Raw genomic sequence first — 144,179 nt, 5'->3', positions numbered from 1 at the left:
ACAAAGGAAAGGAGAAAGCAAACGAGTAGCCGAATTGGAACCGTTCTACCCAAAACAAGGTAAGTCATTAAGCACATATGTTTGATATTGCTTAAATGATTGTAAAATCTATGCAATTGTGTTTAATGGGATGATATATATATATAAATGAAAATGTATGTGTATGGAGTGATGACATTTGTTGAATGTAAAAGAAATAGTGAAATGTGTAGAAAGTTTGCTTTCGGCACTAAGTGTCTTGGGCAATACGTGTGTACGGTGACGAGATTGGCACTAAGTGTGCGTGCTGGAAATATATGGCACTAAGTGTGCATGCTGGAAATATATGGCACTAAGTGTGCATGCTGGAAATATACTGACCTTGGGTGTGCGAGCTCGAAGGGTATGGCACTATGTGTGCGGGCTTAAATCGCATGGCACTAAGTGTGCGAAATCGAGTATTAAGCAACGTGTGTGCGTATCTATATATATATATATCTCCGATCGAACAATTATATGGAGGGTGTGTCTCCATCGAGTTGAGTATGGACAGCGGATCGGTAAGTACCTTGAGCTCATGACGAATAGGAAATACGTTCATGCTCGGGGTTGAGCTTGGTAAGCTTTAGATCTATGTGATGATTGCAATTGTATGATTGTGGTGTGAATGAGTTGGTGTGTAAAGTGCCTCAAATATCTTATTGTATAGAATATGAAATGTGGATGTATGACTTGGTATGAGATTGAACCGAAAGGTCCGAGGAATTATGGTATAGTTTCGATATGGATGAGTACCTAGCCTCGTTTATTGTTTCATGTTGTGATAACTTTATCAATGGATGGTTGTTGAATGCTTATGACTTACTGAGTTATAAGCTCACTCGGTGTTTTCTTGTCACCCATTTTAGGTCTTTTGGACTCGTATTGTTGCGTGTTTCGGAACCGTCGTTGAAGTCATCACACCGCTGGAAATCTTTTGGTATTGTCTTCGTAGTTGAGCTAGGAGAACATTTGGCATGTATAGGCTATTTTGTTTTGTTGAATTGTGGGTTGTAAACTTTAAGCCATGCGAAAATGGCCTATGTGGTCGGTTGAGTGTGATTCTAAAACCAATAGTTACGAGCCTTAGAAACCTAAATTTTGATAAGGTGGCCATAGTTTGTATTATGTATGAAGTAATAGTTGGCCATAGAAGATTTATGAAATAGTCATTGTTTGCTTTGGTAACAGATGCTGCCAGCAGCAGTGAGGTGAGATGGAAAACTCACTAAAAATAGTAGAAGTAGAATTAAATAGTGAATAAATTATGAAATTGAACCTTGATGAATCTATTTTCATATGGACGAAACGAAACTACCAAATAAGCAGTATACTGAGAGATATTAAAGTTCTCGTGAGACAGGGCCAGAACGGTTTCTGGATCCCCTGTCTCGACTTTGAAAATTTACCATAAATTATCCAGAAGGAATTAGAAGTCGTTCCATATATGTGCAGATTACCTTTTTAGTATAGTTTCATTAGAAACAAACGACATGATCATTGAAGCTCTGTATGAGAAGATATCCAGGTCGTAATGCGCGAAGGTCAGTGTAGTTGACCCCTGTAGCATGGGTGACTTTAACTAATAAACTGTACTAATTGGCTGGACTAAAAATTCTAGAAAAAAATGTGTAGATGGTATTATGAGTCTAGTTTCAGGGAAAATTTACGGAACTGATTTTCGAATTCTGTAACTCAAGATATGATTTTAAGGTGACAGTGACGCAGTTAGCTAGCCTGCCTGGAACAGAAATCAAATATTTCAAAGAGAGAAATAAGGGAAGTAAGCCCGGTAACACCACGTGTTCAAATCCGGTGACGGTCACGGGTTTGGGGTGTTACAAAGATAACCTTGAATTGTTGAAAAAAGAATTTAAAAAGAAGATAATCTTGGATTGTTTAAAAAAGAATTTTAAAAAAAAAGGAGAAGATAAACATGAGTTGTTATATTTATCCTAGGGAAAAGCTTATAAAAAGCCAAAGGAGGAAACCCAAAAAGGACGAACAGAACGAAAGTGAGAGAGAGATCCTTAGGCATGAATAAGGGTTTGACAGCGCAAATGACAGGAAGTCGAAAGAAGTCCTTCTTAGCCATCATAGGACGCTGTGATGTCGAAGTGCGGACTGGGCAAGCGAAAGCTGCTTCCTGAAGTTCTTCCATTATTTCCTTCGAAAGATTGAATTGAAGTAGTTGAACACAATGTCGGATAATATTTTGGTTTGGAATTTTATTTCCCAGCCCATGAACTAAATCTCATAGGGTTGGGATTACTTTTGATGAAACCTTAAACTATTTTTATAGATGTAGTATATCTCTAATTTACTTTACTATTTCATTTGATTATTCTTATTTCTTAATTAAAATGCAACAATCTCTAGACATAGAAGACTATTCGCATAGTTATAAACTGATTCTAATTCCGAAAGGGTTGGATTGGTTGGATTAAAATTAAATGAAATAAACAAGTATTCGATAGACACTTGTAGTCGACTCTAGACATAGAGTCACGATCATACAAAAGGAACCCATGCAAGATATCTAAAAAACGTATAGACACGAGCAAGGTAGCTTGAGGTTTTGTTTTCGTGAGAGACAAAGCATTTTAGAACTCTTCTGTGTATTAAAGTAGATACAATTTTGCTAAGGCATTATTGACAGTAAGGGTCAATTCTGGGTAATCTCGACCTTCTGAATCAACATCACTCCATCCTTATTCTTTGTCGTAGTAACTTTTCCACAACATGTTTAGTTGTTTATTTATTTGTTTACATTCCATTCAGATAATCACTTTCATTATTTCCATTACATTTCTGCTCTCACTTTTACCATAGCATTTCCAATTATTCATCAATTCCATCTATCAAATACATCATCATTTCTTTGAATTATCATTGCATACTTACCTTAGTTTACCATAGCATCTTATTTGTTAGTCTTGCTATAACATTAACCATATTACAATAACTTGACCAATTTTGTGCCTCAATTTGATCATCGTGGGAACTATACTTATTCATCACTTTATCACTTAAACAGATGTGTATACTTGCACAAATCGCATATCATTTTACATGCGACAAGTTTTTAGCGCCGTTACCAAGGATCAACAATTTGGTGAAATTTGGTTTGGTTATTTTACTTAGTAGTTTTATTTAACTTAGTGTATTTACTTTTTACAGGTTTTCCATCAGTTCATAAGAAGAGGCATTCCCGCTAAAACAAGATACCTTTTTGATCCGGAGATTGACAAAACCTTGTGGAGAAAAAGAAAAGAATTGAGAAAAATGGCTAGAAACAGGCATGATCTTAATGGTAATCCAAATGATTGCAATGAAAATCCTTCCATTGGACGTGTGATAGATGACTAAGATAGACCAATTCGAGAGCATATTTACCAATGTTGGATGACTTGAATCCAGGGATAGTCAAACCAACCATATAGGCTCAACAATTTGAGTTGAAACCAAGAATGTTCGGATGTTACAAACAAGAGGATAGTTCGGTAGATTGCCTACTGAAGATCCAAGTTTACATTTAAGACCCTTTCTAGAAGTATGTGATTTATTCAAACAACAGGGTGTTCCTGAAGAGGCCTTGAGACTTAAGCTATTCTTGTATCCTTTAAGAGATCGTGTGAGTTCATGGCTAAATGCTTTGCCATAGGGAACAGTGGCATCATGGAATGGTCTTTTCCAAAGATTCTTGCTATAGTATAATTCGTCTACTATGAATGCTAAGTTGAGGAACAATATTATGTCTTTTCAAAAAATGGAGGACGAGACACTATATAAAGTATGGGAATGATTTAAAGATTTAATTTGGAAACGTCTGATGCATGAATTTTAGCATAGGACTCAAATGGAAATATTCTATAATGGGTTGAATGCACATACGAGAATGGTAGTGGATGTATCTATTAATGGTACATTGTTGGATAAATCTTACAATGGAGCATATGAGATTTTGGAAAAGATTGCCAACAATGACTATCAGTACCCTACCACAATTGTTAGGACGTATAAGAGAGCTGCTAGTACCATAGAGCTTGACACAATCACTTTGTTGACAGCCCATGTATCTTCTCTAGCTAATATGATTAAAACAATGAAAAATCCAACTGCATTCTAGGAGATGAAATTAGTCGAGTAGTCATGTACTTATTGTGGTTAAAATCATGTGTTTGACAAATGCCCATCAAACCCGGTGTCAGTGTACTACATGGTTAATTTTAACTAGAATAATAACCCCTATTCCAACACATACAATTCAGGTTGGAAGCATCATCCGAATTTCAGTTAGAGTAATCAAGGTGTGGGGAATTTTAACAATGTCGCAAGACAAAATGCCAATAATGCACTGCCTAGTTATAATCATCCTATGCCGAGGCAAAATGCTCAACAATGTCATGTATCATCTTGTAATTCTATTGAATTTTTTTTGAAGGATTATATGGAAAAAAAATGATGCTATGATTCAGAGTCATGCTGTGTCTTTACGAGCTATTGAGAATCAAGCAGGGCAAATAGTGAATGCTTTAAATTCGAGGCCACAAGGAGCACTGCCAAGCAATACCGAGAATTAGAGAACACAAGGGAAAGAGCATTGCAAAGTGATCACTCTTAGAAGTGGAACTCAGTTGAATGACATTGTTCAAGATGCCATGGCAGAAGAGGATGACTCAATACTTGATCATGAAAAGATCTTAGAACCAACTGAAAATTATGCAGAAGAATGCTGTGGCAGAACTAGATCAGGTTGCCAACAAAAATGCCATAACAAAAAAAAATGTCAGCAACCTGAAGGACGACCACCTTTACCATTTCCTTAGCAATTCCATAATTCCAAACAAGATGCTCAGTTTAAAATATTTTTGGAGGTTTTGAAGTAGCTCCATATTAACATACCGCTACTCGAAGCTTTAGAGCAAATACCCAATTATATGAAATTCATGAAAGATATACTATCAAAGAAGCGCAGATTCGGAGAATTTGAAACTGTTGCTCTCACTAAATGGTGCACGGCAATGTTGGTGAATAAACTACCTCCAAAGTTGAAGGATCTAGGGAGTTTCACTATCCCATGTTCCATTTGAAATCATTATGTTGGTAAGGTGTTATTTGATTTAGGAGCAAATGTAAATCTAATGCTTATGTCTATTTTGAAGAAGCTAGGAATTGGGAAAGCAAGACCTATTATGGTTACTTTGTAGTTGGCTAATCAATCTTATGCATCTAAAAGATAAAATTGAAGACATGCTAGTAAGAGTAGATAAATTTATTTGTCCTGCAGATTTCCTTATTTTAGAATTTGAAGCTAACCGAAATGTGCCAATTATTCTTGGAAGACCTTTCCTTGCTACAGTGTAACTTTAATTGATATGCGAAAGGTGAAATAACCATGAGGATGAATGATCACCGATCATGTTCAATGTACTTAATACCCTAAAATGTGCTGATGAGAATGAAGAATGTCGTGGCATTAGAATAATAGAAATAGCAGTGGAAGAGTTTATGAGATTTTGCCACAACAATTTTGATAGTGATGAAGATTCATTTGAGTGGAGACCCTTGTGCACTTTGCTGGAGCAAAGTAGACTTTTCAATTTTGATGAACAATGTTTGGTAGCTCATGTATATCCTCACGGAGCTGTTGATGTCAAGGACATGAAAATAAGGGACACATTTAAAGTTAATGAGCAATGCTTGAAGCACTACTGGGGTGCTCAAGTAGAGAGAGACAAACAGTCCATTGATGAGCTCACAGAGACCGACAAGGATGGGGCTGAACGGACCCCAATGTAGAGGAAGGAGAGATACAAGGTTGCTACTCATAAATCAAATCATTAGAAAAATTGAATTATCTACAATATAGTCCAAGTAAGGAAAGTTTTTGTTATGTTTTAATTAAGTTTGTTTAGTTTTATTTACATTCAATAAAATGTACACATTGAGTCTTTTATTAACCTTAAGGGCCGAAAAGGCCTAAGGGAGAGCTAATGTACTTCGTTAGTGTACAGGAGACCATTAGAAAGCATTTCGGGTCAACACTAGATGCTATGTCGCAACATAGGAGATTCGATGTTGCAACATAAAGAGCGAGAATAGTGAAAGTGAGAACTTGCCTTCAATGTCACGACACAAAGTCGAGGGTGTCACGACATACCATTGAAGACGACTACTGAGAGAAGTACACCTTTGGTTGCTATGTCGTGATATAGGTCTTGGTGTGTCGCGACATTGACTCTATGACTAGAATAAAAAAATACAGGGGCGTTTTAGTTTGCACAATCGAACTTAAAGCTCAAGAACATCAGTTAACTTAGGGTTTAGGACGACGACTACCTGAAGGCTATAAATAGGCTCCTTTGGCACACATTACGGTGACATTACACTAGCTTAGATTCTCTCTTTAGGTTTAAGTTTTGTTTTCTTACTTCCTTTAGGTTTTCATAGTTTTAGTTTATTTGTTTTTCTTTTTATTATTTCAAGAGTTCTAATTTATAAAGAATATCAGTTGTTGTAGGTTCGTGCTTATTATCAATATCAATCACGCTTTTCTTAAACTCTCTATTTCAATCCATTCCCGATGATTAATCCTTCCATTTATTTAATGTTGTTTGTGAAAGCCATGAGGAACTAATCCTTCTATGGGGGAATAGCGAGTGGAAACATGACTCCTTAACCATTTTGTTGGGTTACTCAATGGATCAATTTTTTGGGAAAGGAAGAACGTGAAACAAACCTTAGGCCTGACAACCCCAAGAAGTCATCAAGGTGAGAATTAACCCAAAATTGGTATTGCCCATTTATGAACACCTTTACCCCAAGCCAGTCTGGACTGTGAGGTCGGAAGATGTGTAGTCCTTACAAACTTTTTGTATTAGTGGAAGATCGAAAGATCCTACTAGGGTAGTGACTAGTTGGTTAACAAGGAACCCGAGATGGTAGTTGGTTGGGATTGTTGAAGAGAGCTAATCACCCATCTTCATATTTGATTCACTTTATTCTTTATATCTCTTGAAATTCAATTCTTTTATATTTTTTTGTTTTATTTAAGAAACCCTAAAACTATCTCTTATTTACTTGTACTATAACTGACTTAAAGTATTAATTAGATCTTTAATTGTTTAGATTAAGGTTGATTTAGTACTAGCCACCCTTGGGTACAATCCTCAGAGTACTCCCCTACTTCGTTGTAAAATCTATATTACAACTCGACCTATATACTTGCAGAAACTACCTTATAACTCTCTATTTTATTGCAAGATTCACACTTTGGACGTTAATGCGTCTAGAGGCGGTAAAGTGGTTAGTGTCGCTCTTGGGAGATAACATCACTTGATTAATTTTAACTTTTGCATGTTAAATAATAATTAGGAAATTTGTAGGTTATAGTACGCCTTTCAATTTATTTTAAATAAAACTTCCAATATTTATTTAATTTTAGGAATCCTAAACACAAAACAATCGATCAGCACAAGTCATGGATGGCAACTATTATATGTGGTCCGATGAAGACTTCAATTATGATGAAGATATTTATGAAGAAGGAGTCTACGAAGATTGGGAAATCCGAAGAATCAATGATTACTAATGCTCGAATTAAGTCAACTCAAGAAAGACCCCAACATGTCCCCAAAATAATAACGACCACAATAATATGCCATCAGAAAGGTACCAAGAGATGCCAAGTCCGAAATTACTTAGACAAAAGAATGTCATTATAGAAGCTTGTAAAGAAGGAGAATCTTTAGATTATTATCCCTTCTAGCTGACGAAAAATATTTAGACAACTTAAATGGAGCTTCAGAAAGAAGAGATATGGAGTTAGCAGGTGAAATGGACAGTGAATTGAAAAATCAAATAGATCAAGAAATCATCGTCCCAGAAACCTCGGGTGATACTAACAAAGATGAACCAGAAGAATAGTATAATAATGACCCACCAATAGAGACAATGATAATTAGGGCTAAGTTAGTAGAAAAATGTCTATCGATTCAGAAGTTCACAGGACAAAAAGACAAGAAATCAGCAATTCTGAAGGATGAGCCTAAATTGACTATTCCTTTTGACGTCCCTAGTCCTAAACCAAGCACCCCATAAGTCTATAGATCCAAGAATTTTCCAACTACTGAAAGGAGTGGGAAAATATATATTGATAAAAATTACAAACATATAGCAGGTTACTGTTAGATAGAACAGTCGGTGTGTATAAACCTTAAGTTATGTCGTTACGAAATGTTCAATTCCTCTAGAAACCAAATAAGGGAATTATTAGCAAGCCAATGAATGAACTAAAAAACCCACAAAGGCAGAACTTCAGAAGCACAATACCATATTTTTCGTCAATTCCTCTACCAAGCACATCACTGAGTTTTCCTGAAAAGTCATACCTGATCGATGAAAAAGACAGAGAACTTGAAGCAACAATTGTGAGAAGTAATTTTCAAAATTCTTTAAAAAAAACATTGAATATTAAGTAAAACAATTGTGTAGGCATATAGTTTCATCAATCACCAATAATTATGACCTGCGAAAAGGGTTGTCGGTCATTAAAGTAGAATAAAAGGGTAAATTCAAAGAACGAGAATATAGACAACCATAGATGAATAGAATGACATGATGGGTGCTAGACTAATACATATAGAAACAAATTACAGAAAGCCTTTCGGTGCATATTGACTTAGTTGACGGACGAGTCCGGCAGCAAAACCTAACTTTTTTAACTAATTGATCTTTACTAGATGTACTAACTACATATTTTACCAACAAGATTGTTAACATGTTATAGATAGGTCAAAGACGAGTCCAACAGACATTTAAAGTATGCCAAAAGGACCAAAAATGTGGAAAACAAGGTTAATGTTGCAACAAAGACAACTTTGTGTTGCAACATCAAGGGTGGGAATGAAGAAGTTCACAAATCGACACACTGTCACAACATCACTTACTTGTGTCGCGAAACAGAAGACAATTTCTTCAGAATTTAAAACTACAGGGTGTGCCGCGACATCAAACCTTGATGTTGCGGCATTTAGTCTGCCAGGGATGTCACAATATGGAACCCTTATGTTAAGACATCGCTGTAATTTTTTACAGGGTTGACTCGACTCGATTACGTAACCCAACGTCATAACTATTATTTTATTCTAATTGAAACCCTAAAAAGACCTTTTTTAACCATAAAAATGTCCCTCTAAATTAATCTAACTTCATCCTAAACATTTACTCTTCTAAAACCTATCAAAACCCTTAACCTTTAAAACCTTAAATTTTTTATCCCTTATTCCATATTCTAATAAGCTAATTTGGAAGGAATTATCAACAAAAAAACAGAGAGGGAAGCGCATACAAACCAAAAAAAGTTGAGGTTCAAGTGTTTTCAATCTTTTATTATTTTATTAATTATTGTTCATATCTCTATTGGAAATATTATGCCTCCTAGAAAGAGCAAGAGAACTACTATTCCAGAACTCCATGTGTTTCTAATCTTGTTAGATTCCATAATGCCAATATGGAAAAATACTTTTTGGAGTCACAGGGAAGACCTCTAATCCAGGAGTGAGGGTTCGAACCCTCAGTGGTCCATTACAAAGAAATTTGGACTTTGGTCCGTTATCATCATTGAGAGCAATCTTGTGTTACTCCCATGAATACTGCAAATATACCTGTGGTCTAGGAATTTTATGCATCCTTTAAGGACCAAATAATGAAGAGAGACTATAATGCAGTAATCATTGAAGTTGAAGTATGAGGGGAAGACATTCCAATTTCTCCTAATGATATCTGTGAATTTTATAACATCCCATTTTATGAAAAAAAGATTTTATTGATAGTACATATTTAAATGGATTTCATAACATTGACATGGAAGATGTTATAAAATATCTTACACAAGGCAGGGGTAGTTGGAATTACATGCTAGATACTGAGCTTCCCATGAACTTTAATCAAGCCATTATGTTTCCTGTTGCTAATATGTGGATACAATTCATTGGCACTAGAGTTGCACCCTTATTGAATATATCTAATGTTAATTTATTTCTATCAATTTTGTTATATGGTATTCTACAATGAAAACAAATTTGTGTAAGGCATTGGATCTTTCAAAAATGGTCTTATTCATTTCCTTCATGTTGCCATAGTGTCTTTCAACTAAGGTCTTATTCATTTCCCTTATAGTGTCATAGTGTCTTTCAACTATGGTTTTATTCATTTCTGGTATAGTGCCACAATGTCTTTCAACTATGGTCTTATTCATTTCTGGTATAGTGTTACAGTGTCTTTCCACTATGGTCTTATTCATTTTTTCAAGCAAATGAACTCGATCCCCACATACATAAATAGATATTAAATTACCAAAATAGCAACTAATTAATTTAACCAAGTTATGAACTTACCTAGACAAAAACGATTGCAGAAACAAGGCTAACGACTATTCCCTTACTTTAGCTTTTCCGCGGTTCAAGTCCGGTTGATTTGCTTCGTGATCTAAATAATAAATTTTCATTCAATTATTCAGTTCAAACAAATCAAATAATTAAACTTAAGCTTATAACCCTTTTCAATATAAAATTACCCTTAACATGTTACATTTTATGCAGTTTAGTCCCTAAGCCCGAAACTTACGAATTATCCACATTTAAGAAAAATACAAGCTAGCTGATTTCTATATAGTCCCTATTCAGTCCACATTTATCACAATTTCACAAAAATTCCAAGTTTTACTCTTTTAACATTTCAATTCCTAAACATTAAAATTAGTAAAACTACTTTACAAAATAGTCATATTTCTCAATCAAGCTTAAAATCTACTATAAAATTCATAAATGTAATGACCCAAAATTCACGGGCATCGAAAAAGAACATTATCGGGCCTCCGTCTTAACAAAATGGGCTCGTAAATAATTATTAGAAATATTTGTGAGTCTAGTAGTGTGTTTAATTAGGCTTTAATTAAGTGAAATTAGCTTAACTTAGAGAAAATAGTAAAAAGGACTAGATTGAATAAAGGGTAAAAGTTGAATTATAGATTTATAGAAAATAAAAGGATTAAAATGGTAATTAAGCCATTAACAAGAAATGAGGCTGCATATATGTAATAAAAATCTTAGATTTTTATGTTATATTTTAATTATATAATTAATTATTTAAATATAAATTATGTTAAATTAATTTAAAATAATTATATTATAAGATTTTATATGATAAATTGAACTTATGACAAGTAGATGGTGATCATAATGTACGAATGTAAAATACATATGTTTACATTTGTAATACATATATTTGTTATTCAATAGATGTTTATTATTATAATATTAATTATTATTGTTTATATTATTATTATTATTATTATATTATGGAATAAATTAAAAAAGATAAATGTAGGTGTAAAATTACACATGTGTCATGCATATATTTATACACTTGTAAAATAAATATATAATTACTTAAAACTTAAGTATAAAGATATTTATAATTATTAATTAATTAAATATAAAATAAATAAATCAAATGGTGCCAAATGTAGGGTGATAAAGTTGTACAAATGTAGTAAAATATGTATATACACTTGTATTATAATTAAAAGATATTTATTAATTAAATAATTATTATAAATTATATTATTATAATATAAAGTAGAGAAATAAAAAAAAGAAAAGAAAAAAAGCAGAAAAAAACAGAGAGTATTTCGAAACAGAGTAGGAGAAAGGAGAAAAAGAAAAATAAAAGGAATAACTAAGGTTTGAAGGTTTAAAGCTTTAATTGGTAAGTCAATTAAGTCTTTTTTACTTAAATTTGATGTTTTAGAAGCTTTAGAACAAACTTTTGTTGAAATTAAGTTGAGGTTTTGGAAGTTTTTAGGTTTTTGAACATAGTTCATGTTGAACAAAAATAATTAATTAGGGGTTTAATTGAATGAATTTTAAGTTAGAGTTGATTAAAGGATTAAATTGTAAACTAGGCTATAAGTTTTGTGCTGTAGGGATTAAATTGAAAGAAGTTTTAAATTAGGGTTTTATTATGAACATTAGATAGTTAAGTAGAATATGGAAGGAATTTGAATAAGAATGAAGTATAAATTAAATTAGTAAAATGAATGAGTTAGTAAGGACCTAATTGAAAGTAAGGTAGAAATTGAATAAAAATTCAATTATTCAATATAAATTAGTGTTGTATTAATAGTATAAATTATTTTTATTTTTATTTTCATAGCTAACAAAGAACCCGGGACATTGACAAAGAAAAGAAAAGAGAAGGTTGACGAAGAGTAATCCGAGAATTACAGTTTGTATTTCTATAAACCGAACTTAACATTTAAATAGTTATTTTTATTATTATATGTGTGTGGAAAGATATTAAGGTAAGTATTAGTGTTTTGACATTGAATTGAATGTATGTGAATATGTAATTATTGTGAAATGGATATTGAAATGATTAATTACTGTGAATTGAGAAATGAATTGAATACCCTATTAACTGTATCGGGCTGAATTGGATATAGTGGGCATGCCATAGGATTGGAAGTGTTTAGGGATTCTTCGACCTTGAGTCGATGAGGCACTATAAGTGTCGTACTGTTACTTTGACTTAAAGTCAATGAGGCACCATGTGTGTCGTACTGTTACTGTTACTTCGGTTTAATCTGATGAGGTACTAAGTACCGTACTACTACTGTTTAGTTCGGCAAAGCCGATGAGGCACTGAGTGCCGTACTGGTGTGTTGGTTGGATCCGTGTATCCGTCTAAGTCCGAGTTATATTAATAGGGGTAAACTATTGCACTGAATGACTGTATTATTGGACTGAATAACTGATTGTTATTGAATAACTAATTGTTATTGAATAACAATAAACAAATAATTGTTATTGAAAAATAATAATTGATACTGAGTTTGAAATAAAATAGAGCACTAGATTGAAAGGTAAATATTTGAATAATTATTGAATTTGAGTAGTGTTATATATGTATTTTATAATTATTTAAGTGTTGGTTTATAGAAATACCACTGAGTGCATACTCAGCGTACGGTTTGTTTTCGTGCACAGGTTAGGTACAAAAGTGACTAACGACTCAGCATCCAAGTCAATCCCGAACTCAAATACGTGGTGATGTATTTTCTGTTTTGAAAATGGCATGTACCTAGGTTGTAATTTGTTGTTATTTTGATATATAAATATTAATGATAAATGACGGTAATAGTTATTCCATACAATTACATATGTCTTAAACATAGTCTATATCATAGCTTTGGGCAATTTTGTTGAATGATAATTTAAATGAATCAATTAGATATCTTATGTTAGATTGCTATAAACATAAAAATGTAAGAATTTTATATTATTAGTTTGTTATAATTAGAGATGTATAAATTCATGAATTGATTTGTTTGGATTGGTCTCGATTTGAATTTACAGGGAAGGTTAGATATTTATAAATGGGTTATATTGAGTTCGCATGAAAAAAAATAATTTTCGGAGTAACCAAACAAGTTTCGATTTGATTCTAACGTGTGATTTGGACCTCGAGGGTCCATTATAAGGACTTTATAATAAAATCAAGATATGTTTGTCATTTATTTTGAATTAATTGTAAATTATCCGATAGGTCAGGTAATGCTCCGTAACCCTGTTCCAGTGACGGTTTAGGGTTAGGGGGTGTTACGATAAACACCTCAAACTCATCAATGGAATAATCTAAAATGTTTAACAGTTTTACAAATTAACCCTCGAGTTAGTTAGATTAAGCTAAAATGTACTCAAAAACATAAAAATCACTAAAAAGGGACAAAAATCTCATACCATGCAAGTGAAATTATCTTGGATGAAAGCTTGCTCCCCTTTAGCTATAAAGTTTTGGTTCTTCCAAGCAAAAGATTGGGAAGATGGTTTGTTTCATCTTTTGTTTTGTTTTAAGTTTAAGTATTTATCAATTTACATCATTGCCCTTTAAAATTTAATTAAACTTCATGTTATTAGACATCAAAACTGTCCACTAATAAAGAAATAGTTAGATTTACCACTTAAGGCCCTCAAGTAAAATTTCTAAAGCCATTTGATACTTTTAACCAATAAAAGTTAACTTTTGCAGCTTTTACGATTTAGTCATTTTTACTTGATAAAATATCTGAACATTAAAATTTCTTAACCAAATTTTAATATGACATTGTAGTAACCTTATAAATAATAAATTATTAAAAAATGATACACTAGTTGGAATTGTGGTCCCAAAACCACTATTTCTGACACCATTGAAATTATGTTGTTACAACTCTCCCTCTAAAGAATTTTTGTCCTGAAAATCTTACTAAAGAATAGGTTCAGGTATTGCAATTTCATAGCTTCTTCCAGTTCCCAGGTAGCTTCCTCGACCCCATGACGTTGCCAAAGAATCTTAACTGAAGCTATGCACTTATTTCTCAATTCTCTTATTTCTCGAGATAGAATTCTAACTGGTTCCTTACTATATAACATGCTACGCTATAATTCCACATCAACCGGCAAAACACATGTGAGGGATCAGATTTATACTATCTCAATATTGACAATTGGAAAACATTATGAATTTTCTTTAATTCTGACAGTAAATTTAATCAATAAGCTACCAACCCAATTCTCTCTATAATTTTGTACAGACCAGTGACACGTGGACTAAGCTTTCATTTTCAGCCAAAATGAATAACTTTTATCTAGGGCGATACTTTCAAAAACAATTTGTCTCCTACTTGAAACTCGATGTTCTTTCTTTTCAAATCAAGGTATGATTTTTGGAGATAAAAAGTAGCTTTTAAACAATCTAGTATCACTTTCATTTTTTCTTCGATTTCACTAATCAAATCAATACACAAAAGCTTTTTCTCACTCAATTCGTGTGGATCATCCTACACCTAAATTTAACAGACCACATTGTTATGTCCTACAACCGTGTGTGGCACATGACCGTGTGACAAACTGTGTCATAAATCGTGTGTGCCTAAAATGCCTTCTAAATCAAACAATCTCTCCCTATTTCACTTATACCACAAGCCATTAAATACACTAATTATTTAACCTATTCAAATGCCTCAAAAACCTGCCAAAATACACCATTTAGCATACACCTTAAGTGTCTAACCAATATACCATCAATGACACTACAATTCAAACATTAAGCATTAACCATTTAAGCACAAACTATTTAACATTTCATGTTCATTCAACCATCAAAATATACTTCATTTTCTCATGACTATATTCATTAACCAAAGTTTACCAACTAACCAAAACATAAGAAACATTTCATAACCAAGATAACATGAATAATACCAAATAGACCATCACAAGCCATCGAAACAACCATTATTGCTTATAAAACTTATACATTAATTCATATATCAAATGGCACAAAACATAACCTAATGCTCATAAACATATATATACCAAAATCCTATTTACATGCCACTTATAACCGAGTCGAAATAAGTAAATAACTACCAAAAGAGTTGACGAACAGTGTGATCTCCAGAAACAATCCAATTGTCAGCTTAAATCTGACAATCTATTAGAAAGAAATGAAACGAGGTAAGCTTAATTAGAACTTAATAAGTTCGTAAAATTAAATATCACATACCTGCCATTTAAAGAATACAATTCAAATTAACATATAGCTAATGTTCCTTGCCAAGTTTCACATTCCGTACCATACCAAATGGCTAGACATGAACTAATAATATCACCGAGATCTCAAGATAATAACTAACCATATTATGTTTCTTGATCGGCTACCAACACCACAATAGGGACTACTCGACAACTTTTCCTTTTTCGCGGTTATCGACTGGTTGATCTATTTCGTAATCTATATGTAATAATTTAGCTCAATTAACCAATTCAATACCTTAAAATATCTAAATTGATGTATCTGACCTTTTAATGAAATTTTACATTATTACCCTAAACTTTCACCTTTTATTCGATTTAGTCCCTAAACATAAAATTAACCATATTCTCTTCACAAAATAGTCCTAAATCAAAACAACTCTTCAAACTCAACCATTTTACATCTAAAGGCTTAAATTCATCAATATTAAGTTTCAAAACATTTGACAGTTTTACAAATCAGTTCATGGGTTAGCTAATGAAGCTACAACGATATCAAATGTGACAGCCCTAATTTGGTCCTAGTCGAAAAGTGGTTTCGGGATCACAAAATCGAGTCACAAAAATAATTAGATGTTATATTTTGTGCTTGTTTCATGTGAAAGTGCATGTGTGAAAATTTCATGCTTTGATTTTGTCAATTGTGAGTGAAATTATGAAATAGGACTTATGTGAAAATTTCTGAAAATGCTATAGGCTAATTTGCAGTGGCCAAGTAATTTGTAGAGCAAAATAGGAGGATTTGCATGTCAAACCTCCCATTTTATGTGTAGTGGCCGACCATCATGTTGGTGGTAGACAACATGTGCACTTGATAATAATAAATTAAGACATGAAGTTATGGTACTAATTGATATGTGTCATTTTATGTCATAAATAAAGAGTAGTAAAATAACAAAAGGAAGTGAAGGACAAAGTTTTGTCCATCTTTGTTCATCATAGCTGAAAATAGGAGAGCAAGAGAGGAGAAAGCTCTTGACAAATTCGGTCACTAGGGGGAAGAAGGTGCAAGGTAAGTTCATGGTAGTTTGCTTCTATCTTGATGTTCATGAGTTCTTCTTGATTCTACCTTAACTCATGATGCATATTTTGATTTTTTGGTTGTCTTGTGAGCACTCGGTCATGAATTGAAATGAGGGAAATGGTTGTTTTTTCATGTTCTTTTGATGAAAAATGGAAGATAGGTGAAGTTGAGCCAAGCAAATGAGCATGCATGTGCCTTAGATGGTAAGGGGGAAAATCGGCTAACATGTTGTGTGTATTATGGCCGAATGTGAACTTGGGTAATATTGAGTAATGTTTGTGCTTTAAAATGATGAAATAGAGATTATGCTTAAGTGAAATCATAGGTATGTGATGATTGATTTGTGATATGCATGTTTAAATAACATGCATGCAAGGTATGTGTGAAAGAGTGATTTGGTAATAACTCTGCTTGGGACAGCAGCAGTAACGTGATTTTGGAAAATCACCATAAATTGTAGGAGATGATTTAGAAACATAATAAATAATGTAATTAAATATTAATGAGTCTAGTTTCTTATAAAAGAAACCGTGTAAGAAAAATAATTGCCGATAATGAGATATTTGAAGTGATGTGGGACAGGGTCAAAATGACTTCTAAATCCTCTGTTATGTTTTTATAAAATCATTATAAATTGTAAAAAAAATGGTTATAAGATGAAGTTTATATGATTAGACTCCTTAATAAGCCTAGTTTCAAATGAAATAAACGAGAACATATTTTGAATTCTGTACAATGAGAAATTTGATTGGTAGTGAAGAGTGGTCAGATTAGTCAAGCAGTGAAACAAGGGAAACTTTAAGAAAAATCTGGTATTGATTGGCGAAACCAAAAATTCTGAAAATTTTATGGATGGAAGATATATGAGTTTATTTTCAGGGAAAATTAACGGCAATTGATTTGGGGTTTCGTAACTCCAGTTATAAATGATTTAGTGACTGTTGCTCAGGAAGACAGCTTACAGTGAAATTTTGATTATATGGTAAAATTGACAAAAATTTGTTAATGAGTTGCTTATTGATTTCTTATAAGCTTACTATGATCTGTAGGTGTGGAAGTCGAATATATATATATATATATAATATATTTTGAAAGTGATGCTTGAATAGTCGAATAATGACTAAGTTTAAAATTGTTGAATTTAAGCTCAAGAGCATTGAGGGGCATATTCGGATAAGGGAAAAGAGAAAGTAATCGAATAGCCGTTGTGATCATTCGGCAACATTCGAGGTAAGTTCTTAAGTGTTTAAGCTTGATTCCTTTTTATATGCCTAAGAGTTAAATTAATATGGCAAAGAGAATGTAAATTTTATTTAGTTAATGTGTCGAATATGTAATGATTTAAGGCTATAAGCCGATTATGGCTATTATGCTTAAGTTGAATTGGATTTGGAAATTTGATGCACTAAATGAGTGTTACAATGAAAAAACTATGCCATATATGTGCTGGTAGAGATATTATGATATGTGGATTCGTTCCGTAAAGTAAATTATTCAGGTACGAACAACCTAATTAAGTACATGTGAATTAAATGAATTTGATGATTGATGTGAATCGAACATATAAGAAATGGTTTCATGTTTATGTTCAACTATGAGACCTTGTGTTAAATCGACAATCGATTTCGTTCAATACATTAAGTTGGTCAGGTATGCGATATGTACTTATGCACGTTAAATCGATTGGAATTGAATCATGAATGTGAATTGAGAAGCATAGGTGAAAATGCCTATGTCATATAGGTGAGTAAGGGTAAAACCATCGTAAATTATCGATAAGGATGGGCTATGTATGGAACCATCTTATAATTGCTAATTTGAATGGTTGCGTGCGAATCAGCAAGCAAGATGTATTGTATTGAGATGATGCTTCAGTGAAAATATACATATGTTCTTTGTGTTGAATGAACATTAAATTTAAGTTATGAGCCGTATGTGACTAGCATATCTAGTTGAATTTGATGCTATTAACTGATGTACTAAGATATGTGTTCCAATGTGAAATTAAACCCTATGTGGTTGAAAGGATGAAAATCTTTGTTCATAGATATGTGTTTCAGTTAGACATGATTGAAATATAAGTTATGAAAGTGGGAAAGAACAGGTGAATTGTTTATCGAAATATGATATCTGGGTTAAATCCCGCAAGCTTCGTGCTGGTAATATATCCGGGTTAAATCCCGCAGGCTCCGTGCTGGTATTATATTCGGGTTAAATCCCGCAGGATTCGTGTTGGTAATATATCTAGGTTAAATCCTGCAGGCTTCGTGCTAGTATTATATTCGGGTTAAATCCCGCAAGCTTCGTGCTGGTAATATATCCGGGTTAAATCCCGCAGGCTTCGTGATGGTATTATATCCAGGTTAAATCCCGCAGGGCTAGTACTGGTATTATATTCGGGCCTTTGAGCCTAGCAGACTATTATGTCGGTGAGACATTATTCGGGCCTTTCGAGCCTAGCAGGCTATAATGCCGGTGAAATGATATCGGGCTTCGAGCCTAGCAGGCGAAATGCCAGTGAATGAATAAAAGTCTAAGGTTAAGGCACCTCGTATTAGTTTGACAAATGAATACATTCAATACGTTAAGTGGGCCAGGTACGCACTATGTACTCATATGAGAGTTCGATTTGAATGGAATCACGAGTGTATAATGTGGTACATATGTGAATAAATGTTATAACTATATCTATGACCATGATACATTCGGTCAAGGTGTGAAAGTATTTGATTTATTTATGTTATATGAATTCAGATTAAATTTTATAAGAATGCTGTGTGCATTATGTGCTTGTGCATATTCGGCCAAATGGTAATATACCTAGAAAATGGCCTTTTGAGAAATTGAATAATCGAAGTATAATTGCATTTAATTGTTTGCACTGCTTAAAACTTACTAATCTTATGAAAGCTTACTCCGTTTGTTATGTTCTCTGTTCTATAGATTGTTGGCTCCAGTTACTTGCTCGGGTTGGAGTTCACCGGAGATATTATCACACTGTCAAGCTCACGCTATTGGTGTAAGTAAATCCTAGTATTTCGAGTCTATGGCATGTGTAGGGTTTTAACGTTGAGTATATGATATTATAATTTAGCCAAAGGTGGTGGCTTGTATTGATAAAGTGTTTTGGCCATGTAAATAGGCCTATATTGGCTAGTGATGTTTTGGGCCTTGTAAGCCCATATATGGACAGATTACATGTGAAAAGAAAAGTTTTAAATTGATTGAAATTTTTCGGCACGATTTTTGTGTGATTGACTTAGTTTAAGTTGGGTAACACCTCGAACCCTGTTCCGGCGAGGGATACGGGTGAGGGGTGTTACATCAAAAACATAAAATTTATTAAAAATGAGCGTTTAATGATTTGTTTTGTTTGCTTTGGTTTATATGTTATTAAAAACATAAAAACATAAAAATCTTTAGTTTATGGGTTCGTTATGTTTGCTTTGGGCGTTGGGGTTGTTTTAAGTTGGTATTTGATAGTTTAATGATTTTGATGCGTTTTTAAGTGAAGAACAAAGAACAATAGGCTACCCTCCAGCGATTAAATTATTGGGCATTTGGTGTTGCGTTTAAGGGTAAGTGATTATTATTGCTTAGGGGTTGTTGATTGTTGAAAATAGATTCAATTAGTTTGGAATTTTTGTGAATTGAGTTTGATAAATCGTCTTGATTGGGGTTATTTGACGTATTTAGGTTATGGAGTGCTTGAGACAGATTTTGTATTAGAATCGAATCAAGTCTGTAATAAAATAGCAAACAACGAAAGGTAAAAAATTGCACAGTCAACGCCACATGACCGTATGCAGGGCCGTGTGTGATACACAATCATGTGACAGGTCGTGTGCTGGACCATGTGAGACTCAATGTTTGGGCTATTTGGGCCATGTGGGCCACAAGGGCATGCGGGCCCAAAATTGTAAAATTTTCCTAGGCTGTACACATCATTCTGATCAATCGTAGGCCTTCTGTGGGGTCGAATGTGATCAAATAGGCTATAAAATATAAAATTCGATCATCTGTTAGTATAAATTTTGATATCTGTTCGTATATTTGAGACGTCATACGATAAGTAATAGGTTATGAGTAAACCGAAAAATGCTATGGATGATTTGTATCTATTATGTTATGCATATATAACTATATCATGTCTGATTTCCATTCTGATCTGTATTTGTATCTGGGATGGGTTATATTATGTGGAGGGAGTATTTTTATGAATGGCAATAACTTGTCTATTATGCTGGTAGCTCAGCTGCAAATATTCTGAAAAGTGTCATATTGACACTAAGTGGTGTGTAGGGTTGGATGGGTGTTTCATACCCTATATGGTGTGTTGGAATGGTTGGAGATGGTGTGTAATGGATGGGGGTAGGAATATATGTTTGCATTCGTACTTCTTTAATATGATTTTGTTCTGCTAAATCTATCTTTTATAAATTAGCTATTTAAAGTTATACGTTATACACTGAGTTTCAAAAATTCATTTTCTGTTTTGGCTAATATTTTTAGGTAATCTTTAGACTTAAGCTGGTCGGTGCGACGAAAGCTTGGTTACAATAAATTTGTTACATTTGATTCAATTAAATTTGAATTTAAGCGTTTTGTAATTTTGAGACTATTTTGGATTGGTTCAGTTTTTGGGATTTTATTTTCAATTTTTGCATGATACTATTAAAAACATTTTATCAAAAATGTCAGTTTTCCTGCAAAACAACTGATTTCGAGAAAATAAACTTGGTTTTCCAAAACATAACAATTTGAGAATTTCCACTGCAAAGTATTCATTTTAAAAAAAAGTAAGCAAACATCGTTTTCAACTATAAAGTTAAGTTAGATGTAACATCTCTAGATTTGACCATAATATCTAGGCTGGGTTTGGGGTGTTATAGTTTTGGTGGGAATAGGTTGAAGATGATTATTAACATTGTTTTTGTTTTATTACACTTTTAACATTATTATATTATAAGATAACATATAATTCTATAAATAAATCATTTATAAATCGTCCACCATAATATGGGTTAACTGCCTTTTAAAACCCTCCAATTATGATTTTATAAACATTTCGCACATATAAACTAATAGCGATTAACTTTTTTAACTTTTACAATTTAGTCCTTTTTCCTTAGTTGACTATCAAATCACTAAAATTTTTGGACCAAACTTCAATTCGGTTTATAGAAATGGGTCTCAAAACCTCATTTTCTAAAACCACTTGTACTTAACAAATAATTCAATTAGAAAAAAGTATTAGATCAAAATTCAATAAAATATTATATTTGACTCGTTGTAACGCCCCAATTTTCGGGAATTCTGTGAATGTTGACAAAATTTCATGCTTTGATTTTGTCATTTGTGAGTGAAATTATGAAATAGGACCTATGTGAAAATGTTTGAAAATGCTATAGGCTAAATTGAAGTGGCCAAATAAATAGGAGTGCAAAATAGGAGGATTTGCATGATAAACCTCCCATTTTACATGAAGTGGCCAACCATCATGTTGTTGTAGACAAAATGTACACTTGATATCCATAATTTATGGTACAAATTGATACAAATTGATAATAGGTTAGGCAAATGTTCCATGATAATGGGTTAGGTAAATGTTTCATGATAATAGGTTAGGTTAGGTAAATGTTCCATGATAATGGGTTAGGTAAAGGTTTCATGATAATGGGTTAGGTAAATGTTTCATGATAAGAATATCATGTCTTTTGTATTAAAGAATTAAATGGATGAAATATGAAGTTTTATTAAAAGAAAAGGGTGAAAAGAACAAAGTTTTGTCCATCTTTGTTCATCATAGCTGAAAGTTAGAGAAGAGAAAGGAGAGGAGAAAGCTCTTGAGTATTCGGTCATTAGGAGGAGGAAAAATTGAAGGTAAGTTCTTGGTACCTTGCTTCTATTTTGAGGTTCATGAGTTCTTCTTGATTCTACCTTAACTCTTGAAGTATATTTTGATTTTTAGTTGTGTTGTGAGCATTTAGTCATGAATTAAAATGAAGGAAATGGTTGTTGTTTCATGTTCTTTTGATGAAAAATGGAAGATAGGTGAAGTTGAGCCAAACAAATGAACATGCATGTGCCTTAGATGCTAAAGGGAAAAATCGGCTAACATGTTATGCTTTAAAATGATGAAATGGAGATTATACTTAAGTAAAATCATAGATATGTGATGATTGATTGGTGATATACATGTTTAAATAACATGCATGCAAGTTAGGTGTGAAAGAGTGATTTGGTAATAAATCTGCTTGGGACAGCAGCAATAACGTGACTTTGGAAAATTACCATAAATTGTGGGAGATGAATTAGAAGCTGAATAAATTATGTAATTGAAGCTTATTGAGTCTAGTTTCTAATGAAATAAACAAGAACATATTTTGAATTCTGTACAATGAGAAATTTGATTCGTAATGAAGAGTGGTCAGATTAGTCAAACAGTGAAACATGGGAAACTTTGAGAAAAATCTGGTATTTATTGGATAAACCAAAAATTCTGAAAATTTTATGGATAGAAGATATATGAGTCTATTTTCAGGGAAAATTAACGGAACTTGATTTGGAGTTTCGTAGCTCCAGTTATAAATGATTTAGTGACTATTGCTCAGGAAGACAACTTGCAGTGAAATTATGATTATGTGGTAAACATTGACAAAAATTTGTTAATGGGTTGCTTATTGATTTCTTATAAGCTTACTATGATCTGTAGGTGTGGTTGGCCGAATATTGTAAGGGATTAATACGTAGTTCGTATTTGAATAGTTAGATTAACGTGTTAGTAATCCAATTGTAGGCGGTTCGTGTGTGGATCTCGTCAGCATATCGTCGCAAACAGGTGTGTAACTAACACCCTCTTTCTTAGTCTAGATCGGCAAAAGCCGAAAAGCCGAAATGCCGAAAACTAGTATTTTGTAGATTTGCGAGTGTGCGAATGCTCGTGAGGTAAATCGATTAATGTTTTTGGTAAGCTGCAATGTTTGGACTGCAAAGTGCATGATTTCTATGCCCTCGATATTTTTGGGCTTAATGGGCCAAAATTGGAATGATGGGCCAACGGGCCCAATTCGGTAAGAACCCTCGAGACGTGATTCATTGTTAGTACGTGAAAAGTAGGAATATGCATGAAAACCCTAAAATAGATAAATTACTGAAATACCTTTAAAAGTGGAAAATTTACAATTTTACCCTAGTAGATAAATTACCGAAATACCCTAGGTTAAATTGACCTAAATGCATGTTTGATTGTTGTTATTTACTGCATGCCATGTTGTTATTATCTCGATGCATGGAATGGGATATTGACGGAGGAAGTATGAAAGTGGCTTGTCCACGATGGAGGCTTTGCCTCAATTTATGATAATCGAGCGACAAGGTCAAGAATCGTGGAGTGTTAAATGGGTGGGTTGAGCTATTCCCACATGGAGTGTATGGTGGTACGGGTGGAGTGTAGTGGTTGGTGGGTTGAGTAGTCTCCCAAATGGGCTTGCATATGTTTTGATGTTGCATGTATTTTGAAATGGGCCTATGGGCCATACCGTTATCTGAATAAGGGCTAAGGCCCGTTTATTGTAATCTGAAAAGGGCTTTGGCCCAAGATCACTATTACCCAAATGGGCTTGCATATGTTATTGATGTTGCATGTATTTTGAAATGGGCCTATGGACCATTCGTTATCTGAATAAGGGCTAAGGCCCGGTTTATTGTAATCTGAAAAGGGCTCGCCCAGACCATCTTACACTGAATGGGCTTAGGCCCAATGGGCTTGAGTGACTTGGACTTTGAATGGGTTTTCCTTACACCGAGTTTCCCAAACTCACCCTTTTATTTTCATCCACGCAGAAATCCCCAACCATAGTGGGCTTGGAGTCGTGAGGAATTCGGAGTGGCCACCCGCTCAAAGTTTGATTTTCTTCCGTGAACTGGACATCCTTTTAATTACGTTTGAGGTTTTGGGCTTTTAAATGTAATAAGGCCGCTTATTTATTTTTGATGGTTTTAATATGTATTACTAAGATAGGTATTACTTATTTTAACTGTTGAAACTGGATAGCTTTAGGCGCGTTTTCAAAAACAACAGTTGATTTCAAAATAACACGACAACAAGCAAAGCTTCCGCAATGAAAGTATTTTCCAAAATTAATCACTTTTCCTAAAATGACTTAATCAAATCGGTTTCCTAGAAATATCCATGACGTTAAGGTGTGGCAATGGCGATGCATGTCTAGGATTGGATCCGAAGGGAGCTTGGTACTTAAGCAGTCCGATGGTCTCACCACCTCTTTTCCGGTTTCCTACCTGGGGCACAGCTTCCATTCACTTTAACCCTTAATGAATTAATCTTTTGAACATTAAGTACGATTTTCTAGACTTAGAATGGATTTTTTTTAACATTTTTGATGTGGCATGCCGGATCCGGCCATAACTTCTGGGCCGGGTTTGGGGTGTTACATTTAGTGGTATCAGAGCCTAGTTACAACAACTCGGCTGTGGAATGGGTTTACAAAATTTAGATCTTCGAAAAAAAATTTATAAAGATTGTGAAAAATGCGATTTTCAAAATTTAGATCTTTAGAAGGTGGCATTCAATCTCCTACCAAGCCTATAAGTATTACTCGAACTCTTCGAATATTTTCTAAATTATCTGTTCAGATCAAACCCTACTAGGACACTCTAGATAGGATGATACTGAAACCATAGGAAAATCTGATAAGAGATTGAAACTGTAGCTAGACTTCGATTCTGCGAAAACAAACTCTCAACTACTGTCTGATTCATAAAACATTTGTAATAAACATTGGAATATTAATTGATGCATAAAAATTCGTAATCAAGATAATACGATATGAGAACAAGAAGCCGTGGACGTAGCCGAGTAAGTGCTCGAGCGAGATCTTCGTCTTCGAGACATATGCCTACGGTGGATGCACCGGTACCACCGATAATAGAGGTAGAGTCTCATGATCGCGGTGCCGGGGATGATGCTCTATCGCAGGCAATGCTTCGAGTTCTGGAAAGGGTTACCGGGACAAGTTTGGGCAACGAAATTCGAGGATCGATTTCTGAATGACTCCGGGCTAACGGAGCGGAGATCGTTAGGGGCGTGTCTGGTATAGCCCCGAATGTGGCGGAATATTGGTTGGAGGCCACAGAACGGATTATGGACAACTTGGACTGCTCTGAGGATATTGTGAGTGGGGTATCTGTACTAAGTCCTTTAGGTCACTCGGTTAGGGTAGACAAACTGTATAGGGATATACCCTTAGAAACTCAAGGTAAGATTTTCCCTGGAGATCTGATGGAGTTACCGTTCGGAGAGTTTGATCTCATTTTGGGAATGGACTGGCTTGTTAAGCATAAAGCGACTCTGGATTGTACTGCTAAACGAATGGTGTTAAGAACCACAAAGGATGAGGAGGTTATGGTGATAGGTGAGCGAAGGGATTATTTGTCCAATATGGTGTCAGCATTAAGAGCCGAAAAGTAGATTCGCAAAGGTTGTGAGGTCTATTTGGCATTTGTAAGTCAGTTAGAAGAGGAGGGGCTAACAGTGGATAAGGTTAGGACCGTAAAGGAGTTCCAAGATGTTTTTCCGGAGGAGCTTCCAGGATTGCCTCCGAACCGAGAAGTTGAGTTTGGAATAGATTTGTTGCCTGGAACGGCGCCCGTGTCCATCGCACCGTATAGGATGGCATCGAAGGAGTTAGTGGAGTTAAAGGCTCAAATTCAAGAGTTGTTGGATAGGGACTTTATTAGGCCAAGCGTGTCTCCATGGGGAGCACCGGTGCTATTCGTGAAAAAGAAGGATGGTACGATGCGGATGTGCATTGATTATCTCTAGTTGAACAAACTGACGATTAAGAATAAGTATCCACTGCCAAGGATTGATGATCTATTCGACCAGCTTAGATGAGCTTCTGTATTTTCCAAGATCGACCTTCGATCTGGATATCATCAGTTAAGGGTCAAGGAGGCAGATATCCAAAAGATGACATTCAGGACTCGATAGGTCATTACGAGTTTCTGGTTATGCCATTTGGACTAATGAACGCTCCTGCAGCGTTTATGGATCTGATGAATCGTGTGTTCCAACCATTTTTAGATCAGTTCATAGTCGCCTTTATTGACGATATCCTGGTATATTCTAAAACTGAAACGAAACATGATGAGCATCTCCGTATAGTGCTATAAGTATTAAGGGAGAAGGAACTCTTTGCGAAGTTCAGCAAGTGTGAATTTTGGTTGAGGGAGGTAACCTTCTTAGGACATGTGGTCTCTGCTGAGGGGATTAAGGTGGACCCTCGAAAAATTGAAGCGATTTTGGAATGGAAGCCGCCTAGGTCGGTGTCGAAATACGGAGTTTTCTAGGGTGGCGAGGATATTCTGAAGGTTTGTGGAAGGTTTTTCGTGATGATGCTAGCTTTGACAAAACTCATAAGGAAATGAGTACTGCTTGTATGGACTAAGAAGCGCAGGAAGCTTTTGAGAAGTTGAAGAAAGTTCTGACTGAAGCACCTGAGTTGATTCAGCATGAGTCTGGGAAGGATTTTAGTGTGTACAGTGACGCATCACACGTGGGTTTGGGCTGCGTGTTAATGCAAGAGGGTAAGGTGGTTGCATATGCATCACGATAGCTTAAGCCTCATGAGGGAAACTATTTGACTCATGATTTAGAGTTGGCAGCAGTGATATTTGCACTTAAGATTTGGAGACATTACTTGTACGGAGAAAGGTGTATTATATACACTGACCATAAGAGTCTTAAGTATTTGTTGACTCAGAAGGAGCTGAACCTTAGGCAAAGGAGATGGATTGAGTTGCTTAAGGATTATGACTGTTCGATCGAGTATCACCTAAGCAATGCTAATGTGGTAGCCGATGCTCTAAGTCGTAGAGTCAGATCTCGATCCGAGAGCAATGTTGCTCGCCCGAGAGTCGTATGATGATGGAAGTCTGCTATTGAGTTGCAAGTGAGCCCAACCTGGTTGGATCAGATTAAGGAAAACAGCAGTTAAACGATGAGTCTTTGGTCGCTCGTTTTCAACAAGTTAAGGAAGGAAACTTCGAGTTTGGGAGCCGAAGAGACGATGCAACAACAATACCCTCATCTGTTTGATTAGGTAAATTTCGAGGACGAAATTTCTTTAAGGAGGGTAGAGTTGTAACGCCCAATTTTCGAATTTCGTGAATGTTGACAAAATTTCATGCTTTGATTTTGTCATTTGTGAGTGAAATTATGAAATAGGACCTATGTGAAAATGTTTGAAAATGCTATAGGCTAAATTGAAGTGGCCAAATAAATAGGAGTGCAAAATAGGAGGATTTGCATGATAAACCTCCCATTTTACATGAAGTGGCCAACCATCATGTTGTTGTAGACAAAATGTACACTTGATATCCATAATTTATGGTACAAATTGGTACAAATTGGTACAAATTGATAATAGGTTAGGCAAATGTTCCATGATAATGGGTTAGGTAAATGTTTCATGATAATAGGTTAGGTTAGGTAAATGTTCCATGATAATGGGTTAGGTAAAGGTTTCATGATAATGGGTTAGGTAAATGTTTCATGATAAGAATATCATGTCTTTTGTATTAAAGAATTAAATGGATGAAATATGAAGTTTTATTAAAAGAAAAAGGGGTGAAAAGAACAAAGTTTTGTCCATCTTTGTTCATCATAGCTGAAAGTTAGAGAAGAGAAAGGAGAGGAGAAAGCTCTTGAGTATTCGGTCATTAGGAGGAGGAAAAATTGAAGGTAAGTTCTTGGTACCTTGCTTCTATTTTGAGGTTCATGAGTTCTTCTTGATTCTACCTTAACTCTTGAAGTATATTTTGATTTTTAGTTGTGTTGTGAGCATTTAGTCATGAATTAAAATGAAGGAAATGGTTGTTGTTTCATGTTCTTTTGATGAAAAATGGAAGATAGGTGAAGTTGAGCCAAACAAATGAACATGCATGTGCCTTAGATGCTAAAGGAAAAATCGGCTAACATGTTGTGCTTTAAAATGATGAAATGGAGATTATACTTAAGTAAAATCATAGATATGTGATGATTGATTGGTGATATACATGTTTAAATAACATGCATGCAAGTTAGGTGTGAAAGAGTGATTTGGTAATAAATCTGCTTGGGACAGCAGCAATAACGTGACTTTGGAAAATTACCATAAATTGTGGGAGATGAATTAGAAGCTGAATAAATTATGTAATTAAAGCTTATTGAGTCTAGTTTCTAATGAAATAAACAAGAACATATTTTGAATTCTGTACAATGAGAAATTTGATTCGTAATGAAGAGTGGTCAGATTAGTCAAACAGTGAAACATGGGAAACTTTGAGAAAAATCTGGTATTTATTGGATAAACCAAAATTCTGAAAATTTTATGGATAGAAGATATATGAGTCTATTTTCAGGAAAATTAACGGAACTTGATTTGGAGTTTCGTAGCTCCAGTTATAAATGATTTAGTGACTGTTGCTCAGGAAGACAGCTTGCAGTGAAATTATGATTATGTGGTAAACATTGACAAAAATTTGTTAATGGGTTGCTTATTGATTTCTTATAAGCTTACTATGATCCGTAGGTGTGGTTGGCGAATATTGTAAGGGATTAATACGTAGTTCGTATTTGAATAGTTAGATTAACGTGTTAGTAATCCAATTGTAGGCGGTTCGTGTGTGGATCTCACAAGATATCGTCGCAAATGTGTGTAACTAACACCCTCTTTCTTAGTCTAGATCGGCAAAAGCGAAATGCCGAAATGCCGAAAACTAGTATTTTGTAGATTTGCGTGTGCGTAATGCTCGTGAGGTAAATCGATTAATGTTTTTGGTAAGCTGCAATGTTTGGACCGCAAAGTGCATGATTTCTATGCCCTCGATATTTTTGGGCTTAATGGGCCAAAATTGGAATGATGGGCCAATCGGGCCCAATTCGGTAAGAACCCTCAGACGTGATTACGTTAGTGCGTGAAAAGTAGGAATATGCATGAAAACCCTAAAATAGATAAATTCTTGAAATACCTTTAAAAGTGGAAAATTTACAATTTTACCCCTAGTAGATAAATTACCGAAATACCCCTAGGGTTAAATTGACCTAAATGCATGTTTGACTGTTGTTATTTACTGCATGCCATGTTGTTATTATCGATGCATGGACCGGGATATTGATGGAGGAAGTACTGAAAGTGGCTTGTCCACGATCTTGGAGGCTTTGCCTCAATTTATCGTTAATCGAGCAAGCAAGGTGCGCAATCTGTGGAGTGTTGGGTGGGTGGGTTGAGCTATTCCCACATGGAGTGTATGGCTGGTATGGGTGGAGTGTAGTGGTTGGTGGGTTGAGTAGTCTCCCCAAATGGGCTTGCATATGTTTCTTGATGTTGCATGTATTTTGAAATGGGCCTATGGGCCATCTTGTTATCTGAATAAGGGCTAAGGCCCGGTTTATTATAATCTGAAAAGGGCTTTAGCCCAAGATCACTATTACCCAAATGGGCTTGCATATGTTATTGATGTTGCATGTATTTTGAAATGGGCCTATGGACCATATCGTTATCTGAATAAGGGCTAAGGCCCGTTTATTGTAATCTGAAAAGGGCTCGCCCAAGACCATCTATTACTGAATGGGCTTAGGCCCAATGGGCTTGAGTGACTTGGACTTTGAATGGGTTTTCCTTACACACCGAGTTTCCCCAAACTCACCCTTTTATTTTCATCCACGCAGAAATCCCCAACCATAGTGGGCTTGAGTCGTGAGGGAATTTGAGTGGCCACCCGCTCGAAAGTTTGATTTTCTTCCGTGAACTGGACATCCTTTTAATTACGTTTGAGGTTTTGGGCTTTTAAATGTAATAAGGCCGCTTATTTATTTTTGATGGTTTTAATATGTATTACTAAGATAGGTATTACTTATTTTAACTGTTGAAACCGGATAGCTTTAGGGCGTTTTCAAAAACAACAGTTGATTTCAAAATAACACGACAACAAGCAAAGCTTCCGCAATGAAAGTATTTTCCAAAATTAATCACTTTTCCTAAAAATGACTTAATCAAATCGGTTTCCTAGAAATATCCATGACGTTAAGGTGTGGCAATGGCGATGCATGTCTCAGGATTGGATCCGAAGGAGCTTGGTACTTAGCAATCCGATGGTCTCACCACCTCTTTTAGGTTTCCTACCGGTGCATGACTTCCATTCACTTTAACCCTTAATGAATTAATCTTTTGAACATTAAGTACGATTTTCTAGACTTAGAATGGATTTTTTAACATTTTGATGTGGCATGCGGATCAAGCCATAACTTCGGGCGGGTTTGGGGTGTTACATTTAGTGGTATCGAGCCTAGTTACAACAACTCGGTGTGGAATGGGTTTACAAAATTTAGATCTTGAAAAAATTTATAAAGATTGTGAAAATGCGATTTTCAAAATTTAGATCTTTAGAAGGTGGCATTCAATCTCCGGCCAAGCACGTAAGTATTACTCGAACTCTTCGAATATTTTTCTAAATTATCTGCATCAGATGAAACCCTACTAGGACACTCTAGATAGGATGATCTGAAACCATAGGAAAATTTGATAAGAGATTGAAAGCGTAGCTAGACTTCGATTCTCGCAAAAACAAACTCTCAACTCTTATCTCGATTCATAAAACATTTGTAATAAACATTGGAATATTAATTGATGCATAAAAATTCGTAATCAAGATAATACGATATGAGTACAAGAGGCCGTGGACGTAGCCGAGTAAGTGCTCGAGCGAGATCTTCGTCTTCGAGACATATGCCTACGGTGGATGCACCGGTACCACCGATAATAGAGGTAGAGTCTCATGATCGCGGTGCCGGGGATGATGCTCTATCGCAGGCAATGCTTCGAGTTCTGGAAAGGGTTACCGGGACAAGTTTGGGCAACGAAATTCGAGGATCGATTTCTGAATGACTCCGGGCTAACGGAGCGGAGATCGTTAGGGCGTGTTCGGTATAGCCCGAATGTGGCGGAATATTGGTTGGAGGCCACGAGCGGATTATGGACAACTTGGACCGCTCGAGGATATTGTGAGTGGGGTATCTGTACTAAGTCCTTTAGGTCACTTTGTTAGGGTAGACAAAGCGTATAGGGATATACCCTTAGAAACTCAAGGTAAGATTTTCCCGGAGATCGATGGAGTTACCGTTCGGAGAGTTTGATCTCATTTTGGGAATGGACTGGCTTGTTAAGCATAAAGCGACTCTGGATTGTACTGCTAAACGAATGGTGTTAAGGACCACAAAGGATGAGGAGGTTATGGTGATAGGTGAGCGAAGGGATTATTTGTCCAATATGGTGTCAGCATTAAGAGCCGAAAAGTAGATTCGCAAAGGTTGTGAGGTCTATTTGGCATTTGTAAGTCAGTTAGAAGAGGAGGGGCTGACAGTGGATAAGGTTAGGACCGTAAAGGAGTTCCAAGATGTTTTTCCGGAGGAGCTTCCAGGATTGCCTCCGAACCGAGAAGTTGAGTTTGGAATAGATTTGTTGCTCAGGAGCGCGCCGTGTCCATCGCACCGTATAGGATGGCATCGAAGGAGTTAGTGGAGTTAAAGGCTCAAATTCAAGAGTTGTTGGATAGGGACTTTATTAGGCCAAGCGTGTCTTCATGGGGAGCACCGGTGCTATTCGTGAAAAAGAAGGATGGTGCGATGCGGATGTGCATTGATTATCTCTAGTTGAACAAAGCGACGATTAAGAATAAGTATCCACCGCCAAGGATTGATGATCTATTCGACCAGCTTAGATGAGCTTCAGATTTTCCAAGATCGACCTTCGATCCGGATATCATCGATTAAGGGTCAAGGAGGCGATATCCAAAAGATGACATTCGTGACTCGATAGGTCATTACGAGTTTCGTTATGCCATTTGGACTAATGAACGCTCTGCAGCGTTTATGGATCTGATGAATCGTGTGTTCCAACCATTTTAGATCGTTCATAGTCGCCTTTATTGACGATATCCCTGGTATATTCTAAAACCGAAACGAAACATGATGAGCATCTCCGTATAGTGCTATAAGTATTAAGGAGAAGGAACTCTTTGCGAAGTTCAGCAAGTGTGAATTTTGGTTGAGGAGGTAACCTTCTTAGGACATGTGGTCTCTGGCTGAGGGATTAAGGTGGACCTCGAAAAATTGAAGCGATTTTGGAATGGAAGCCGCCTAGGTCAAGGTGTAAATACGGAGTTTTCTAGGGTGGCGAGGATATTCTGAAGGTTTGTGGAAGGTTTTACGTGATGAAGACTTTGACAAAACTCATAAGGAAATGAGTACTGTTTGTATGGACTAAGAAGCAGCAGGAAGCTTTTGAGAAGTTGAAGAAAGTTCTGACTGAAGCACCTGAGTTGATTCAGCAGGAGTCTGGGAAGGATTTTAGTGTGTACAGTGACGCATCACACGTGGGCTTGGGCTGCGTGTTAATGCAAGAGGGTAAGGTGGTTGCATATGCATCACGATAGCTTAAGCCTCATGAGGGAAACTATTTGACTCATGATTTAGAGTTGGCAGCAGTGATATTTGCACTTAAGATTTGGAGACATTACTTGTACGGAGAAAGGTGTATTATATACACTGACCATAAGAGTCTTAAGTATTTGTTGACTCAGAAGGAGCTGAACCTTAGGCAAAGGAGATGGATTGAGTTGCTTAAGGATTATGACTGTTCGATCGAGTATCACCCAAGCAATGCTAATGTGGTAGCCGATGCTCTAAGTCGTAGAGCTGTATCTGATCTGAGAGCAATGTTGCTCGTCTGAGTCTGTATGATGATGGAAGTCATTGGTCGAGTTGCAAGTGAGCCCAACCTGGTTGGATCAGATTAAGGAAAAACAGTTAAACGATGAGTCTTTGGTCGCTCGTTTTCAACAAGTTAAGGAAGGGGAAACTTCTGAGTTTGGGAGCCAGAAGAGACGATGCAACAGCAATACCCTCATCTGTTTGGATTAGGTAAATTTCGAGGACGAAATTTCTTTAAGGAGGGTAGAGTTGTAACGCCCCAATTTTCGGGAATTCTGTGAATGTTGACAAAATTTCATGCTTTGATTTTGTCATTTGTGAGTGAAATTATGAAATAGGACCTATGTGAAAATGTTTGAAAATGCTATAGGCTAAATTGAAGTGGCCAAATAAATAGGAGTGCAAAATAGGAGGATTTTCATGATAAACCTCCCATTTTACATGAAGTGGCCAACCATCATGTTGTTGTAGACAAAATGTACACTTGATATCCATAATTTATGGTACAAATTGATACAAATTGATAATAGGTTAGGCAAATGTTCCATGATAATGGGTTAGGTAAATGTTTCATGATAATAGGTTAGGTTAGGTAAATGTTCCATGATAATGGGTTAGGTAAAGGTTTCATGATAATGGGTTAGGTAAATGTTTCATGATAAGAATATCATGTCTTTTGTATTAAAGAATTAAATGGATGAAATATGAAGTTTTATTAAAAGAAAAGGGTGAAAAGAACAAAGTTTTGTCCATCTTTGTTCATCATAGCTGAAAGTTAGAGAAGAGAAAGGAGAGGAGAAAGCTCTTGAGTATTCGCCATTAGGAGGAGGAAAATTGAAGGTAAGTTCTTGGTACCTTGCTTCTATTTTGAGGTTCATGAGTTCTTCTTGATTCTACCTTAACTCTTGAAGTATATTTTGATTTTTAGTTGTGTTGTGAGCATTTAGTCATGAATTAAAATGAAGGAAATGGTTGTTGTTTCATGTTCTTTTGATGAAAAATGGAAGATAGGTGAAGTTGAGCCAAACAAATGAACATGCATGTGCCTTAGATGCTAAAGGGAAAAATCGGCTAACATGTTGTGCTTTAAAATGATGAAATGGAGATTATACTTAAGTAAAATCATAGATATGTGATGATTGATTGGTGATATACATGTTTAAATAACATGCATGCAAGTTAGGTGTGAAAGAGTGATTTGGTAATAAATCTGCTTGGGACAGCAGCAATAACGTGACTTTGGAAAATTACCATAAATTGTGGGAGATGAATTAGAAGCTGAATAAATTATGTAATTAAAGCTTATTGAGTCTAGTTTCTAATGAAATAAACAAGAACATATTTTGAATTCTGTACAATGAGAAATTTGATTTGTAATGAAGAGTGGTCAGATTAGTCAAACAGTGAAACATGGGAAACTTTGAGAAAAATCTGGTATTTATTGGATAAACCAAAAATTCTGAAAATTTTATGGATAGAAGATATATGAGTCTATTTTCAGGGAATGTGACAGCCCAAAATTGACCCTAGTCGGAATGTGGTTTCGGGACCACAAAACCGAGGCATAAAAATAATTAAAAATTTATTTTGATGCCTATAATATGTGTGTGCTCATGTATGACATTTTATGATGATTGATTTAGTGTTATAAAGGTGAATTCCACTAGAAAGGACTTAGTAGTGAACTTTGAAAGTACGATAGGGAAATGTGTGATGACTAATTAAAGCATGCATGCAAAATAATGGACTTGCATGTCAAATTCCCTTTTACAAGTGATGGCGGCCATGACAAAGAGATATGGGCTAAACATGTCATGAAACATGTTTTGTTGGGCATTAGGAGAAATAATAAACAAATAAGCATGGGTAAGAAAAGAATGAAAAAAAAAATGTGTGAGAGAGTAGCATTCCCCCATTGCAGTGCAACCAAGAAGAGAAAACAAAAAATTGTTCATCCTTGTTCTCTCCTTTTGGCCAAAAATACTAAGAGGAAGAAGGGATTTTGCTTCATTTCCTTTGTTTAGAAGAGATCTAGAAGGTGATTTGGCTAAATTTGCATCAAGAGTAAGGTATGTATGAGGTTGTGTTGGGAGTTTCATGCATGTTTTGGTTGCTAATTTGATGTGCATGTTAGCCATGGCTCAAATCTTTGTTATGCCATGGAAATGGCATTTGGCCAAAGTTGTTATGGTGATAAAGCCATTGCATGCTAAGTGTGAAACTTGATGATGATGCATGCAATGATGGATTGTCTACTCATGAGTAAGATTTTGAGCTTTCTTTTTGTTTTATCATGATTGAAGTTGAAAAGAAGCATGATTGTCATATTCGCCATGATGCATTCTTGAGCATGATTCATGCTTCTTGCATGTTAGTTAAAATTTGTGTTTTGGATGGCTATGGACACCTTGAAATTGCCATGCTCATATATGCATATATATGATTGCACATTATGTTTTGGTTATGAACTAAGTGATGAATATATTGGTTTAAAGAAGAAGATGTGGAAGAATGCTTGTGAAATTGCAAGCACAATTCGGCCTAGCACACATGTAGGTGCTTGATGCTATATTATAAGTTTTGGGCCACAATGTGCAAAGCATTAATTAGTAAATTGCATGCTGTTTTTGTGAGGTATTAAGTGCAAAATTGACCTCAACATGTACATGAATATTCGGCCTTGGGTAGCCTATTGAAGGCCTTAGCATTTCCTTGATGCTCGAATAAATTGTATTGAATTGCTTGATGTAGTATAAAATGTGCATGACCATTGTTGTAATATCCTGATTTTGGGCCTAGTCGGAATAGTGGTTTTGTGACCACAAAATCCGAGATATAAATAATTATTTTATGATTATTTTAAGGTCTATGATATGATTGCATGATTGTGTGAAAATTTCGTGAAGAAATTTTATGCATAAAGTGCTTAATTTGAAATTTGGGACTAAATTGAATAAATTGCAAAACTTGTGTTCTAGAAGTATTTTGCATAAAATTGAATTAGATTATTAATTAGAGGTCCTTAAAGAGTAATTTTACCAATTTCTAAGTCTATGGACAAAAATTAGACATGGATGGAATTTTTGGAAAGTTTAGTAGTAAGGGCATTTTGGTCATTTAGGGTAAAATGAATTAAAATACAAAATTAAAAGCCAATTTTGCTCATCTTCAACCCCATGGCGAATATAGCAAGGAGAAACCATGGCTAGGGTTTTCAAGCTTCCAAGCTCGATTAGCAAGGAAAAGCGAAATTGGCTAAAATGGGGAAAATACCAAGTTGTGGACGAAATGGTAAAAATAGCCATTTTCGCATACGAGGTAAGTTCATATGTAAATGTTGGTAACATAGTTATTATTTTAAATGTTTTAATGTTTTTAAATGATATGATAATTATTATGAAATATTATACTTGTGATAATTGTTTGATAATATGTAATTATGTGAATTACTTGATGAGTATGAACTATCACCAAGTATCGATTTCGATATTCCGTGGAAGACGGCAAAGATGTGAGATCGAGGAAAAATCCCGTTTGAACCTTAGGAATAGATTAGGATACAAGTGACATGTCACTAGGATGGTTGAGCATCCGAACTCGTTGAGTTGAGTCCGAGTTCACTTATGGATCGGCGTCCGAACTCGTTGAGTTGAGTCCGAGTTCGTGAGATGTAACTAGGCATCCGAACTCGTTGAGTTGAGTCCGAGTTCACTTACGGATCTGAACGCCCGAGCTCGTTGAGTTGAGTCCGAGTTCACTTATGGGCGGGTTACATGGTAGCTTGGCTACATATGTGGCACTTATGTGCAAACTTTCCATGTATCCGAATTATATTCCGTTGTGTTCAACGGGTAAAGTTCTACTCAAATGGAGGAATACTCAAGATGAAAGGGACGTATTGGTAAGTGTTGTGAAATGGATAATTTGAACAGGTATGTACTTAACCCTCGGGTTGAAAACTCGATATAACAACAATATGGTAAGATGATAAATGAAAAGGTGATATGAATGTCTTGGTGATGATTATGCAAATGATGTTTTATGTTTGCTTATATGGTTATGTTACTTGCTATTTGCATGTGAGCTTACTAAGCATTTATGCTTACTCCTCCTTTTCATTCCTTGTAGTGTTGACAAGCCAGCTCGGAAATCGGAAGCGGTCGGAGGCACGCCACACTATCAGTATACCATCTTGACATAATGGCTTGTATATTTTGAGTATGGCATGTATAGCATTATAATCATTTTGTATATATGGTCTTATGATATGGTTATTGAGTGGTATGGAGATAGAAATGCTTGGTAATGATTAGCCATTGGAATGGCTAATCATGATCATATTTGGTATTATGTATGTCAAATTGCTAGCTAATCCATGGAAACCATGAAATAGGTAAAATTTACCATAAAATAGATTCAGACAGCAGCAGTGACGTGAGTTTGAAAAATCACTAAAAATAGTAGAAATGGAATTAAATAATGAATAAGTTATGGAATCGAAGCTTGATGAGTCTATTTTCATATGGAATAAGCGAAACAGGTATATGAGCTATATTTTATGAGATGTTTAAATTTTTGTGAAACAGGGCCAGAGCGATTTCTGGATCCCCTGTTCTGACTTTGGAAATTCACCATAAATTTTACAAAGATAATTAGAAGTCATGCTTTATATGTACAGATTCCTTATTGAGTCTAGTTTTATTATAGATAAACGGCATAGTCATTGAAGCTCTGTACAGGGAGATATCTGATTCGTAATACACTGAGGTCAGAGTAGTTGAACCCTGAAACAGGGGAGACTTTAACTAATAAACTGTACTAATTGGCCCAACCAAAAATTCTAGAAAAAATTTAGTAGATATATATATGAGTCTAGTTTCAGGAAAAATTTACGGAATTTGATTTCGAGTTTCGTAACTCGAGATATGATTTTTAAAACGACTGTGATGCAGTTAGCCAGCTTGTCTGGAAATTTTAAAATGAATTGTATGAGCTGTTTAATCAATGAATTAAGTCCGTTAACACCTCGTGTTCGACTCCGAAAACGGTCTCGGGTACGGGGTGTTACAATTGTGTATTCAAGCTAAAGGGTGGCCATATGACCATTTAAACTCCTTGTCATATTCGGCCAAAAGCTAGCACAATGAGGTTTTAATAAATTGAATTTGTTTGAATTAGCTCAAGAGCTTAGAAGACCACAATTGGACAATGGGAAGGAAAAGGTGATCGAATAGCCGAAAAAGCCGTTCGACAACATCCGAGGTAAGTCCTCAAGAAGTGACCGTACTTGAATTGTGTGAAATAAAGTATGGATGTGTATTGATTATTGATTGTGTATGCATGAGTATTTGAATTCTACCCGGGCTAAGTCCCGAAGGCGAATATGCTTGTGACTATAATTGCGTTTGAGCCTTAGTAACGAAAATGAATTATGTATGTCCAATGATAATTGATGTATGTGTTCATGGGAAATTGAATGATATCCGGGCTAAATCCCGAAGACAATTATGCTGGAAAGTTAAGACCCGAAGGCAATTGCGCTAGTGGCTACATCCGGGCTAAGACCCGAAGGCATTCGTGCGAGACATTTTATCCGGGCTAAGACCCGAAGGCATTTGTGCACGTGATTATATCCGGTTATATTCCGAAGAATCTTGGGCTGGAGGTGAGTGTTGGTTGCTGTAATGAATTCAATTAGCACACTCGAAAAGCCCAAAGGATAAGGTACGTTATATGTGTATTGGAAAGTCGACATGTTTGAGCAACATTCGCTCAATCGACTAATGAATTTCAGTTATTGAATTGATTGATACTTTGTGAAATTATATAATGATGAAGTGTGAAGTAGGAATGTGTACAAATGAAATGATGCATTTGGCTATGTGAATGTATTGCTGTAATTAGAGTTGATTATATTCCTTGAGACTTACTAAGCATAAAATGCTTACCCGTTGCTTTGGCTCTCGGTTTTCTAGATTTCGCTCGAGGCAATCGGATTTGGGATCGTTGAAGTCGAAGTCATCCACACTATCAAGCCTCCATTTTGGTATAAATTTTGGTTGAACTTGAGATGGCATGTATAGGACTACCCTTGTTTGTTAAATATGTTGTAATGTAAGTATGTACGGCCATGCGAAAATGGCTCAAAAGGAAGCATGAACTTAGACTAATTGTGGGTTGTATGTATATATTTGGTGTCATGATGTGGCTATGGCTTGGAAATGGGAATGTTGGCCATATGATCAGCCATTGGCATGGTTAAAATGATCATATATGAACCTATGTATGGCAAGACTAGTTGAATCATGGAGACTACCAAATAGGTAAGTCCTACCTTAAAAACAGATGCTGCCAGCTGCAGTGGCGTGAATGTGAAAAATCACCAAAATCCATAGGAATGGAATTAAATAGTGAATAAGCTATGTAAATGAACCTTGATGAGTCTATTTTCATATGGAAGAAACGAAATGGTCATAGGAGTTACAGGTTAAGAGATATTAAAGCTATTGTGAGACAGGGCCAGAATGGTTTCTGGGTTCCCTGTCGCAACTTTAAAATTCACTATAAATTATCCAAAAGAATTAGGAGACATACCTTATATGTACAGATTCCATTTTGAGTCTAGTTTCATTAGAAACAAACGACACCAGCATTAAATCCCTGTACAGAGATATATTCAAGTTATACCGCGCGAAGGTCAGAGCAGTCGATCCCTGTAACATGGGTAACTTTAACTAATAAACTGTACCAATTGGCCCGACCAAAAATCCTATAAATAAAACCATGGATGGATATATGAGTCTAAATTCAGGGAAAATTTACGAAACCAGTTTCCAAGTTTTGAAACTCGAGATATGATTTTTAAGGCGACAGTGACGCAGTTTTCCAGCCTGACTGGAAATGTCAAATTGGTGGGCAAAAACATGTGAACTTGGCTTGTTAACCCCTCGGGTCCGACACCGGCGATGGTCTCGGGTTTGGGGTGTTACAGGGAAAATTAACGGAACTTGATTTGGAGTTTCGTAGCTCGATTATAAATGATTTAGTGACTGTTGCTCAGGAAGACAGCTTGCAGTGAAATTATGATTATGTGGTAAACATTGACAAAAATTTGTTAATGGGTTGCTTATTGATTTCTTATAAGCTTACTATGATCTGTAGGTGTGGTTGGCCGAATATTGTAAGGGATTAATACGTAGTTCGTATTTGAATAGTTAGATTAACGTGTTAGTAATCCAATTGTAGGCGGTTAGGTGTGTGGATCTCGTCAAGATATCGTCGCAAATGTGTGTAACTAACACCCTCTTTCTTAGTCTAGATCGGCAAAAGCCGAAATGCCGAAATGCCGAAAACTAGTATTTTGTAGATTTGCGAGTGTGCGAATGCTCGTGAGGTAAATCGATTAATGTTTTTGGTAAGCTGCAATGTTTGGACTGCAAAGTGCATGATTTCTATGCCCTCGATATTTTTGGGCTTAATGGGCCAAAATTGGAATGATGAATAGCAGCCCAATTCGGTAAGAACCCTCGAGACGTGATTCTCGTTAGTACGTGAAAAGTAGGAATATGCATGAAAAACCCTAAAATAGATAAATTCTGAAATACCTTTAAAAGTGGAAAATTTACAATTTTACCCCTAGTAGATAAATTAAAATACCTCTAGGTTAAATTGACCTAAATGCATGTTTGATTGTTGTTATTTTGCATGCCATGTTGTTATTATCGATGCATGGATGGGATATTGATGGAGGAAGTCTTGAAAGTGGCTTGTCCACGTCTTGGAGGCTTTGCCTCAATTCTTTGATAGCTGAGCAAAGTGCAAGGTGCAAAGTGTGAGTGTTTGGGTGGGTTGAGCTATTCCCCACATGGAGTGTATGGCTGGTACGGGTGGAGTGTAGTGGTTGGTGGGTTGAGTAGTCTCCCAAATGGGCTTGCATATGTTTCTTGATGTTGCATGTATTTTGAAATGGGCCTATGGGCCATTGTTATCTGAATAAGGGCTAAGGCCCGGTTTATTATAATCTGAAAAGGGCTTTAGCCCAATATCACCTATACCCAAATGGGCTTGCATATGTTATTGATGTTGCATGTATTTTGAAATGGGCCTATGGACCATCTTGTTATCTGAATAAGGGCTAAGGCCCGGTTTATTGTAATCTGAAAAGGGCTCGCCCAAGACCATTTATTACTGAATGGGCTTAGGCCCAATGGGCTTGAGTGACTTGGACTTTGAATGGGTTTTCCTTACACATCGAGTTTCCCCAAACTCACCCCTTTTATTTTCATCCACGCAGAAATCCCCAACCATAGTGGGCTTGGAGTCGTGAGGGAATTTGAGTGGCCACCGCTCGAAAGTTTGATTTTCTTTCCGTGAACTGGACATCCTTTTAATTACGTTTGAGGTTTTGGGCTTTTAAATGTAATAAGGCCGCTTATTTATTTTGATGGTTTTAATATGTATTACTAAGATAGGTATTACTTATTTTAACTGTTGAAACTGGATAGCTTTAGGCGCGTTTTCAAAAACAACAGTTGATTTCAAAATAACACGACAACAAGCAAAGCTTCCGCAATGAAAGTATTTTCCAAAATTAATCACTTTTCCTAAAAATGACTTAATCAAATCGGTTTCTAGAAATATCCATGACGTTAAGGTGTGGCAATGGCGATATGCATGTCTAGGATTGGATCCGAAGGAGCTTGGTACTTAAGCAATCAGATGGTCTCACCACCTCTTTTAGGTTTCCTACGGTGCATGACTTCCATTCACTTTAACCCTTAATGAATTAATCTTTTGAACATTAAGTACGATTTTCTAGACTTAGAATGGATTTTTTAACATTTTGATGTGGCATGCGGATCAAGCCATAACTTCGGGCGGGTTTGGGGTGTTACATTTAGTGGTATCGAGCCTAGTTACAACAACTCTACTGTGGAATGGGTTTACAAAATTTAGATCTTGAAAAAATTTATAAAGATTGTGAAAATGCGATTTTCAAAATTTAGATCTTTAGAAGGTGGCATTAGAATCTCGGCTCAAGCACGTAAGTATTACTCGAACTCTTCGAATATTTTTCTAAATTATCATGTCAGATGAAACCCTACTAGGACACTCTAGATAGGATGATCTGAAACCATAGGAAAATTTGATAAGAGATTGAAAGCGTAGCTAGACTTGATTCGCAAAAACAAACTCTCAACTCTTATCGATTCATAAAACATTTGTAATAAACATTGGAATATTAATTGATGCATAAAAATTAAGTAATCAAGATAATACGATATGAGTACAAGAGGCGTGGGCGTGGACGAGTAAGTGCTCGAGCGAGATCTTCGTCTTGAGACATATGCCTACGGTGGATGCACCGGTACCACCGATAATAGAGGTAGAGTCTCATGATCGCGGTGTCGGGATGATGCTCTATCGCAGCAATGCTTCGAGTTCGGAAAGGGTTCTGGGACAAGTTTGGGCAACGAAATTCGAGGATCGATTTACGAATGACTCAAGCTAACGGAGCGGAGATCGTTAGGGCGTGTCGGTATAGCCCGAATGTGGCGGAATATTGGTTGGAGGCCACGAGCGGATTATGGACAACTTGGACCGCTCGAGGATATTTCGAGTGGGGTATCTGTACTAAGTCTTTTAGGTCACTCGGTTAGGGTAGACAAACTGTATAGGGATATACCCTTAGAAACTCAAGGTAAGATTTTCCCTGGAGATCTGATGGAGTTACCGTTCGGAGAGTTTGATCTCATTTTGGGAATGGACTGGCTTGTTAAGCATAAAGCGACTCTGGATTGTACTGCTAAACGAATGGTGTTAAGGACCACAAAGGATGAGGAGGTTATGGTGATAGGTGAGCGAAGGGATTATTTTTCCAATATGGTGTCAGCATTAAGAGCCGAAAAGTAGATTCGCAAAGGTTGTGAGGTCTATTTGGCATTTGTAAGTCGATTAGAAGAGGAGGGCCGACGGTGGATAAGGTTAGGACCGTAAAGGAGTTCCAAGATGTTTTTCCGGAGGAGCTTCGTGATTGCCTCCGAACCAGAAGTTGAGTTTGGAATAGATTTGTTGCCTGGAACGGCGCCCGTGTCCATCGCACCGTATAGGATGGCATCGAAGGAGTTAGTGGAGTTAAAGGCTCAAATTCAAGAGTTGTTGGATAGGGACTTTATTAGGCCAAGCGTGTCTTCATGGGGAGCACCGGTGCTATTCGTGAAAAAGAAGGATGGTACGATGCGGATGTGCATTGATTATCTCTAGTTGAACAAACTGACGATTAAGAATAAGTATCCACTGCCAAGGATTGATGATCTATTCGACCAGCTTAGATGAGCTTCTGTATTTTCCAAGATCGACCTTCGATCTGGATATCATCAGTTAAGGGTCAAGGAGGCAGATATCCAAAAGATGACATTCAGGACTCGATAGGTCATTACGAGTTTCTGGTTATGCCATTTGGACTAATGAACGCTCCTGCAGCGTTTATGGATCTGATGAATCGTGTGTTCCAACCATTTTTAGATCAGTTCATAGTCGCCTTTATTGACGATATCCTGGTATATTCTAAAACTGAAACGAAACATGATGAGCATCTCCGTATAGTGCTATAAGTATTAAGGGAGAAGGAACTCTTTGCGAAGTTCAGCAAGTGTGAATTTTGGTTGAGGGAGGTAACCTTCTTAGGACATGTGGTCTCTTTGAGGGATTAAGGTGGACCTCGAAAAATTAAAGCGATTTTGGAATGGAAGCCGCCTAGGTCGAGGTCGTAAATACGGAGTTTTCTAGGGTGGCGAGGATATTCTGAAGGTTTGTGGAAGGTTTTTCGTGATGACAATGAGCTTTGACAAAACTCATAAGGAAATGAGTCTTGTTTGTATGGACTAAGAAGCGCAGGAAGCTTTTGAGAAGTTGAAGAAAGTTACATTCAAGCACTGAGTTGATTCAGCAGAGTGCGGGAAGGATTTTAGTGTGTACAAGTGACGCATCACACGTGGGCTTGGGTGCGTGTTAATGCAAGAGGGTAAGGTGGTTGCATATGCATCACGATAGCTTAAGCCTCATGAGGGAAACTATTTGACTCATGATTTAGAGTTGGCGTGATGATATTTGCACTTAAGATTTGGAGACATTACTTGTACGGAGAAAGGTGTATTATATACACCGACCATAAGAGTCTTAAGTATTTGTTGACTCGAAGGAGCTGAACCTTAGGCAAAGGAGATGGATTGAGTTGCTTAAGGATTATGACTGCTCGATCGAGTATCACCCAAGCAATGCTAATGTGGTAGCCGATGCTCTAAGTCGTAGAGTCAGATTCGATCCGAGAGCAATGTTGCTCGTCTGAGTCTGTATGATGATGGAAGTCTGTTGGCTGAGTTGCAAGTGAGCCCAACCTGGTTGGATCAGATTAAGGAAAAACAGTTAAACGATGAGTCTTTGGTCGCTCGTTTTCAACAAGTTAAGGAAGGGGAAACTTCTGAGTTTGGGAGCCAGAAGAGACGATGCAACAAACAATACCCTCATCTGTTTGGATTAGGTAAATTTCGAGGACGAAATTTCTTTAAGGAGGGTAGAGTTATAACGCCCAATTTTCGAATTTGTGAATGTTGACAAAATTTCATGCTTTGATTTTGTCATTTGTGAGTGAAATTATGAAATAGGACCTATGTGAAAATGTTTGAAAATGCTATAGGCTAAATTGAAGTGGCCAAATAAATAGGAGTGCAAAATAGGAGGATTTTCATGATAAACCTCCCATTTTACATGAAGTGGCCAACCATCATGTTGTTGTAGACAAAATGTACACTTGATATCCATAATTTATGGTACAAATTGATACAAATTGATAATAGGTTAGGCAAATGTTCCATGATAATGGGTTAGGTAAATGTTTCATGATAATAGGTTAGGTTAGGTAAATGTTCCATGATAATGGGTTAGGTAAAGGTTTCATGATAATGGGTTAGGTAAATGTTTCATGATAAGAATATCATGTCTTTTGTATTAAAGAATTAAATGGATGAAATATGAAGTTTTATTAAAAGAAAAAGGGGTGAAAAGAACAAAGTTTTGTCCATCTTTGTTCATCATAGCTGAAAGTTAGAGAAGAGAAAGGAGAGGAGAAAGCTCTTGAGTATTCGGCCATTAGGAGGAGGAAAATTGAAGGTAAGTTCTTGGTACCTTGCTTCTATTTTGAGGTTCATGAGTTCTTCTTGATTCTACCTTAACTCTTGAAGTATATTTTGATTTTTAGTTGTGTTGTGAGCATTTAGTCATGAATTAAAATGAAGGAAATGGTTGTTGTTTCATGTTCTTTTGATGAAAAATGGAAGATAGGTGAAGTTGAGCCAAACAAATGAACATGCATGTGCCTTAGATGCTAAAGGGAAAAATCGGCTAACATGTTGTGCTTTAAAATGATGAAATGGAGATTATACTTAAGTAAAATCATAGATATGTGATGATTGATTGGTGATATACATGTTTAAATAACATGCATGCAAGTTAGGTGTGAAAGAGTGATTTGGTAATAAACCGCTTGGGACAGCAACAATAACGTGACTTTGGAAAATTACCATAAATTGTGGGAGATGAATTAGAAGCTGAATAAATTATGTAATTAAAGCTTATTGAGTCTAGTTTCTAATGAAATAAACAAGAACATATTTTGAATTCTGTACAATGAGAAATTTGATTTGTAATGAAGAGTGGTCGATTAGTCAAACAGTGAAACATGGGAAACTTTGAGAAAAATCTGGTATTTATTGGATAAACCAAAATTCTGAAAATTTTATGGATAGAAGATATATGAGTCTATTTTCAGGAATGTGACAGCCCAAAATTGACCCTAGTCGGAATGTGGTTTCGGGACCACAAAACCGAGGCATAAAATAATTAAAATTTATTTTGATGCCTATAATATGTGTGTGCTCATGTATGACATTTTATGATGATTGATTTAGTGTTATAAAGGTGAATTCCACTAGAAAGGACTTAGTAGTGAACTTTGAAAGTACGATAGGGAAATGTGTGATGACTAATTAAAGCATGCATGCAAAATAATGGACTTGCATGTCAAATTCCCCTTTTTACAAGTGATGGCCGGCCATGACAAAGAGATATGGGCTAAACATGTCATGAAACATGTTTTGTTGGGCATTAGGGAGAAATAATAAACAAATAAGCATGGGTAAGAAAAGAATGAAAAAAAAATGTGTGTGAGAGTAGCATTCCCCCCATTCTTCAGTGCAACCAAGAAGAGAAAACAAAAAATTGTTCATCCTTGTTCTCTCCTTTTGGCCAAAAATACTAAGAGGAAGAAGGATTTTTGCTTCATTTCCTTTGTTTAGAAGAGATCTAGAAGGTGATTTGGCTAAATTTGCATCAAGAGTAAGGTATGTATGAGGTTGTGTTGGGAGTTTCATGCATGTTTTGGTTGCTAATTTGATGTGCATGTTAGCCATGGCTCAAATCTTTGTTATGCCATGGAAATGGCATTTGGCCAAAGTTGTTATGGTGATAAAGCCATTGCATGCTAAGTGTGAAACTTGATGATGATGCATGCAATGATGGATTGTCTACTCATGAGTAAGATTTTGAGCTTTCTTTTTGTTTTATCATGATTGAAGTTGAAAAGAAGCATGATTGTCATATTCGGCCATGATGCATTCTTGAGCATGATTCATGCTTCTTGCATGTTAGTTAAAATTTGTGTTTTGGATGGCTATGGACACCTTGAAATTGCCATGCTCATATATGCATATATATGATTGCACATTATGTTTTGGTTATGAACTAAGTGATGAATATATTGGTTTAAAGAAGAAGATGTGGAAGAATGCTTGTGAAATTGCAAGCACAATTGACCTAGCACACATGTAGGTGCTTGATGCTATATTATAAGTTTTGGGCCACAATGTGCAAAGCATTAATTAGTAAATTGCATGCTGTTTTTGTGAGGTATTAAGTGCAAAATTGACCTCAACATGTACATGAATATTCGGCCTTGGGTAGCCTATTGAAGGCCTTAGCATTTCCTTGATGCTCGAATAAATTGTATTGAATTGCTTGATGTAGTATAAAATGTGCATGACCATTGTTGTAATATCCTGATTTTGGGCCTAGTCGAAATAGTGGTTTTGTGACCACAAAATCCGAGATATAAATAATTATTTTATGATTATTTTAAGGTCTATGATATGATTGCATGATTGTGTGAAAATTTCGTGAAGAAATTTTATGCATAAAGTGCTTAATTTGAAATTTGGGACTAAATTGAATAAATTGCAAAACTTGTGTTCTAGAAGTATTTTGCATAAAATTGAATTAGATTATTAATTAGAGGTCCTTAAAGAGTAATTTTACCAATTTCTAAGTCTATGGACAAAAATTAGACATGGATGGAATTTTGGAAAGTTTAGTAGTAAGGGCATTTTGGTCATTTAGGGTAAAATGAATTAAAATACAAAATTAAAAGCCAATTTTGCTCATCTTCAACCCCATGGCCGAATATAGCAAGGAGAAACCATGGCTAGGGTTTTTCAAGCTTCCAAGCTCGATTAGCAAGGAAAACTGAAATTCGGGCTAAAATGGGGAAAATACCAAGTTGTGGACGAAATGGTAAAAATAGCCATTTTCGCATACGAGGTAAGTTCATATGTAAATGTTGGTAACATAGTTATTATTTTAAATGTTTTAATGTTTTTTTTTAAATGATATGATAATTATTATGAAATATTATACTTGTGATAATTGTTTGATAATATGTAATTATGTGAATTACTTGATGAGTATGAACTATCACCAAGTATCGATTTCGATATTCCGTGGAAGACGGCAAAGATGTGAGATCGAGGAAAAATCCCGTTTGAACCTTAGGAATAGATTAGGATACAAGTGACATGTCACTAGGATGGTTGAGCATCCGAACTCGTTGAGTTGAGTCCGAGTTCACTTATGGATGCGGCGTCCGAACTCGTTGAGTTGAGTCCGAGTTCGTGAGATGTAACTAGGCATCCGAACTCGTTGAGTTGAGTCCGAGTTCACTTACGGATGCGAACGCCCGAGCTCGTTGAGTTGAGTCCGAGTTCACTTATGGGCGGGTTACATGGTAGCTTGGCTACATATGTGGCACTTATGTGCAAACTTTCCATGTATCCGAATTATATTCCGTTGTGTTCAACGGGTAAAGTTCTACTCAAATGGAGGAATACTCAAGATGAAAGGGACGTATTGGTAAGTGTTGTGAAATGGATAATTTGAACAGGTATGTACTTAACCCTCGGGTTGAAAACTCGATATAACAACAATATGGTAAGATGATAAATGAAAAGGTGATATGAATGTCTTGGTGATGATTATGCAAATGATGTTTTATGTTTGCTTATATGGTTATGTTACTTGCTATTTGCATGTGAGCTTACTAAGCATTTATGCTTACTCCTCCTTTTCATTCCTTGTAGTGTTGACAAGCCAGCTCGGAAATCGGAAGCGGTCGGAGGCACGCTCACACTATCTGTATACCATCTTGACATAATGGCTTGTATATTTTGAGTATGGCATGTATAGCATTATAATCATTTTGTATATATGGTCTTATGATATGGTTATTGAGTGGTATGGAGATAGAAATGCTTGGTAATGATTAGCCATTGGAATGGCTAATCATGATCATATTTGGTATTATGTATGTCAAATTGCTAGCTAATCCATGGAAACCATGAAATAGGTAAAATTTACCATAAAATAGATTCAGACAGCAGCAGTGACGTGAGTTTGAAAAATCACTAAAAATAGTAGAAATGGAATTAAATAATGAATAAGTTATGGAATCGAAGCTTGATGAGTCTATTTTCATATGGAATAAGCGAAACAGGTATATGAGCTATATTTTATGAGATGTTTAAATTTTTGTGAAACAGGGCCAGAGCGATTTCTGGATCCCCTGTTCTGACTTTGGAAATTCACCATAAATTTTACAAAGATAATTAGAAGTCATGCTTTATATGTACAGATTCCTTATTGAGTCTAGTTTTATTATAGATAAACGGCATAGTCATTGAAGCTCTGTACAGGAGATATCTGATTCGTAATACACTGAGGTCAGAGTAGTTGAACCCTGAAACAGGGAGACTTTAACTAATAAACTGTACTAATTGGCCCAACCAAAATTCTAGAAAAATTTAGTAGATATATATATGAGTCTAGTTTCAGGAAAAATTTACGAATTTGATTTCGAGTTTCGTAACTCGAGATATGATTTTAAAACGACTGTGATGCAGTTAGCCAGCTTGTCTGGAAATTTTAAAATGAATTGTATGAGCTGTTTAATCAATGAATTAAGTCCGTTAACACCTCGTGTTCGACTCCGAAAACGGTCTCGGGTACGGGGTGTTACAATTGTGTATTCAAGCTAAAGGGTGGCCATATGACCATTTAAACTCCTTGTCATATTCGGCCAAAAGCTAGCACAATGAGGTTTTAATAAATTGAATTTGTTTGAATTAGCTCAAGAGCTTAGAAGACCACAATTGGACAATGGGAAGGAAAAGGTGATCGAATAGCCGAAAAAGCCGTTCGACAACATCCGAGGTAAGTCCTCAAGAAGTGACCGTACTTGAATTGTGTGAAATAAAGTATGGATGTGTATTGATTATTGATTGTGTATGCATGAGTATTTGAATTCTACCGGGCTAAGTCCCGGCGAATATGCTTGTGACTATAATTGCGTTTGAGCCTTAGTAACGAAAATGAATTATGTATGTCCAATGATAATTGATGTATGTGTTCATGGAAATTGAATGATATCCGGCTAAATCAAGACAATTATGCTGGAAAGTTAAGACCCGAAGGCAATTGCGCTAGTGGCTACATCCGGGCTAAGACCCGAAGGCATTCGTGCGAGACATTTTATCCGGGCTAAGACCCGAAGGCATTTGTGCACGTGATTATATCCGGTTATATTCCGAAGAATCTTGGGCTGGAGGTGAGTGTTGGTTGCTGTAATGAATTCAATTAGCACACTCGAAAAGCCCAAAGGATAAGGTACGTTATATGTGTATTGGAAAGTCGACATGTTTGAGCAACATTCGCTCAATCGACTAATGAATTTCAGTTATTGAATTGATTGATACTTTGTGAAATTATATAATGATGAAGTGTGAAGTAGGAATGTGTACAAATGAAATGATGCATTTGGCTATGTGAATGTATTGCTGTAATTAGAGTTGATTATATTCCTTGAGACTTACTAAGCATAAAAATGCTTACCCCGTTGCTTTGGCTCTCAGTTTTCTAGATTTCGCTCGAGGCAATCGGATTTGGGATCGTTGAAGTCGAAGTCATCCACACTATCAAGCCTCCATTTTGGTATAAATTTTGGTTGAACTTGAGATGGCATGTATAGGACTACCCTTGTTTGTTAAATATGTTGTAATGTAAGTATGTACGGCCATGCGAAAATGGCTCAAAAAGGAAGCATGAACTTAGACTAATTGTGGGTTGTATGTATATATTTGGTGTCATGATGTGGCTATGGCTTGGAAATGGGAATGTTGGCCATATGATCAGCCATTGGCATGGTTAAAATGATCATATATGAACCTATGTATGGCAAGACTAGTTGAATCATGGAGACTACCAAATAGGTAAGTCCTACCTTAAAAACAGATGCTGCCAGCTGCAGTGGCGTGAATGTGAAAAATCACCAAAATCCATAGGAATGGAATTAAATAGTGAATAAGCTATGTAAATGAACCTTGATGAGTCTATTTTCATATGGAAGAAACGAAATGGTCATAGGAGTTACAGGTTAAGAGATATTAAAGCTATTGTGAGACAGGGCCAGAATGGTTTCTGGGTTCCCTGTCGCAACTTTAAAAATTCACTATAAATTATCCAAAAAGAATTAGGAGACATACCTTATATGTACAGATTCCATTTTGAGTCTAGTTTCATTAGAAACAAACGACACCAGCATTAAATCCCTGTACAGAGATATATTCAAGTTATACCGCGCGAAGGTCAGAGCAGTCGATCCCTGTAACATGGGTAACTTTAACTAATAAACTGTACCAATTGGCCCGACCAAAAATCCTATAAATAAAACCATGGATGGATATATGAGTCTAAATTCAGGGAAAATTTACGAAACCAGTTTCCAAGTTTTGAAACTCGAGATATGATTTTTAAGGCGACAGTGACGCAGTTTTCCAGCCTGACTGGAAATGTCAAATTGGTGGGCAAAAACATGTGAACTTGGCTTGTTAACCCCTCGGGTCCGACACCGGCGATGGTCTCGGGTTTGGGGTGTTACAGGGAAAATTAACGGAACTTGATTTGGAGTTTCGTAGCTCCAGTTATAAATGATTTAGTGACTGTTGCTCAGGAAGACAGCTTGCAGTGAAATTATGATTATGTGGTAAACATTGACAAAAATTTGTTAATGGGTTGCTTATTGATTTCTTATAAGCTTACTATGATCTGTAGGTGTGGTTGGCGAATATTGTAAGGGATTAATACGTAGTTCAGATTTGAATAGTTAGATTAACGTGTTAGTAATCCAATTGTAGGCGGTTCGTGTGTGGATCTCACAAGATATCGTCGCATAAAAATGTGTGTAACTAACACCCTCTTTCTTAGTCTAGATCGGCAAAAGCCGAAATGCCAAATGCCGAAAACTAGTATTTTGTAGATTTGCGAGTGTGCGAATGCTCGTGAGGTAAATCGATTAATGTTTTTGGTAAGCTGCAATGTTTGGACGCAAAGTGCATGATTTCTATGCCCTCGATATTTTGGGCTTAATGGGCCAAAATTGGAATGATGGGCCAACGGCCCAATTCGTAAGAACCCTCGATGACGTGATTACGTTAGTACGTGAAAAGTAGGAATATGCATGAAAACCCTAAAATAGATAAATTACTGAAATACCTTTAAAAGTGGAAAATTTACAATTTTACCCCTAGTAGATAAATTACCAAATACCTCTAGGGTTAAATTGACCTAAATGCATGTTTGATGTTGTTATTTCTTGCATGCCATGTTGTTATTATCGATGCATGGGATGGGATATTGATGGAGGAAGTCTGAAAGTGGCTTGTCCACGTCTTGGAGGCTTTGCCTCAATTTATTGATAATCGAGCAGCAAAGGTCAGCAATGTGGAGTGTTAATTTGGGTGGGTTGAGCTATTCCCACATGGAGTGTATGGCTGGTACGGTGGAGTGTAGTGGTTGGTGGGTTGAGTAGTCTCCCAAATGGGCTTGCATATGTTTCTTGATGTTGCATGTATTTTGAAATGGGCCTATGGGCCATACTGTTATCTGAATAAGGGCTAAGGCCCGTTTATTATAATCTGAAAAGGGCTTTGGCCCAAGATCACTATTACCCAAATGGGCTTGCATATGTTATTGATGTTGCATGTATTTTGAAATGGGCCTATGGACCATATCATTATCTGAATAAGGGCTAAGGCCCGCTTTATTGTAATCAAAAGGGCTCGCCCAACCACCATTATTACTGAATGGGCTTAGGCCCAATGGGCTTGAGTGACTTGGACTTTGAATGGGTTTTCCTTACACATCGAGTTTCCCAAACTCACCCCTTTTATTTTCATCCACGCAGAAATCCCCAACCATAGTGGGCTTGGAGTCGTGAGGGAATTCGGAGTGGCCACCCGCTCGAAAGTTTGATTTTCTTCCGTGAACTGGACATCCTTTTAATTACGTTTGAGGTTTTGGGCTTTTAAATGTAATAAGGCCGCTTATTTATTTTGATGGTTTTAATATGTATTACTAAGATAGGTATTACTTATTTTAACTGTTGAAACCGGATAGCTTTTAGGCGTTTTCAAAAACAACAGTTGATTTCAAAATAACACGACAACAAGCAAAGCTTCCGCAATGAAAGTATTTTCCAAAATTAATCACTTTTCTTAAAATGACTTAATCAAATCGGTTTCCTAGAAATATCCATGACGTTAAGGTGTGGCAATGGCGATGCATGTCTAGGATTGGATCCGAAGGAGCTTGGTACTTAAGCATCCGATGGTCTCACCACCTCTTTTCGGTTTCCTACCGGTGCATGACTTCCATTCACTTTAACCCTTAATGAATTAATCTTTTGAACATTAAGTACGATTTTCTAGACTTAGAATGGATTTTTTTTAACATTTTTGATGTGGCATGCCGGATCCGGCCATAACTTCTGGGTCGGGTTTGGGGTGTTACACTCGTAAATTTTAAATAATAATATTTATGGACTCATTTGTCATATTTGTGGTCTCAAAACAACTGTTTTCGACACCACTAAAAAATAGGCTATTACAAATAGAATGGTTTCAAATCATCATACATTTTATTTTCACCTGGATGCATCGCATACTAATTGCTATGAGTTTTATGGAGAATACTCGCTTCTACGTTGAATTATTCGGTACACGCAATCTATTTCAGAAGTATAAACTTCCATTGTCGCTTTTATTGAATTCATTGGTTTGATCATTTTTTCCTAACTTGCATTTAGCTTCTAACTCACCATCGCCTTTTTTTAATTCTCAAATTATCTGAAGAAATACGAGTTTATCTCTAAAATAAGCTAAAATGAATCTATATCGCTTAAAACTCAAATGTGCATTCATTGCTTCTAAAGCAAACAAAATTTTTTTCTTCAGGGTGTCAGCCACAACATTGACTTTTTCTTGGATGATAATCAATGATTAGATCATAATCTTTAAGCAATTTGAGCCACTTGTGCTATCTCAAATTTAACTCTTTTTGTGTCAATAAGTACTTCAAACTATGTTGATATGTGAAGACGCGTCATTTTTCTTTGTATAGGTAGTGCCACCAAATTTTCATAGCAAAAACTACAACTACGAGTTCCAAGTCGTGAGTAGAACCTTAGCCCATAAAATCGCTCATGGCCAGCCTCAACGATTATATGCCCATGTTTAGTCACACGAACTACCACACGAGCGAGCGCACGCCCGTGTAGCATTGTCGTTCACTTATTTCGGCTTTTGTCGATTTCCAAAGTTGGGTTGTGTTTAGAAACCTTGTTTGTGAAAGTGCGCAAATAACCCACGAGCACTCCAAATCTATATTCAATCAGAACATTTGGTTAATCGCCTATCAATCAAATTAAAAAGAACCCTAGCCAAACACTTATCCAAATGATTAATCCTCACTTGCCTTGATCGACCGATTGAGGCTTGCACACTTAAACTGTCATAAGGGACTAATTACTAGCCTTTAAAGATTACTTACATTCCAACAAAACTTATTAACTATTACTGTACACGGAAATAGTTTGAACCAAGCGCATAACAAACTTATCGAAAGCGTAAAACCAAGAATAAGAGACAAAAGCAATCGGCCTACACCCAACACGAAAGCCAAAAGCATACAATATGCCAGAGGTAAAAGATGGAACAATCACACCCCTAATAGTAATCGATAGAAAAAAAAAGATGTTAGATGAAAAACCATTACGACAGAGAGAGAGAGAAACAGAGAGATAGAGAGAACAATTGTGTGCCTGAACAGAGACGGCGATAAAGGCAGGGTTTGGCTATAGGCCAAGAATTTGATAGCCAGAAATAAACAACACACTGACAAAGGAGAAATTTCCTAAAAACTGAAAGAGCAGAGGGAGAAAGAAGAAGAAGTATTCGGCCAAAGCACCAAGATGCAAGGAGAGGGAATTGTTGAAACCCAAAAGAATTGAGAAAGGGGCAGAAGGGTATTCGGCCTAAGACAAAAGGGAAAGAATGTCAAATAGAAGAATAGAGGAAGAAAAGGGAATCGGTAAGAAAAAAGAAATGTAGGGTAAAACCAATTCAAAAAACAAAAATGAAAGACACTAGCAAGATCCCCTAGCACAGTTCAGCCTCCAAAAGGTGAATAGAACCAAAAAAATGCTGACAGAAATTGTAATAGGGAGTAAATACCAACCAAAGTCGAATTCTTGAGTGCCCAAAATTCAAATTAGACACCAACTCTCAACCTATCCCTAAAGCTTCTCCCCAATATCCTCCTAAAATTTGGCCACAACAACCCCACACTCTTCAAACACTCCAACCGTCCACTAGCATCAGAATTCTACTGTCATACAAACATTTACACTACATTCATCAAAATAAAACACTCCCTTGCATCGCCAAGACTCGAACTCAAGACCTTCAGTAACAATGACACGCCATTTATCCACTAGACCAGTAGGCCCATTTCGACATAAAATACCCATATTTATTTAAAAGCCTACTGACTAGAGACAGGGTTTATTCATTTAAAAACAAAACTTTTGCACAAGCTAAGGCTTGAACCCAATACTTCTCAGACACTCCTAGAACATGTAACATCCTGATTTTTCGGATTTATTCGCAGTTTTTAATATTTTGTAAAGATTTTAAAATTTTGTATTTGGATGTGGAATTAATATTTTGAGTAAGTAAATGGGCTTATGGAAGGCCCATGAGTTGGCCAAAACCCAGTTGAATTTTTGGAAATTTAGACTTAGGAGCTAGGGGTTCTGGCTAAGTGGCCCTTAAGTAGAGTTGTGGGTAAATTGCATCACAAAAAGAGCCTTGGTAGAGTGGCAAGGGTGACGCCACTAGGCTCCTAGAAAAGTGGCGTGTGGAGCAGTGGGGAAGGCATGGGATCGATTCCCTGTGTTGGCAAATAGATGCATTTATTTGTAAGTGCAGGAGGGGTAAGTGTTGGAGTCCAAGTGGATTTTGCTAAAGGAGAGTTTGGATCAGTCCAAACGCTTGGATTAAGGAGGGATAAGGGGAGAGATTTAAGGGATTAGGAGAGAGGCTAAGAGTTGGCCGAATTTTGGGAATTGAAGAGGGAAAAATCGGCAGAGGGTTTCGAGGTTAGTATTTCGGCACTTAAGATGTTAAGTGGTGCCGTTTTCTTTTGCTGAAACACCTTAGGGTTTTTCTTTTCTCTCTTCTTCCTCTCTAGCCGAAACTACCACCTCCCTATTCTTTTTTTTCTATTTTCTTCTTGAAAACCATTCATCATACCTGCTATTCATCAATACTTTTGCCGAATCCATAAAAGCCAAAATCTTGTGATCACTGCTTGTGCCGATTTCTTCAAAGCCAGGTTCTTCTATGTTCTTTGTTTTTATTAAATCTACGATTATCTTATCTTAATCCTAGATACCTGACGGCAATTCTTCTTCAAGGTCATAGCCTCATATCTCCATCTCCTTCACCACCCAAAAGCCGAAGTACCACTGGTTTAGGGGCTTATAGCCGAAATTTCATCAACCCTTGGATTCGGGTTTTACCATTGTTCTAAGGTTAAATCTGCACCAGATTGCGAGGAAATCAAGTAGGAGTAAGGGGTAAGTACTTATCATCTCAGATCTGTTCTTATTTTGCAAAGTTAAGAAAAGCCGAAGTCCCTAAAATTAGAGAGGCTGCTGATTTGGGCATGTGGCTCTAAGGGTTTTTAACTGACATTTTCTGTCAATGATTAGTGCCTTCTTAAGTGTTGGATTGAAAGTGTGAATCATTGGAACAATCGGATTCGGAGCTAGCTATCGATTTTGGCAAAAAGGAAGGGTTCAAAGGCTTTTTAGGGATATGGTTCGATCATAGATAAGTAAGTTTTGGGGGTTTAGTGATTATGGTTTGTAATTAAGAACTGTGCTAATCAATTGTAGGACATCGAAAGTGATCTCAGTAGCAGTCGTCGCGAATTAGGTGTGTACCGAACCCCCCTTCCTTAGTTTAATTCGGCAAAAGCCGAAATGCCGAAATTTCGGCATTTCATAGGCTTGTGAGTATGCGAATGCTCTTAAGACATAGAGTAATTGTTAGATCTAGCACCGCAAAGTGGTAAGTAAGTTCGTGTGACATTTTAGCGTATTTCGGAAAAAGAGGCCTCGATGGGCCAAAAAACTGGGCCCAATGGGCTTACGGACCAATATGGGTAAGAGATGGGCAAAGTAGCCTGTCAGGTAGATGGTAGAATCAAACTGCATAAAATTGTTAAGAATTACTAGAGTAGCTTATGTAGTTACGTAAGTTACGAAATTACCCCTGAAGAGCATAATTACCGAAATACCCCTAGGGTTTAAAATGACTGAAATGCATGAATAATTGATACTGTATTTTGCATATTATGCTTTTAATAATATCATTGCATGGGATTGGGGTATTGATGGAGGAAGCATCGAATGTGGTTCATCCACGTCTTGGAGGCTTTGCCTCAACTTTCGATATTTGAGCGCGTTCTTCGCCTTTGTGGAGTGTAGGGTGGGTGGGTTGAGATATTCCCACATGGAGTGTAGAAATGGCACGGGGGTGTGTAGCGGTTGGTGGGTTGAGTAGTCTCCCAGTTGGGCTTGCATGCATTATTACTATTGTTACCTATGTTCTTGAACTGGGCCTATGGGCCATACTATTATGTTAAAAGGGCTAAGGCCTTGCTATGTATTCGAAAAGGGCTTGGTCCCTTGTGTAATCGTTATCTGAATAGGGCTTAGGCCCAATGGGCTCGAGTGATTTGGGCTTTGGATGGGTTTTCTGTATACACTGAGTTTTCCCAAACTCACCCCTTCCTTTTCTATCCTGGTAGGTGAGCCCTAGATAGTGGACTTGGAGTTGGGCGGGATTCAGAGTGGCCATGAAGATTGATTGCCGATTTTAAATAAGTTTAGCATTTAATTTGGATTATTTTTATTATGCTCAAAGTTGTAATAAGGCCGCTCTTTTTAATTAATTTTATTTTGGGGATTATTAAACTGGTTAGCACTAGGGTTCATTTTATAAAAACTACTTGTTTTAAAAGATCACGATGACGCGCAAAGTTTCCGCAAAGTAAATGTTTTTTTTAAGAAAATAAATATTTCCAGCAAACGTTTTTCAACCTTAATCATTTTCTTAAAATGAGACATAACCAAACGGTTTTCTCCAAATCATACGAGATGTTAGAGTGTGGCAATGGCGGTGTGCATGTCTAGGATTGGATCCGAAGGGAGCTTGGTACTTAAGCAGTCCGACGGACTCACCTCCTCTCCTTCCTGGTTTCCTACCGGTGCTGACTTCCGTTCACTTTAACCTACTTTTAAAAGTGTCTTTTACAACACCAACTAAGTTTTTTTCCAAACTAAGTAATACAGAATGTTTTTGAATACTCCGATGTGGTGCATCAGATTCTGTCATAACGTCTAGGCCGGGTTTGGGGTGTTACAGAACACTTAACCACTGAGGCAAACACTTAACCACTGAGGCAAACACTCATTTGTATAACACAAACATACAAAAATAAACATTAAGGATTTTTGGGGCGTTACAAATCTCCATAGTATTTCAAGAAAAAAAATCCAAGAACGCCATAAATTTCTCCATTGTTGAATTTTTGGGGTTTTTGGGTTTTTGATCAAACATTTAGTTTTTCATCAACTAAGGTAATGATTCGATTCCTTATTAGTTTTTGATGTTATTTGATCCTTTAAATTGAGTTTTTAGCTATTAAATCGCATGTTTTAAATAAAAACCAAAACTTGGATCGTTCATGGTAGATTTTGGGATTTTAGGTAAAATCGTGGTTTCAAAGTATTTTTCAGTTAGTTTTGACATGATTAGAAGGTTTCTAAACTTAATTTAAAGATTTGTTGATCCAACGTTTTAATGAATTTTCGTGAAAATTATCATAAACATATCGAATATTTTGACACCATGAATTGGGTAGTTTTGAGTAGTTTAAAGGTTGAGAATCAGTCGTAGATGAATAATTAAATGAACAAAATAAGTTTTAGACAAAAAGATTAAGTACAGACCAAAATAATTGAAATTCAAGTTTGTTATGTTGAAGGTTTTAATTACATGAGAATTTAGCTTAGGCTTGTGTTTTGATTATTTGAAGTGCATCTTTGGCTGATTGTTGATTTTGTTGTTGTGTAATTTACCCTTGTTGAAGCTTTGGAATTGTTAGGACCTTCAACGAGTAGAAGTAAAGGTAAGGAAAAGCTAGTTTAAGCTTTCAACAATTAGGTGAAAGCGTGATTCGTGAGTGTTTGGAATCGTTACTTGTAGACACGGTTCATAGAGTTAATTGGGAGCTTAGGAATAGCCTAACCCCTTATTCTAAGTTCCAAGTGTAAGTGTATTTCCCTTGCTTTATTTTCACAAATAATGTGATTATGTGAATAATTGTGGATTGATTATTATGATGCGATATGGTGATATAAGACATATATGATGACTATTGTGAGTTGTGTAGTGGGCATGGTATACATACTAAATAATATGATAATGATATGCTAATAATGCAAATATGCAGTGGAAGTAAGCAATATTTTGTTAAGTACATATGTGTTGAATTGTGGAATATGATATTATTTTGACAGGTAATATGTAAGAATACTTGTATGTGATATATGATGTACTAATTTTAATGCACACATATGTGGTTGGATATGTGATAGCTCAATGAGCATTATTATGGCACTTAGAGTGCAAATAAATGTGAATATGATAAGTGTATAATATGTAAGAGACTGCAATGTGAACTGATGAATATGAATAGAGATGGTGTGCATTAAATCAGTAATTAAAATTGTGTAATTGTGGATATTTTGGCCTTATAATCTCTTGAAATCATTGGATATAGTTGGCATGCCATAGGATTGTAAGTACTCACCTATATGTATTATGTTTTTGGGCATTGAGGCCCTGGGACAGCTTAGAAAGATAAAGGAATGTGAGCTAAGCTCTATTCAACGGGACATGTTTGGTTTGTTGGAGAGTGTTAGCTTTATGCTTCACTTTTTGGGATATGTTCGACTCCATGAGTTAATTAGAGTGTTGGAGATCCGTGTATCTGATGTTTGGTGGTAGAGCCCACTCTTATGTTTCATAGCTTCAAGTGCCAAATTATAGTTTAAATGTGATCTTATATATTTTAATAATACAATGTGAGATGGATGCATAAACTTGTGAATAGTATGATAAATGAGTTGATTTAAGTTTCATGAAAATGTTAGTATGTTTTCATAGTAAATTGCATATGTAATTGTGGTTTGAGTCATTTCCATTTAACTTGTGAATGCATGTGAATATATCTGCTAGACTTGTGAGTTATTGAAGCATGTATAGCTTGTTTAATCTTGATGAATTATTGTTAAATGAATTATATCTATAAGCATGTTGAGTGTAATTGCATGTAGGAGTATATGTTAGTTTTATGATTTGATGAAATGTGAAAACGTTATTTTGACTTGGTTAGAATATAATTGTGAATGTGTTGTAGTATGCTTTTGTTTAACCTTTGATATTGTGTTTACTTTGTGGTTACTCTGACATCCACTGAACTTGTTTAAGCTCACCCACTCTTTCTAACCATCGTAGATATGCAGCATTTGTGGTGTGAGTGGTGTGGGGACACGAAGGAAGTGATCCAAGTTAGGCTTTAGTATTTGCGTAGGTGGTATTAATATTAATCTTTGAACTATGGGGATAAGGCAATATGGTTAGACTTTGATTGATTATTCTTGTGGTCTTCATGATATTTTATGGGTTTAGTTTTCTAGCACTTTCGATGAATGTCATAATTATTTTATTGTTATGGTTTTGGTTTGAATATTTGCTAAGTTGAAGTGCCATGAACTATATGTATGGTCAATGGACATCGAATAATGTGGTAAAACTATTGCATAAATGTTGCAATGATGTTTTGGTTATTTTCATAGCTTATTTGCTCTTAGAATTTATGGACTTGGAACTTGTTATGTTGATTTCTTACTCGAACATGTTTTCGATGAATGAACTATTATTATGGTTGTTTTGATGATGGTTTGATGAGGTAAAATTTGCATGTTGAATAGTTATTAGTTAGAATGGATTATATGCCTTAAACTGCTTTATTTTTTCTATTTAGAGTAGGGGTATCGATATTCGTGTTTTAAAAACAATACCCCCATGATTTTTGAAAGTGTAAGAAGCTGATAACGTAATTTGGTATCGATACCATACCACGGGTATCGATACTCGGGGTAAAATAATCCATACTTTATGAAAGGTACTAATACTTTCTAAAGTTTTGATTTTTAAGCGAGAAATAGAATGTTGTTTTGGTATTGATCTTCCAAGCAGTATTGATACCATTTGAGAGAAATATCTATACCTTTGATACAATATCGATGCCTACGTAACTTGTTTTGAAATTTTGCTGAATGATTCATATGCATGTTGTAATTGCATAATAAGCTAGATTGATGTTTGTATGGCTTAATTTAACACTGCTTTGAGTATTCATGACTTAGGAACTCTATATATGTTTAAGATTAATAATGTGACATTAATCGCATGTTCGATGAGATGTTTGGCTATGATTGTTGATGAAACGATGGTGTGACATCCTCATATTCAGGCTTGGCATCCAGGCTGGGTATAGGGTGTTACACAAAACATTTAAAATGATAAATTCATTCAAAGTATAACACATACAACCACATAGCTCTCTTAGGTACATGCCAAATATTATATGCCTCTCTTTCAAACCAACTAATTTATATCATGACATCATATTGCCTATACAATTGCATACTCAAAATGTCATCTCAAATAACAAATACACAATTCAAACCATTTACTAATGCATATGTTTTCGACAAACATATTTTTTGCCATAATCACACCAACAAGGATTTCAAGCCATACCACTATTTAAGTAAACAAAAGCAACTCCTAAGTACATGCCACACATAATCGAGAGACAATATGGTTAAAAGACTACCAAATCAATACTGGGATAGTGAGAGCTTCTGGATGATAAGCCTGACACATTCCGCAAGTTGACATTAAAGGGAAAAAGGAAACAAAGGAGTAAGCATTACAAATGCTTAGTAAGTTCACAGGTATTTAATACCAAGTAACTTACCTCAAGATATAATTATACACTACATGTTACTTAGCTTGGTAAAGTTTTCCTATCATGGCAAATCAAATATAAAAAAGGTGAGTTCAACATTTATCATTGATACGGCCACACCTCCCGAGTTGTCAGCTGCCAAAGTAGATCCTCTCGAATTGCCCGTAGGACCAATCATCCGAGCCCGAGCCAAGAGGTTTAAAAATGCAATTTTAGCTTTAGTTGATTGAGCTTGGGCCGAATCTATCACCAGCTTACTCGAGAGTTCGTGGACTAACTCAATGAGTCATCCTTGTAATCTCTTCCTAACTCGTCCAGCTCACAATCAGTTCAGCAAGCTCGGTTCTAGCTAAACAAGTTCACATCTAGCTCAACTTTAGCTCATGAGCTTGTTCTCAACTCAACTTCAGCTCTTGAGCTCAGACTCAGCTCACTTTCAGCTCACAAGCTCGGACTTAGCTCGATTATAGCTCACAAACTTAATCGTAGCTCATGATGTTATTTATAACTTATTATAATAGTTTTGACTTTTACTTGAATAAGTTCATTAATTAGCTATCTTTAATTAACTATGTTTTAACTAAGTTCACATTAGTAATTAATTATGTTTTATGTTAATTAATATTACATGTTTTAATTATGTAATAACTGAATTAATGCTTGGGATATTTGTTCACTTTTGTACCGAAATTAAGGTGTTCATCTGGGATTTAATGAATTGATCTTTTTATTCATGTAGGTGCATTACTTTGGATGCATGGTGCATGGAAGAAGTAATTTTTGTGTGCTGCCCCTTTGAGTTCCCTATGTGACTAGTCGTCCATGCCTCTCCAAATAACCAAGGTGGTCATTAAGTGCTCCTTAAAGCTTTCACACTTGGCCGAACTTGTGTTGACATTCCATGGACCATTCGGCTAGCTTGATTGACATTTGATGGCTTTTCAGTAGTTGGTGTTCACACTGAAAAAGGGCTAATGAGCTCTCCACATTAACTCTAACACATTTGGCCAAGCATCACCAATTCATGGCTCAATTATTAGCCTTGGCTGAATCTAGCCTTAACTCCAAGGGTCTTGTTCACACCTTGTTCATTCATCTTCCATTCCTTAGCGATGGAGGTGACTATTTGGAAGAAGGTGCAGCCGAACATGGACAAGCTCATTAAGTGATATTTTTCTAGAATTTTCAAGAATATTCAAGGCTTATCTTACTTAGCTCATAAGTTTATGAATGTGCCTATTCGGCTGGACTTGTAAGGCCTATAAATTCGACCATTAGCATTGTATAAAGGACTTTTTTCCAAAAATATAGCCGAACCTTTGTTCTTGTGAGAATTTTCTTCCCTAAATCTCGTTTAAGATTTCATTGGCTTATCTACCTAGTACTGGTGATAACCGACTTCTTTTTGCGAAATCAAACTTATCACTAATTTTAGTGTGGCGTTAAAAAAAAACTCAATACCGAGGTTCCTATCTACTTAGATAGTGGGTCGAGGTCCAACTTCCTTTCAACCATTCCAACTTAAGAGCCAATAAGTCTCGGGTCGATATTTGCTAATATCGGTTCAACTTGTTCTTAGGGCAACCATTTACAATATTTCTTCCCATTACCAAAACATTTAGACCAACCATATTTTGTTTACTTGTCGAACCAAAACAAAACTACTATCTTTATTAAACCTATTCATACACTAGAACGAACCACATTGAACCAAGTTGTAACACCTCGAATTTGGGCGTAGAAGTATTGGGCCTTGAGTAGGGGTCCGTAAGGAGGTTGTATATAGGTATTTAATTGTGCAATGAAATGAAACAATTAAATGTTTGCTTTAGTGGTTAATGGCTTTGAGAAGTGTTGGAGAAATCTTGGGTTTAAACTTGGGCTTTAGCAAAAATTTTGGTATTAAGTGAAAAAAAAAAACTTGGATGCTTGGGTGAGGGCCTTTTAAATTATTGTGGTAAATAAATGACACAATGAAGCATGTAGTCTAGTGGTTGTGGCGTCATTAAGGTTGTATAGGAGCTTGGGTTCAAGCCTTGGCTCTTGCAATTTATTTTGGTTTTTTTTAGGGAACCTGGACTTTGGCCTTTAGACCTTATAATTAATTGGGGATAAAATATGACACAAAAAGCCTTGTGGCTTAGTGGCAAGTAGCTTGTGGAGCATCTGAGGGGAGGCATGGGTTCGAATCCCATGGCAAGAAAGGAGCATTTATTTTGCTAACAGGGGGTGGTAAGAGTTGGTGTTGAATTTAAACTCTGATGATGGAGGGATCCCACATCGTGAAGCTAACATAAGAGGGATCTGGTGGCTTTAAATAGAGAGAACCATGAGGAGAGTAGAGGTACCTTTCTTGGCTGATCCCTTTCGCTATGTGGCGTGCTCGTTTGGGTTGGGCGTCGGCTAAGAGTACTCGGAGCGTGGATTAACTTTAGTCTCCTATCAGGTGTGTATTTCTCACTACTCTAGCCATAGGATGGCTACTTCGGGCAGCGATGGGCCGAAAGGGGTCATGTGGGCCCAATGGGCCTACGAGCCTAATTGGATAAGTTGTTTAATTGTGTAGTAAATATTGGACTAGGATAGGTGAATCTCATATCTGTGGCTAGATTTGGGCTAAAAGGGTCACACGAGCGTGTGGGCCCATTTGGGCCGAGAATAGGCTTTAGGCCCATTCGTATTGTTATCCCTGTTTAGAATACTTTAGTTTACCAAATTACCAAAGTACCCCCCATTTACAGAATTACCGTTCTACCCTCGATTTATAGAATTACCATTTTACCCTCGATTTATAGAATTACCGTTTTACCCTCGATTTACAAACTTACTAAAATACCCCTGGTTTGTAAAATTACTAAAATACCCCCTGATTTGTAAAATTACTAAAATACCCTCGACTTGTAAAAATTACCAAAGTACCCTCGATTTATAGAATTACTGTTTACTCTCGATTTACAAAATTACCGTTTTACCCTCGATTTATAGAATTACCATTTTACCATCGATTTATAGAATTACCGTTTTACCCTCGATTTACAACATTACCACTTTACCCTCAGTTTACAAAATTACCGTTTTACCCTCGATTGTGAAATTCTTGAAATACCCTCAGAGGATAGAATTACCAAAATACCCTAGTTTGTAAAATTACCAAAATACCCCTAGTTTGTAAAATTACCAAAATACCACTGGTTTGTGGAATTACCGAAATACCCTTAATTTGTAAAATTACCAAAATACCCCTGATTTACAAAGTTACAGAAATACCCTTGACTTTCTAAAACTTATAGAAATACCATTGGTTTACAAAATTACTGAAATACCCTTGGTTTGTAGATTTACCAGAACACCCTTGTAGGATGAAATGACTAAAATACCCCTATTAGGTAAAAAGACCGTAAAGCCCCTGTAGGTAAAGTGACCGTAATACCTCTGTATGGTAAAATGACGAATATGCCCTTATGTTCCGTATGACTGATGTGTTTAGGATTTACATATATTGATATTGGATTAGTTAAGTTTGAGTGACAGGTGGTGGTTATCATAGGCAATTGATTTTGGAAACGTTTCAACTTCAACCCGTAACAGGTGTGTACTAACCTTCGTAATAGCTTAGATTAACATTTGCTGAGAAGCCGAAATGCTAAAATACCTGTATTTCGGGAACTTGTAATGTTGCGTTTGGGTATAGATGCGATAAATACGATATGATCGGTGTTTGGATCAATGGAACAGGTAAGAACTCAATTTTGTGCACGATGGTAAGTTGGGCCGCAATGGGCTGGAATCGGGCCCAATGGGCTTCGGGCCCATTTGGGTAAAACTGATAGAAAATGGAATCTGGAAAAGTTGTATGTTAACACGGTTAGTACTGTTGTAAAATTTGGATTAAGCAGGCTTAGTGGGCTAAATCGGCATTCGTAGGGCCCATTAGAGGTTTTGGGCCCAGAAGCCCGAGTTTGATAAAGTGGGTTAAAGATCATTGTTAAACACTCGAAAATATTAATAATTGTTGATGAACATGGAAAACCCTGATATTTGGTAAAATTACGAAATTACCCTTATAATGTGAAAATGATTGTTTTGCCCCTAGGTAAAAATGACCATTATACCCTTAGGGTTTAATTATAAATTTGATACGTGGGATATGATATACATGATTGATATGATATGCACATGATATGTATGAAATGCACATGATGAATTCATAAATGCATTGGGTTGGGTCTTTATATGGATGGAGGATGTGCAAAAGGGCTTATGCCCCAGTTTATTGAAAAGGGCTTATGCCCCAGTTTACCGAAAAGGGCTTATGCCCCAGTTTATTGAAAAGGGCTTTACCCCAGTTTACCGAAAAGGGCTTTCCCCCAGTTATTAAAGAGGCTAGGCCTCCAAATATATGATACAGCAGCTATGATGCCAGTAGTGTATTGGTTGGGTGGGTTGAGTTATTCCCCATATGGTGTGTTGGTTGGTACGGGTGGAGAGTAGCGGATGGTGGGTTGAGTAGTCTCCCCAAATGGGCTTGCATACATTCATTGGTATTTCATGTGATATTGAAATGGGCTTGCATACATTTATTGATATTTCATGTGTTATTGAAATGGGCCTATGGGCCATACCGTTTACAATAAAGGCTTCGGCCCAGTGATATGATTTATGAAAAGGCTTCGGCCCAGTGATTTGATTTATGAAAAGGCTTGACCCGATGAAGTTAAATGAAAGGCTTGCCCAAGATATGTCGAGACTGAATAGGGCTTTGGCCCAGATTGTACTGATACTGTGTTTTCACTACTTGTTTGTTATTGGGATTACACACTGAGTTTTCGTAAACTCACCCGTTTCTAACTGTGCAGGTAATCCCTAAGCTTAGATGGTTTGGAGCTGCGAGGGACTCGGAGATGGCCACACTACTGTTTCTGTTTCTTTTAAATGCAATAAGTAGCCGATTTATTTCTTTATAAGTTTTATCTTATTAATATTATTGTTTGGTTTTGGGATGTAATAAGGCCATTTTAATTATTTTTCTAGGATTATTTTATTTTTAATAACTTTAATCTGTTTGTTAATAAATGGGCTAGACTTAGGACATGTTTTCAAAATGATAATTGTTTTCAAAATAACACCACGCCACGATTATCCGATTTATCAAAGATTTCAACTTAAATAAATTACAACTCGATTTAACCAAGTGTGGCAATGATTGTGGGCATGTCTAGGATTGGATCTATTAGAAGAGCTTGGTACTTAAGCAACCTTCATGGCTCACCTCCTCTGTTACGGATTCCTACCTGGTGCCCAGCTCCCATTCACTTTGTGAGCTTAACAAAAGTCAGTTTTTAAAGCACTAAAACGAAACATGGATTTTTAGCTTCAATGTGGCACATCAGATTCGGCCATAACGTCGGGGCCGGGTTTGGGGTGTTACACAAGTATCCTAACTCTTCTCCTTCTTGAACCTAAACTTCTTTACCAATTTTGAACCCAAACTTAGACATCCAAATCTTCCTAAACCAAAATTACTTTCTTCCTTCAACTTCTAACGACACTTCTTCGTAGACGATCGAACATCTTACATACGACTCAAATTAAACCAAGGCGAGTACGTATCATTTGGTATCAGAGCTACCCAAAACGAGAAGTTCAGAAGTTAGGAGCGACCCCGGAGTAGGTTCGTAAAAAAAAGAGTAAAAAAAAGTTATTTCGTGAAATTAAAGTATTACATTGAAATTATTATTTTGTAATTAAAAAAATTTGAAATAAAAAAGGGGGTTTATACAATTTATTTGTTATTTGAACTTCGAATCCCTTGAATCAATATAGTTCCCGATCAACCTTCTTTTCTAATATTCTTATCCATATAAATGCCACACTTTGTACCCAATCCCAATTCTTTCAGCCAACCCTAAACATGTACGTATATCCATTGTTTACCCTTTTTGAAACCGACTCCCAAACTAGAGATCAAGCCTTAGTAAATCCTTTACGAGGTTATAAAAGAAGAAAGGAGTGTAAAATGGCAAGAGTGAGTGAGCACAATCGAGTGGAGGTAAAAGCCAAATGAGCGTAAACACGAGTGCGAGTGCCATCATTCTTTCTTTCCGAGAGATCTTGTGAGGATTGTGGTGAGGTTACAACATGTCGCGAAGTTCGGAACGTAACATAAACAAGGGATTACCTAGACAACCTATAAGAAACATGGCTCTCGTAGGCGGAGGAGTCCTTCATTTAGGCCAGCAAGCCCTCCTAAGGGAAATCCAATAGATGTTCCGTAATGAAATCGAGTCCATAAACGAAAGACTAGAGTAGAAGAGAGGGGGCAATGAGAAAGGATGCCTCAAGGCCCTAGACGTGAAAGAGGTCGAGCAAGGAAGCCCAAAAACGACTTGTATGACCCAAGTGACTTAGAAAGTGACCAAGGATCAAATCAAAGTGAGCGTCGCCGAGGTCAACGGAACCAGAGTCAAAGGGATCGAGGCCGAGTCGATGACAATTTGAAGAATATTAAGCTCTCCATACCACCCATCCAAGGCAAGTTCGATCGGGGGCATACTTGGAGTGGGAAAAAATCGAGTTGGTATTCGATTGCCACAACTACTAGGAGGCCAAGAAAGTCAAGTTGGTGGCGATCGAATTCTTCGGCTACACCATGGTGTGGTGGGACCAACTAATAACAAATTGAAGATGTAACAGAGAGAGGCTGATTTTTATATGGCCCGAGATGAAAGTTGTGATGAGAAAGAGATTTATCCCGTCTTATTACCATCGGGAATTATACCAAACATTGTAAAACCTTATGCAAGGCCATCGAAGCATGGAGGATTATTTCAAATAAATGGAAATTGCAATGATTCGTGCGGACGTTGAAGAAGACCGTGAGGCAACCATGGGTAGATTCCTAGCCAGGCTAACTTGAGAGATTGCTAATGTGGTGGAGCTGCAGCACTATGTCGAGGTGACCGACATGGTTCATGCCTCAATTAAAGTGGAAAAACAACTCAAGAAGAAAAACTCTGTTTGGACCTATTCCAACCCCGCAAACAACTCAAAGTGGGGACAAGGTACAAGCAAAAGAGCCTTTCCTAACCGCCCGAAGGATCAAAACAATCCTACGAAGTTTAACAAACCCGTTGGTGAATCAAGCAAAGGCAAAGAAGTGGCCAATCCAAATCGTATGAGGGACATCAAGTGCTTTGAGTGCTTGGGATGAGGGCACATCGCTAGTCAATGCCTTAACAGAAGTACAATGGTGTTGAGACCCAACGGCAAAATTGATTCGGAAGACGAGAATGATGAGGAGTCCGACACCACTACCAGTGAAGAAGAAAGTGAACTTGAATATGCGTCAAAGGTGAAATTATAGTGATCAAGTGTAGCCTAAGTTTACAAAGCGTGAAGAACAAACAACAACGCGAGAACATCTTCCATACATGCTGTCTTGTGTAAGGCAAGGTATGTAGCATTATTGTGGATGGCGGGAGTTGTACAAATGTCGCTAGTACATTTATGGTGGAGAAACTTGGTTTGGCTACAATGAAACAGCTTTGTCCGTAAAAGCTTCAGTGGCTTATTGATGGCGGGGAGTTAAAGATGACAAAACTAGTGTTGGTGTCATTTTCCATCAGAAAATACAATGAAAAAGTTCTCTGCGATGTGGTTCCCATGCATGCCGGGCACCTTTTGCTTGGCCATCCATGGCAATTTGATCGAAAAGTGGCGTATGATAGCTACACCAACTGATACACCTTCAAGCATTTAGGAAAGAACATCACTTTAGTGCCTTTGACACCGAGACAAGTATACGAAGATCAAGTGAAACTACGTGACTCAATTGAAAAATTTAAAGAGAATGAAAAAAAAGAAATGAGTGAAAAGGTGTGCAAAAAAATGAGTGAAAAGAAACAAGGGAAACAAGTTGTAAAAATGAGAGAAAAGAATAAAGATCAAGAAAACAAAAAGAGTGAAGAAAAAAAGAGTGCAAAAATGAGTGTGTATGCAAAAGAGAGAGACATTCGAAAATCCTTCATGTTGAGGTAGCCCATTCTTGTAATCATGTACAAGGAATCATATTTGAATACTAATAAATTAGATGCTGCTTTACCTTCTTCTATTGTCTCTCTCTTCCAGGAATTTGAAGATGTATTCCCCGACGAAGTTTTGAGTGGCTTACCACCTATTCAGGGAATAGAACATCAAATTGACTTCATTCCCATCGCGTCCATACTGAACCGACCGGCTTATCATAGTAATCCTGAGGAGACCAAGGAACTGTAAAAACAAGTGAATGAACTTCTTGAAAAGGGATTCATCTGCGAGAGCCTTAGCTCGTGTACTATTTCGATTTTATTAGTGCCGAAAAAGGGTGGGACTTGGCGCATCTGTGTTGACTGTCGTGCCATGAAAAAAATCACGATTAAATATCGTCATCCAATACCGCGCCTAAACGATATGCTCGATTAATTAAGTGGTGTTCAGTTGTTCTCCAAAATCGACCTCAAAAGCGATTACCATCAAATACAGATGCGTGAGGGAGATGAGTGGAAAACAGCATTTAAAACTAAACACATTTTGTACGAGTGGTTGGTAATGCCATTCGGTCTTACTAATGCTCCTAGTACCTTGATAAGTCATAATTTATACATATTTTTACCCCATGCTTAACACATTTTTGGATGAATTATCATTGGATTTGTGGAATGTGATGCTCCTAATCCTTTAATTTTATGTTTTATACTTAGGTGAGCATAGGAGAGTAAAAAGAACCAGAATCGGGACAAAAACAGAGAAAATGAGCCAACATGAGAAATCGACACGGTCTGGACTTTCGTACATAGGTAGACTACACGCCCGTGGCTATTCAACAGACTCTAACACGATTTGAAGCACTTGCACACGGGCGTGTCTCTGTTGGGCCCAAGTCTAGTTCTAATCGGAAAAGGGTGCTTTAGAGGATTCTTAGGCATTCTAAAGCCTATATAAACACCCCAGGAGATACCTAGAAAAGACACACTGTAACACCCCTAACCCGTTTCCATCGTTGGAATGAGTTACGAGATATTACCGAATCAAATACTTAATCGTAAAGTTTCTATGAGATTACTTCCATCAACTTCATTTCGTTAAATTCATCTTTAATATCGCATAATCCATTTTTACCACTCTATACGATTCTTATTCATATATGGCCAGCACACATAATTAATCATTATCAAGTTCAATCAAAATCATTACATGAGTTTATATCATATAACAACCATATCATACGATAGCATGTTATATTCAGACATAACCAAACGATCCATTATGCTAATTCAATTTAAAAACTAAGATCATATACAATAGCCATATCTCAGTTAATCACTTATATAAACATGTCCTAATCGAATCACTCAAATATACATAGTCAAGATTTTAATAGCATTTTCAATCCCTCAAACATATGTATAATTTATATATATATATATCATTCATTAAAAGCATTAAACATTAAAGCCAAGACAAGTTATAGTATGATTAAATATAACCAAATCCAAACTTAACATTTAAGCCATATTCGCATGGCTAAAAGTATACATAACAAAGTTCAAACAAAAACATAATAGCCTATACATGCCAAAATGTTCTCTTAGACCAACTAAGAAGAGGATACCAAAAAGTTGCAAGCTGATGTGATGACTTCGACGATGGTCCCGAGCACACAAAATGGATCAAAGAAACCTAAATAAGTAACAAGTAAACACACCAAATGAGTATATAACTCAGTAAGTCATAAGCATTACACTATCGTCCATTAATAAAAGATCATAAGAGAAAACAAATGATGCAAAATCAATTACTCCAACCATACCGAACGATGCTATAATTTCTTAGATTTTCGGTTCAATCTCATGCCAAGTCCTACAATCAAATCAAATACCAAAACAACCCAATTGATTTAGATCCATTTCCTCAAAGCATGGAACAATGATGCATTAGATAAATTTATACATACACAGCACATGTCTCAAATTCGATATTTTAGTTAATAGTTCTATCACTTCGTTCTTTCAAGCACATTTTATATTATCAACCGAATTTGCACACATAGTGCTTATTACACTCGCACACATAGTGCCATAGTAAACCGCACACATAGTGCATTGGATTTTCTCTCATGCTTCAACATCCAAATCGGCACACATAGTGCCACTTAATTCCGCACACATAGTGCCATATGTTAACTCATTATGCTAAGGTAATTTACTTAATTCAAATAGCACATATGGTCACATTAATAAATAGGAAATCACTCCAAAAGGATACCTATCAAAAGGAATTCTTTTATGATTCACTAGTATTATTTATATACAAACTAATCAACCTTACAAAAATGCTTAAGGACTTACCTTATATTGGATGAAAATGATTCCCAATCGACTACTCAATTGTCTTTGCTTTGCCCTTGTTTGATTCTCCCCCTTTGATTTCTTGATCTAGAATAAATACATTTAGTGGTTTAATTACCTTGCTGGATACTTATATGTATAATTTAATGATTTTCACTTCATTTCACAACTATTCTTGTTCAAAACATTAAAACCTTAACTAATGTTCGATTAATGCTTCAAGGCCGAATGTACTACCACTACTAAGATAACTTAATCTTAGGTAATTTAATTCTAATATACAAAATCATGAATCAACTCAACCTTATAAGCCAATATTACTCCTTTAATCGATTATAGAGAGTTAAAAATAATATCACAAACATATACACCTATATGGCCGAATATACCAAATTAAATTTAACATTACCTATGTAATTACCTATAAGTTCTTATACTTCAAATTTCATACATTTAACCTTTTAATGCCTATTAATCATTCTTTTGATCTTAACCTAAAATGGCAACTCCCATACTCAATATTTCAACCGAATTATCCATATCACCAAGGCTAAAATTCGCACCTTAAACTTCATACATTCTTATTATGACCTTTATAATTCATTCGGCCCTATCAAAGAACCATTTAACCTACAAGGAAAATAATCATAGAGAAAGAAATTAACATTCCAATCAGACTCAATATAACCGAATGTACAAGGTGCTACTAGACTACTTATTCAAAAAAATCTTCATTCCATACTATCATCCCCCTTTTATTCCATACAACATGAAAATAACCTTTAATTCTAACACTTAGATTCACAGCATGATGCCTAAACCACCATAAAAGTTTCAACTTTCTTGACATTACCAAGAGTGCATCCAATTATTAACTTAACATATCATAAAACCAAATCAACAATTCAAAACTTACCTCTTACTAGCTAAAGAAAAATGCCGAATTGCTTTAGGGTAAATTTCCCCTTATTCCTTCATTTTGTTTCGGCTTTGAGAGAAGAAGAAGAAGATGAACACCCTCTCTCTCTTCTCTTTCTTCTATTATTCATCCCTATCATTTCTTTTTTTAATTCATTTTATTAGAATTATTTAAATCATTTGTTAACTTAAAATTAAATTAAATTAGAATTAGTGGAGCATCATCATTTCTTGGTAAGCCACTATATATATTATGGGTAAATTGACATGCAAAACCACTCTTTTAATACATGCACTAATAGACCATTATAAAAATTAACCTATCACATTTCTAAAGTGTTTCATATAAGTCCATTTTAATAAATTCACTTAAAAATGACCAAATTAATGCTTGAAACTTTCACACATGCATTTACTCACATCATGAACATAGAATATAACTTTTAATTATTTATAAAACTCGGTTTTTGTGGTCCCGAAACCACTTTCCGACTAGGGTCTAATTAGGACTGTCACACACACAGAGTAGGAGGCAAGGAATTACTCGAAGAAAGCTAATTGATCCATCGCAGAAGCCGGATTCTCCTTCAAGACTGAAGACCTCCCTTCAATTTCCTTCAGGGGTTTTTAGGTTTTCTTTATGTTTTGTTATTATTCTTCTGAGATGTTTTCTTTTACACTTATGAACTAAATCCCTTAAATATCTAAGGGGAATGAAACCTAAGATGGATCTTGTTATTATTTTCTGAATTATATGATAAATACTTGATTTGTTCTTAATTATGTGTTCTTAATTCTTGTCTTAATATTCCAGGATATTGATTCAAGTATTGATGTGCTTATTCAGAGGAGCAAAAGTCCCTGTCTAAGAGTAGTTCTAGCATAATTAAGCGGAATTGATTGCACCCCTAGACATAGGGCAACATAAATCTACCAGATTAGGGTCAAACCTAATAAGGGAATCCATAGATCGAGTTAATGCAACACTAGGGGTTTTAATTAGAAAGAGATTTCAATTAATCAACCTAGGGTTAGACGTTGTTAGTCTCGAGAGAGATAATAATATAACTTAGGGATTTATACAAATCAAGTCAAGTGAATAAATAGTCTAGTTCAGAGTCAAATAACAAGTGAAGTCTAGGTGGAATTTCCTTTGGGTACTGTCTAAATCAATTAGTTTTCCCAAAAGTATTTCCCCAATTTACTTCCTGTGCATTCTTAATTTAGTTAATTAGATTAGGTAAAACAAACCCTTTTATTTTTAGGCTAGAAAATAAAAAGAAAGTTAATACTAGTACTTTTAGTTCCTGTGGGTTCGACATTCCGGTCTTGCTATAAACTATACTACTGTTCGATAGGTGCGCTTGCCTTCATCGTGATAATAGAGAGTTTTCAAGTACGGTTAATCATAAATATAAAACTTATCATGCACATCAAGTTTTTGGCACCGTTTTTGGGATCTAAAATATTAGGAACACTCAATTTTTATTACTTTAGCCATTTATTTTATTGCAATTTAAATTTTATTTTAGTTTAATTAATTTTACTAAATTTTCTTTTTCCTTCTGGCAGGTTTTTATAGTTTATGACTAGAAGAAACCCGTTGGGATCATTACTTTTTGATAGTGAGATCGATCACATAGCTCGCAGAAACTGAAGAGAAATAAGGCGAAACCTAAGATACACAGAGGAAGAGCAAGAGAATGATATTTCCACCACAACCAAGGAGATGGCTAAAAATCAGGAAAACCCGCTATCTCCTGCAATTGCTGTTGATCCAGTAAATCAGAATCCTACTCCACGTACTATGTATGATTATGCTAAACCTACTTTAATAGGAATTGAATCGAGTATAGTTAGACCTGCTGCTGCAAATAATTTTGAACTGAAACCTAACACAATTCAAATGATACAATAGTTTGTTCAGTTTGATGGTTTGCAAGATGAGGATCCAAACACTCATTTGGCGAATTTACTGGAGTTTGGCAACACATTTAAGATCAATGGCATTTCTGATGATGCCATTCGCCTTCAGTTGTTTCCCTTTTCATTGAGGAACAAAGCTAAACAATGGTTGAACTCATTACCATGAGGGTCAATCACAACTTGGGAACAAATGACTGAAAAATTTTTACTTAATTATTTTTCGCCAACTAAACTGGCTAAGTTGAGGAATGATATCTCTTCTTTTGTGCAAATGGATCTAGAAACACTCTATAATGCATGGGAGAGATACAATGATCTATTGAGAAAGTGCCCTAACCATGGGTTACCTTTATGGCTACAGGTTCAGACGTTTTACAATGGTGTGAACCCCTCAACAAGGCAAGTTATCGACGCAACTGCCGGTGGAACTTTGAATAACAAAACACCTGAAGAGGCTTACGAATTTATTGAAGAGATGTTACTGAATAATTATCAGTGGCAAGTCATGAGGATAAAGCCAACGAAAGCAGCCGGTACTTGTAACGTCAACTCGGTCACCATGATCTCTAATCAGGTAGAACTTTTGAATAGAAAAATTAATGGTTTACTTAGTTCTTCACAGGTTCACCCAGTAATGCAATGCAATGCAAGTGAAGAAGGAACGAGCAATTCAGAATACCCACTGTATGGCTACAACATGGAAAACGAGCAATTAAATTATATGCGTAATAATCCTCAACCTCAAAATAATCCTTATAGTAACACTTACAATGCAGGATGGAGGAACCACCCAAATTTCTCATGGGGAGGCCAAGGGAATCAGAGACCACCACCCCCTCCAAGCTTCCAACAACAACCTTACCAGCAAGAGAAAAAGCCAAACCTTGAGGAGATGATGTCAAAATTTATTTCAGTAGCGGAAACCCATTTTTAGAACACTGAAACTGCACTTAAAAATCAGCAAGCGTTGATCCAAGGACTCGAGAATCAAATTAGGCAGCTGGCTAAGATGATTTCAGAAAGAAAGACCACCAGGAAGTCTACCTAGTAACATCGAACCCAATCCAAAAGAGCATATAAAAGTAGCTACACTAATGAGTGGGAAAGTGTTAGCTGAATCTGAAAAGAAGCCACCACAAGAAGTTGACAGAAATAAAGAAGAGGAGGTAAAACCAGAAAAAAATGACAATCCAATGCTGAACGAATATAAATCACCAATCCCATATCCAGCAAAGTTGAAGAAAGACCGCATGGATGCATAATTCGGTAAATTTCTTAAACTTTTTAAACAACTGCATATTAACTTACCTTTTTGTTAAAGCTATATCACAGATGCCTACATATGAAAAAATTTTAAAGGAACTTCTAACAAACAAAAGGAAGTTTGAAGACCTATCTACAGTGGAACTTAATGAGGAGTGCTCAGCCATACTCCAAAATAAACTACCAACCAAACTGAAAGATCCAGGAAGTTTTACTATTCCTTGCTTAATTGGTAGTTTGAATATTGATAAGGCACTAGCTAATTTAGGCACTAACATTAATTTGATGTCATATAAAATGTTTAAACAACTTGGCCTTGGGGAACCTAAACCCACTAGGATGAGTATTCAATTAGCTGATAGATCTGTTAAATATCCTAAGTGAATTATAGAGGACATATTTGTAAAAGTAGATAAATTTATATTCCCTGTTGATTTCATTGTGCTTGACATGGATGAGGATGTTGAAGTGCCTTTAATCTTAGGTCGTCCATTTTTAGCCACTGTTAGGGCTGTTATTGATATGGGTGATGGTAAATTGGTACTTAGAGTAGGTGACGAAGAGATTATTTTTTAAAATTTATGATGCCATGAGATTTTCTAGGGAACAGGATGAATCATGTTATTTCATTGACTCTATTGATCATGCTACTCAAGATTCTTTTCAGGAAATCGTACATAAGGACACGATGAAACTGTATCTTGCCCAAGGAGAGAGGGTGGATGATGATTTTGAGATAGGAACCGAGCTAAATTCCAATGAAACCTCTCCAAGACCAGCAGAATATGAGGGTATTATGGTAAACAATGAAATTAAGAAAAAACCCTCTATAGTAGAACCTCCCAAACTAGAACTTAAATAATTCCCAAATCACTTGGAATATGCATTCCTTGGGAATAATTCTACATTACCGGTAATTATTGCATCCAACTTGCAACCCAAGGAGAAAGAGGAATTACTCCATGTATTAATAGAGCATAAAAGGGCCATAGCTTGGAAAATTTCTGACATTAAAGGGATCAGCCCTTCTTTATGCACCCATAAAACTTTAATAAAAGATGAATATAAGCCATGTGTGCAAGCCCAACGGGATCAGCCCAAGGATTTTGTACAAGTCTGAAAGGGAGTCATCAGCACCGGCCCATACATGACTTGATTAGCTCAATCCTTTGGGCTTCTAAACACATCGGCGCAATCCTCTTTGCTGATATTCATCGGCCAGATGTCCCCACAGGGCATCCAAAGTATGCTCCATATAAGGATGACAGTGTGCCGTCGTGGGTTCAATCCTCCTCAATATCGACTTGCACAAGGTACTGATGAGAATGATGCCGAGGATATTCCTGACGATATCCCCGTATTTTAGGAGGACCCACCTTCTCAACCACCACCGAGTCACCAACCAGTTCATGCGACTGCTTCATTATCTGAGGTTTCTGACCACCTTAATCGCTTTGAGCAATATTGCACTCAGGGATTTGACAGCATTGAGGTGACTCTATAACAAATTTACCAGCATTTTCACATATCGCTTCCAGCACCACCATCTCATGATCTAGCTATCGATTATGACTTTTGAGTCCATTTATTTCTACTTTATTTTACTTTATTTTTGTTTTTATTTATATTGCCAGTTTTTATATTTTAAAAAGACTTTAATTAGTATATTTTGAATATCTCAATTTTATGGTTGTTTCTTTGAGTAACCATAACGACCCCATTGATATAACACATTAAACCTTTACTGATGGCATCGTAGTTTCAAAAGGTTCAGTCAATTGGTGCTACTCAAGAATATACAAACAGTCCCCCACGACTGCCATGACCTGCTCAACCACGACCATAGCCACCACGACACCGACCACCACGATAACCTCTTCGCTGGGCACTGTGATTGTGGAACCCAATCTCTACCACCACCTTCACCTCTATCTACATGTCACATACACATCACTTCCAATGTCTCTAAACCCGTTTCCGCTCTTTCAAGGACTACATCCATATTCAGAGAAGTTTCACTTTTCCCCTATTCTATGATATTATGCTTCTATTGTTGTTATCTATTTTCATACATTGAGAACAATGTACATATTAAGTGTGGGGAGGTTATTTATGTGATTATCAGAAAATCCCTGAATTTTTATCTTGTTCTCAAATAATTTTCTTATACTATTGTTAGAGTGAATTCTGATTAATTTATAATTTTTGTTGATATGTTTTGAATTAAAACATAGGTAATTGTGCATTGATTGTTTAAACTTTAAAGGCATTAGAGAATCAAGCATGATAAGTTGACTTTTGAGAATTAAAACTGCTAGGTTGCTCCCCTGAATTGAGGTATTATCTTGAAATTCTGAATTTACAGGATTGACATAAAAAGCCATAATATTTGTGAGATCTTGAGCCTTTAGAGCATATATCCTTTCTTGCTCACTTTTATTGTTGCATATGAGTGTGTTAATACTAATTTGTTATTTTAGAACTTGCGTCGATTATACATGTTGAGACCACACCACTGGATTGATATATTGAGATGATAAAGGCACTTAGGTTTTAACCCACTTACCCCATAAAAAGCCTACCCACATAATTGACCCTTAGTGAACCTCTTTGAACCTTAACCATTGTTTCTTGATTTTCCCCATAATAGCCCAAAATTGGGTCCAGTTGGAACAGAGGTTTTGGGACCACAAAATCTGAGATAGAAATAATTATTTTATGATTATTTTGAGGTCTATGATATGATTTCATGATTGTGTGAAAATTTCGTGAAGAAATTCTATGCATAAAGTGCTCAATTTGAAGTTAGGGACTAAATTGAATAAGTTGCAAAACCTGCATTCTAGAAGTTTCTAGTATGAAATTGCTTTGAAATATTAATTAAGAGGTCTTAAATAGCAATTTGACCAATTTCTAAGTGATGGACAAAAATTGGACATGGATGGAATTTTTGAAAGTTTAGTAAGGAAGGGCATTTTGGTCATTTGGTAATTAAAAGAAATAAAAAGGGAAAATAAAGCCAAAATTGACTCATCTTTTTCATGGAGGCCGAAATTAGCATGGCGGAAGCTATGGCTAGGGTTTTCAAGCTCTCCAAACTCAATAGTAAGTCCGTTCTAACCCCGTTTTTCAAGTTCTTCACGTTTTTGGAATCCCGGTAATTTGATTAAGCTTATTCTGGCAATAATTTACGCTAGGGTTCATATTTGGAAAAATACCCATAGGTGAAATGTGTTTATTTTTCTGTTTTATGATAGAATATGAGGTTTTAAATTATGTTAGACAACTTGTACTACTCGGTTTTGAGTGAAAACGAGTAAAAGGGCTTAATCGGTAAAAATACCTAATAGTCATAAGTATATGTTAGAGTGAGAATTTGATGTTGCCATAGAAGGGAAAGGTGATCAGCATGTCATAAAACATAATAATAAGGGATGAAGTTTAATTCTCGAGCCTAGGGCAAAAGTGTAAATATGCAAAAGTTTAGGGCAAAATTGTAATTTTTCCAAAGTTTTAGTTAAGGACTATTTTGAATAGTACATTAATTAAATAAGTAAAATATGATGTTTTATATCCCGGAAAATGAGATCTGAACTAGATGAGAGAAAAATCAAAAATTGGGAAAGTTGGTAAAATGGTCGTTTTAGTATCGAGGTAAGTTCATATGTATAATAAGCATTAATTTATGCATGTTTCAATGTAAAATTGATATATTTATTATAATTTCGAGGTGTTGAAAGTATGTAAGTTGGTATGATAATAATACTGACAATAATCTCTGTAATTTATATTTGAAAGTTAAATTTAGTGAATTAATTGAATTATGTTAAATTAAATGATTATGGTGCCAAGTTTATGAATTGATTTAAAAATATGTCTATGGTACATGAAGTGCATTGAATTATCATACATAAATGTGATTTCTATGATTATGGATATTATGGGAAATTGTAAGTTCATATGATTTTTAATAAGGCAATGTGTAATTTAATGTTATTGCCTTGATATTAAATGAGATGTAAGTTTATATGTAAGTAATACATCAATATTACTTGTATTATGATATTTTATAATAATATTGGAAATATGTTTGTGGATAATTACTTGATTAGTGAAATTGTTGGAAAAGAGAGAGAAATCCCGGTTGAACCTTCGGAAAGATTAGATGATACAGATAGTATGTAGCTAGGTCACATGTATGGTGCTAGGTGCACATCATGTGTACAAGAGAGCTACAAGACATTATTATGTAGCTAGGTCGCATGGGTGATACTATGTGTACACCATGTAGACAAGATAACTACGGGATATATGTAGCTAAGTCGCATGCGTGGTTCCAAGTGAAGGACACCATGTAGACAAGAGAGCTACGAGATAAATTGGCTAGGTCACATGGGTGGTACTGAGTGTTCACCATGTGTACAAGAGAGCCGAACTATATGATGGGTGGAGCTATGTGCTGAAACCACCAAGTATCGAGGATAGATCCGAAGTGTTCAACGGGAGACTCTCTATGTATTGCTTTGTGAGTTTTGTGATGAATAAGTGCAGGAACTTGGTTATATGAATGATGTGTTCATTAAGTGACCAGGATGTAGTAAGGTTATAAACGAGTAAGTTATACATGAGGATGATTTCATGGTGGATTTGTGATAATGGGCCTATACTTGTGATGTATGAAATGTGGTGAAAATGATTTGTGATATGTATGTTAAAATGAGGTTAATACAAAGAATGTGTGAAAGAGTGAATTAGCAATAAAACTGTTTTGGACAGTAGCAGTGACGTGATTTTGAAAAATTACCAAAACTAGTAGAAATTGAATCAGAGACTCAATGATATATCAAATTAAATCTTAATGCGTCTATTTTCATATAAAAGAAACAGAGCAAGAAAAGGAGTTCTATATTTTGAGATATTTATGTTTTTGTGAGACTAGTTCAGAATGATTACGTGATCCACTCTTTTGACTTTGGAAAATCAAAAAAATTTGGATAAAAATAATTAGAGGATTAAACTTATATTTTTAAAGTCCCTAATGAGTCTATTTTCAAGATAAATCAACAAGAACATTATCCGAGCTCTGTACTGTGAGATAATTAATTTTTAGTGAAGAGAGGTCAGAACTGTCAGAAAGTGAAATAGGGGAAATTTTAATGAATAAACTGTACTAATTGGCTGAACCAAAAAATATGAAAATTTTATGGTGGAAAGATATGTGAGTCTAGTTTTAGGGGAAATTTACAGATCTTAATTTGGAGCTCTGCAGCTCGAATTATAAATAATTAAGTGACTATGTCTCGTGTGGACAATTTGATGTGAGCATTTATTAGTAAATTGTGAAATCGTACTTACAAGAATGCTATATACATTAAGGATGTGGAATGGAGAGGAGGAGGGGGAAAATAAATATATGTGGAATACATGGAAATTATGGTATATGAAATATTGATATAATGAAATAAATGATATGTGTTTATAAGAAAATAGAAAGAGAATGATATGTATCATGACATGTATATATATATATATATATATGACTAGTCTCAATGTAATGCTTGTTAGGTATGGAGTTGAATTGAAATGTTTCAGGCAAACATGTTATTTTATGTATCTGAATTGTGATATTTTATAAAGATATCATCTAGTTTTAAATATGAATGCTTGATGATTAAGCTGAAGATATTTGGTAAGATGATAATCTTGGTATAAATGTATAAGTGGTACTATAATAAACAAGGTAAAATGAGTATGAGAGACACATGAATGATGACATACAAATGCGATGTTTGTGGTTTAATTAAGAATATTTAATCATTAAATGAATACCATGTTATATGCTTTTGATTTTGTATAAGTGTGTAAGAGATTAAGGTTGACCAAAGCTTAGAAAATAGCCTAGGTATATTCCACACAGGCAGAAACACGACCATGTGTCTCAGCCGTGTATGGAACACGACTTTGGGACACGGGCGTGTGGAGCCTTAAAGCATGAAATTTTCAAGATTTTCGTAAGTTCTCAGTTTAGTCCCGAACCCTTTCTAAAGTATGTTTTGGGCTTCGTAGACTCAAATAAGGGACTATGTGTAAGTGAATGAACATTTTGAAATATGAATGAAATTTTATGGCCCGTACTTTAGTTTAGTGTTTGTATGTTTGTTCGGTAAAGCCTCGTACCCTATCCCAGCCTCGGGTACGGGTAAAGGGTGCTACATTTAGTGGCATCAGAGCAGGTTTAGTAGATTCTCGGACTAATATAGCAAGTGTGAGAGTTTAGTTATACATGCCACAAATATGTGATAGTGTGATGTCTCCCGACACTAATGAGGACCATTTTGTTTAAAATGAAGTATTCTCCAACCGAGCTACATCTGACCATTTAATAGTAATATTAAAGTATTTGAATAAAGTGTAGCTATGATGTGTTAAACTCGGGAAGGTATGAATAAGAATTTATGATATATGTTTATGTGATAATATGTGAGATGAAAGTTTATATAGCAATATATTTATTCATATTTGTTTGGCATGCATATACTGTTGCATGCTTGACTAAATTAATTAGTAAATGTGATGACTAAAGTTATTCAAAATTCATAGAATGTATGAGTGAGTGCACTTGTTTGAAATGAGATAGTTGGAAATTTTATGTAAGACAAATATGAATAATAAATTGTTTGAAGTGGATAGTATGATTATAATGACATATGTGGATAATGAAAAAAATGTGTCATATAAATATATGTCAGAATCGAGTTAGAGACTATACGACCTCACCCCCTTACCGATGAGGTGTATATAACGGAAATTCATGAGAATCATGTTGACTAAGTTCCTAAGTGTGGAATCAAAGAGTTTAGTGATAAAATAATTATAGATATGACCAGAGACTGAGAATGGTTGACAAGTGAAGGACGAGTTAGAGAAATATCGAGTTGGTGAGTTATCTTGGGATTGAAATTGATGATGAGTGTTTCGAAAGTATCGTCTTGAAAAAATTAGTTACTAATGCTGGAAATTATGAGAAAGATACTAAACTTCACTCCGGTAAGATTTTCGAGGACGAAAATCTCTAAAAGGGGGGAGAGTTGTAATAGCCCAAAATTGGGTCTAGTTGGAACAGAGGTTTCGGGACCACAAAATCCAAGATAGAAATAGTTATTTTATAATTATTTTGAGGTCTGTGATATGATTGCATGATTGTGTGAAAATTTTGTGAAGAAATTCTATGCATAAAGTGCTCAATTTGAAGTTAGGGACTAAACTGAATAAGTTGCAAAACCTGCATTCTAGAAGTTTCTAGTATGAAATTGCTTTGAAATATTAATTAGGAGGTCTTAAATAGAAATTTTACCAATTTCTAAGTGATGGACAAAAATTGGACATGGATGGAATTTTTGAAAGTTTAGTAAGGAAGGGCATTTTGGTCATTTGGTAATTAAAAGAAATAAAAAGGGAAAATAAAGCCAAAATTGACTCATCTTTTTCATGGAGGCCGAAATTAGCATGGGGGAAGCCATGGCTAGGGTTTTCAAGCTCTCCAAGCTCAATAGTAGGTCCGTTCTAACCCTATTTTTCAAGTTCTTCACGTTTTTGGAATCCCAGTAATTTGATTAAGCTTATTCTAACAATAATTTAAGCTAGTGTTCATATTTGGAAAAATACCCATAGGTGAAATGTGTTTATTTTTCTGTTTTATGATGGAATATGAGGTTTTAAATTATGTTAGACAACTTGTGCTACTCGGTTTTGAGTGAAAACGAGTAAAAGGGCTTAATCGGTAAAAATACCTAATAGTCATAAGTATATGTTAGAGTGAGAATTTGATGTTGCCATAGAAGGGAAAGGTGATCAGCATGTCATAAAACATAATAATAAGGGATGAAGTTTAATTCTCGAGCCTAGGGTCAAAAGTGTAAATATGCAAAAGTTTAGGGGCAAAATTGTAATTTTTCCAAAGTTTTAGTTAAGGACTATTTTGAATAGTACATTAATTAAATAAGTAAAATATGATGTTTTATATCCCGGAAAATGAGATCTGAACTAGATGAGAGAAAAATCAAAAATTGGGAAAGTTGGTAAAATGGTCGTTTTAGTATCGAGGTAAGTTCATATGTATAATAAGCATTAATTTATGCATGTTTCAATGTAAAATTGATATATTTATTATAATTTCGAGGTGTTGAAAGTATGTAAGTTGGTATGATAATAATATGTTAATAATGCTGTAATTTATATTTGAAAGTTAAATTTAGTGAATTAATTGAATTATGTTAAATTAAATGATTATGGTGCCAAGTTTATGAATTGATTTAAAAATATGTCTATGGTACATGAAGTGCATTGATTATCATACATAAATGTGATCTCTATGATTATGGATATTATGGGAAATTGTAAGTTCATATGATTTTAATAAGGCAATGTGTAATTTAATGTTATTGCCTTGATATTAAATGAGATGTAAGTTTATATGTAAGTAATACATCAATATTACTTGTATTATGATATTTTATAATAATATTGGAAATATGTTTGTGGATAATTACTTGATTAGTGAAATTGTTGGAAAAGAGAGAGAAATCCCGGTTGAACCTTCGGAAAGATTGGATGATACAGATAGTATGTAGCTAGGTCACATGTATGGTGCTGGGTGCACATCATGTGTACAAGAGAGCTACAAGACTTTATTATATAGCTAAGTCGCATGGGTGATACTATGTGCACACCATGTAGACAAGAGAGCTACGGGATATACGTAGCTAGGTCGCATGCGTGGTTCCAAGTGAAGGACACCATGTAGACAAGAGAGCTACGAGATAAATTGGCTAGGTCACATGGGTGGTACTAAGTGTTCACCATGTGTACAAGAGAGCCGAACTATATGATGGGTGGAGCTATGTGCTGAAACCACCAAGTATCGAGGATAGATCCGAAGTGTTCAACGGGAGACTCTCTATGTATTGCTTTGTGAGTTTTGTGATGAATAAGTGCAGGAACTTGGTTATGTGAATGATGTGTTCATTAAGTGACCAGGATGTGGTAAGGTTATAAACGAGTAAGTTATACATGAGGATGATTTCATGGTGACCTTGTGATCATGGGCCTATACTTGTGATGTATGAAATGTGGTGAAAATGATTTGTGATATGTATGTTAAAATGAGGTTAATACAAAGAAAGTGTGAAAGAGGGAATTAGCAATAAAACTGTTTTGGACAGTAGTAGTGATGTGATTTTGAAAAATCACCAAAAATATTAGAAATTGAATCAGAGACTTAATGAGATATCAAATTAAATCTTAATATGTCTATCTTCATATAAAAGAAACAGAGCAAGAAAAGGAGTTCTATATTTTGATATATTTATGTTTTTGTGGGACTGGTTCAAAATGATTACGTGATCCCCTCTTTTGACTTTGGAAAAAAAAATTTGGATAAAAATAATTAGAGGATTAAACTTATATTTTAAAATCCCTAATGAGTCTATTTTCAAGATAAATCAACAAGAACATTATCCGAGTTCGTACTATGAGATAATTAATTTTAGTGAAGAGAGGTCGAATCGCCGAAAGTGAAACAGGGAAATTTTAATGAATAAATTGTACCAATTGGCTGAACCAAAATTATGAAAATTTTATGGTGGAAAGATATGTGAGTCTAGTTTTAGGGGAAAATTACAAATCTTAATTTAGAGCGCTGTAGCTCGAATTATAAATAAGTAAGTGACTATGTCTCGTGTGGACAGTTTGATGTGAGCATTTATTAGTAAATTGTGAAATCGTACTTACAAGAATGCTATATACATTAAGGATGTGGAGTGGAGAGGAGGAGGAGGAAAATAAATATATGTGGAATACATGGAAACTATGGTATATGAAATATTGATATAATGAAATAAATGATATGTGTTTATAAGAAAACAGAAAGAGAATGATATGTATCATGACATGTATATATATATATATATATATATATATATATATGACTAGTCTCAATGTAATGCTTGTTGGGTATGGAGTTGAATTGAAATGTTTCAGGCAAACATGTTATTTTGCGCATCTAAATTGTGGAATTTTATAAAGATATCAACTAGTTTTAAATATGAATGCTTGATGATTAAGCTGAAGATATTTGGTAAGATGATAATCTTGGTATAAATGTATAAGTGGTACTATAATAAACAAGGTAAAATGAGTATGAGAGACACATGTATGATGACATACAAATGCTATGTTTGTGGTTTAATTGAGAATATTTAATCATTAAATGAATACCATGTTATATGCTTTTGATTTTGTATAAGTGTGTAAGAGATTAAGGTTGACCAAAGCTTGGAAAATAGCCTAGGTATATTCCACACAGGCAGAAACACGACCATGTGTCTCAGCCGTGTATGGAGCACGACTTTGGGACACGGGCGTGTGGAGCCTTAAAGCATAAAATTTTCAAGATTTTCGTAAGTTCTCGGTTTAGTCCCGAACCCTTTCTAAAGTATGTTTTGGGCTTCGTAGACTCAAATAAGGGACTATGTGTATGTGAATGAACGTTTTGAAATATGAATGAAATTTTATGGCCCGTATTTTAGTTTAATGTTTGTCCGGTAACGCCTTGTACCCTATCCCGGCCTCGGGTACGGGTAAGGGGTGTTACATTCCCTTTTATGTTAACCCACAACTTAACCCTTTTTGATTCATTAAGAATTTCTCCCTTTTTATTGACTCATTTTTTATCGAGATTTGATTTTATTAGTTATCTAACTATGTTCGTTCATTTCTGTTGCTGAATTATTCCTTATTATGCACTTTCCATTATTGTACTTGTTCTTATTCTTAAAAAAAACCACATATTTATATTCATTCAGTTACATATTTTTATTTATAGCTTGGATAAGTTAAAGTTATTAGAAAAAAGCTCACATCATCAGTTTTGGATAGTTCGAATCTTGGCACTTTTTTATAATTCAGCAATCAGCTTCATTTTTTTCTAAGTTTGGTAATTTATTAAATTAATCTCGATTCCAACCTCTTTTTCAGCCTTTATCCACACCTTTAACCCAACAACCATGTTAAAGACCTTTTGATTTGTGTATCATTTTATTTATAGTGGTGGAGATTTGATTTTCATGCAAGCTTATGGTAATAACTTTTCATGTTTGACTATTGAGCGCTTAATTATTGAACCTTAAACACTTTGAGTGATTTGAGTGGATCTTTAATGAGGATGTCACCCCTTGTTGATTTGGAATTAAAGGTAATTACATAGACAAAGGGGGATACCTATGATTTTATGATTGAAATACTCAACTTGGATTATTTGAAACTTTAATGTTCTTTTAGTTGAATTTTCAATGAATGATTATCTGTGGATTATTTCGAAACAGTATTGATGAGAATTATAAGTTGAGAAGAATTTATTTTAATTGTGCGTTGAGGATTTTGCTTGAGGACAAGCAAATGCTTAAGTGTGGGAATATTTGATAAACCATAATATATACATATTTTTTATACCATGCTTGACACATTTTTGGATGATTTATCATAATATTTAGTGAATTTGATGCTTCTAATCCTTTTTTTTCATGTTTTATACTCAGAAGAGCTTAGGATAGCAAATAGAGCATGAAACGGGCCAAAAAGGGACAAATTGGGCCTAATTCAGTGTTTCACATGGCCTAGGCATTTTCATACGGGTAAACCACATGCCCATGTGTCATGGCTGTGTCAACATTAAACCAAGTCAGAATTACACACGGCCTGAGCACCTTCACACGGGCGTGGCACACGGCCGTGTCGCTGTCGAGCCAAAGTCCAATTCTGTTCGGAAAAGGCTAATTTTGGGCATTCCAAAGTCTATATAAACACCCTAGAAGAGGATCAAAAGGGAGGACGCAGAGGAGAAGGCAGAAAATACTCAAGGACAGCCATCGGGATCAGCTCAGAAGCAGGATCTACTTCAAGACTGAGGATCTCTATTTCATTTCCTTAGAAGTTCTTTGGGTTCTTTATGTTTTGTTGTTTTCCCAATTTTGAGATGTTTTCCTCTATTGTTATGAACTAAACTCCCTAAATACCTAAGGAAGATAAAACCTAAGACGGATCTTATTACTATTTGAATTATATGATAAATATTTGTTCTTATTCTTAATTGTGAGTTCTAATTCTTGCTTTAATATTCCAGGATATTAATTCAGGTTTTGATGTGCTTATTCAGTAGAGCAAAAGTCCCTGTTTAAGAGTAGATCCTTCATAATTAAGCGGAGTTGCATGCAATCCTAGAGATAGGACGAGATAAATCTGTCGGATTAGAGTCAAATTTAATAAGGGAATCCATAGATTGAATTAATGCGACAATAGGGGTTTTAATCAGAAAGAGATTTCAATTAATCAACCTAGAGTCAGTTGTTTTTAGTCTCGAGAGAGATATTAACATAAATTAGGGATTTCTACGGATTAAGTCAAGTGAATAAATCGTCTAATTTAGAAGTAATAAGTGAAGTTTAGGTGGACTCTTTCTTGGCTATTGTCTTCTCCATTGGTTTTTTTCCTAAAGTATTTTCCAACTTTAATCTCTGTCATAATCTAAGTTAATTAGATAATTAGCTTTAGTTTAAGAATATTCTTTAAGTCTTAGGCTAGATAATAAAAAGATAGTAATTACTAGTACTTTTAGTCCTCATGGATACAATATTTCTGGTCTCACCATAACTATACTACTGTTCGATAGGTGCGCTTGCCTTAAGTCAAATTTTTAGTTAGTTTCACGACCATCACTTGTTATTCGAATAGTTTTTTGTACATACATGTACTGATACATGTCTATTATTACCAATCACTTATCAAATCTCTTCAAGTTTATAAATGCTTATGATATGAGTACGTTGATTTTCCGATGCCATAGTCCAACTATGGTCTTACACAAACATTGCCAATGCCCTGCCATGGTCTTACATTCACATGCTATAACCCAGTTATGGTCTTATTATCTGATTTGCCATAGCCCAGCTATGGTCTTATTCAACAATTCGTCCACTTAAATAGAACATTTCAATTAAGTTCTACCTCATTAACCAGAAGATAAATACAATCTCAATACCATCCATCCATTGAATAAATACACATTTAAGTTCAAATATACGAACTTACCTCGTGTACGGAAATAACGGAACAGACAGACTATTCAATTACTTTGCTTTTTCCCCGATCTAAGTTTGAATTCCTCTTTCCTTGATCTATAAGTAGTCAAAATCAACTTATTTAATCAACTATTCATTCAATTTAGTCCAAAACACACTTTAAAACACATTTACACTTTTACCCCACATATTTCACATTTTTTTTACAATTTAGTCCTTATTTCATAAATTCACAAATTAATGAAATTCACAATAGACCCATGCTAGCTGAATTACCATATTTCCCTTTCTAGCCCATATTTTTGATTTATTTCATATTTCAACTACACATTTTCAACCTTTCTCAATTTAATCCCTATTTTGCTTTTTCACTAAAAATCACTTAACAAAACTTGTATAATTCATAACAAATATTCATATTTCATCATCAAACATCAAAAAACACATATATACATCACTGGAAACTCTCACAAATTTTAACAGTTTTGAAATCGAAGGTACGGGTGAGATAGGTTAAGCTACAATGTACTCAAAAACATAAAAATCACTAAAAACCGAGTCAAAAATCACTTACAATTGAAGCATGCATAGCTGAACCTTAAAATTTCATCAATGGCTTCTCTTTTTTTTTCTTATTTTCAGTTGGGAGAAAAATGAATGAACAAAATTTGTCTTTTTTTTTTAATTAATTAACCTTTATTTAACAAATTATTATATTAACCTTATATAAAACTATTTAAAACACATTAATATATTCCATATATGTCCACTTATGCTATTAATGGTCTAATTACTACATAAGGACCTCTATTTTTAAGTTCCATAGCTATTAGACACCTTTAGCTATTAGAACTCAAGTTTTACACTTTACGCGATTTAGTCCTTTTTATCAAATTGACCTATCAAACGATAAAATTTCTTCACGAAATTTTCACACATACATGATATCATGTTGTAAACATTAAAATAATAATAAAATAAATATTTTGAAGTCAAATTTGAAATTCCAAAACCACTGTTCTGATTTGACTAAAAACGGGTTGTTACAAACTCTCCCCCTTTAGGGATTTTTGTCCCCGAAAATCTTACCAGTGAATAGGTTAGGGTACTATTTTCTCATAGCTTCCTCAGGCTCCCACGTAGCCTCTTCAAAATCGTGTCATTGCCAAAGTACTTTCACTAGAGTTATGCTTTTATTTCTCAACTGTTTAACCTCACGTGCTAGAATTCTGATCGGTTCTTCGGTGTACGTCATATCAAGTTGAATTTCAATCTCTGACGGAGAAATCACATGTGATGGATCAAATCTATAACGATGCAACATCAACACATGAAATACATTGTGAATCTTTTCTACCTCTGACGGTAAAGCTAGTTGATATGCCACTGGCCCTATTCGTTCAATAATCTCATATGGCCCAATGAATCGAAGACTCAATTTGACTTTGTGACCGAAACGAAGTATTTTCTTCCACGGAGATACTTTCAGAAACATTTTTTCAACGATCTGAAATTCAATATCTTTTCGTTTCAAATCCGCATACGATTCCTGTCGATCTAAAGCCGCTTTCAAACAGTCACGAATTACTTTCACTTTCTCTTTAGTTTCTCTAACCAAATCAACCCCGTGAATCTATTTCTCGCTAAGTTTGGACCAATACCATGGTGTTCGAGATTTATGACCATACAATGCTTCATATGGTGCCGTCTTTATACTCGATTGGAAACTATTATTATACGCAAATTCAACTAGCAGCAAATATTTCTCCCAATTACCTTAGAACTCTAAAACATAACATCTGAGCATATCTTCGAGAATCTGAATTACTCTATCAGATTGACCGTCAGTTTGCGGATGAAAAGTTGTACTAAAATTCAAGTTTGTACCCAAAAATTCTTGCAATTTCTTCCAAAACCGCGATGTAAACCTCGGATCTCTATCTAAAATAATCGAAATTGGCACACCATGCAATCTAACGATTTCAGAAATACACAACTCAGCCAATTTATCAAGTGAAAATTTAGTACGTACCGGGATAAAATGTACAGATTTCATCAGTCGATCAACGACAACCCAAATTACATCTTTCTTCTTCAGAGACATGGGTAATCTCGATACAAAATCCATCGTCACTCTATCCCATTTCCACTTCGGTATCATCACAGGCTGAAGCAACCCTAAAGGCACTTGATGCTCAGCTTTCATTTGTTGACAAACTAAACATTTCAATACAAACTCTAAAATGTCTCGTTTCATCCTGACCACTAATATAATTGTTTCAAATCGTTGTACATTTTAGTGCTCCGTAGATGTCTGGGCAAATAACCATTATGTGCTTCATTCAAAAACTTCTGAACAAGCTCGAAATTTCTCGGTACACAAATTCTTCCTTGGAATATCAAATAATCATCAGGTCCAATTTGAAACTCTGAATCAAAAGTCAACTCACACTAAACATGTTTGGCTTTCAATTCATTATCACATTTCTGAGCTTCACAAATTTGCTGAAGAAATAACAATCTCGCTTTCAACTCAGCTACAATCAAACCGTCATCAGACAAAGTTAACTATGTATTCATCGCACCCAAAGCAAATAATGACTTTCTGCTCAGAGCATTAGCAACCACGTTCGCTTTCCCTGGATGATAATCAATTACTAGCTCATAATCTTTTAGTAATTCAAGCCATCTTCGTTGTTGAAAATTCAATTCTTTTTTATTCATTAAATATTTTAAGCTTTTGTGATCTGTACAAATGTGACACTTCTCACCAAACAAGTGATGTCGCCAAATCTTTAATGCAAACACAATCGCGGCCAACTCTAAATTGTGCGTCAGATAATTCTTTTCATGCAGCTTCAACTGTTTAGAAGCATAAGCTATTACTTTGCCTTCTTGTATCAATACACAACCCAGACCGTTCAACGACATATTATTGAAAATTACGAATTCTTTACCTGACTCAGGCTGTACTAAAACTGATGCTTTTATTTATAATGCTTTCAACTGCTCACGAAGAAATGTTATCTCCAGATGTTATTACTGGTACATTCTCTCTTTATGACACTAATGTAATTGCATTGATAGATCAACGACATTACGTAATAAAATCTCACAGCAGTTTCTCATGTCGCACCTCTACCACCACTCACATTTCCAACATTACGGGATGGTCTTCCTCTCACTGTCAGGTTGCTTGATCTTACATTCTGAGATTTATCATTCTCATCTAACACAGGACAATCTTGAATGAAATGTTCAAGCGAGCCACATCTAAAACAGGCTTTATCATTCAGTTTACACTCTTCAAAATGTCGTTTTCCACATTATCCACATTCAAGTTTATTCGATCTAACATTTTCCACACTTGCCACTAACATAGCTGGAGTTTTTGAACCCATAAATTGCTTCCCACGATCTCTATTAGAGTACTCTACTGATGCATTTGATCGACTATATGAATCTCAGGATTTCTTTGATGAAGAGTGATAAGGTTTATCAATCAATCTCTTTCTCGAATCTCTAGCTTCAAAATAAACCTTTCTCTTTTCTTTGCCTAGTTCTTTAGCTTTACAAGCATGCTCAACTAACACAATGAATTCTTTTAAATCCAATATCCCAACCAGAAGTTTAATATCTTCGTTCAACCTGTCAACAAACCGTTTGCACATTATCTCTTCAGTCGAAACATACTCTCGAGCATGTTTACTTAACTGCACAAATTCTCTCTCGTACTCGGTTATAGTCATGCGACTTTGTTTTAGTTCTAAAAACTCTTTATGCTTTTGATCTAGAAATCGTTAACTTATGTACTTTTTTCGAAACTCAATCTAAAAGAACTCCCAGGTGACTCTCTCTCTCGGCACCACAAATATTAATGTATTCCACCACTGGTATGCATTGTCTCTTAAAAGGGATATAGAACACTTTAAACATTCAGTCGGTGTGCAGGAAAGTTCATCAAACACTCGGATCGTATTTTCAAGCCAAAACTCAGCTCTCTCAGGATCATCATCAACATTAGCCCTGAACTCTTCATCCTCATGCTTATGAATTTTATCGACTGGTGGCTTATTCAATCGTATTGGATCAATAACTTGAGGAACTATAGTGATTGGTTGAGGATTTGGCGGGGGTGGAGGTTGTTGAGCAGCCGAATTTGTTCAGACATATTCAGCCTCACCTTCGTGACTACTCGACACGAGTCTAGATTCAGAAAGCACTGTCCCTTGAGTGAGAGCTAGCGCATTACTCTCAACATCATCTACTACAACTCATTCGGGATCCATTACTATACGAAAACATAGTTTATAATGCCAGGATTCATCACACTATCACAGGTTATATATGGCATGTATAGGTAGCCTTTCACACACGCTACGTTAGCCCTAGAATCGACTAAACCGTAACTTTGATACCAATAAATGTAACACCCCTCACCATATTCAATGTTGGAATAGGGTTACAGAGCATTATTAGACTTACAATACATATAAGCATACTTTTCTTATACATTCAATCATTTCATACAATCATCATATAGATTCAATCAATTTATCCCTTATACGAGCCTATGAGGCCCTAAACGTGCTTCGGGAACAGTTGAGGACTAAATCAATAACTTATGAAATTTTTACAAAACTTTGAAAATTTTTCTCAAAATAGGGGACACACACTTGTGTGGCCAAGTCGTGTAACCACATCCGTACCACAGGCCATGTGGACATTTGAAATGGGAGCACATGGTCGTGCCCCAGCTTGTGTCTGACCCCGTATAACTCTTTGACTTGGGCCACATGACCAACACATACAACTATGTGACTAGCCCGTGTGCCCTAAAAATGGCTATACACGCCTATGTGCCAAGCCGTGTCAAACCAATAGTGTATACTGACTTATGCCACACGACCAAGTCACATGCCCGTGTGTAAGGCCGTGTGGAGCATACTGACTTGTTTTCAAATTCAACACAAAAGGACACACAGCTGTGTAACATAGCCGTGTGTCACACACGGCTAAGACACACGCCCGTGTGGACAAAAATAGGCCATTTACCAAGTCATTTTGCCACCCATTTTACACATATCTATACAAGCTCAATTAGTACCATTTCAAAACACAATTATGCAGCCAAGAGTTATCAACCAATACACACTCATTCTATATCCATTTCAACCTATTCAATACTCAATTCAATGTCATTTACCTATTCAAATACCTATCAACTCAACTTGCTTTACTAAACATAATTCACATATATAATTCATTTAGTTAAACCATTCCAAACATGCATTATCAATTCAACCTCATCTACTGAATATAGGTCAATTACCTAACTCAAAACAAAGCCATTTATATATCTTTATACATTAGCAGATTCATCATCGCAAGCCAACTCGAATGGCCTAAATACATGTTCATTAAACATACCCAAAATGACTCAAGCCTATACATGCCATATACCATACATATATAACTTCAAGAGTACCAAAATAGATGTTCGATAGTGCGATGAAGTTTCTGACGATCCCCGGTTCCGAGCTAGCTTCGATATACTAAAAACCATAGAAGAAACTAAGTAGAGTAAGCTATAAAGCTTAGTAAGTTCTCATGTAAATATGAAATAATCTCATCATTCATTAACATTTCTAAATAGATGATATAAATTACTTTAAAAACATCAATCACCAAGTTAACATAAAGTTCTCAACTTCCATTAGCTTGTTATTCAAATAGTTTTCTGTACATACTTGTACTGATTCATATCTATTCTTACTAATTTACTTATCAAATCTCTTCGAGTTTATAAATGCTTTGATACGAGTACGTTGATTTTTCGATGCCATAGTCCAACTATGCTCTTACACGTACATTGCCAAGGTGTAACACCCCTAACCTAACTCGTGTCTGTCACCAGACTAGGGTTAAGAGGTATTACCAGACATATCGAAACATTTCGTGATCAATTTACAAACATCATCCACATATTATAACATCATAGTCAAACATTATCACAAAGTCCCTTTCTTAGGTCAACAAGACCTTAAACATGTTTAAGAAGGGGTTGGGACTAAACTGAGTACATATAAAATTTTTACGAAACTTAAAGGTCACATGCCCGTGTGAACAGGCCATGTGTCTCACACGGCATTGGACACACCCATATGTTTAGGCCATGGTGAAACAGGCCATACATACTGACTTGTACCACACGTCCAATTACATGCCCGTGTGTCAAAGTCGTGCTCAAAACTGACTTGGGTCACACGGCCGACCATACGCTTGTATGTCTAGCTGGTGTACCCTTCAAAATGGCCACACACGCCCCTATGCCAAGGCTGTGTGCCTCACACAGCCACTAGACACACTCGTGTGTCTAGGCCGTTCTTGAGACTAACTTATAATTGTAGGACTACCTCAAGGGACACACGGCCGTGTAACATGGCCATGTGTCACACACGGCTGAGACACACGCCTGTGTCTCTACCCATGTGGACAAAAATAGGTCATTTGCAAAGCCAAATCGCCATCCTATTCACAAGCATTCAAGTCAACCAAAACATACCATTATAACATGTCATAATCATCAAGTTTGCATAACATCTAAATGCATTTTATCACCATCATATTACCTATTTCATGTCACATAATTAACCTTTTCAACTCCCCAAGTTCAAGCCAAATTATAAGACTTTATAAGCATCACATATATCACTTGTCAAGCACATAAATTAGGCCAACTTATATGGCTAAAACATACCAACATTTACATCATTACCAAGCCATATTACATGGCTAACATTAAAGCTTGTAACTTACCAAAATAAATCTGGCCTATACATGCCATAAATTAATATTTACAACATCAAAAGTACCAAAATATCGTTGATAGTGTGACGACAATCCTTGACGATCCCCGAGCTCACGATAGCTTCAATAATCTATAAAACAATTGAAAACACATAAAGTAAGCTTTGAAAGCTTAGTAAGCCATATGCAAATAAAATTATCACATATTACAATTATAAACCAATTCATTCATATGAATCATAGCATAACACAATAGCAAGTTCATATTTCTCATTTAGCTCAATTGCTCATAATCACTTATTTATAAGTACATCACATTTCCTTGTAGCTCATATATCAAAAGATCATATTCATACTCACCTTTCATTGCCAAATTCCATATACAGTTCATACGTACCTGAATTAGATACACATTCACATAGTTATTCATTTCTCGAGATGCCCGTTGAACCGTTCGAAATCAATAAGGATACTCGGATAGCTTGAAAAGTTCGTACAATGCCAATGTCCCAGACGTGGTCTTACATGTAATCAAATATCGATGCCACTGTCCCAGATAGGGTCTTACACGAAATCATATATGATGCTAATGTCCTAGACGTGGTATTACATGAAAACACATATCGGAATCCTATGTCATGACATATATATCCTAACTATTTTTATGGTTCGTACGGGGGTTTTCGAACTTTGTCACATTATCGGAACTTTCTCAGATTTCACATATTCAGCTCCAATAGCCATTCATCACAATTCATTAGCATATACACAATAATAATTCAATTCAACACATTTATTTGTATATAGACTTTCCTTGTACGAGAATGAACAGAAACGAACGGCTATTCAACTACTTCCGTTTTCCCCCGATCTAATTCCATTTTCTTTGGTTCTTGATCTAAACACATTCAAATTTAACTCTTTTATTCACCAAATCATTCAATTCAATCTATTTACACATATTTAGGGCATTTTACAAATTAGCCCTCATATTTTCACATTTTAACACTTTAGTCCTTAATCACAAAAAATTACCAAATATACAAAATTTCTATATAACATGCTTAGTCAAATTTTCCCTTAGCTCATATAAGCCACATATTTTATTTATTTCAAATTTTAGCCCCTTAATTTCTCATTTTCAAAAATTAGTCCAAAATACCCAAATTCATCAAAAATTCAAATAAAAAACATATTAACCCAACACATATCTTTCATTTTCCATCAACTAACACCACAAAGCTTACAATTTCATCAATGGCATAACTCAAATTCATCATCAAATTTAGAAATTCAAGCATGGGCTAGCTAAAACACGAAGCAACGATTTCAAAAAACATAGAAATCATCGAAAACAGAACAAAAACGGGCTTTCAATTGAGCTTGATAGTAGCCGAACAGTAAATAGCCATGAATGCTTTTCTTTCATCTTCAATTTTGGCAAATAGGATGATAATGGACTAAATTTTTATGCTTTGTTTTATTTTATTAAGCTTATTAACATAATTACTTTATTAACCTTAAAAATTAAATAACAAAACAAATAATGGTTGTCCATATTTGTCCATGCGTATTTCTAATGGTTAATTTACATCATAAAGACTCCACATTATAAAAGCCATAACAATGTAGCACTTTAACAAATAGCTAGCCACTTTTACATTTTACGTGATTAAGTCCTTTTATAAAATCCAGCACACAAACGATAAAATTTTCACACGAAATTGTCACACATATCACATATCACATATCATACTGTAAACAAGGAAAATAATATTAAAATATTTTTCTGACTAGGATTTGTGGTCCCGAAACCATTGTTCTAATTAGGGTCTGAACCAAGCTGTTACACAAGGCCTTGCCATGGTCTTACATTCACATGCCATAACCAGATTATGGTCTTATTATCCAATTTGCCATAGCCCAACTATGGTCTTGTTCAACAATTCATTCACTTAAACAGTACATTTCAATTAAGTTCTACACCTTTAACCAAAAGATAAATACAATCTCAGTACCATCCATCCATTAAATAAATACACATTTAAGTTCAAATATATGAACTTACCTCATGTACGGAACAAACAGAACGAACTGACTATTCAATTACTTTACTTTTTCCCCGATCTAAGTCTGAATTCCTCTTTTCTTGATCTATAAGTAATCGAAATCAGCTTATTTAATCAACTATTCATTCAAATTTACACTTTTGGCCTACATATTTCACATTTTTCACAATTTAGTCCTTATTTCATAAATTCACAAATTAATGAAATTCACAATAGACCCATGCTAGCCGAATTACCATAATGCCCCTAGAAACCAATATTTTTCATTTATTTCACATTTCAACCACACATTTTCAACATTTCTCAATTTAATCCTTATTTTGCATTTTCAATAAAAATCACTTAACAAAACTTGTATAATTCATAACAAATATTCATATTTCATATTCAAACATCAAAGAACACATATATACATCAATGGAAACTCTCAAAAATGTTAACAGTTTTGAAATCGAAGGTATGGGCTTGATAGATTGAGCTACAACAAACTCAAAAATATAAAAATCACTAAAAATAGTGTCAAAAATGCTTACAATTGAAGCATGCATAACCGAACATTCAAATTTCATCAATGGCTTCTTTTCTTTCTTATTTTCAATTGGGAGAAAGATGAATGAACAAAATTTGTCTTTTGTTTTAATTAATGAACCTTTATTTAACAAATTACTATATTAACCTTATATAAAACTATTTAAAACACCTTAATATATGTCCAGATATGTCCACTCATGCTATAAATGGTATAATTACAACATAAGGACCTATATTTTTAAGTTCCATAGCTATTAGACACCTTTAGCTATTAGAACTCAAGTTTTACACTCTACGCGATTTAGTCCTTTTTATCAAATTGACCTATCAAACGACAAAATTTCTACACGAAATTTTATCACATACATGCTATCATGTTGTAAATGTTAAAATAATAATAAAATGAATATTTTAACTTTATATTTGTAGTTCCAAAACTACTGTTCTAATTTGACTAAAAACGGGCTATTACACTTGCTCTGATAGTAATTTTTAGCTCAGAAGGATCAACTCAAAATCGTCAATAGGGAGGTTAAATTTTCCTTTGAGAAATTATGGTGGAAGCAATGAAAAATATGCAATAAGAAACACAAGGATTTATATTGGTTCAGCCCCAATTGCCTACTTCACTACCTTAGCTTACCACAACTAAGGATTTTCCTAAATTTACTAATTTGGCAACCTTTGAGGACAATGTTTAACCTTACAATCTCCCTTAAGATTTATACCCCAAAATATTAAGTTACAAACCCTCTTAAAGTTTCGACCCAAACCTTAAGAATTAACCCTTTTTCTAAGAGAAACAAATAAGCAAAGAAAGAAACAATCCTTACAAGATCAGGATTTTGCAAGTAAGCATAAATACAAAGAAGAACACTTGAGCTAAATGAATACAATGAAAGCTTACAAATGTTTACAAGAAAAGGTATGAAAGAATTAAGCTCTAAGCTATTTTGATTTATCTTTAGGCTTTGCACATTACTCTTATTGTTGCTAAAACTTTGGAAGATGGTATTTATACCCTTTAATGGATTTCCAACCATTGTGATTGTTGTAGAAGTGAATGTAGCTGTTGGAGATGAAATACCAGGTCATTAACTTCTCCTGCAGTAGCGAGTATTGATACCTACTAAAAGGGTATCAATATTGTTTATAATTAATGTTGATTTCAGTGACCGTTGGAGAAGGAAGATCGATACCTTAGGAAATATATCGATACGTTAAGAAATGTATCGATACTGGATCGATACCTACTAGGATTTGAAAATGGAATAATGCCAGTTTGGTATCGATTATCAAAGGGGTATCGATATCTTGTAAAATATCGATACTTAGACAAAAAGTGTCGATACTTTTTGTCTTAAAGCAAATCTAACTTGTTTGAAAATGGTTAAAACATATTTGAAAATGTTTGACTCAATTGAAACCATTTCAACTTGATTTTTATGAAATTGGTCAACTTTAATTTTATTCAAGAACATTTTAATTTGTTATATCAAAACATATTATCCAATAAGGCTTAGTTTTACAAAAATTCTCCAAAAGTGTTATAAGTTCTAATCTTTTAATGGGTGTGTTTTATAAGGTTGTGAAAGAGCCTGTTTATGGCCTAAATTCGTAGGTCAAATAATAATAAAATAATCTAGACTAATCAGAGTTCGACTAAAAAAATAAAGTTTAACTGAGAGATTATCTCTCAAATTTGACTGAAATATTAGGCATACTCAACACAATCAAAGATATGTTTTAAGGAATTATCGAAATTGATAACCTTTATAGAAAATGATAACATGTTTTATAGGATTCCATAAAATCATATATAGGAGATTTTATTCGATATTATTATTGAATAAAAAGGAAGGTCTCATCCCTATTTTCATGTTACCCAAAATACAGCTTTGACTAGTAGCAAAATTTCCATTTTTTTCACTCTTTTAAATATTTGGAGAGTGTTTTCTTTTATCGTTCTTCTTTTGGTGAAAATGTAGAGGATAGGACATTTTTGTTGTGACTAAGGTTTTCCATTTCGATAAAGGCTTCAAAGTCGTACCATTGTTGCTCATTTTTAGATTGAATTTAGGTATATTTTCAGCCTTTCTCAACCTAGATTCATTCTTTGTACATGGATCCATAGATTGTGTTCATCGAAATTATTTTATCAATACGCCATGAGCCACACTGGTATTCCAACATTCTCTTCTACAAAGTCCCCCAAAGGAACTTCATTAGAAGTTGCACTTGTTAATTAATAATTCACTTAGGTGCTTGAAAATTTTAAGATAATGAAAAGTAAGGGGGTTTAAGATAGACTTGATGAGAGCCACCCTCATGCCCTTCCAAAAAGAAGTCGAATCTTATTAATTGGCAATGTTGTTGTTTATCAGTGGAGAATGGTGGATTGGGCCTTCGTCGTATCCTTGATTAGAACAAGGTATTCCTTTTTAAACTGGGTTTCAATTTGCTATCAAATTTTGATGTTCTAGGGGTGAACATCTAACCACACGCCAGCCTCCGGCATGCGAACACCGTGGTTGAGCGTAGAATCAACACTAAAACAAATATACTATCACGACTTTACTGCAAGTGTTACAGGTCAATTGTAATATTTATAATGTTCAATGAAACACTAGAGTTTTCCAAGGATCAAACCCACATGAATTGGTCGTTAAGCAAAGTCCTAGATTAAGGACATGCAATCTAGGAGTCTAATTAACTACTCACTAAATATTATAGTACAACAAGCTATTTAAGAGTTTGATTATACCAATTAATTACCTAAAACTAATAAAGGATTAAATTGTAGAGAAAGCAAACTACACAACTATAAAATACAAGAAAATATGATAACAGGGAGCGGTTGGTTGATTTTTGAATTAGGGATCTAAATTGCTATTACTCCTAAATTGGCTCTGTTTTACCTCTCAGCCTCAACTTTACCAATTTTAAAAAATTAGTCTGATTTCTCTCCTGATCTTACCAACTAACCTGGGACTTATCAAAATGATGTGCAATAAGATCTACTCTCGGTCTCACTTATCTTGATTTTCCTTAGAGGCTTCACTCTTAAGTTTTTAAGTCTATTTGATTTAGTCTAGTTTTGCAATTTAGTCCTTGAACCCAAAAATAAATTACCCATCACTTCCATCAACCAACTCCTAGATATTTAGCCACTCATGCTTGTATTAAACCCATTAATAGTAAGAAATTAAACAAAAACACCATTAACTTAAACCTTAAGAAAATCGATAAAAATCAAAGCTTTCTTACCAAAGCTTGGATTGCAGAACAATGGAGGCAAGAATGATAAGCATGAACATAGAAAAAATGATTTTTAACAGAAGAAAGTAAAGAAAGTTGAATAATATTAAAGTAGGATTAAAATGCAACTACAAGAAAGTTTGAATGTTTACTAAGCAATTAAAACCTAGCTACAGTAATAAATAACTTAACAACCAACTATGAACTAAGGGGACACCAGACAAATAAGCAAGAAAAATAAAACCGTAAGCTATTGAGAAAACTAAACCCTAGAAGATGAAGAGAGAATGAAAAACTAGCTAAAACTAATGAAAATGTCAATGTTTATGAAGTCCTCCTCTAAGCCAATTTTGGCTTCTTTTAGTAGTGTTTCTGACCCATTTTTTATGCCCAAAATACCCCTAAGTGTGTTTCCTTGATAGGTGTAGGAGTTGGACAAGGGCTACCCTTACGGTCATTTTTTGTTTGCCTTATCAACTATATCGTGATACCCATGGTCTGGTATCGCAATATCCTCTTTAGTGTTGACTTGGGGGATCCATGCGGTCATTTTTTGTTTGCCCTATGTTTAAGTCTGATAGTTTATGCAAATATAAAAAAACTTAAAAATACAGTTTGAAAAAAAGAGATAGCAAGCATTACAATATCTGCAAACCTTCGAAAAAAAAACAATAGTAATAAGAACAAAACCAGATATTGCAAAAGCAAACAAAATATGATGCCTTCTACAATGATGTAATAAGAAATGCAATGTGGTGATGTTTGCAATGTCCCTTGAACATCTGTGGAAATGGTTTGACGAAATAACACTTAATTATATGAAATAAATAGTGCGGTAAGCACCGAATGAAGTGGTCGAGGAACAACTCAGCTGACATTCCCTTTCTTATGTTAAAGGTTTCTTGGTATATTTATACACAGAGGGTTCACTGAATAAATAGGCGCAACTTCACTGACAAATTTTGTTATGGCCTTTAAGATTAAATCAGTTAATAGAAGCTTGCCGGAGACTTTCTCTCTTGCTAAATCAAACATATATTGAAGCACATCCACTTCTCTCATTCTATGTTTCCATAGACTTAAACCATTTTATCTGCTTTATTTTCATCCAGATTAACAAAGCAACGCTATGCTAGATTATAAATAATCTGTCACCGACAAACCATTCGAACCACCGTTGTAAATAATTAAAAAAAAAAAAGAGATACATTCATGCAAGATATTCAGAACAATTATTCCTCCTTTGGGATAGCATTTCTATGCAACGTTAGAGATAACTATTAAAATTTAAATTTTAAAATTATTAAGAAATATAAAATATAAACAAAATCATAAAAATTTATAAAAATTTAAATGTTAAATTTTTATTAAAAATAACAACACCGACCCGATAAAAGAGTAGTGGTTAAATTTTTAAAATCTTATAACCATTAGATTTTAATGGGTTGTTATTGTTATTTTTAATAAAATTTTTATAAATTATATAAATTTTTAATAAATTTTGTTTATAATTTTTAACTAATTTTAAATTTTAAAAGGGCTTAATTGAGTTCTCTTAGCTTGTTGCTAAGGCTTTTTTGACGCTTTAGCCTTGTTAGTTTCAAAATTTTCTAATTTACTTCTAAAAAAATAATAGGGGTCAAATTGAACAAATGTATAAAGGTTTAAGGCTAAATTTATTATTATACCTTTTTATATAAGTGCCAAATTTTAATGGAGGAGTTGTTTTGTTTGCTCATCTAACGTACAGGGGCTAATATGCCTATTTCTTTAATAAATAGGCTAAAATGCAATCTGAAGTATAGTAAGGGGGTTTGTACTACTTTTACCCTCATTAATCATGTTTTACTAGAAATTTTTATTAGCATACTATATATTTAGAAACTATATATATATAAAATATAATGTGTAATAAATAATAAAACATATGATTTGAAAATAATCAATAATAATACCTTTATTAAATTAATCATATTAAATGCATTACAATTTTTTTTTTTTTTTTTTTTTGTGTTTGTTGGCGGAAAGTTGAGAAGAACCACCTCGACTTCTAAGTCCTGTGCTAATTTGGCCATGTGATTGGCGCACATGTTTCCCTTTCTTAGTAGAGAATCCACCCCTCATTTATGAACTTTACACAATCTTAAATCAAGGTGCCAATTTGGTCGTCCTCAAATGGCCTAGTCAAGAAACGTACCACAAGTGAAGCATCCAATTCAACTATCAGCTTGGAGATGCCTAGAGTTTTTGCAAGCTGTAGTCCTTCATGAACGCTCCAGAGTTCAGCTTGTACGCTATATGATGTCCCAATTTTCAGCATAAAACCCTTAACCCGACTGCCCATTTCGTCATGTATTAATCCCCTCATCGAAGCCAATCCGGATTGGGGTTTAACAACCCCAGCCCCGTTTGTGTGTAAAATACAAACCTCGGAAGGTAGCTTTCTCCACTGGACCCAACGTGGTCTTCGTAGAATGCAAGAAACATTCGAGAACATTGCAAGAGAGACATCATATTCTAATATCTTGATTGCAAGTGACAATCTGCCATTAAAAACACCGTCATTTCTACCGTTGGATGAATCCCATAATATTGTAGTAAACAACATATCCCATGACACTTGAAAATGTAAAGCCACAGTCTTCCTACAGTTTTGCATGGGCCAATCCTTGGAGGGGCTGAAAAAGGTTTTGTTGTCTGTTATTAGCTCGTATTCTCACCCAAACCTCCTTTCCCGTTAACTCCTAACAATATGCTTTACCGATTCCTCAACATGCTCACACAATGCACAAAACTCATTTCTATCCAAGCGGTCCAGGAAAGCGAGCCATATGAAGAAACGGATAGTTCTGGGCATTTAAGATGCCAAATCCAACAAGTCTTCATATCCGAATTGGGAGTTTATCTCTTTGAATATATTATAAGCCGAAAAAAGTGACTTTTGCTCTCGAAACCCCAATAACAATTGTGATTCGAACCTGGAGAAAATAAACAAGTTTAAATGCACTAAAATTATTTATTTAGGAATTATCAGCAATAGATATATTTAATAATTGAACAACTCATAAGATCTATTAGATTTGTTCAAGCTTTCAACAAATTGTTGGAAAATATGGACATCACATATATAATAAAGGTAATTACATGTTATTATTTACTATCATGATAGGTTAACCTAAATTAAAAGTGATCTAATTTGGTTAAAATTTTATTGGGCTTTAATTATTAAATAAAGTATGGGTCAAATATGTGTAGATACTCTAGTAATTCAGTTCTAATCAAATTCTAATTAATGATGGGCTAATTAGAATTTGATTAGAATTAATATCTTCTGATTATAAATATTAGGGTTATGGTCCCGAAATTATACACAATATATCTTTTCTAACATCCTATCATTAGGAAAGAGAGAGCAGATAATCTTTGAATTTCTTGTGTGCTAATTTGGAAGATCAAATCCTCAAGATCCAGAAAGTTTCAACGAATCCAGGATTCAGGTACGCTTCCACATCTAGTTTTGTTCTTGATTAATTCTTGATGATTTGACATGACAGATCCTGGTTTACAGTTCTAATTTTATATTAGATATTATTTAAAATTCTAACAAGTGGCATCGGAGCTTTGTCATGTTGAATCATTGAGAATGAATTGATTTTTTTTTAATTTTGAATTGATTCGTTTTCTTTTTAGTTTTATGAATTTGATATTTTAATTATATATTATGTTGAATCTTTGAGATTCTTGATAAATTTTGGATTTTGATTCTTTAAATAAAGTTTTAAGCTTTTATAAATATAATCTAGTTTAATATTTGCATATACTATTCGAAAGATGAAGGTTTATTTATTTATTTATAATCAATTGATAAAAATTGATTTGTGAGATTTCTTTCTCTTCTTTTCACACAATTATTTTATAAATTTTGGTTAAAGTCATTATTAAATTAAAATTAACTTACAACTTTTTTACAATTGAAGAATTCCAATTAAAATTTGGTTTTTACAATTAAATTTTGTTTTATTATGTTTTTGTGATTCATGCGTTTATTAATTTACCCAAAGGTAAGTTAATATTTGGCAGAATTACAACGACATCTGTGGTGATAAATGTGTGACAATTATAAGGTATTTTATGTGAGCAATAAGTTAGTCCAAAGATTAATTCATTGTTTGACATAGTTTATCTTCAATGTTTGATTGCTACAACAAGATTATCGCTTACTGTTATTATTACTGTCCAAAGACTTGATATTAATGTTGTGTTTGGTATCTTGAGATGGGATTAACCATTATCCTGAATTTATTGTTTACTTATGAATATTGATGTGAACTTATTTTTTGTTCTATATTTAATTAATTCATCTTCTACTGCCACAATATCTACTAATATAAATTCTATACCCATGCTTAATGGGACTAATTTTAAGGAATGGAAAAGGCACTTACTTATAGTGCTTCGTTGTATGGACATAGACCTTGCACTAAGGGAAGAACAACCTGCACCTCTCACTGCAGAAAACACCCATTATGTTAAGAGGGATTTTGAGAGGTGGGATCGGTTCAAATTGCATGAGTCTAATGATCATGAAGCACAACATTTTAGAAGCCTTTAAGGGCATAGAGTCTAAAAAGATTACTCAAACCAAAGTTTCCTTGACGAAATTGAGAAACGTTTTGCTAAAAACGATAAAGTTAAAATGACATCATTTCTAACTTCTTTAATGTCTATAAAGTATAAGAGTCAAGGAAATACTGAGCGATCTAAGGGCTATGAATTTTATGATCCCACAATTAGGAATATTTTTGAGACGAGAATCGCAACATTCTTTTAGGACGTTGAGTTTGAAGGGAGAAATAAAGTTAGAAACATTGTTTTTAAGGAGGAATTGAATTTAACTCAGTTCCTAGTATCACTTTTGATGATGTTTAGGTTCTCATACTTATCAATGATTAAGAAGTGAATCTAAAACCTCAATAAGACAATGTTAAACAACTTCCTATTCAAGATGAGTTAATTGTTCCAGAAGAACAAACTCAACAACCTCAAGAATGAATGTTATTAAAAATGTCCACCAGAGAAAGGGTTATAATGGCTTTAGTAGAATATTTTGACATTAAGCTGCATCAGATGAATATTAAGTTAATGTTTTCTCAATGGTAACATTGATCATACATTTATATGGTACAATTAAAAAACTTTGTGTCTGATGATGCGAAGGTAATGATTTGCAGATTAAAGAACTTCATCTATGGGCTTAAGTAGACTTCTCGTCAATAATATTACAAAATTTACCAAATGATTATCTCATTCGATTTAGAGATGAATTTTGTTGATAATCGTATATACCATAAGTTTAGTGGGAATAAGGCTCTATATTTGGTTTTATATGTTAATGACACACTGCTTGTCAATTATAAGTATAGCCTCAATCAATGCCCTATGAATGATTTTGAGATTACAAAAATACATAAGATTTTTTACATTTTAGCAACGGAAAGTCTAATGTACATTCAGGTTTGTATACATTGGAATATTGTGTATATTATTGGGATGTTAGGCAGATTTTTTAAGCAACCCTGGTTTGGACCATTGGATAGCATCCAAAAGGGTTGTAAGGTATTTTTAGAGAACAAAAGATTACACGCTCACATATCGGAGATCTAATTAGTTAGAGATCATCAGGTATATAAACTCCGATTTTGATGGAATATGTATACAAGATTTTGATACTAAGGTGCAAATTGTGAAAACAAATTGCAGTCTTTTATTCCAATAGCAACAAGAGCACATTAAAGTCAAAACACATAGACTTTAAGTTCTTGGTTGTTAAAATAAAAGTTCAGAGTGGTTAGGTGCTTATAAAGCATATTAGGACAAACTCCATGATTGCGAATCCGCTTACTAAGAAACTATACCTAAGGTTTTATAATAGTACATTCCTTATATGGGTGTAATGTCATTTAAAGGATTCTTGGTTTTAGTGGGAGTTTGTATTTTAAATGCTTTTATGTTATAGACACATTTTTAGTTATTTCAGTTTAAAGATAATAAGTTTATTTTCTGCATAAATAAAGTTTATTTGGTTTATTCACACTCTGATTTTGGTAATGTTTGATCTCACTAAGGAGGACCAGTTGGAAATAGACATGTTTAGATCATATTGCAAGTAATTTCCATGCTACACATCCATACTTGATCTATGTCATTTGGTTGTGTTAATATACGTGATCATGGATGAATTTAGTTACGATATATGTAACGAAAGTCACCTTAGTTCTATGTTAACATAATTAATGGACGAGATTGTTTGGAATACATTTTGGATATGATAGTAAAATTTTGAGCTCATAAGGTAATATAATGACATGTAATTATAGAGTAATTAGTATATATATGTGGTCCCAAGTGGGAGATTGTTGGAAAATGTGGATATCACATATATAATAAGGGTAATTACATGTTATTATTTACTATCATGATAGGTTAGCCCAAATTGAAAGTGATCTAATTTGGTTAAAATTTTATTGGGCTTTAATTATTAAATAAAGTATGGGTCAAATATATGTAGATACTCTAGTAATTCAATTCTAATTAAATTATAATTAATGATGAGCTAATTAGAATTTGATTAGAATTAATATGCTACAGTTATAAATATTAGGGTTATGGTCCCGAAATTATACACAAGATATCTTTTCTAATATCCCATCATTAAGAAAGAGAGAGCAGATATTCTCTGAATTTCTTGTGTGCTAATTTGAAAGATCAAATCCCCAAGATTCAGAAAGTTTCAACGAATCCATGGATTCAGGTACGCTTCTACATATAGTTCTGTTATTTATTTATTCTTGATAATTTGACATGATAGATCCTGATTTATTAAGTTTTATTTTAGATTTATTTTATAAATCTAACACAAATTTCTTTTTAAAATCAAAGCTGCTCTTGCCTAAACATCATTATTTTACTAATAAATTGAATCATCATATCAATTAGTCAATACAATCTTGGTTCAATTGGAAAAAAATGGAAGTCCTGAATCTTTAGTACCCAAATTTAAGACTTGTCATGCACAATTATGTGTGGGTCTCCAAATCCGACGGTATACTTATTAATATTGTTTAGTGACAGTTTCAATGATTCATTTATTAAATAAATGAACTTATGTTAAAATTTAATCATTATAACAAATTAACTATTTTGTACTTTATGGAAATCAAACAAATTAATAAAGAAAAATATGAGATGAACTAATACAAAATATAAACAAGATGTGAAAAAATAATTAAAATGTATTTTATGAAAATAACGTGAAAACACAGAAATAATACGTTAAACAAAATGAAAATATGCAATTGTTAAAGAAAATTAAATCACTACCATACGAGATTAGTTGAGACATAGCATGAACCAAATGCAATCATAAATATTTTTGTTGAAATTTTATCAATAACAAATGCAAAATATGGAATAAATTAAAATATATGGGCTTATCTAAGGGTACTTGCACTCGAAAATGAAAAATTATTATTTGAGTCTCTTCATAAATAATGAATTTATAAACCGATATATAGTGATATTACACTTTGGCCTCCCAAAATTAAAAAAAAATTAATCCCTTAAAAATGATAGAATTTTAAATTAATAAATAATAAAATCATGTTTTGAATTTTCAAATTTTTATAATATATTTTCAGTTTCTCCTAAAAAGATTTCTAGATTAACATAACACAAACATAAGATAAAATAAATGATAAAACCAATACAAAATTGAACACGATACTGATACACAAATACAATGAAACTACATAAACAAATTATTAATATATTAAACTTAAATAAAAATATAATTTTTAAATGAAAATATTAAGAAATTAAATAACTCCATTTTGGTATTCTTCATGTCTGTTTTACGATAGATATTCGGGGTTATCTCTCCTAACAATATCATCTCCATAATTCGATCCTATGTTTTTCTCTTGAGAGTGTAATGTGCCTTACCATAATTATCCCCTTAGAATCGTCAAGGATATTGTTGAATTGCTGAAAATTAACTAAGCTTAATGTTGAATAAGCTATTTCATGCATCAGGATAGATTTTATAAATTATGGAATAATATTTTATGGTACTTGGTGCATAATTTTCATGCACCATTAATGAATAATAATATGACACATCATTATTAAATTAAATAAAAAATATGAAAGACTTGTAAATAAATACTTGTAAATAAATACTAATAATTTTATTTAAACATTAATCCTAATTATTATAAATAATTATTAATAACTCTTGGATTTAGGATTTGGGGTTTCAGTGTTTAGGGTTTACCTCTAAGTCCTCATATTCTTATTCACCAATGGTGCATGGATTTTATGCATCGATGGTGCATCAAATATTCTCCCACAAATTATTATAGATTATAGATAAATAATATTATAGTTCCTTAAATCAAACCAAAATTAAATGAATGATATAAGGGTTAGTATTTGATATATTACAGGTGAAATATTTTAACTCATAATTCATATTAAAATACTAACACATGCCTATTTTTCTTAATAATCAATTTTTATATTTTTATCAATTTTTTATTTTTATCATATGGATAAGTTTCTTGCAATTTTATTCGCTTAATAAAGAAATTTTACTGAGAATGTAATTGAGACAATGTCAAGAGATAAATAGAGGCCATGGCCCTAAAAATAGTAGAGGTTTCATTTCATTTCCATTAAAAATTATGAAATTATAAGCTAATATAATAATTGAGTTGCATTCTATTCCCCTAATATGATGTCTTCTACAATGATGTAATAAGGAACGCAATGTGGTGATGTTTGCAATGCCCCTTGAACATCTGTGGAAATGGTTTGATGAAATAACCCTTAATTACATTAAATAAATAGTGCAGTAAGCCCCCAATGAAGTGGTCATGGGAATAACTGACATTCCCTTTCTTATGTTAAAGGTTTCTTGGAATATATATGCACAGAGAGGGTCCACTGAATAAATAGGTAAAGCTTCACTGAGCTTAGAATCTGACAAATTTTTTTATGGCCTTTAAGATTAAATCAGTTAATAGAAGTTTGCCAGAGACTTTCTCTCTTGCTAAATGAAACAAATATTGAAGCACTTCCTGTTCTCTCATCCAATGTTTCCATAGATTTAAATCATTTTATCTGCTTTATCTTCATCTAGATTAACAAAGCAACATTATGCTAGATTATAAATAATCTTTCATCAACAAATCACTCGAACCACCGTTGTAAATAATTAAAGAAAACAACACATTCTTAGATAATATTGCAATGCATGACTAAGATAACTTATGGCTGCTTAACAGTTCCTTAAAAATATATCTTTTTTTTTTTTATTTGTTTAGCTTCATTCTCCGGGTTACTTCATGTGTAAACCTCAGCTAATTAACCTCAGTCATTCTCAATAAATTTTCTAATTTAATTTGATATCTTGTTAAAAATGTACAAATAAACATCTCCAAATTAAAGATAGCTTAGACTACTATTTAACGGAAGAGATATCAAAGTTTAGAAGAAAAATCTTTTAATCTTTATAAAAATATTAGAGCAGTATTATCAATGGACAAATTTTGACAACTTTTGTTATTCACAGAATGACAAGGTCAGTAATAAAACTTTTTAAATTGTTAGATGTTTAAGATTGTAATATGTTGGTAAGCTTTTTAGCACAGTATAAGCCTTACAACTTTCGAAATGGGCACGTCTATTTTTTACATGAGTTAGGTATTAGATAAGATTTTTTAATTTGAGTTCGATTCCTTTCAACTCGAATCATATATAATATGTATTATAAGATATTGAGTCCGAATTAATATTGTAGTTTAAATTTTTTAACATATGACATGTTTATCTTATTGACACATGGCAACATAACTTATTTATATATTCATTTTTAAATTAATAGAAAATAACAATTTAAAATTATAAATTATTTTGAAATTAATAAATGATAATCTTAAATTTATAATAGCTAGATTTTACATCCTACTTTGCTTGGATGTCAACCATTAATTATAAAATAATTTATCTTATAATTATATTAAATAATTAGTATATTTTAATATTTATGAAAATAAATTTAGAGATATATAGAATGAGATACAATAATTGGAGAAATAAAAACTAAAATAATATATAATTTGTCAAACCCTTTTAAATATTTCTAATTGATCCTTAAAAAAATAATTTAAATAATACAAACAATCTCCCAAATAATACAAATACAAGAAAAATTAAAATACAATCCAAAAAAATTTACACAACATGAAGAAATAGATAGTCCATTTAAATTATTAACTCATAATAAATTTATATAAATTTATTCTTTTAAAATTTTAAATTTTAAATAAAACACAATGTAACAGATAGATTTTGCTATGAATTTATAAATGATATTTTTAATCATTTTAAATTTATATTTTTTAATCATTACATTTATATGTGAAATATTTTAAATACACATACAAAAATATATAATACTAAAATTTACTTCACTCATAGTATGAATTGAAAATAAATATTACACGTATATTTATAGTCATGTAATGATAAGTGCTAAAAGTAACATGTTTTAACCTCATTCTTAATTGTGAATTTTGTGCTCCTATTATTTTAAATTCATGTTTTGATACTTAATAAAGTAGTTGGGAGCAAAAGGGGCAAAAAGCAAAAAATTAGAGCAAGATATAAGAATACGGGCTAGACAGTTCCACACGGTTAGACCACACGGCCGTGTGACCCACACGGATGTGTGGTAGACCATGTCGATTTCATGAAATTTCACACAAAACTTCAAAAAAATCACGATTTTTAGGTTTTCAGGAATTTTAAGACATATATATGACAAAAATAAAAAGATAAGAGTGAGCCGTCATAGAATATTTAAGAAAACAACTCGAAAAACACCATTAAAGCTAACTCTAAAGCAGATTTCCATCAAGATTGAAGATTCCCAATTAATTTTTTAGGAAGCCATCACGAGTTTCTTTGTTTCTTTCAGTTATATTATCTCTTGAATGTTTTTTATTCAAGCATGAACTAATTTTCTAAATACCTAATGAAGATGAATCCTATGATGGATTCTGTCTTTTGATTTTTATTTTATGCAATAAATACTTAGTTTGTTTTTCTCAATTATGTATGCTTAATTCTTGGTTTAATATTTCTAGATTATTAATCCATGTTTGATGTGCTTAAATCGGTGGTTGAATAGACATTGTTTAAGAGTAGATCTTGTGTAATTGAGTAGAGTTGCATGCAACCCTAGAAATAGGATGACATAAATTTACCGGATTAGAGTCAAACCTAAAAAGGGAATCCATAGCACAAGTTAATGCGATAATAGGAGTTTTAATTAAAAAGAAATTTTAATTAATCAACATAAAGCCAATTGCTCTTATGCTTGAAAGAGATATTTGTATAATTTAAGGATTTCAACGGATCAATATACTAAGTAAAAAAATTGCGTAATTTAGATATATAATGGCATATGAAACATACGCGAATTCTTTCCTGGGTATTATTTTGTTTCTTGGTTATTACTCGATTATTTTTTTGATTTGTTTTTTCCCTGTTTGTTAGTTAAATAGTTTAGTTAATTTTAGTTTTTTAATCAATCACTCGAATTATTCTGTTAAATAATAGAAAGATGGTAATTACTAGTACTTTTAGTCTTCGTGGGAACGACATTTTTGAATACTGAAGCTATACTATTAATTAATAGGTGCACTTGCCTTAATCAAACTTTTAGTTAGTTCGTGAGGCATCAAGTTTTTGGTGTCGTTGTCGAAGACCAGATTTTATATTAATTTAGCCATTTTTATTTTTATTTTAACATTTTTATTTTAATTTAATTTTTAAATTCTATTTTTTTCCTTTTGTTTGATTCCTATAGGTTCCCTTGGTTTATGACTAGAGGCAACTCGTTGAAACCGTTAATTTTTTATAGTGAGATTGAAAAAATCGCTCACAGAAATCGTAGAGAAGTTAAAAAAGCAAGGGAAGGTTAATAGATTTTAATAGACGATCAAGAGCAAAATGACATTACTGTGGAGATTGATAATAATCTTGGTAATCAACAGCCTCCTGCATATCCTGTTCCTAAGACTATGTATGACTATGCTAAGCCCACTCAAATTGGGGCCAAATCGAATATTGTTAGACCGACTGTTGCTGCAAATAATTTTGAGATTATGCCAAACACAATTCAAATGGTGCACCAGTATGTTCAGTTTGATGGGTTGCAAGATGAAAATTCGAATGCTCATTTAGCTAACTTTCTAGAGATCTGCAACACATTAAGATTAATTATGTTAATAATGATGTCATACGCTTATGATTGTTCCCATTCTATTGGAAAAGCAAGGTAAAATAGTAGTTGAATTCATTTCCATGGGGTTCCATCTCGACTTAGGCTTAGATGTCTAAGAAGTTTCTGTTGAAATATTTTACACCAACTAAAACAGCTAAGTTGAGGAATGACATCTCTTCTTTTGTTCAAATTGACATTGAGACGATTTACGATACATGGGAGAGATTTAAGGATTTGTTGAAAAGGTGTCCTCATCATGGACTACATTTATGGCTCTAAGTTCAAACTTTTTACAATGGTTTGAACTCCTCGACTAGATAGATGATTGATGTAGCTGGTGAAACATTAAATAACAAAACACCTGAGGTAGCCCAAGAGTTTATTAAGGAGATGACCCTGAATAATTCTTAGTGGCAAGTTACGAGAGTAAAGCCTGCATAGGCAGCTAGAGTTTTTGATATTGATGCAATTTCTATGTTGGCGAGTCAGCTTGAAGCTATTGGTAAGAAAATTTATGGTTTAAGTTTGGCTAAGTAGGTGAATCCAGTAATGCAACGTGATGCGATTGGAGCGGGGAGGGTTAATACAAAATGTTTGCCCTTTAAGTCTAACATGGAGCATGAACAAGTCGGCTTTATGGGTAATAATTTTATAACTCATAATAACCTCTATAGTAATATTATAATCCAGGATGAGGAACCATCTGAATTTTTCTTGGCATGGTCAAGGAAATCAAATATTACAACCCCCACTGAGTTTTTAGCAAGCTTATCAGTAAGAAAAGAAATCGAACCTTCAGGAGATGTTAGCTAAATTTATTTCAGTGTCCAAAACTAGATTTCAGAATATTAAGACAACTTTAAAAATCAACAAGCATCAATTCAGGGACTTGAAAATCAAATCGGACAGCTTGTGTAACACCCCTTACCTGTGCCGGAGACCGGGGATAACTATGAGGCGTTACTGGACATATATGTGAGCATAAACGGAAAATACGGGTTATAAAATTTCGTTTCGACTCAAAACAAATCCACTAACATTGTAGTGTCCCAATTTTGGGCCTATAAGGCCCTAAACAAACATTGAGAAAGGTTCGGGACCAAAATAAAGATCTGAGGAAACCTTATAGTTTAATACCTCACACGTCCGTGTGCATTGGGATACACCCATGTCCAAAACTTGAGCATTCTGTTAGATTCACACGGCGGACACGTTCGTGTGTCTAGCTCGTGTTCGACACTGACTTAAAATTTTAGGTGCAGGGGACACACGGTCATACCAAACGCCCAAGGATGATCCGTGTGCCACACACGGCCTGGACACACGCCCGTGTGTCTATCCATGTGGACCTTATTAGGCTACATTTCAAGCCTTTGTTCACCCTTAATTGCCTACTCTCATCTATAGCTTCTACTGATATCTAACATGCCCTAATTGCACTTAAGTTCTATCATAATTGTTAATTGCATGTAAACCTCATATCATTGGTTTTACACATGCTAGGTTGCCCTTTTTGTATTAAGGATTATAGTCTCATTAATCACAATATCGGATTTGGCTTGTCTTTTAACTCATTGGCAACTATGATCCTCCTAATTTCAAATGAATTAGTCACATTTATCGTATCCATTCGTAATACATCATGTAATCATTTCAACAAGTAAAAATTTCATGATTAGTAGGTTAGCAACTTACATCAATACAGGCCATTTATCAAGGCCATACAAAAAATGAATAGACATAACATTCAAGTCTTTACATTGCTAGCCAAAAGACACATACGGCAAAATCACCCAAAAATACCTATACATGCCATTGAACAAAATAAAGTATCTATTTACCAAAGCTGGACTAGTTGATAGTGTGTTGACTCTCCAACCGTCTTCCAACCTTTACGAGTCCTTGAGCTCTGAAAAACAAGGAAAAGAGAGGGGGAAGAATTTTCATGCTTAGTAAGCTCGAATAACCGGAAAGTAAACTTACCAAGTAATTAGCATACATCCATAATAGATAAGGAAACCAACAAGCATGAAATGGTTCCCTATCACATGCACTCAACCAATGAGTTACTCACATAACAAAGCGCCATATAATTTATCTTAGATGAGCTCATCATTCAACATTTCATTTTGTACTTGTATTTTATATTAATCCCATTGAGTGTCCAGGAAATCTCGACGGAATATCCGTTAACCATCAATTCATAAGGATGATCATTTCAGGTGTGCACTCCTACGAACCTCACATCTTATGGCAGGATTACCAGTCCAGGCTAAGTCCCTTATTACGACAAACACCTTTAATGAGCTCGAATCTGAATTACCAGTCCAGGCTAAATTCAGACGCTGATCGGATTACCTGTCCAGGATAAATCCATAATGCACATGTATTCTTTGGGAGGCTCGACCATCCAAAGGAATACTCGTCTAGGCTAGATCCTTTTTATAATTGAGATCAGCGGATTATTTGTTCGGGCTAAATCCTTTCTGCAACACATGCAGGATCTCATTACACATGTAATACATGGTTTATCCATTGAATTCCCTTTTTATCCTCAACCGAGACAATTTTTCAACACATCATTATAGGAATGCATTTCTTGAAATCTTATGCTATCAATAAATGCAATCATCATTCATTCACAAATCATATAATTAGGCATATTAGGAGTTTAATTTAAGTTATTCGAACTTACTTGGTATTCGTTTCGGGATGATCATTTCAGTTGTGCACTCCCTCGAACCTCACATCTTATGGCAGGATTACCAGTCCAGGCTAAATCCCCCATATCGTAAACTCATAAGGTGATGTCGAGATTACCAGTCCAAGTTAAGTCCCTCATTGCGACAAACACCTTTAATGAGCTCGGATCTGAATTACCAGTCTAGGCTAAATTCAGACCTTGATTGGATTACCCGTCCGGGCTAAATCCATAATGCACGTGTATTCTTCGGGAGGTGCAATCATCCAAAGGAACACCCGTCCGAGCTAGATCCTTTTCATAATTGAGATTAGCTGATTATCCGTCCGGGCTAAATCCTTTCTGCAACACATGCAGGATCTCATTACACATGTAATACATGGTTTATCCATCGAATTCCCTTTTTAACCTCAACTGAGACAATTTTTCAACACATCATTATTAGGAATGTATTTCATGAAATATTATGCTATCAATAAATGCAATCATCATTCATTCACAAATCATATAATTAGGCATATTAGGAGTTTACTTTAAGTTATCCAAACTTACCTGGTATTCGTTTTGGTGTTGTGTTTCGGTTATTCCGAAACCTTTCGTTTTCCTCGATCGACCTCCAGAATTTGTTCCTCAGGGTCTATTACAACAAAATTAAATCATTAACACTCCACATTATACATTTCAAGTCTAAATTCCACCTTTGGTCCAAATGATCGTTTTGCCCCTAACCTTTCACATTTTTATGATTTAGTCCCTAGGCTTGTATAAGGAAACACATGCAATTTCTATCTTACCCAAGCCTACCCAAACATTTTTCTCTCTTATGGCAGCATACATTTTCCATTATTTTCACATTTCTACCTCATATTTTACAACTTTTGTAAAAAAGGTCCCTTTTGGGATTTTTCATGAAAATCACTTAGGAAAAGATGTTTAACACACATCTAACTTTCATATTCCTTCATAATCCATCAAAATACAAGTAACTCATGCATGGGTAAATTTTTAAACATGAACCCTAGCATGAAATATGGGTAGAAATGGAGAGAGCAAGCTACCGGAATTTCAAAAATACAAAGAACATTAAAAACGGGATTTGAGAGCACTTACTATTGAGCTTGAAAAGCTTGAAAACCCTAGCTATTGAGACCCTTGAATTTTCAGCAGCATGGGGAAGAAGAATGAGCTGATTTTGGTTCATTTTTCCCATTTTATTTTATTAAAATGCCAAATAACCAAAATGCCCTTAAGCCATTTCTTTAAAATTTCGTCCATGGTAGCCCATTTTTGTCCAAAAACTTAGAAATTGGGAAAATTGCTCTCCAAGACCTTCTAATTTATAATCTAAAGCAATTTCATACAAATTGCTTCTAGAATCCAAGTTTTGCAATTTATTCAATTTAGTCCCTAATTTCTAATTGGACACTTTACTCAAAGAATTTCTTCATGAAACTTTAACACATGCATATTCTCATATTCTAGGCCTCATAATAATCATAAAATAAAAATTTTGATGTCAGATTTGTGGTCCCGAAACCACTATTCCGACTAGGCCCTATTTCAGGATGTTACATTTCTCCCCCCTTAGGGACTTTCGTCCTTGAAAGTCTTACCAGTAAACAGATTCGGATATTAGCTTCTCATGGTTTCTTCCGGCTCCTATGTAGCCTCTTCCACACCATGTCGATGCCATAAAACTTTTACTAAAGCCACATCTTTATTCCTCAACTGTTTAATCTCATGGGCTAAAATCTTAACCAGTTCCTCCTCATAGGTCATGTCCGGTCGATTTCAACCTCGGTCGGCAAAATCACATGAGAGGGGTCTAATCAGTATCGCCTTAACATAGATACATGGAACACATTATGAATCTTTTCCAGTTCGAGTGGTAATGCCAAACGATAAGCTAATGGTCCAACTCTTTCAATGATCTTGTATGGTCTAATAAACCGCAGACTTAGTTTGCTTTTTTGACCAAATCTCAAAACCTTTTTCCATAGAGATACTTTCAAGAATACTCTATCTCCAACTTGGAACTCAATTTCCTTTCTTTTTAGATCAACATATGTTCCTTTCTTTTTAGATCAGCATATGACTTTTGCCTATCCGATGTGGCTTTTAGACAATTTCGTATCACTTAAACTTTCTCTTCAGTTTCTTTAATTAGATCAACTCCATGAATCTAACTTTCCTTAAGTTTTGTCCAGTACAATGGAGTTCGGCACTTCCTGTCATACAAGGTTTCATACGGTGCCATCTTTAAACTTGTTTGAAAGCTATTATTATAGGCAAACTCTACCAATGGCAAGTATTTTTCCCAGCTACCCTAAAATTCGAGGATGCAACATCGTAACATATCCTCGAGAATCTGAATCATCCGTTCAGACTGACCATTGGTTTGAGGGTGAAAAGCTGTACTAAAGCTCAACTTCATACCCAATGCTTCTTATAATTTATTCTAGAATCTCGAAGTGAACCTCCGGTCTCTGTCTGAAATAATCAATAGTGGTACTCCATGCAATCTAACAATCTCAGAAATGTATAAGTCGACCAACTTATCAAGAGAGTAATCTGTCCTTACCAGAATAAAATGAGCCGACTTCGTAAACTTATCCACTACAACCCATATGGCATCTTTCTTTTTTCAAAGCCAAAGGCAATCTTGTCACGAAATCCATGGTAACTCTGTCCCACTTCCATTCGGGGACCATCACAGGCTGTAACAACCCTGAAGGTACTTGATATTCAGCTTTAACTTGCTAACATACCAGGCATTTTGATACAAATTCAGAAATATCTCTTTTCATGTCATTCGTCCAGTACATTTTCTTCAAATCATTGTACATCTTGGTACTTCCTGGGTGAATTAACAAACGCCTGTCATGTGCTTCTTGCAAAATCTTCCAAATAAGCTCATTGTCCTTGGGTACACAAATCCTATCTCTGAATATCAAACATTCATCAGAACCAATCCAAAAATCTGATTCAATACCTAACTCACATTGAGTTCTTTTTGCTTGCAAGTCATCATCATTAGTTTGAGCATTATAGATTTCCTGAAGAAATTTAGGCCTATCCTCTAGCTCTACCAGGACTGAACCATCATCAAGTAATGTCAAATGAGCATCCATGGCTCTCAAAGCAAACAGGGATTTTCTGCTCAACGCATCGGCAACCACATTCGCCCTTCCTGGGTGATAGTCAATGATCAAATCATAGTCCTTAATTACTTCTAACCATCTCCGCTGTCTCAGATGTAATTCTTTTTTTAAGTCATTAAATATTCAAACTCTTGTGGTCCGTGAATATGCGGCAAGTCTCACCATATAAATAATGCCTCCAAATTTTTAAAGCAAAAACGATAGCGGCAAGCTCTATGTTGTGTGTCGGATAGCTCTTCTTGTGTGGCTTCAATTGCCGTGAAGCATAAGCAATCACTTTGCCATCTTGCATAAGTATACATCCTAATCCATTTAAAGATACATCATTGTAGACCACAAACTCTTTTCCCGGTTCAGGTAGTACTAAAACAGGAGCTTCGGTTAGCAATATTTTTAACTTCTCAAAACTTTGCTGACACTTCTCCATCCATTCAAACTTAACGTCTTTCTGTTGCAACCTCGTCATCAGAGTCGCTATCATGGAGAATCCTTTTACAAACCTTCGATAGTAACCGGCTAAGCCCAAAAAAGTTTCTAACCTCAGTTACACTTTTAGGCGGTTTCTATTCGACGATAGCAAAGATCTCACTTGGATCAAATTGGATGTCTTCACTTGAAACAATATGACCCAAAAATCCAACTTTCTAAAGCCAAAACTCACTCTTGCTAAACTTAGCATATAGTTGTTTTTCCCGCAAGGTCTGCAACACAATTCTCAGGTGCTTCGCATGTTCTATCTCATCTTTGGAGTAAATCAAGATGTTGTCAATGAATACAATGACAAACTTATCCAAATATGGTCGAAAAATTCTATTCATTAGGTCCATAAATATGGCCAGTGCATTCGTCAGCCCAAACGGCATGACAAGAAATTTCTAATGACCATACCTCGTCCTGAAAGCTGTCTTAGGTACATCCAATTCTTTAACTCGTAGTTGATAATAACCAGACCTCAAGTCTATCTTAGAGAACACGGTGGCTCCTCTCAATTGGTGTAACAAATCATCGATCCTTGGCAAAGGATACTTATTTTTTATAGTTACCTTGTTCAGTTGCCGATAATCTATACATAGCCTTATCGAACCATCTTTCTTCTTTACAAATAGTACGGGGGCACCCCAAGGTGAAAAACTTGGTCTTGCAAATCCTTTATCCGTCAGCTCTTGCAACTGTGCTTTTAACTCCTTCAAATCGGTTGGTGCCATTCTGTACAAAGCAATAGAAATAGGAGCTGTCTCTGGTATCAATTCAATGCCAAACTCTATTTCTTTTTCAGGGGGTATTCTGGGTAGTTCCTCTGGAAACACATCTGGATACTCGCATACTATCAGCATAGACTCAAACTTCAACTATGTTTCCTTAGCATTCAATACAAATGCAAGGTAGGCTTCATACCCTTTCTTCATATATCTCTGAGCAACTATTGCCGTGATTACAATTGGTGGCGAACCCAATTCTCTTGAATCGACCTGTAGAATCTTACTATCCAGGCATTTCAATTTAATATACTTACTACCACAATTTACAATTACATCATGAAGGGCTAACCAATCCATACCAAGTATTACATCAAATTCATCAAATGGTAATAACATAAGGTTAGCCGGAAAGCAATGACCCTGAATCGTCAAAGGATAATTCTTACAAACTTTATCAACCAGGACTGATTTGCCTAGTGGGTTTGACACTCTAATGATGAATTCCGTAGGTTCAACGGGTATGTTCATACTAGACACAAATCTCATGCAAATATATGAATGTGTCGACCCCAGGTCAATTAAAGCAATAAGAGCACGTATCGTATACGTTCTTGCCGGGGCTCGAACCTCTGACTTTGCAGTGTCTTTAGTCGCAACTCAGCTGCCATTAGCACTCCCAGGATATCTCAAAGGTCTACCCCGTGGAACGGGAGTACTCGACTTCGGGGCTACTTCCACTTCTTTTTCGACTTGCTCTAGGCAGTCTCTGACAAAGTGGTCAAGAGAACCACATCTGAAACACGCACCACTCTTCATTCAGCACTCTCTAAAGTGAAATTTGTTGCAACTATTACACTTCAGCTTTTGATCATCTACACTCCCTACACTAGTCACCATCAGGGAGGAAGACTTCTGACTTCGTCGTTTAGAGCCTCTCGCTCTACATGAATATCCTACTGATGAAGTGGAGTGTTCATGTTGGCTCCTTGCTTTCTTCATGGAAAACAAGAGTGTTTTACTGCTGGACCTCTTGCTCGCAACTCCAGCCTCTCTCTTTGCTTGCTTTCTTTCATTATTAAGCTCCTTGGCCTTCTTGGCCCGATCAGCCAATGCAGCAAACTCCCATATTTCAAGGATCCCGATCAACAACTTGATTTCCTCATTCAGACCTTCCTCGAAGCGTTTGCACATTTTCGACTCACTTTGGACCTATTCACTTGCATACTGACTTAGCCTTACGAACTCTCTTTCGTATTCTACTACAGTCTTGTTACCTTGTTTGAGTTCCAGGAACTCATTTTACTTTGAGTCTAAGAACCTCTGACTGATGTATTTTTTTTTAAACTCTGCTTGAAAAAATTCCCAAGTAATGTTTTCTTTCGGCACCACTAAAGATACAATCTTCCACCAGTGGTATGTAGTATCCTTCAAGAAGGCCACGGTACACTTCAAGCATTCCTTGGGTGTGTACGACAATTCATCTAACACCTTTGTAGTATTTTTGAGCCAGAAGTCGGGTTTTTCAGCATTTTGGCTCTAAATTCCTCAGCCCCATAGGCTTTACCAACTCTCATAGGTACCATACCTCGTGGTACTTCCTCATTAGATTGGTTAGGGGGCGGGGAAGGTCTTGGTATGTTGGGGCGATTCCTTAGATAATCCCCAAACCATTCATCCATCATATCAAAGAAGGCAGCTCGGGCCTCTTCCTGGCCTTCAAACATAAGCCTTCTACTACTACTAGATACAGCTCCTTGTACGGAAGCTGGAACATGGCTCTCGACTCCCTCGGACTCATCTTGCGCTTGATTGGAAGACATATACTATATTAAAAACAATTTAAATAGTTAGGAGATGTCACACTATCAATATTCGAATAATGGCATGTATAGCAAAACTCAATATCCTCTATAGTAGTCTTAGAACCGACTAAACTGTAGCTCTGATACAACTAAATATAACACCCCTTACCTGTGGCTGAGACTGGAAACAAGTACGAGGCATTACTGGACATATATGCAAGCATAAACAGAAAATACGGGTTATAAAATTTCATTTCGACTCAAAACAAATCCACTAACATTGTAGTGTCCCAATTTTGGGCCTACGAGGCCCTAAACAAACATTGAGAAAGGTTTGGGACCAAAATAAAGATCTGAGGAAAACTTATAGTTTAATACCTCACACTCTCGTGTGCATTGAGACACGCTCGTGTCCAAAACTTGAGCATTCTGTTAGATTTATACGGCCAAGACACACGCCCGTGAGTCTAGCCCGTGTTCGACACTGACTTAAAATTTTAGGTGCAGGAGACACACGATTATATCAAATGCCTAAGGGCGATTCGTGTGCCACACATGACCTGGACACATGCCTGTGTGTCTATCCGTGTGGACCTTATTAGGTTGCATTTCAAGCCTTTGGTCACCCTTAATTTCCCACTCTCATCTATAGCTTCTACTGATATCTAGCATGCCCTAATCACACTCAAGTTCTATCATAATTGTCAATTACATGTAAACCTCATATCATTGGTTTTGCACATGCTAGGTTACCCCTTTTGTATTAAGGATTATAGTCTCATTAATCACAATATCAGATTTGGCTCGTCTTTTAACTCATTGTCAATTGTGATCCTCCCAATTTCAAATGAATTGGTCACATTTATTGTATCCATTCATAATATACCATGTAATCATTTCAACAAGTAAAAATTTCATGATTAGTAGGTTAGCAACCTACATCAATACAGGCCATATATCAAAGCCATATACAAAATGAATAGACATAACATTCAAGTTTTTACATTGCTAGCCAAAAGATACATATGGCAAAATGACCCAAAAATACCTATACATGCCATTGAACAAAATAAAGTATCTATGTACCAAAGCAGGACTAGTTGATATTGTGTTGACTTTCTAACCGTCTTCCAACCTTTACGAGTCCTTGAGCTTTGAAAGATAGGGAAAAGAGAGGGGTAAGCATTTTCATGCTTAGTAAGCTCGAATAACCAGAAAATAAACTTACCAAGTAATTAGCATACATCCATAATTGATAATGAAACCAACAAGCATGAAATGGTTCCCTATCACATGCACTCAACCAATGAGTTAGTCACATAACAAAGAGCCATGTAAATTATCTTAGATGAGCTCATTATTCAACATTTCATTTTGTACTTGTATTTCATATTAATCCCGTTGAGTGTCCAGGAAATCTCGACGGAATATCCGTTAACCGTCAATTCATAAGGATGATCATTTCAGGTGTGCACTCCTGCGAACCTCACATCTTATGGCAGGATTACCAGTCCAGGCTAAGTCCCTTATTACGACAAACACCTTTAATGAGCTCGAATCTGAATTACCAGTCCAGGCTAAATTCAGACGCTGATCGGATTACCCGTCCAGGATAAATCCATAATGCACATGTATTCTTTGGGAGGCTCGACCATCCAAAGGAATACTCGTCTAGGCTAGATCCTTTTTATAATTGAGATCAGCGGATTATCCGTTCGGGCTAAATCCTTTCTGCAACACATGCAGGATCTCATTACACATGTAATACATGGTTTATCCATTGAATTCCCTTTTTAACCTCAACCGAGACAATTTTTCAACACATCATTATAGGAATGCATTTCTTGAAATCTTATGCTATCAATAAATGCAATCATCATTCATTCACAAATCATATAATTAGGCATATTAGGAGTTTAATTTAAGTTATTCGAACTTACCTGGTATTCGTTTCGGTGCTGTGTTTCGGTTATTCTGAAACATTTTGTTTTCGTCGATCGACCTCCAGAATTTGTTCCTCGAGGCTTATTGCAACAAAATTAAATCATTAACACTCCACATTATACATTTCAAGTCTAAATTCCACCCCGGTCCAAATGACTGTTTTTCCCCTAACCTTTCATATTTTTACGATTTAGTCCCTAGGCTCGTATAATGAAACACATACAATTTCTATCTTACCCAAGCCTAGCCGAACATTTTTCTCTCTTATGGCAGCCCAAATTTTCCATTATTTTCACATTTCTACCTCATATTTTACAACTTTTGTAAAAAGATCCCTTTTGGTGTTTTACATGAAAATCACTTAGGAAAATATGTTTAACACACATCCAAATTTCATATTCCTCCATAATCCATCAAAATACAAGTAACTCATGCATGGGTAAATTTTTAAACATGAAACCTAGCATGAAATATGGGTAGAAATGGAGAGAGCAAGCTATCGGAATTTCAAAAATACAAAGAACATTAAAAACGGGATTTGAGAGCACTTACTATTGAGCTTGAAAAGCTTGAAAACCCTAGCTATTGAGACCCTTGAATTTTTGGTAGCATGGAGAAGAAGAATGAGCTAATTTTGGTTCATTTTCCCATTTTATTTCATTAAAATGCCAAATGGCCAAAATGCCCTTAAGCCATTTCTTTAAAATTTCGTCCTTGCAAGAACATTTTTGTCCAAAAACTTAAAAATTGGGAAAATTGCTCTCCAAGACCTTCTAATTTATAATCTAAAGTAATTTCATACAAATTGCTTCTAAAATCCAAGTTTTGCAATTTATTCAATTTAGTCTCTAATTTCCAATTGGACACCTTACTCAAATAATTTCTTCATGAAACTTTAACACATGCATATTCTCATATTCTAGGCCTCATAATAATCATAAAATAAAAATTTTGATGTCAGATTTGTGGTCCCAAAACCACTATTCCGACTAGGCCCTATTTTGGGATGTTACAGCTTTCTAAACAAGTTTCGAAGAGACAACAAGGTAGCGTACCTAGTAACATAGAACCCAACCCAAAAGAGCATGTAAGAGCAGTTATATTGAGAAGTGGGAAAGTGTTATATGAACCTAAAAAGAAGCTTAAATAAGAAACTAATGAGAAATATGATGGGGTGAGAGAAAATAAAAAAATTCAAACACCGGTGCTTAAAGAATACAAACCACCAATTCCATATCCAGAAAAGTTGAAGAAAGACTACATGGACGAATAAGTTGGTAAATTTTTTGAACTTTTTAAACAATTACATATTAACGTACCTTTTGTTGAAGCTATTTTGTACATGCCCAAATATGCAAAAATTTTAAAGGACCTGTTAACAAATAAAAGGAAGTTAGAATAGCTATCCACTATGGAACTGAATGAGGAGTGATCGGCCATTCTACAAAACAAACTGCCCACTAAGCTGAAAGATCCAAGGAGTTTTACTATCCCTTATTTTTTTGGTAGTTTAGACATTGAAAAAACATTGGCTAATTTGAGTGTTAGTATAAATTTAATATCTTATAAAATGTTCAAGCAACTTGTTCTCGGGGAACCAAAACCCACTAGGATGAGTATTCAATTAGCTAACAGATCCATTAAATATCCTAGAGGCATTATTGAAGACGTATTTGTGAAAGTAGATAAATTCATGTTCCCTATTGATTTTTTTATTCCTGACATGGATGAGGACATTAAGGTGACTTTGATTTTATGTCGACCCTTTTTAACCACTACTAGAGCTATTATTGATGTAAGTAATGGTAAATTGCTGCTTAAGGTAGGTGATGTAGAATTTTTTTTTTCAAATACATGATGTCATGTAAGTTTCTAGTGAGCAAGATGACTCTTGTTATTTTATTGATTTTATTGATCATACAATTCAATATTCATTGTAGGAAATTGTTCATAATTACACGCTAGAAACTGTGTATTGTTTGAGGTGGGAAGGTCAATGGAGATAACTCTGTGGTAAGTGATATGAGAATTAATTTGGATGCTAATAAGTCTTCAATGAGACAGAAAGAGTTTAAAACCATTGAAGTAAGTAAAAAACTAAAGCATTTACCGAATCATTTGGAGTATGCATTCATTGGACACACTTCTACACTGCCAGTGGTTATTGCTTTAGACTTAAAGTCACATGAGAAGGATGAATTACTGCAAGTGTTGAAGGAATACAGAAGAGATATAGCTTGAAATATTTCTAATATTAGAGAGACCAGTCCTTCTTTTTACACCCACAAGATCTTAATGGAAGACAAGTATAAGCCATATGTGCAAGATCAAAGGAGGTTAAATCCCAACATGAAGGAATTTGTAAAGACTGAGGTGATTAAACTTCTAGATGCTGGAGTTATTTGCCTTATAACTGATAGTATTTAGGTGAGTCTTATGGGTTGTTCCTAAAAAATGATGTATGACTGTTGTGGCTAATAAGAAAATTAGTTGATTCCAACAAGAAAAGTCACAGGATGGAGAGTCTGTATTGACTATAGGAAGCTTAACAATGCTACAAGAAAAGACCATTTTCCTTTGTTGATCGTGGATCAAATGTTGGAAAGGTTGTCTGGTCACATGTATTACTTCTTTCTAGATAAACTTTCTGGTTACTTTCAAATCCCAATAGCTCTTGAAGATCTAGAAAAGATGATATTTACATGTCTATATGGTATGTTTGCTTATCGAAGAATGTCTTTTGGATTATGTAATGCCCCTACTACTTTTTAGTGTTGCATGTTAGCTATCTTTGATGACTTCGTGGAAGAAATTATGGAGGTATTTCTGGAAAACATCTTGGTATATAGTAATTCTTTCCATCTTTGCCTTAAAAATTTGAAATGATTTTTAATGAGATGTGAGGAAACAAACCTTGTGTTTAATTGGGAAAAGTGTCACTTCATGGTTCAGGAATGGGTTGTTTTGGGTCACAAAATGTCTAGTAAAGGGATTGAGGTTGATAGAGAAAAAATTGAAACCATTGAGAAACTACCTCCTCCTAATTTAGTTAAGGCTATCAGAAGTTTTTTAGGACATGTTGGGTTCTATAGGAGATTTATTAAAGATTTTTCCAAAATAGCGAAACGTTTAACTAGTCTGCTAGAAAAAGATATGTCATTTAATTTTAGTTAAGAATGTTTAGAGGCATTTGATGTTCTTAAGAAAAAATTAATCAATACCCGAATTATGGTTGCACCCGATTCGAATTTACCATTTGAACTAATATGTGATATGAGTGATTTTGCAGTAGGTGCAATTCTTGGATAGGGAAGAGACAAGCACTTTCAGGTGATCTATTATGCTGGCAAGACTTTGTGTAAATAACTACAGAAAAAGAATTGCTAGCTGTGGCTTTTGCATTCGATAAATTTAGACCTTATTTAATATTTTCTAAAGTTATTGTGTATACTGACCACTTTGCACTTTGCTACCCTCTTACTAAACCGAATGCAAAGCCTAGACTTGTAAGGTGGATTTTATTGTTGCATAAATTTGATTTGGACATTAAAGACAAGAAGAGAGTTAAAAATCTTACAGAAAATCACCTTTCAAGGCTCAAGAATTCACATATTGAGAAGCTTGATTAAGATGCGATAAATGACTCATTTCCTAAAGAGCAGCTCTATGCAGTAACTGATTCTGAAGTCCCTTGGTTTTCATATATTGCAAATTACTTGGTTTCTAACATTCTACCAAAAGGTTTATCTCATCATCAAAAGAAGATATTCTTTGCTGAAGTTAAAAACTATTTTTGGGAGGATCCATTTATTTTTCGTATGTTTGCAGATCAGGTGATTCGACGATGTGTTCCGGTACCATAAGGGAATAAAATTTTGGAGCATTGTCACTCTAGACCAACGTGAGGATACTACAGTGGGGTTAGAACAACATATAAAATCCTCAAATCAAGTTTTTATTAGATACTACAGTGGGGTTAGAACAACATATAAAATCCTCAAATCAAGTTTTTATTGGCTTACATTGTTCAAATATGCTACTAAGTATGTTTCTTCTTGTGATAGATGCCAGAGGATAGGTAATATTTCCAAATGTGATGAAATGCCTAAAACTTACATTCTCTCTTGTGAAATTTTTGACATTTTAGGTATTGATTTCATGGGATCGTTTCTTAATTCTTATAGTAATAAATACATACTGATAGCAGTAGATTATGTGTCGAAATGGGTTAAAGCTCAAGCTTTACCAACTAATGATGCTAGAGTGGTAGTCAGATTTCTTAAGAAACTAATCTATCATTTTGGAGAACCTAAAGCGATCATTAGCAAAAGGGGTACACATTTCTGCAACGCTCAATTTGATAAGATTCTTAAGAAATACGTTGTACACCATAGAACAGCTACCCCATATCACCCTCTAACTAGTGGTCAAATTGAACTGTCAAACTGAGAATCAAAATGCATCCTAGAAAAGACCGTAGAGACAAATAGAAAAGATTGGTCATTAAAATTAGATGATGCTTTATAAGATTTTAGAATTGCGTATAAAACACCCATAGGAACATCTGCACACAGACTTGTTTATGGGAAGGGTTGTCACTTACCACTAAAACTCAAACACAAAGCATTTTGGGTAATAAAATTTTTGAATTATGATCCTAAACTTGGAGGTGAAAAGAGAATGCTGCTACTAAATGAGCTAGATGAATTATAAGCAAGTACAAAGAATTAACAAAGCGACACCACGACTCTCGTTTAAAGCAGCCCAAGCAATTAACAATTGGAGATCGAATACTTCTACACAATTCAAAGCTAAAGTCAAGATGGTCAGGCCCATTTGTGGTAAAAACAGTCTTCCAATATGGAACAATAGAGGTAACAAATCCTGGATACGACACGCTCAAGGTAAATGGTCGTTAACTCAATTTTTATCTTGTGGTGATATTGATAATGAGAGAGAGGAGCTCCGACTCCAAAATATGAATTAATTGTATGTGAGAAAGGGAAATTTGAGCTTAAACTCTGAATAAGCACTTCTTAGAAGACAACCCAATTGGTTTTTTTTATTATTTCATTTAATTTTGTTGTGTGCTTAACATGTTTACTTTTATTACTTAAAGAAATAAAAAATTTGCTTAAGAAATAAAAAAAATAGTTCTCATGGACTAGGGTAGACCACACAATCATGTGGTCTACACGACATGGGCACACGCCCAGGTGCACATAAAAAGTTTTAGGAGCCACACGGTCATAGAGAGTTACACGACTTGGAAACACGTCTGTGTGCCTCACACACCTCTTTACACGATTGCTGGAAAAGCGAACAATAAGCCCACATGGCCTGAATGAACTTACACGGCCTAGACACACAGGCGTGTGGTACACACAGCTCAAACACACGGGCGTGTCATGGACCGTGTGAATAATAGTGCAAATTTTTCAATTTTTTTGTGGCACACATAATCTAAGTAAAGTCACATGACCTGAGGACACGATCGTCTGACCTACACGCCTCTGTACACAATCGTGGGAGCAGCGGACTAAAATATTACATGGTTTGAGATTGACCAATGGCCTAGCGACATAGCCGTATGGTACACATGGCTTGGACAAACAGGTGTGTCACAAGCCATTTGCATACTGGAGCTCTTTTTAAAGAAAACATTTCTTGTGACACACAGGCTTTACAAACTTACAAGGGTGTGAGACATAGTCGTATGGCCCAAGACAGGCCAAATACACAACAATGCCTTGTTTGGTTTTTGGTTATTGCATTGCTTGGAGCCCAAGCATTTGAATGTGAGTTAGCTTGATTTTGAATGAAATTTTGGGCACACACGGCCTGTGACACGGGCTGTCGTATAGCCGTGTAATTCTTTAATTTTGGTGTAGGTTATTCCACATGATCACAGGTTGTTACACTGTAACAGCCTGATTTTGGGTCTAGTCGGAACAGTGGTTTTGGGACCACAAATTTGACATAGTAAATTTTTTTTATTATATTTCTATGGTCTACAATTATACGGAATGATTTTGTGAAAATTTCATTAGAAAATTTTGATGTTTGAGCACTCAATTTAGTCAAAAGGACTAAATCGTAAAAAGTGAAAAACTTGAGTTCTAGAAGCTAGAGGTGTCTAATTGCTATGAAATTTTAATTTGGGAGTCCTTATATGGTAATTAGACTGTTAGTTGAGTTGTGGACAAAAATGGTGTAACAGCCTGATTATGGAACTAGTTGGAACAGTGGTTTCGAAACCACTAATCTAAGGTCAGAGAAATTATTTTTAAATTTATTTTATGTGTTGTAGCATGATTATAAGTGTGCATGAAAATTTTGGTGAAAAATTTTTAGCGATTGCATGCTTAATTGCGAAAAAAGACTAAATCGCATAAAGGGTAAAAGTTTTGTTTTTCTAGCAAATGGTGTTCAATAGGTGGAGAATCATAATTAGGGGTATTTAAAGGGCAAATAGACACATTTCTATAGGGGTGATCAGCCATAGGGACAAAGATGAATAAAAAAAATCAAATTTGGTGAAGTTGGTAGCCTATTTTGACTAGAAATAAGATTAAATAAAACAAAAGACTTCATCTTTTTCATCGCTTCCTTTCACCACCAAAAATTTCATCCATTTTAGGGGTTTTGGAGCTTCAAAATTTCAGCCACTTTTTATTTTTACAAGTAAGTGATTTTGATGGCCTTTCTTGATTTTTTTTATTACCTTTGGACCCTTGTAGCATAAGCTAGCTAATGAGGGGACTATTTTACAAAATGTTTGAAAGCCTAGGGTTTTGTTATAAGAGTGCTCATGTTATTTGCTGAATTTTTATGGAAGAAAATGAATGTTGGTTGTTAAATAAACAACTTTTGTGAAATGATTTTTCATGAAAACCCTAACTAGGGACCATTTTGCATAAGTTATAAATTATGTGGTAAATGTGTGAAATAATTGAGATTGTGAGATGCTATAGGCTTAAAGTAGTTTTGGTTAAGCTTGGTTAATGAGGAAATTCGATAAAAATCTATTTACGAGCCTAGGGGTAAAATCGTAATTTTGTGAAAGTCTAGGGGAAGAATGGTCATTTTTCCAAAATATGGTTTTTGAAATGTATTGATTAATATGATGATTAAATTAGTGAATTTTTATCATTTTAGATCAAGAAATACAAAATTCGAGCCTAGACCGGGGGAAAGCCAAACAAGTAGACTAAAACCAATTAGTCGTACACTTTTTGTATAGCGAGGTAAGTTGTACATAAGTAAGGCAACTTTATCGCTATTAAGTGTTGAATGATTAATTTTACATAATATGTTTGAATATGATTATGAATAATGCATGATGAAATTAATGTGGTAAATTCTCGGTTGAACGTAGGAATAGATTGGATATCCATGCCATGACATTTGGGTGACATGTGAGCCAGTGTAAGACCATGTCTGGGACATGGCTTCAGCCATAATATGAGAGCCAGTATTAGACCATGTTTGGAACATGGCATTGATAATGTAATGAGAGGCAGTGTAAGACCATGTCTGGGATATGGCATCGGCATTGATATGTACGCTAGTGTAAGACCATGTCTGGGACATGGCGTCGGCCACATTGTGAGAGCTAGTGTAAGACCATTTCTAGGACATGGTATCGGCATTGAGACGAGAGCTAGTGTAAGACCATGTTTGGGACATGGCATCAGCCTAGGCATGTGAGCCAATGTAAGACCATGTCTGGGACATGGCATCGGTAAATTCACCCTCTTGTGTAAAGCTTGTCAAATATCCTTTAATATTCCACATGGTTTCAAGGGTTATTTTAAAGTTGATGATAAAAATATGGAATGATATAATCATGTTGTAAGTGGTATAGGTTCTTATTCGAAACATATGAGATATGAGTCTAGATATGTTGCCTTGATGGTAGGTATGGCATGAGTAAGTTGTAGCCATGAAAATGATTTTGGGACGATATTAAAATCTTTGGCTTATACTTGTGATATATATAGGTATGTAGTGATAAATACCTTTGTTCACTCAAGAATGTTGTGTTGATTTGAAATGTGCATGGTTAATGTTGTTACTTATTTATATGCAACTTACTGAGCTTTATGCTTACTCACTCTCTTTCCATTTTCTTATAGTTCCACCAAGTTAGCATCGGGAATCAAGGGACGTCGGAGACATTGATCACACTATCACCTGAAGCTTTTGGTATAGCTAGTTTAAATGTTTTGAGTATGGCATGTATAGGGACTTGATCTTTTGTTTAGTGTCATATTAGTTTAGCCACAAGTGTTGGCTCATATGATGGATGAGATATTCATTTTGTATAGGCCATTAATGTTAGCTAATACTGATTCTTATTAAATGCATTTGATGAAGATTTTCATAGTTGTGGCTGCTTGGTCATGTGTATTTATGCATGGATTGGTTATACTTGACGTCGTATAGGTTGGTGCAAGTAAGGGTGGCAAAAAGGATTGGTAGATAGCCTTGTTTTTGTCCACACAGGCAGACATACGGGCGTGTGTCTAGACCATGTGTGACCCATGGCTTGACCCATGGGTCTGTAGTCAGGCCGTATGTCCCTTGCACCTCAATTTTATAAGTCAATATGCATGGTAGTAAACACATGGGTAGAGACACGACCATGTGTCTCAACTGTGTGGAGGACACAGCCTAACACACGGGCATGTGCCTTGGCCGTGTACCCTTAATTGGTTGCTGATGTTAGAAATATAATGTCAAGGTTTTTGTACACGGGAAGAGACACGGGCGTGTCAAGGCTGTGTGAGGGACACAGGCCATAGACACAAGCGTGTGCCAGGCTATGTGAAAACCCCTGTAGGTTCGAATCGAAAAATAAATCCACACGGGTTAGGGACACGGGCGTGTCTGAATATGTTCAAGCTGTGTGAGTCACACGGGCCTTCAACATGCCCATGTTAAAAGGACACACAGGCGTGTGCCCTTGTCTACTTGAAATTTTGCAAAGTTTTCTAAGGTGCACAGATTTGTCCCGAATCAATCCTAAAGTGTGTTCGGGGCCTTGTAGGCCCATAGTAGGGACATTAAGGTATTTTGAAAAGTTTTAAATTAAAGCAAAACTTTATACAGGGAAATGTATGATTGCATGTACTTAAGGCTGGTAACACCTCGTATCCTATTTCGGCATCGAACTCGGGTAAGGGGTGTTACAAATGGACATGGTTAGGTATGTTTTAAATTGTTTTTCATTGAGGGTATTTTATTAATTTGGCTAATAAAGCCAAAATAACTTGAAGAAAAGATGTCATCTTCTTCATTTTTCATGCCATGGCCGAATTTTGCAAAGGGAGACCATAGCTAGGGTTTTTCAAACTTTCCAAGCTCCATGGTAAGTCTTTTCTAGCCCCGTTTTTAATGATTTTTACGTTTTTGAAGTCATTGTCACTCGATCTATCTATTTCTACCAATATTTTGAATATTTTGAGATATGGTTGAAGTCTAGGGTTTCGACCCATGATAAATATGTTTGTATTTTGATGTTTAATGGTAGATTATGCAAGTTTATGGTTAGAGAAATGAATTTTACTAAGTGATTTTCGGTAAAAATGCATAAAAGGACTAAATTGTAAAAGTTATAAAATTTATCATAAAAGTGTGAATTAGTGGAAATTGAGGGCTGATGTAGTTATGAAATTTGTTTATCTAGGCTTAAAGTACAAAGAAATTAAATGAAAATCATTTTACGAGCCTAGGGGAAAAAAATGTAAATATGTGAAAATTTAGGGGTAAAAATGTAATTTTTCATAATATGATTTTTGGGTGACATTGAATAATGTAACTAATAAGTGGGCTAAAATTGATATCATAGATCAAGAAAACCGAAGTTCGAGTCTAGATCGGTAGGAAAAACAAATATTGGACAATAGGTCTTTCTCGCCGTAGTCGCATTTGAGGTAAGTTCATGTAACTAAATCATGTTTATTTACATGCTTGTTTTGATTGTGATTATGTAAATTGTATAAATGTCATATATATGTGAAAGGATTACATATCTGATCAAGTCGATAAATAAAAATGTTCAAATAAATTGATAATGCCCGATAGATGTTAAAAAGGGGAAACGATAGAAATGTTGCTTTTATGCTCGGAATGGTTGTGGAATATTATCATATGAATTATATGGATGTTAAAGATGTATGAAATGATCACATACTATAAAATGCTTGGAAATGTTAAATCCTTTTTGAATAAATGAAAATCGATGGAAAATTGTAATTGTCAAATTAAATGAGGTCCTGCATTTGATGCAACATGGATTTATCTCGGATGAGTAATCCTAATGACTTCATCACAAAAGGATTTAGCCCAGAGGAGTAATCCTGATGTAAGTCCTCTCAAGCTTATGTTATGGATTGGATTTAGCCCGGACGGGTAATCCCAAAATGAGCCTATCACATATATGTTTCAATTAGGATTTAGCCTGGACTGGTAATCCTAATTGACTAGATTTAGCCTAGATTAGTAATCCAGATTTGACTCTATAGGGAATTCTTTTTCATATAAAGGATTTAGCCTGGACTAGTAATCCGACAAAGCCCTTAGAGTATATGGTATTGCTGGAATTTAGCCTGGACTGGTAATCCTATTGTAGGATATGTGGCTCAAGAGTGTACTCTTTGGAATAATACCTTATGGTTACCATTGAATATGAATTGACGGATCCTGATTCGTACGCCTCAAGTGTACTACTTATGTATCCATCGATAATTCAAATAAATTCAACGGGCAAGGTTCTGACAGGGGTAAATATAAACTTAAGACAACTTGACATGGAATGGTAAATGATATGGAAATATGGCATCGAAGAATATTACATGAAATGGAAAAAAATGATGATACATAACAAGTGATATATGAAATATAATATGATGATATTTAATATGGAAACTATTTGATGAGGATGTTCATTCTTGATTACAGAATTGCATATCTAAAGTGTACTAATCGTATCTTTGGTATTCCGAGTAATATGTGTAAAGTTTTGATGCGAAATTTCTGAACTCGAAATAAACTATTATGAAATGTTTACTCGAAATAATGAGATGAATTATGTGTGTTGAATGAATACATGATGTGGAAAGCATATATGTTTGGAAACTTTATTTCTGTTGAGCCCATACATGTCTTGATATTATTATGGAATATATGACTAACAAGAGTAATGAGGATGTGTGTAGGGCTTGAGATCAAAGTGGTTGAATATGCCTTACTTAGCTCTCTCAAATAGGATAAATAGTAAGTTAAGTACCATGTTATACAAACTTACTAAGCATTTTATGCTTACCCCGTTTTATTTTTCCCTTATTTTAGAGTAAATCGGAAGCTCTTTGGATTGAAAGCTCGGCTGAGATCACTCACACTATCCATCGGCCCATGTCGGTACAATATGATAAATTAATTATGGTTGTAATGGCATGTATAGGATATGTTGGCCATATTGGCATGTAAATGTAAATTATGCTTGTAATCTAGCCATTGGAATGCTAGTAATGGTTGTTTTGATAAACTTGTAATGTTATGCAATGGCAGCAATATATATGTGTGTGTTAAGTAGTTGATTAAATCATGTTTAACAAATGAATTGAATCAAAGGAAGACTATAAACATGTATACATGAAATGATATGTCATGATGATGAATGAAATGTGCTTGGTTTTAATACTTGAATTGGTTGGTATATACATAAAAGTAATGATGTAGGTTATTGGCAAAATTGGGTGAGAAAATAAAGCTAAGGAATGGCTTCATTTTGTCCACACGGTTAGACACATGAGCGTGTGTCTAGGCCTTGTGTGACACATGGTCGAGTACATAGGCATGTGTTCGGGTCGTGTGTCCCTTGCACCTAAATTGTTGTAAAACAGCATGCTTAGTGTTAAGTACACGGGCAAAGACACAGGCGTGTGTCTCAGCCGTGTGAAGGACACGGCCTAAGCATATAGATGTGTGACTTGGCTGTGTAACCCTAATTTGGTTGATGACATCATAGTTAGAGATTTACATGGGCTGAGGACATGGGTGTGTCCCAAGCCACACGAGCGTGTGTGACCACACGGCCTACCCACACGGGCGTATGACTCTCCAAAACAAGAAAATTTTCTAAGTGTCAAAATGGTTCCAAAATTTCTCAATTTAGTCCCAAACCGCTCCCGGTGAATGTTTTGTGCCTCGTTGGTCGTTTAAAGGGAAAAATTGCATGTGATTGAAAGGTTTCAAAATTGGACCAAATTTTATGGCTTAGTTTTGTGTGTTTGTTTACGTTTAAGTCCGGTAATGCCTCGAACCCTGTCTCGGCATCAGATACGGGTAAAAGGTGTTACATACACGACCTGATGACACGGCCGTGTAACCCTATTTTTGAATTGTACATGCTTTGGCGACACGACCATGTCCCTGAGCCACACGGCCTAACCAGACAGCCGTGTGACCCCTGTTTATGTTTTTTACTCTGAATTTCGTAGAAGTTTCAATTTAATCTAGAGTTGATTCTTGTTTGCTTTAAATGTACAGTAAGCTAGAATATAAAAAAACATGGAAATGATTGAATATGAATTATTTGATTGAAATAATGAAAAATGTCTAATGTAACACCCCCGAAATTTAAGGGGTTAGAATAATTAGTTGTTATTATATTAATCTAAAATGAAACTTGATTATGAGGTTTAATTTGAAAATAGTTTGTTTTAATTGAGTTAGGACCTAATTGAAAAAAAGGTAAAAGTGAATTAAAATATTAATAGTGAGTCTTAACTATGAGTATTAATGTATCCTCCCCAACCTGACCTAGACTGTAGACCTGAGCCAAAGAGATCACATTAACCCCTAAAGTGACTCGGTCTTTTTCAAATCAATTTTCAATTCTAAACCTATTTTATAAGAGTACATTTTTCATACTTATCAACAAAAACTACCATGAATATAACAGCGGAAATTAATTAATATTCTCTTAAAAATAAATAAACTTTTTTTATCATGTTTATGAAACTATACTAAATCTCATCATATAACTTAATTAATAACAAACATGAATATCAATTCAACTTATTTCATGACTTCATAATAAATAATATCAGGCATCCTAAATGATCAATTTTTATTACGGCATATCCCATGTTGCGGTGTAACAGCTCGATTTAGACCCTAATTAGAACGGTGGTTTCGGGACCACGAATCCGAGTCAGAAAAATATTTAAAAATTATTTTCTATGTTTATTTTATGTGAATTTATATCTGTGAAATTTTCGTAATTTAATTTTATCATTTGGGTATCCGATTAAATAAAAGGGCTTAATCGCGTAAATTAAAAAATTTGGTAGTTTAATATATAAAGCGGCCGAATTGTTAGTGGCTTTTAAAAGTGAAGGATTTATGTTGAAAATAACCCATAATTATATTAGTGGGACGGTTAAGACTTATATCATGTGCTTTTTATATTAAAATAAAAAGTTATAAAAGTAATTCAATTATTATAACATATATAATATAAACATAAAATAAAGTTTACATATTTGTCTTAGTTATTTTTCATTGCCGAATATAAGTTAAAAGAAAAGAAGAAAGAATAAGCTAGGGTTCGGCCTATTTGGAAGCTCAATCAAGGTTCGTTTTCTTGTCGATTTTTGATAATTTTTACGTTTTTGAGATCGTTGTTTCGAGTACTACAAAGTCCATGCTTAAATTTTTTATTTTGATGAATATTTTGAGTTGTGCCATTGTTGATAGCTTGTGATTTTTGTTGTTTGATGATGAAAAATGAAAGATATGTTTTAGATTAACATATTTTGTATTGGAGTTTTTGATAATTTTGAGTAATTAGGAGTAAAATTGCAAAAATAATAATTTGAGGGACTAAAATTTGAAATAAATTGAATATATGGACTTGTTTGAGAGTGGGTAAAATTCGGCCCAACATAAGTATAGAGAAATTTGGTGTATTTTGTATTTTGTGCAATAGGGATTAAATTGTAAAAATTATAAATGTCAGGGGTAAAATAGTAATTTTCCTATTTATGTGCTTTTAGACTAAATTGAATGAAAATATATTTGAATGAGATTAATTTGAATATTTTTAGATCAAGAACTAAAGAAATCGGATTTGGATCGGGGAAAACGAAAGTTGTCGACTAGTGCCGATTTCATTTTGTACCGTCGAGGTAAGTTTATAAGCAAATAGACGTGTTTATTTGGTAATTAAATGTTATTTTTATATGCTGTTATGAAATGTAGAATTTTTAATATGTTATGGCCGAAAATGATTAAATTTGACTACTACACTTCCGAGTTCGATTTGACCGGGTTACGACGTCCGAAAGTCCCGTATAAACCTTAGGAATAGTTAGGATACATATGTCATGACATAGTATTTCGATATATGTGTGCGAGTAAGACCATGGCATCGTTATGTGATTCTGATATGTGTTTACGAGTAAGACCCTGTCCGGGACAGTGGCATCGATATGTGACTACATGTAAGACCACGCTGGGATGTTGGCATTGTATGGCTTGTGTGATTATCCAAGTGTCCTATCCAATTCCAAATGGTTCATCGGGAAAAGGTAAATTGGATACGAGTGTGTATTACGAGTTAAACGACCAGGTATGAATTAGTTTGTTGGCTATTAATGATAATATAAGTTTATACTTAATATTTGTTTGTTTAGGTGAAGTTGATATTAATAAATTTAAGTGTTGTTGGTATGTGAATTCGGCTTTGTGATTTTAAAAGTTGATCATCAAGAAATGATTCATAATTTTATGCAAGTGTGTGATTATATATATAAATGGCCCTGTTGGTGATATATATATATATTTATGCGATATTATATTGTAATTTACTAGCATTATATTGTAATTTACTAGCTTATGTAAAAAGTATATGCAGGTTTGATTATAATATAATTAGTTATTTGGAAAGTTGTAAGATAATAAGACAATTTGGCCTTTTGACCATTCGGCCTAGTTAATGTCCATGTGCGAATGAATACATGGGGATTTATATACAGGTTTTAAGTCGAGATTAAATGGTATATAGTTTTTATTTGCAATGTATTAGCCTAATTGAGTGGAACACTTTGTTAGGTCAATTATTTGCTTATGAATTGCTAAGCTATAATAGCTTATCGTGTGTATATTTGTTTCTATTTTTTTATATTTTGGAAATCAAGTTATCAGCTCGGAGATCGTCAGCGAGGCTTATCACACTATCTACTATTTTGGGCATCTTTATAAATTAAATGCAAATTATGGCATGTATAGACTAAAAAGTGTGCTTGACTTGATGAATTTTGATTTTGTATAAAAGCCATGCGAAAATGGCTAAAACTTTAAGTTGAATTGGGTTATGTTAAGTATGGGCTATGTCTATCTTGATTTTATAGTTACGTGTTAGAATATTTAAAATGTTACTATAGGTATTATATGCTTGAAAACGGTTTGCTTATTATGTCTAAATTTGGTCTTACATAGAAATGTAAAATGTGGAACGAATAAAAAGTGTTGGATAGATATATATTAGCTTAGTTGGCTGCGCAATATGTACATGTTTATTATTAGTATATTTGGCCATAGTGCAATGTATTAAACATTTAGATGTGATTACTTATTAAATTATATAATGTAATTATATGATTAGACATAATTACTAAGAATCTGCTTTTAATGTTAAACCATGAATGACATTAAATGATCAATAATTAAGTTATTCAAATATTGACTACTACTTTGCCATTTAATACGTAACTTTAGGTATATATATAAGTGTATTTTTAATGGTGTGTGCATAAATTGATTAAATTTGCTAGACCAAATATTTATATTGTAATGATTATAGTAGGTATGAATAATCTTTACTGACATTAATTGGACGTTTAAATTTGCCTTATAGGTTTGTGTGGTCATGGTCGGTTATAACTACTTTTATGTTTACAAGTATATAAAGAGTGAAACAAACTGCCTTAATGTATTACTTATGAATACTTTAATACTTAAAGTTGTAATGCCATACAAATAGATAAAACAAAGAAATAATAATGAAATATATATATTAAATTTAGTGCAACCTGTGCATACACGTGACATATGTATTCCTTAAGTTAAATGATTAATATTGATGTCATAGATGTGTTCCATGTTTCGTGTATGAAATAAATATTTAAATTTGTATGTACATTTTATATTATACATTATTTGTGATGTATTGTGTATCTCAATTTATTTTAAGATTTGATAATGAGTTGAGTTATGAGCTTATATGTGATCTGAATTTTGATTTAAAATTTATAAACAACGTTTGTATGAATAATAGTTTAATTGGTAATACCCATAACCCTAATCTGGTGATGGATATGGATTAAAGGTGTTACACACGGTTCCATAATTGAAACAAACAATAATAATAACGATAGTAATAATAATGGAATTAATAATGATAATTTTAAATAAAGTCCACAACAAGCTAAGACTCTCCATATGTCGAGCTAGCATTCTAGTCTGTTAGGTTATCTGAGAAGATGGAAAATAGAAAAGTGAGCTATGGAAGCTCAGTGAAAGTCTCTTTTACAATAAACTAAATCAATATTCGAATATGCATGTCAATCATAATAATTAAATTCACATATTTATTCGATCAATACGATAATTTAGTTTTTGTCACTTTAGACAAGCAAAACATTAACATTCAGTCGAAATTAGTTGAACAGTTCAACTATAGAGTCAGAATATCAATTACATTAGATTTCTGGTCATTTCAACATGTACTTTTCAATGAGTATCCATAGTATGTCATGCAACATTCGTTTAACGTTTCATTTAACATTTGTTAATCCTACCCCCGACCACTAGCTTTCCAGATAGGGAGTACCCCAGAACCCTCTCTACCTTTTTGCTCCACTCGTGGGCTTTTACCACTACTTTCACTGAGTGCAGATAAAAGTTTTAGGAAACTGCAGAAACGCAACGGTTCCTAGTAGAAAGCTGTTGGAGGTATCATGAGAGCACAATGAAAACATTGTAGTTTGAATCTATCGTTATGTAGGAACACAGTAAGACCGTCGCAGTTGGAATCTTCTATGGCTGTGAGTACACAAAAAAATTCGTTTAACTATAGAGTCATGACCGCTCGTAGATAATAGCTGTCAAAGAGATCGTGCAGCATAGTGAGATTACAGTTGGAATCTGCCATTCTGTCGTTCTGTGGGTACATAGTCAATCATTTATTTATGCAGTCAATATGAGTTGTCATTCTTCCTCCTTTCATATCACCCTCTATGCATATGCAATGCAACCATTATTTAATTCATCCATTCCTTCAATCATTAATACTTTCGACATTTTATTTCATTGCATAATAATAACATTCATGATTATATTCGTTAATCAATAGTTCAATCATTTAGGCATACGAGACATTCGTTTAGCATTTATAACATAGATAAATATGAAATCATTCATGGATCAAGCAATCAATCAAAAACAATTAAAATCATAAATTCATTCATCCATATATTCGCTCATTTTAATCCTAGTCCAGGACCTAATTGTATAATCTAGTTCTCTAGATGCCATTAAGAACCTACTCAGGGATTGATTTGCATAAAATAATAAAAGATAAGGCAAAACTATCATTTTTTAGATTTAAAGGCCACACGGCCATTTGATCGGACCGCGTGTGAAGCCCCAAGCCGTGTATAAGATGAATGGGTAAAGTACAAGAGCCACACGGCCGTGTGAGCGGGCCGTGTACGAAGCTCCAAGCCGTGTGCAAAATGAAGTTGTGCAGGGAGATAGGGGAACATGGCCATGTGTGAGGTTGTGTGATCCATACAGGCAGGCCACACGCTCGCGTGCAGTTGGGTAGTTTCGAATTTTGACTCAATTTTTTTGTAAAAAGACACACACCTGACTTTTTCGAGGTCTCAAGCGATTACCATTCATTTAAGCTTGATCCAATCTCTTACAAAGGTCTTTCAATCGACAAAATGCAAGAATCAATGAAAGAATTACATGATTTGTGGGGGTTTTTGGCAAAAACGTTAAAGATTGATAATGGATTGAAAGATTTAATGAAAATAACGAAATTCCAAAATTGAGGAGTTTTAATAAATCAAAACGAGAATTCTTACCAAAATTTTGATGAAAATTCAGGATGTAATTGACAGAAAATCAATCGATAGAGAAACGACTTGAAATCGGGAATAGATTTTAATTCGGGAACAAAAATAATTATGAACAATGGAGAGAAAATATTTCAAAGGAAAAGATGAAGACAAAAAGGGGAATAAATAGAAATAAGGAAGATAAATTTTATTAGGATTTGAAAATGAGTAATTTGATTTCTAGTTAGGATA

General features: G+C 34.8%; 2 long non-coding RNA genes and 2 other non-coding genes across 4 annotated transcripts; 2 read left to right on the top strand and 2 right to left on the bottom strand.

The window, feature by feature from the left end:
* The first annotated feature begins 47,945 nt into the window (after positions 1-47,945).
* Positions 47,946-49,220, top strand: LOC128283421 (uncharacterized). Its single transcript, XR_008273761.1, has 2 exons — positions 47,946-48,103; positions 48,919-49,220. It is a non-coding gene; the product is annotated as an uncharacterized LOC128283421 (long non-coding RNA).
* Positions 49,221-64,675: 15,455 nt separating this feature from the next.
* Positions 64,676-67,341, top strand: LOC128284111 (uncharacterized). The gene is made up of 2 exons (XR_008274426.1): positions 64,676-64,787; positions 67,198-67,341. It is a non-coding gene; the product is annotated as an uncharacterized LOC128284111 (long non-coding RNA).
* An 8,467-nt stretch (positions 67,342-75,808) lies between these two features.
* LOC128284934 (small nucleolar RNA R71) lies at positions 75,809-75,915 on the bottom strand. The gene has a single exon (XR_008275352.1). It is a non-coding gene; the product is annotated as a small nucleolar RNA R71 (small nucleolar RNA).
* Positions 75,916-115,139: 39,224 nt separating this feature from the next.
* LOC128284719 (small nucleolar RNA R71) lies at positions 115,140-115,246 on the bottom strand. The gene has a single exon (XR_008275142.1). It is a non-coding gene; the product is annotated as a small nucleolar RNA R71 (small nucleolar RNA).
* Positions 115,247-144,179: the final 28,933 nt, after the last annotated feature.

This window comes from Gossypium arboreum, chromosome 11 (genome assembly GCF_025698485.1).
Source record: "Gossypium arboreum isolate Shixiya-1 chromosome 11, ASM2569848v2, whole genome shotgun sequence".
NCBI classification, from domain to species: domain Eukaryota; kingdom Viridiplantae; phylum Streptophyta; class Magnoliopsida; order Malvales; family Malvaceae; genus Gossypium; species Gossypium arboreum.
Note: the sequence above shows the minus strand (reverse complement) of the source record. Positions and strands in the feature narration are given on the sequence as shown.